Raw genomic sequence first — 133,337 nt, forward strand, 5'->3', positions numbered from 1 at the left:
TTTGTTTCTCTGCTGCTATCCACCTAGCCTTCCCCTCAGGAAGAAACACCACAGAAGGCGAGGGAAATGAGCCGGAATACTGGTCAAATTCATAAATTGTGTGGCGGCATGCATGGCGATATTTCCGGTGATTAATCCTTGTATTCTTCTTAAGAACCTTGCCCCGGACAACAAATGGTTTATCTCCTGGAGCTCCCTTGAATCGGCTCCCCGTTGGATTATAACGGTGACTCCACATCTTAATATCCAGCGCCCTCGGCATCCGTCCCCACGTCTTCGCAGAGCGGGAGTGGATAATCAAAACCTTCTCCCCTTCATCCCGGCCAGCGGGGCATTCCAAGCTAGGTAAACTGGCCCTGGTTAACGTTAGATCACTAGCCAACAAAATCTTCATTTTGAATGATTTTTTCACCACTCGGAATTTGAACTTTCTCCTGGTAACTGAAACTTGGCTGAACTTGGGTGAGTTGAGCCCGTTCTCTGAACTTGTTCTTGTTCAGTCAGTCTAAGGCCCAACTCACGAACACGGTCATACCCTGGATCTTGTACTCTCTTACTCATTGACACTGAAATCTGTAAAACATAAATTTTTCAGACCACATGCCTGTCCTATTTGAGTTTCCCTTTTTGGGTCAGCCTGGTAGATCTGTTGTGCACAAACTCCGATCTCGTACAATCAATTCAGATGCAGATCGCTTCGCCCGTTCCTACAAAAATCTAAATCAGGCATTACCTACTAATAGTACCACTCATTCGACCACTGATTGTCTGCTTTCCCTGTTCAACTCAGCTTGTCTGGAAATACTGGATTCCATTGCTCCTTGTACCTTGTAAAACCTAAAACCCAACTGTGGTTAAATAATGACACCAGGGAACGCAGACGGGCATGTAGAAAAGCAGAAAGAAAGTGGAAAAAGGACCGTCTCCAAGTGTCGTTTGAAGCACTTAGAGAATCCCTGTCAAGTTACCAGAAAGCTGTAAGAGCAGCTAAAACAAAATACTTTTCCAAGATCGTGTCCAACAACTGTCATAAACCTCGGATTTTATTTGGTATTACAAACTCAGTTCTTAATCCTCCCACCGCTGATCCTCATATAGCAGTGAACATAACAAGTGAGAATCTAATGAAATTCTTCATTAATAAAATTGTAGATATTAGATCCCACATTATTCCTCCCATTTCTGACCCAGGTGTTTATACTCCAACCTTGGCTGTTTTTGATCACTTCGAGCCAGTATCACTTTCATTACTTAACGAAGTAGACAGAAACTTGAGACCTTCAAAATGTACCCTGGATATCATTCCACCTAGGTACTGAAATATGTTTTTGACACTGTTGGTACATGTCTGCTTTCTGTTGTCAATAGCAGTCTTAAGTCTGGGTCTGTTCCCTTTGATTTTAAACATGCTGTGGTGGAACCCATCCTTAAAAAGCAGAATCTGGACTCAACAGTTCTATCAAATTACCAACCAATCTCTAAATTGTCCTTTTCGTCAAAAGTTCTGGAGAAAATTGTCCTTCTGCAGCTCCAGACCTTTTTAGACCAACACAACATTGGTGAACTATTCCAATCTGGTTTTAAAACGCACCACAGCACTGAAACCGCTCCTTTAAACGTTTCTAATGACCTTTTAACTTTTACCGACGTGGGAGATTCTGCTATTTTAATATTATTAGACCTCAGTGCTGCTTTTGACACAGTAGATCACAGGATTCTTATCTCTCGACTGCAATTATGTGCCAGAATTAAAGGGTTTGCTTTGGAATGGTTTAAATCCTACTTATCTAATACTTTTACAGACTTTCTCTAAAGACAACCCTTTTTTGCAGGGTCCCCCAGGACTCTTTCTTTGGTCCAGTCCTTTTGCCAATTTATATGCTCCCGTTGGGATCTATTTTTAAAAAATATGGAATTTCTTTTCACTGTTACGCAGATGATTCTCAGATTTACCTTTCACTAAAATGAAAAACTGTGACTCCTCTGCAGGGACTGTTTGATTGTCTAGAAGATGTAAAGGCATGGATGGCTCTAAATTTTCTAAATCTAAATGAACAGAAAACTGGTCCTTCTGACCATTATGACCTTGGCCCCTTAGAAAATTATAAAAAAACCATTTGCAAGAAATTTAGGGGTGATTTTTGACAACAATTTAACATTTGATAAACAGATAAATAATATAGTCAAAACCAGTTTCTTTCACCTTCGCCTAATTACAAAAGTTAAGCCCTTTCTCTATTTCAGAGATTTTGAGAAAGCGATCCATGCCTTTATCTCATCTCGCCTTGACTTCTGTAATAGTCTCTACTCTGGTGTCACCTCTTCATCAATTCGCCGACTGCAGCTAGTTCAAAACACTGCAGCACGGCTCCTAACTGGCACACGCAAGCAAGATCATATATCTCCTATACTTGCTTCACTATACTGGCTGCCAGTCAGCTTTCGAATTGACTTTAAGATCCTAACACATGTTTTTAAGTCGTTGCATGGACTAGCCCCTACATATCTTGCTGATCTCCTAACCTGGTATTCTCCTCCAAGATCCTTAAGGTCTGCAGACCAAATGCTTTTGGTTATCCCTAGGTCCAGATTAAAACACAGAGGAGACGGGGCATTTGCTGTGACTGCCCCCAAACTTTGGAATACATTGCCTTTGCATATCTGATCCTCCCCAACACTGGATACTTTTAAAAGTCGTCTAAAGACCCATTTTTATTCTCTGGCTTTTGATTCATCGTGAGTTTGTTACTATTATTCTTTTTTATGATTTTATACTCTTCTAAAACACTATTCTGTTTTTTATGTTTATTGCCTTGTCCGTTTTATTGTACAGTACTTTGGTCAACAGCTGTTGTTTTAAAAGTGCTATATAAATAAATTTGAACTTGAACAATGTGCCAAGAAAATATCACGCTTCACATTCATTTTCTTAGCTAACAGGAGTCACTCCAACTTTGGTCTTTTACTGGTGTAACTTATCTGTTTCAACATGATATACAGCAAAGACATCAGAATGTCATTCGGACTGAATAAGCAGCTGGTAAGAAAAGAAGGGGATCGCGCTGCCAGAAGGCAGGAGTGTCTCAGGGACATGTTTACGGAGCCTGCACCTGGTGAGACAGACCCCAGCCTCTATGGATCTTGTACTTAGAGCATGTTCCTATGCTGTCATGATTAGTGTCTCTGTGCTGTCTTTCAGTCCAGCTTTGTCCAGCTAACCAAGCCTACCTCGGGTATGAGTGAGAGACAGAAAAATTAAGCCATACCAATTCGGACGTTGCCTGGATTAACATCTGGCATTGAGGAACCAGGACAAACTGATGAGAAGTGGGCTACTGGAAGAAGAAGGCATAAGTGGGCAACATATATACATATACACACATATATATATATAGTACTTATTTGGGAGTGATGTCAGTCCAAAATCCAAAAAGCATTGGGCAAAGCCTTGCATTAAAACCTTGAGAGTCCCAGCCAACGCAGTAAAGGCTCGAATCCAAAAACAGCCCTGATATTTCAAAGGTAACCTGCCTAGCACCACTGCTCCTTTCATATTATGCATGGTGACTGTTTCCTTGTTAAAATAAAACACCATGAGACTCTAAGTAATTGGGCCAATAATGACAATCATAGCTGAACATTAGCTGAACTGCACTGTGCACCAGAAATTAATGTTCTTGCGTACAAAGAGGTAGAGAGAGAGCGCATATCATGGACCGTGTACACCAATGTAGACGTGTTTTATTAAATTAGACATGTAACAAGTGCCTAATCAATAATCAAGAAGTTGTCACCCTTTCGAACTACGTCCTGAACCTGGCACAATCAGAAATTTGATTATTTCTTAATTTATGTCAGCAGAAATGTGCCAACAAGCAACAAGAAGTGTAAGTGTGAAAGCCTTTCGGGAACTATCGGTCCAAGATTGAAAACAGACACAGACAGCCTTTTCTGTTGTTGCTGCTTTGCCACATTCATTATGCACAGCAAGTTTAAATGAATAATGCAGGTGACTAAATGGTTCTACAGAAGTAGTTCAATTATCATCATGAATAATAAATTTATTATTAAAAGGTGCTTGGAGATTTTAGTCACACTGTGAAGCAGTGTATAATCACTTTCCTAGACTTGTGTGTCAAATTAGCTCCTCTCCAGCATGACCTACACCAATTACAAACCCTCAGAATATCTCTTTTAACGCAGAGGGCAACATTTTCAAAAGTAAGATATTTACACACAAGAAAGAAAAATGACACTTTTAAAAAGGTGGCAGATGCATCACGACTGCTTTTACAGTCAGAAGCAGATTAGTTTACCTCTGAAAGAAAAAAAATGTTACAAAATTGTGAAGCAACTACGACATCAGGATGTCTGAAGCAAAAATCAGGTTTATAGTTGTGAGAAATGGTCTTATTTCTTTTTCCTAGTTGTTCCTTTCCCAATTAAATGATAACATAAATCTTTTATCTTCTTCTACCATTTAAATTCCCTTCAATCCTTTTTCCTGGCCATGTTTTGTCCACTCCTTTGCCCATCCATAATCCGAAAATTAGAGGGATTAAATTATTAAAGAAGTTCCAGCTGTAGTTTTAATAGATACACGTTAGCGTTCCACATCACCCATCCATCATTTTTGCATACTGTACTCACTTAATGAACTCACTGTCAGAAATGCAATTCAGGTTTTCCCAGCATGCTTTTAGTAAGAGAATGGGAAATGTGAGTTAGACCTTGTCATGTCAAGTGTCTTGGTTAGAACTTCAGCGCATTATCTTGGCCGTGTCTACTTGCCTAAATCCACTGAGTTGCAGGTATACCTAATAAAGTGTATCTTCAGTGTATATTGCTGAACCAGTATAAAGTTATTGTTTTGCTTTGCCAAAGGCAGCCTAGTCCAATTATTCAAATCCAACACATTTAGTCTGATACACAAAATGTGTTGGATTTGCATTTTGCCCAATTAACACCTAATTAATGAGCATAATATAAAAATCTCAGTCTTCAACATAAAGTGAGGATGTATTGCAGTGCAGTGAAACATTTTTTTTTCTCTGCTTTGTCGGATGCATATGTTTCATGAACATTACAAAAAAGTCCAGCTGGAGAAAATAACTGGATATCACTGCAAATGTTATATTCTGAATCTTTACTCAGGCATGGTACAATGTATGACACTTGTTAAAGACAAATTGCAGACAAGTAAGGTTAATCATGTTAACTAAAAGGTAATGAGGTGGAAGATAAAGCGGAAAAGAAATAGCTGGCAGGAAGCAAAAAGAGACAGCGGGTCAAAAGAGCTGCCAACCTTTATTGCAACCAGTGAGCCAAAAGATGAATGTAAGGAAGGTGAGAGGAGGGCAAACTCTCATATGTTAGACTATACAAGAAAAACTGAACAAGTATGATGAAAATGAAGGCATTTTTTAAACAATACTGAGAGCTGCTAGCTGATCTTTATGCACAAAGTACTCAGAACCACAATCGCAAAGCTCATGTTAATGCTGCATTACACGTTAGAAGATCAATAAACCCTGTATGAGTCATCCTTCTGTGAGCCATAATTGCCCATCCATAAAGTAGATGCTGGGATTCTTCTTAGGATAAATACGAATTTGCACCGCTTACTAGAAGAGTCAGAGGTTCATTAAATTCATTAAGGTTTATGCTATAAATTATGAATATCTGTCTAAAATTTCATAGCTATACACTCAATACTTGTTAGAGATTTGAACCAAAGTGGCAACCAAACAGCAGCAAACATCTGACATTTCTGTTAATTCAACTGCATCACTAGTAATATATCACATACAGCTGGTTGTTAACACAAATATCCAACCTGCTAAAGTTCAAATTGAACATCAAAATGGGGAAGAAATTAGATTTACGTGACTCTGAAAGTGACATGTTGTTAGTGACAGACTGGCTGGTCTGAGTATTTTAGTTCTGTTGATCTACTGATATTTTCGCACAAAACCATCTCTAGGGTTTACAGTGAATGGTCCGAAAATGAGAAAGTATCCATAGAACAGCAGTTTTCAAGGTAAAAATCCCCCGTTGATGCCAGAGGATGATGGACTGACTGCTTCAAGTTGACTGGAAGGAACCAGTAACTCAAATTAGCACTCGTTATGACAAAAGTCTGCAGACAGGTATCTCTGGTGTTGAAAAAAACTGAACCCTGAAGGATATGGATGATGGCAACAAAAGAGCACCTTTGGGATAAAATGGGAGATCCTCATGAGGGATGTGCAGCTAACAAATCTGCAGCAACTGTGTGATGCTGTCATGTCAATATGGACCAAAACCTCTGAGGAATGTTTCCAGCTCCTTGTTGAATCTGTGCCATGAGGAAGACAGCTCTAAAGGCAAAAGGGGGTCGAACCCAGGCATCATGTACCTACTAAAAATAACTGAGAACTCAGAAGAAGAGACAAAATCCATCCATCCATTTTCTAAACAGCTTCTCCAGGCGGGTCATGGCGGGCCGAAGCCTTCGTGACAGTTCCCCAATCACAGAGTCGTAACATCACTCTCAAGTCCAAAAAAATTAATGGTACTATGGTACTTTTCTCTCTGGTCAGCAAGAAGGCACAAGCCTGATGACACTTCTTTGCAGTATCCCCCTGGAGGACTGATACATGGGTCCCACTGGCTCAAACAGGGCCTGAGCTTAATCCTAAAAGAGAGAGAAAGAGAGAATGAGCCGGCGAAGGAGCTTTTCATAGATGTCAAGCTATTAACAATTTATCCAATAGTGCTATTTGGGCTTGAATAAACAGACAGTGTTACACAGGAACATGCAAGCTGCAGGCCATCCTGGAAAATTGCTTTCAGTCTGACAATTTTAACACAGATGACTTCTGTTCAGAGTTCAGTTTTTGTGCTGTCTGCTATATTGAAGAATAGTGTGTGCAAACCTGTAGCTATCAAATACTTTTGAAGGGCATGAAGCCTTTCACATCCTTTAATCACTCAGAGGATTCTGCATCCCACTGGGCCTCTTAGACACAGCTTCAATCCAATTCCTAAACCACAAATCTGGGCTTCCCCTCCTGCCACCAACATCGATCGTGTAACAACAGGTGTTCGTAGGTGCTCAAATGTGGTCAAGCATCGACTAAAAGCCTTTTTGAGCTTAAGAACAAAGGAAATTAGCTCAGTAGGCAGCGAGAGGGGGAACATTGCAGTTTATGTGATGTCCTCTAGATGTTTGATATCTCACCTTCTCTTTACTCCTGAGATGCTGAGCTGAATATGTAACACGTATTTGAAAGGAAATTGAAAATTTTGTGAACTCTAAACCAAAGAAAGGTCTTATTTATTTTTTTAGTTGACAAATTTAAAAGTTTTCAGAGTATAAAATATAAAGATTGCATGCTGGATGCACTGCTCGAGATCTCAAAGTGGTCAAGTTAACATAGTTGTTTTCATTAATTTAACTTAGTATTCATTTATCCTGTTTATTCCGTAATTCATCACTACATAAGACCTGTTGCCACTTTCAGTTCAGTGCCTGTGTAATTTAGCATATCTCAGTCTTTTCTCCCTTTTCTCACCCTTCCACTAAGACCATTTCTGATGAGGCTTCAGTAAACAGTAGATGGATCGGATCTGGATTTGAAGGGACAGAATGATCTCTCAGGTCCTCTGTCAGGGCTTTGCTGAATTTTACTGTTCATCTGCTGTACATAGTTTTTAGGCCTGCCATGTCTCCTTTGCCCTGCATTTGTCCACGGATACTGTAATTCTACCACTTCCACCCACACCTTTAATCAAAACTCTGAGCAACCCACACAAGACTAAGATGAAGCATTTCTTTTTGTTTTAACAAATTCTCTTAGATCTTTCAGATGATTTGCTTGTTGAAGTTGATTTTCATTTAAGAGCTTTATGTTCGCTACCTGATACACAGCGCTCCATTTTCAAGGGTTTTTTCCTTGCTTATGCGGAGATATAAGATCCATTTTTGTTAAAAAATTATAAAAAAGAAAACCAACAGAATTATAACCAAACCAGATATCGTTATTACCCCCAATTAATTTGTTTTATCCAGTGTTTAACCTGACATATAAAGGCTTAGAAACTCTGATTAAAAAAACAAACAAAACAAAACAAACAAAAATAGTAATTATATCCCCTCACACAATAAAGATAAAGCCTCTGCTTCTACTGACTCTTAATGCTGTCACAGTGTTATTCAATATCTTAGAGAAGTTAAGGTCAGACTCAGTGTAGCCAACTTTATTAACACTCGTCTGCGCAAACTTTGTGATATTTCTTCTTTGGCGATGGTGACTGATGTGAAGAGTGTCCTGTTTTGCATGTCTTTGAAAGGGCTGAATGTATGTTATCTGTACCGTATCTATTTATTTTCACAGTTATAATTATTTTCCCAGGATCACACAAACATGAACAAGATGTTAATTGTGACCTTTCTGCTTTTGACTAAAATGAAACTTCCCCCCTAAGGGGAAGTGAGATTTATCAAACATTACAAGCCTGCAAAAGGGCAGAATGAGCCGAGAATGGAAATTAAACTTAACGTACACATGACTTTATTTTCATAACCCCCTTTCTTTCAGCGCAGAGCTGTTTATTAGCAGCGGTAACTCGCTAAAATGTTGGTTAATAGTTATAGTTAAACAGTCCACTAAAGTGTAATGTTAAAAGTTGGATATGTCTGATGGTTTTATAACTTGTAAGTTCTTGGACTTGCAGGTGTAGATAATATTTTAAGTTTTGCAATACAGCCACTTCATAATAATTACAATTTTCGAAAGGAATAAATGTTAATGGAAAATGTAACAGAAAGGGCTGTGACTCAAAATGAAGAACATTTTGTTCCGACATAATTAAATTCATGATCTATAAAAAGACTGAGGTGCATTCAAAACAATGTGTAGAGAGGTGACACGGCCTTGGCATGATCTGATGAAATAAAGAATAAATTTAAAAGAATAAATAAATAATAAAACAATCGAATCACTTTTTTGACATTTCGGTTTATGCACAGGTTACAGAAATGCAGAATTGAGTGATTGTTTATTTTCCATCCTGGGATTAGTTTTTTCCTCCTGGTGCATGTTTTTATAATAACCTACTGGCCACCTGCCTTCAAGCACCAACTTTAACTTTTACTAATTGACAATAAGTGGACTGAGGGCCAATAACAATCTATTACTAAATGGTCTGAGACACAGCTGTGCTACATTCAGCAGACCTGATACCATGTTATTAGCACAACATGGTATCAGCTGAAGCTTAATTGTAGCTGTTTGTCTGACTCCCAGACTCTTCCATTCACTTGAATGGAAGAGTCTGGGATTAGCAAAGTTACTATACAATTCATTTTGTGGGGATCACAAATGCATGTGCAACTGTCTGTCACACAGTTGTTGAACTCTGGAATAAAGTTACTGAACATCAACGTGACAATGCATTTCCATCTATTTACTTTTTCGGGGGGAATCAGAGGCTGAAATCTGGCCTGTAGGGAACCCATGGATTACCCATGGATGACCTAACTGTATTCATTTGGATTTAATATGCCATTATTTCTTCAGTCTGCACACTGACTTCAGAGAAGTTTATGCATTGTAATTTCAGATCCAGTTAGGGGGAAATTAAATTTGTCTTTCTAAATCATATTTCCAGTACATAAAAATTGTTCATTTGTATGATGAACAAGTAAGAAACTTAACCTTTAAAGCATTTACGCACACATTCACACCTGCACCACAATCAATTTCCGTGCAACTTTTTTTTTCTAATCATAGCCAATAAAAGAGTGTTGTCTCTCTGTTTCTGTGTCTGCTTCCCGTACATCAGGATAGCTTGTCATTTCTCTTTGCTGAGTGCTCCTCCTCCTTCCCCTAGCTCCACTTCTTCTTCTTCCCCTGTCCTCACTCTTCTGCATGACCAGTTCCATGTCAGCCCTTAATTGTGTTTTGATGTTCTTCCAGACCTGCAATTGAGCTCCATTCTCGCCAGCCAAAACAGAACAGACATTTGTCAATGCGCAGCTAACGTGAGATTCCCCACTCTCTAACACGTTATCTGCTGCTTTTATCCATTTCATCCTCTTTTCTCCTTTCTCCTGTCCCAGTGTTATCCAACTTCTGTCTGTCTGTCCATCTATCTATCTATCTATCTATCTATCTATCTATCTATCTATCTATCTATCTATCTATCTATCTATCTATCTATCTATCTATCTAGCAACACTTCAGAGTTGTGCAATGAAGCAGTAAGATCAGAGAAGGATGAAACCAAAGACCTTCTTCCCCCTCTGGGGCCAATGTCACATGTAATAACTGTTACTTATAAGGCAAACTCTTTCTCTCTCTCTCTCTCTCTCTCTCTCTCTCTCTCTCACACTCACACACACACACACACACACACACACACACACACACACACACACAGTGTTAGACTGTCCTAACACTCAACTAAGCTCGGCTTGAGGAGTAAATATTTGTGCTGTGCAAGCTCTAGACATAGGAAGGCTCCTCACCTCAGCACTGTGCCACCAAATCATAAAATATTCAGAGAGAGGAAGATGGGAGGAGGGGAGAGAATGAGGGAGTGGGAGAATGAGAGGAAAAGAAGGATAGAGAAAGACAGAGAGAGAGAGAGAGAGAGAGAGAGAGAGAGGTCACACATAACAGAATGAGATGGACGGAGGGGAAGAAGTGCGAGCGTAGGTGGCTCGGTAAAACAGCACAAGATCTGAAGGGAAGGAGTGGGTTGTTTGTGGAAGGGAGGAGAAAGGGGAAAAACAGAGGACATGGTGAGGGAGGCAGAGGGAATGAACAACAAGGCTGAACGGAGAGAGAATAAAACACAGAGAGGAAAGGCTGAAGAGTGTGACAAGACAGAACGAAGGCTAAAGGAGGAGAGTTGGAGAGGAGGAATGGGTACTCTAAAAGTAGAAGACAAACAAAAATGTAGCCTGACAGGCAGACAACATTAGGAATAATCACACAGCACAATGTGTGGTGTCCTACAGCAGAGGAGATGTGTAAGAGTAAATGGATTGCGGGAAATGATGCTCTAAAGCTCTTAATGGTCCCAGTCAGTCTGCAGCTGAAGAGTGATAATCCCTATCCAGGACTTAATGAGGGTTTATTCTTTCACAGGTCATTCTGTCCTGGGATCTTGAAAGACTTCTCACTGTTAAAGCTGCTCTATTCACAACCACTCTGCTCACTTTGTGACTTTGAGGAATCACTACACCACACTGCTATCCTTTTTGTGGTATTTGTTCTTGTGACTGAGTAATGTCTACTTTGAGTTAATCACAGTAATTTTACTAAAAAAACAAACCAAGGACTTTTAGCCATTTTCAGCCTTTATTTCATAAAATTTTATTTCCCCAACAAGGTGAGTCCCGAGGCAAAGGTGATGCCAGTGCTGCTTGTTGTTATTGTGGACCCTCTAGTTGGCTGATATTCATGAAAATTAACACACAGGTGGAGCATTGTCAAAACAAGAACTAAAATTTCTGCAAAACTGCAGTGGCCACACACTAGTGATTTACAGTTTTTAGCTATGCTGTCACAGCTATGGGTAATAAAGTCAGCCATTTAGATGGTAATACAGTATCTCAGCAACGATATGATGGATATTCATAACATTTTGCCAGTTAGATCCCCATGAATTAAAATAGCAGGTGCTTTTTCCGCTGCTGTGACCCTCAGTGGTTATGCTACGAGGGTCCGTCGGCAGTAATCAAGAGACATGGGTTTGCTTGATTAAAGTTATCATGACTTTTACTTTTAAAAATCACCTGCTGTACAACAACAGCCAAGTACTATTTCTTTCTATTCATACTTCTTCATTTAGCAGGTGCTTTAGTGTAAAGCCACAGCTGTGCTTTCGATTCAAGGTTGAATTGGTTGTGTGCTATTTTTAAAGTTAACACACTAAAACCATGTGCGGCAGGTAAAAGGTAAAGTTGAGAGGCGTTAATGATGCTGCTGTTACAAAAGGCAACAAGCCAATATAATTAAAACAATCACAACAGTGACATTTGCTGAGATAATTTGCCTTTGCACACATTCATTTGGTATTTATACCATTTATGTATAATATAATAAATCTACGAATTCCCCGTATGTGCATGAATGTTGTTTGCACTTCATTCATATGATCAATGTCAAACTTGACAGGGTTGTTGCTAGATATCATTAAATGTAAAGGTATGAACTGATAAAATAATAGTTTAAATAGTTCTGTAGGTTCATAAAGCCCCATCCTTATATAAAGCGATTCCCTCTCTGCCCATCACTTTTTAGTAGAAAACAAGTCACCAGTGGACACTCCGTCATCTGTCAGTCAACAATATCTAGTCATCAACGTCACTTCAGAAGCAGTTATTTCACCTGTCGTTGCCACATGTCTCCAAATGTCATTGACATCTCAGGGTCTCTGGTGGCTACATCAGCGCTAGTCTATTCCTGTGTGTACTCCCCTTTATGCTTGATGTCTCACTCCTCTGGTGCCTGCATACCGATGTCAGACAACATAGTTTATAGATTAAACCTCCACTCACTGTGACATCTAAATTCGCAGTCGCAAACATGCCTGTAACAGTGACAACTGCTCTAGTTAAGAAATATTGAATATCTGCACTAAATTTCTGGGAAATGGATGATTTTAATGAGGACTCATTCTTTGAGAAAAAATTGTTTGTAGGAAAAATGCACTCACTCCGTTTGCTTATAGAGCAAAAATAGAATCATGAAAATATGGAAAGCAGTTACATTCAATTCCCTCTGCGGGAAGTAAATGGCTTAAAATTGACCGTTAGGATCAATAGCCACTAGTCTTTCAAACAGCAGTTCAAATGGAGGATACAAGAGAAAAACATAACGCTGAAAACAAGTGCAAATACTTTACTTTTTTTCTTTTTCTCTTTTTAAAATATATTGTAAAATATGGTCATTTTCAGGTTTCACTGTCTGTGAGATTCAGGAGTGTTTCCATGATTTTTATGTGGTTGTTGTCAAGAAGGCTGACACGACTCCCAGAGACCTGCAGCAACATTATCAGAAGGCTTAAACTCTGTTGACTGGCAGTGTCCATATTATGTACATTACACTTTATAACGAACCAAGAAAGGCTGCTGTGTACAGCACCACTGTATCGTTAGTGCTGAAAGAAGCAGGCGATGTTACACTAGGTAACCACTTGAGTCATAGCCAAAGAACCAATGAGCTCTATATTTGTTATAAAAAACAAAGTTAAAGAAAGGGAGGTTAAAAAAGTTAAATTTGAAAGTTAATATTTTTTGTCTACTTAAAATTGGCTAAATTATCTAGAACTTTAATTAAAAGTAAATGCATTCTCCTAAACAAGAAGCCACTGACAGCAGATGTTCTCCATTCAGGATTCATTCAATTGCCCTTTTTCCTGATTAACAACCTGATTAAAAAAAAAAACTAACAAAAAAAAGCCTTGAAGTTGCTTTGGGTTATAACAATTAGATTTACCAAAGTTAGTCTCAGTAATCATGGACAGGTTGTCAATCTATCGCAGAGCTAACATCAAGAGACAGACAACCATTCACACTCATAGTCAGTTTAGAACTGCCAGTTAATCTAACGGCATGCATGTCTTTGGACCGTGACGGGAAGGTGGAGTACCTAGAAAAATCATGCAGGGAGAATATGCAAACTCCACTGAAAGGCCCCAGATTGGAGCACATTTACTCTCCCTCACCTGACCTGTTACTCTGGAGTCCATACGGTGATTATATCATCCCTCTGTCTGCAGACTCTAACAGTTATTTCCACTATTGTGTTACAGCTTGAGGCTCACAGGCCATTAATCAGGATGGGTCTTTGGAATCGAGATGAAAGTCTTCTCTACACATGTTTTATCCAGAGCTTACAGTGTAACTGTAAATCATTAATTTGGTTCATTTCTAATAAGACACCCACTGCAAGATCTATGTGTGTGTCTGTTTGAGTGCACATTCAGCCCATCATACTCTGTATTAACTTAAACCATATCTGTCTGCTTTCCTTCCTCCCTGCCACCATAAATAGAAACTGCCCCAGACACATTACTATTCCAACAACATAATCCAATGCAGGTATAACCTACATCACAGCACAGAATTGATACACTAGTCTAATAATGGCTTCATATTTCCCTCTATATCCCCTAACGTCCCATGGAATCAATACCACAGCAGAAGCCGATGGAAATGACGCATTTTACATGATGTAAAGTGAGAAATGAGGTCACATATCAACAAGAACAAGTTTTATTTGCTTGCAAGGACTTGGCAGCTGAATGTCTGGTTGTGGTACAAAAAATCAGCTCCTCAGCCTGCGCCAGAGCATCCCTCCTATCCTGAGAGGAGGGAGAGGGAGCGCGAGATACACGCAGTGATACAGAAACACAACAGGGGATGCACCGGCTGCAAGTGAGTCGTTCGGGATTGTTCCTTTTTTCTTCTCTCGGTTGGGGATGAAAACACTGACTAACAAGCGCTGCCCACTGACTTTGCCACGCACACAATCGTCGGAACTTCGCTTTTGGACACTTTTGTCGTTTTGTGCGCTTGCAAACGTTACCCTGTGCGTGTTTTGAGGTTCACAGATCAATACTCATCGAATTAAGTATTGTTATCATTTAAGTTACTGCAGCTTAAGTTGTCGGGGTTTTGCGCACAAAGACTGTCGGTGTACATCTCTCGTCTGCCCGTGCTCACACGGAGGTGTCCGGTATGCGTGCCTAAAGAGAGAGAGAGAGAGAGAGAAAGAAAGAAAAAAAGAACGAACTCCCGAACTGGATGCGACCGTGACCTCCTGAATCTGGATACTGGGGGGGGGGGGGGATTTCACTATCCTCCTTTATGATACAAACCTTACCTTTTCAGCGAGGAGATCTGTTTAGGAGTCTGTGCAACGTTTCACTTCTGAGCGCACTTGTCTGACTCAACGATGAGCTCCCGTGGGAAATACTGCGTGTTTTTGTTCTTGCTTAAAAGTATCCTGTCGGACCCGGGAACCTCAAATCAAGGTGAGTAAAGGGCGTCACAATGACCACACACTTAGAACAAGGGTGGATGCACCAAATTAGTCTCCTCAAACAAAAACACAACACGCACGCTCACACGCAAAACGCAAAGTACAGCCGTTTTCAACATTTGAGAACATGTGCACGATGAATATTTAACGAAACAAGTTAATAATTTGTTCACCCATTAAAGCCTGACGGATTTGCTTTTTATTTGTGATTTGTGGAATTTTCTCTCTTATGCAGCTTCCCGGCATTTGTCAAACAATAACAACAACATTAGCGTTTGACGGATTTTAAAGTGCACTCTGCATTTGCAGCCTGAAAATGCATCTGAGATTTTCATTTTGTCGGCCGGACCCATAGATGTCAGTCTTGGTTTCAATACGTTTGTGTTTTGTCCTAATTAATGATCCTGTATTGCTTACAGCACACATCATCCAAAGGCAACATTAAGTCAGGAAGTTTTTCAGATCATTTGACTTAAAATGATACTATTGTTAATGTGAAATTTTCTAAACACTCAAAATACAGTCATTTCAGTGGAAAGGCACAGGTTTAAAAAGAATCAGCACTGCACATGCATTTCAGTTTCATAATACACAACACACCAAGAGTTCAACTGCAAAAAAAAACAACAAAAAAAAGATTCACACCATGGAGGCTGTCTGCTGCTTGGTCTACAGGCTGAAGCTCCTTGAGCCAAAATGACATCTTATTCACCTCCAAGTGCACAGAAACATCACCACAGCTATAGGAACCACTCAGTGCTACTGTAAATGGCAGCCCCTTATATTGCGAAGAGGATTCCTCTAAGGCAGGTGAATCTTATTATGCTGGGCCAGTGGTTGACAGTAGCTTCATCAGAATAGCTCTCCATATTTCAGGATTCATTTTCAAGTCATGCTGACATCAGTGTGCAGTTGCATATGTTTGAGAAAGACAGGAAATAATAGTGTTATTTCTCCTTCGTTGTGCTTGCAAGTCACATGGGTAAATGGTTGCCCTAATGCAATCTGTTCTTGACATCTTCCTCTTTGCACGTTTGCAAAGAGGTCAGTTTAATATTCCTTCCTGAATGTTTAATGTGTAGGATACACGTTTTCAAAGATGACAGGAGCTTCGCTAGCCAAATGTCAAAGTCTCCTTCACTACATTTTTCTGTCTTTTGTGGGAGTGTGTGTGTCTGTGTGTCTGTGGGCGCACACTCATTTTTCCCCCACAGGATGTCTGTCTGCCTGTGGTGGTGACAGGCTTAAAGAAGAGGGGATGCACACAGGGGAAACTTGAAAAAATGACATCGTGAGGTGCTTAAAATGTAGTGTGAACAAGCTAATCTATGTTAGATGGTGCAATGTGTCTGAGTGAGTTTTCTGAATGTGAATCACACGTTTATGCCCTCATAGAAAAAAAGAAAATGAGAGTCAGAAGATAGTGTCTGTGGGGGTTTTAATTGAGTCATAAAACATATTTATTTTCTATAAAGTATATTGAAGATTGTTAAAGGGAGTGGTAAATTACCGTTTAAACTTAATTGTTCATAAATAATTTCAATCTGCTTATTTTCAAAAGAGAACCTTTTAGACGAGGCTCTTATACGGCATTTCTGTAAAGTCAGTGTTCTCACAAGAATAGGCGGTAATATGGAAGCAGCATTTTTTGCATTATAATGTATAGGAGTGGGAATTCAGCACAGACATCCACACTGTGGTGCAAAACTACACAGTTGATGTGCTGGTCAAAACAAGGCTCTTTTGTAACATAATAGGTTAGGCTTGTTCTTAGCTAATGAGAGGCTCTCCAACTTGTGAGTAACCTTAAATAAGTGTAGTTTGTAAGCAATTGAGCCTGACATGTTTGTGTTTCCAGTAAAGTATCTAATTCATTCCTTGGAGTCTTTCTTTTGTCAGTTTCGGTTTAGAGTCTAGAGTCTTGCTTTTATTAGATTCCTGTGGACAGCAGTTCAGCCATGGAAGTGTTGAGAAGAAGTGGATCCCAGACTCACATGTCCCCCGCTGACTTAAATTAAAATTGCTCATCTGGTACATGAAGTAGAATCAGTCTGCAGTCTTTCAGACTGCATGACATACTCACTTTACTACATGACAAACTGCTAAACCTAAGCCCATATAGCCTGCTTATAGGCTCATTTCTACGACAAATGAATGCAGATGAACATGCAGAATCTCTAAAGGATAGGATTTTCACCAGAAGCTTTCTGTTTCTCTTTGTAGTCTGACTTCTTTTTTCAACATACAACCTGTGGATGGAACAGGAACTCTTTTCCCAGGTATCCACTGGGAAGACTGGAAGCTCCAAACAGGTGTCTGTTTCCCTGAGGTCGTTTGGTTAGAATTATACTAGGAGAGTTGCACATAACACAGACAAGTTGTCATTCCTGTTATACTTCATTGAGGTCCACATGAAGGGTAGATAAATAGTTGGTGCACTGTTATGTAGTGTTATCACAGATAAGTCTGCATAGTCATGCATGCTTTAATTAAAACATGAGAATAATTATTCTAATGACAATTAACAATAAAAAAAAAAGAAAATGTGTGTGTTCACCATCTGTGCCCTTTCCCACAAAGGGGTCCATAGAACAGATTAAAAAATGGGTAAAGTGAAGAGAACTGTAATGGTGGCTTGTGCAGATGCAGGTGTTCAGCTCTCTTCTGCTATCAGCCTCACGTTTTCAGTTCTCTTAATCTATTGTTCATTAACAAAATAGCAGCCTTCGTTACATATGCGTCGATTACCATCTTTCTACTATCCATCAGGGACTATGACGTGGATCTTTTATTTGACGCAGTTTTTATCCTGCTGAAGATGTTGTGCACACCATTCTCCACAGGAATAACTGCCCCACTAATGAAGTGGCACGACCACGAAGAAAAGTGCAGGAAGTGGGCTAGGGTAACCGAGGGGTGGGAAATTAATTTTCCTCAAGGGGCCACATGAAAAACTGGGACTGTTTTGTAGGGCTGCACAAATAAGCTGAACTCAATTCTGCCTAATATTAATATTAATTTGATCTCTTTATAAACTATTACCGGTGAGAATAAATATTACAATTAGCCAATTAAAATAGGAACTAGGCAGAGGCAAAACACACACATTCTATCACCATTTAATCAACATGCACAACAAAACAATTGTGCAAGTTCTTGCTGAATTTCAAATATTTTTACCTTCATACAAAGTGTTACTCTTTTAATTAATTACGTCATCTTTCTCTGTCTTGTTTTCTATGTGAGACAAATTCAGTCTGTTTTGGGTATGAACAAGTGATTAAAGTCAGGTTCGATATCTGAGGTTGATATGGAAGCGCGATAACATCAAAAACTTTACCTTTCTTTTCACAAACCCGAGAATTTCAACTCTTTTTAGGAATTTGCCAAGGCTGAGGAAACTGACAGCTGTGTGGTAGCCTATGTCACCATGTGCATTCTCATACTCCTCCAAATGTGAAATAAATTATATATAATTCAGTGCTTTTGCATTGGGGAAGTTAACTAATTTAGTTAAACAACATGGTTAATTTTTAGCACTGATTTACACAACGTCTCCTGATGTATATTAAAATGCAATAATATGAATTAGAGCTCTGGGATAATCTCAGACACTTTTCTTTTGCACTTGCTTTAACAGTGCAGCATTGTTCCCAGTCAGACTTGGGACAAACTGGCAGGTGTTAAAACCGATGGCTGTCTATTTCATAACCAGTCTAGCCAAGCGTGATGTTGCATCCATTGAGAAATCAGTCCCTGCCATATACTCTTTAAAGAGGACATGAAATGCTACGTGTACAGAGGCTAATTTACACCAAGGAGCCCTGCTATCAAAAACTTACATAGATTTCAATTGTCTGTGAAGCTGAATTTAAGAAATAAATGTTGAACGTGAAAGTTTTTAGAACATATTTAGTACCATCTTGTGTCAGTACAGAACTTGACATCACTGGGTTGGTTGTTTGGCTGCAATCAATAGACTTACATTAGTTTATGTTACCTAAATAATAACAGAACTAATAATTCAGGGAAAAACAAAGGGACTAAACTAGATCGCATTGTAAGGGGACAGTGTTGGGACTAACGCGTTATTAAGTAACGCGTTACAGTAACTACGTTATTATTGTGGTAACGAGCACGGTAACTAGTTATTATGCCAAAACCGGGAACGCGTTACTCGTTACTGGAATTTAGATAGGCTCGTTATTCGTTACTTCGTGTGGTGGCTATCGCGGAGCTTCCACAGATTCAATAACATTAGCAAGTGGTGGAGGCCAGCAGGTGGATGAAGGAAAAGGGAGGCAAGAGGAGAGACCCGAAGCAGCCGCCGGTCCGAGTATCAGGTGAACTGAACTTCAGGTAAGAAGTTATAACCTGCAGTCCATCTGGGTCAGATATGAACCAAGTTTAGGTGGAGTTTATTTTCGTTATGCTGACTTTTTCGTACTGCGTGCTAGCTAGCATGACGGCGTTTCTATACAGCTGGGTGGGTGCTATGTTACTGATGTTGAACTTTATTTTGTTCATAATGTTAATTATTAGAGTTGCCAACCGTCCCGTAAAAAACAGAAACGTCTCGTATTCAGAGAAAATATTACGCGTTTCGTATTGAGGTGAAAAGGAACAGTTTGTCCCTACAATGAAAAAGACACAAAGCTGGAGTTATTCTGTGTCTTTGCTGCACAGCTGCCTCTTCTCTCTCATTCTCTCCCCTCCCTCTCCTGTTTCTACTTCAATCATGAAACTGATCAATGATCAGCTGATCGGCTCTCTTGTTTGTTTATCGCCCACTTTGCGCCAGAAAGAGGAAACCAGCAGATGTCGCGGTAAACGACAGCAGCATTTTTAAGCTTGATCAGCTGTTGTTAGAATTTATTTAATATTAATTTCTAGTATCAGCTGATGTTGGCTGGAGCCACAGCTGTAAACCTGCTGGTCATGATATCGGTTTGAATATGTGGTGAGAGAGAAACATGAAGATGAAACCAGGAGATGTCCTTACTGAATCATCAGAGTTATGATGGAGAAACAGGTTTACCTTTTAGGTGACATGAATGAGTTGAAGGGAAGTTATGAACTGTTTCTGAGAGACAAATAACCCCAGGATCCTTTTCTAAGTAGCTGACAGATGAAAAATTGAGCATCATTGATAGATTGATACATATATACCATCAGAACAGTGTACATCACTGTCACAACAGTGTTTATTTTCATTCAAAGGCTTTATGGTTTTTCCTATAATGGTGGGCCGGTCTCTAGTCAAAATGCCCGGGACTATTTTTTGTCCCAGTCCAGCTCTGTATGCAGCTCATCTGCAGTCTGGTGTTACCTACATCTTCCTATTCAGAAGGCAGAATTTCTGAGTTCTGAGTACAATCGAAAGCACCACGACTGCAGTTTTTGTGTTGGATGTAAAAAGCAGGCTAGAATAGAATCAGGTGTGGGATTTCTCTCGTGGAAATGTGCACATTATTTTTTCCTTTCTATTGGTAGGTGGCACAGTGCACTTGTGGCAAGTAAGCAAGCTAGAAGACTGGCAATCTTGCTGGGTATCCAGTTACGGATGCAACACATTAACAAGAGAATTCTGAGTAAAACCAAAGTTACTTTCCCTAGTAACTAGTTACTCTGAAAGTAACCAGTAACTTGAAGTAACTGAGTTACTTTTGATAGAAGTAACTAGTAATGTAACTAAGTTACTAATTTAAAGTAACTTACCCAACACTGTAAGGGGATCACTTTTGTATTGGATGTAACAATGAGCTTTATGTTAAGAAACCGAGGATATCAACTTTCACTGTCTCTCTTTTAGCAGTAAGTGACTCTTTGTTGTTTGGCTAGCTGCACTGAAACACTTGTTTCCAACACCTGTTAGCTCTAATGTTTGCCTTTTCAAAGCACTTTATGAATGAAGATTGTGTGGAGGAGGGTCTGTTTGAGTTAGGTGACTCAAGTGGTTCACAGGACAAACTCAAGTCAGTCAAGTCAAACTCTGATTTCTCCTCCTCTGGCCGGGTATACTGAGCGGCGCAATCAGCTGATAGGATCAGCACTATTTTATGAAATAAAATATTCTCTTTTTTTCCCTAAGCACATCCAAGCAGTTTATAACATAACAGGTTACTACACATCACACCACAGACATACTGTGTTTCTTACCAAAGCATGATCATGAATGGAATCAGCATCAGGGCTCGCAAAATCGCTAGCCCGACGTCCCGGGGCTAGCGATTTTTCCAGTCGGGCTACCAAAATCTAACTCAGCCCTGCCCGTCGGGCTATCATAGGAAGGAAAATATATGTCTATGCTTTTGCATTCTTTCGCCAATGTAGCTGAGTAGTTATGTCATTGGCATCGATGAGCCACTGTCAATATGTGACATATTGAAATCGCGTTTGAATTTGCGCTTGTTTTTTGCTTTCACTTTCATTTTGAAATTGCGCGAACGGTGTGTAGAGAGCAGCAGCACTGATTGGTGAGTGACGATTAATTGCACACCAATTCCTCTGACATCATCTTATCACTCATTAGCTTACTATTCAAACGCGACAAGTGAAATCTCTCGCAGCAAGCTTAAACATGTGAGAGGTTGAGTGCGCAAAGAATTGCTGACCGTTATGTAAGTACGTGTGTAAAAGCAGCAGGATTTACGCTGGTATTTTAGTTCTGCTCATCCAAATAAGACAGGTCAGGGTGAAGAAGGGGCAGCCAAAGAAAAGCCTACCACAAAATGGAAAAGTTATGACAAATCAGACTATGAGGCAAAAAGAAAGCTCAGCTTTTTTGGTTTCATGGACAAAAGAATTTCTGTGGCTGGAGTATGACAAGCTAAATAACATGATGTTCTGCCAGGCGTGTTGTGAGTTTCATTTGATTTCTGAGTCGACAAGCGCCTTTGTTACTGGGACCAGTAATTTTAAGAATGACCCCATCAGAACCCATGAGAAATGCAAGAAATGCATTATTGCCCAGTCTGCAGTATCTTTCCCAGAACAAACAACAATTGCAAAAAAACATACTAAAAATAAACCAAGCACAACAAGAACTCCTGAAAAAGCTGTTTAGAACAGCGTGCTATGTTGCAAAGAGTGAACTACCATTGGCAAAATTTAGCAGTCTTTGCAAACTTCAAAAAGCAAATGGCTTAGATCTTGGTTCCACTTGCCTCTTACCCGTGACTTCAGTGGAAATTTCAGATTCAGGATCTGACACAGACTGATTCATGTTCTACACAGTTCTGACAAGGTCATAGAAATTTCTGTTCAATTTGAACCAAGTATTTGAGTTGATGGTTTTTATACAGTTGTTGTGATTTGTATTTTAACAATTTTTTTGGTTAATTTTTGTTTCCATTACAATATTATACATAAAGTATAATATTGTAACGGAAACAAAACATAAAAAAATTGCTTTCTTTTTTATTCGGGCTACTTAAATTTATTTAGGGCTACCAAAAACTGAAGAATGCCTGCCCGAAGGGCTACCAGAGATTTTGAAATTTTGCGAGCCTTGAGCATATTAGCAGGAAAAATAGGTCGATGTGTGCGATGGACAAAAACATCCCCCCCAAAAAACAGAGGCTCTGAGGAAGAGATACCACACTTTTTGGAGACATTTTTTTCCATGTCACATGTCACTGACTGGATTACGTCATATTAGAAGTGAGGAAAAGCAAAGTCCAAATTTAAGAAAAGGAGATTCCAATTTGGAGATTTTCTTTTTTTCCTGCAGACATGCTGATGGATGTTTGGATTGGATCAGCTGTGATTGTGTCTCACTCCAGCTTATCAATCCAGTGACTCAAAAAGACACCGTTATTTATTTATTTATTAACCTTTATTTAACCAGGAAGATCCCATTGAGATTAAAAACCTCTTTTTCAAGGGAGACCTGGCCAAGATAGGCAGCAGCAGATGTCTCACAGTTACAGAAATTACTCAAACACAGGCAGCAACAACACACATGCAACAATAAGTGAAAGAATACAAATAAAATAAAAAAGTCAGTTAAAATGACAATCAATCTAATTGAAACAGTTGCATGTTATGGACTTGGCCTCAAGGATTCGTAGTTTAGATTTAAAATCACTTAATGAAATGAATTCAGTCATTTTCCATTCCTTCTGCAGTTTGTTCCAAGCCGAGGGTGCTAAATGGACAAAAGCTCTTTTACCAAGTTCAGTTCGGGCAAATGGAACAGAAAGCAACAAGTAACCATTCTCAATTATAAAGTGCTTAACAATCCCGAACATTACGGCTAACAGCTGGATTTTCCATTCAAGTGCAGCTAGCCTAACAACAAAGAACTATTTACTGCTAAAGAGACAGAGGTTCCACTTTAACTGTGCTAGCTCCTTCATATTCTCACACTCTTTCACTTTCCCAAGTACAAAGATACGTTCGTTGTGTGTCGTAGATATTCAAGGTTAACTAAAGGCCATTAGACACTATTGCATAACAGTGATGGGCAATTTAACATTTTTCAGATGTGAACTTGTCAGATGACGTATATACACACTGAACTTATTGCATTTTTGCTGAAAATTCATCCTAAGACAAAAATTTATGAAAAAAATAAAGTCAACATCAAGCCATGATGAGCTGGTGCTGATGTTTCTAAACAAGAAAAGGGTGAAACAGAGATTTTGGGTTCACACAGTTCTCAAGAGAAGGCAGCAGCAGGAAGAATTTCATGGTTTGGTCCAGGAGTTTAAGCTGTACCCCGACTGCATTCGTACATATTTCAGTATGTCTGTGGAGCAGATTTAGCTCTTGTTAACACAGCTGGGACCACATTTGAGGAAGCAGAGAAATAATTTTGGAGAGCCAATTGACCTGGAGCAGTGTCTAGCTGTGTGTCTGTGGTAAAATAGTATTATTTTACTATTTCTATATGATTGTGTATTCAGTACTGGTGTGTCTTTGAGGCACACTTTGAGCTACACTTGTCAAATGCAGTGGTCTGATTGGTAAGATCTGTTTATTCACATGCAAAAATATTTAGCTTGGTTCAAAGAAATGAAAAGTGCATATTCATCCTGCGAAACCACACGGTCAGAGGGAACGGCTGAATTAAGAATAGTTGAGCCTGAAAAATATTTTTAATGAAGTATTAATGGAATATTCACACGGATATTACTTATCCTGTAAGTAAAGGCCTTCAAACTCCTGCAATGTCCTCTGTCCTTATAATTATTATTATTATTTTTGGTTCACCAGGAAAGAGCCATATTCTCGAATGCATCCTTTTTCAGCATATTAGTGCATCAGAATCTAACAAACACACTTTGAGAAACTCCCTAAGAGATGTTTTTTGGGGATTTTGTAGGAAATGACAAATCTGGACTTGACTGCTCCATCCCTAGATGTGTAAAGCTTAGTAAAAAGTTCTTGTTGCTTCTGCAGATTTGCTAAAAAAGACTGAGATTCCCACTTTTCTCTTCGTGTTTAGTCTCTTAATGGTGATTCAAGTTGCAATCGTTAAACACAGCAATCTGCTGTTTACAAACTAACTAAGCACACAGCTTTACCTATGTCTTTACAAATAAGTCCATGTCTTGTTTAAAATTCTACATTCTGTATCAATCTTTCTTCTTCTTCTTTTTTCTTCTTTTTTTAAATGTGAACTGACATCTTTCAGGGATTAGCAATCTCACAACTTCTATAAACATCTGTTACAATGCATTTATACTGAAGCTGCATTTGCTTGCATAAACATGTAAATTTTATCACCTTCAGAGCAAAAGCAATGAAGTGAACAATTCTGTGAGGAGGAGTTTATCAAAGAGTATTTGATGGTTCAAAGGGGACAAACTGAATGATTTATACTTATTTACATGGGAATCCTAATTTTCCATTGACCTCACATGGATGGTCAGGGACAACCAAAGGGCCAGATGTGCCGTGGGGGACATATAATGCCCATGATTGGGTAAACCTATTTAAACCGGCCCTTCTGAGCCTGCTCCTTGTAGTTCCTGTTCTATTGTAAACAAGAATGAGATGCGACTGAGAATAATGATGCACAGTGTGACAGTCATTACAAAAGTGATGCAGCCATAGAGCTAGATGCTAGTTTTGTTTACAGAGCAGACCAGATGAGGGACCTGAGGAACAGTGAAAAACACAGCTGCCTGGACTGGGAGTTATTATGTTCAGTTGCAGAACATTTTTTCTCTCGGATGAATTCATGACGGTGACAGCCATGGCAGTATTCCTCTGCATGGTAATGCTAAGCTAACACCGAAAAAGCTATATGATGGTAGTAATGATGAGCTGACAGGGACTTGAACCAGATCTTAAGCTGGTTATCCACTGAAATGTCAACTTTCCAACAAGAGGGAACAAGACCCAAAGTCTATTCTACTCAAATTACATTAAAATGTCTTATTTACACCTAGACCACATTTCCCTAAGTCTGACTCCAGCTTAAGTATAATGAAACACCCCCCCCCCACCCAATTTTTTTTTAAATAAAATAAAAAATAACAGCTATCAGGACAGTACAAGTACAGCCTGGGGAAGCCACCTCAGTGCTGCAGCACAATTTTGATAACACAGAGTGGGATTTGTTTGCAGAAGAATCAGGCCTAGAGGTACATGCTGGTTAAGTCCCTAGTTACATAAACTTTTGCACAGAAAATGTGTTAACATAAAAACACTTCTTAGGTGTTTCCTAGCCTGAGGCCATGGATAAACAGCAGTGTGAGGATACCACTCAGGGAGCGGGATGCAGATGACAGATAAAGTGACAAACAAGCCTGAATCATGGGGAAAACTTCAAAGCGACATGAGCACATTGTGAACTATTTTTACAACAAACCATCCCACAGCATATGGAAAGGTTTTAAGTATAAACTGATGGACAAAAAGACCACCCAGTGATGACTGCAAGCTGTCTGACACTTTTCAGTTCTTTCCCCATTTGACAGACCAGACCAGCAAGTCTCCTCAACTGAATACCCCACCCTATGAGGACCCAACATTGGTCTTAATGCCAGGTGAGGAACATCTCACAAGTATTATCAATCAATCAATCAATCAATCAATCAATCAATCTCTCGAGAAGCGTGCCCTGTCACAAATCAGAAGCATCTTCTACCACTAAGCTAGATACGTATAACTTTGCCTACCTCTCATCTCATCCTCAACTAAAAGATAAAACCGTTATATCAGTGGACTTCAGAGAGCTGCATCAAACACCATCATTCTTCAGAAATTGGTCAGCAAACTGCAAAAACCTGCATCATAAACTTTGTCTCTGACCAACCTAGTTCACTCTATTCTAAGTAAAGGGTACTTCACAGGGTTACATGGTGAGCCCAATGCTCTCCAAACGTTTGACCCATGACTGTAACCCCATTCGTGCCATTATAAAGTTAGTTGGAAACACAGTAGTGGTGCTTATAGGGGAGACAGCCTACTGCCCTGAGCTGAACAATCTCAGCATCACAACCATTCTACCAGCTGTGCCACTATGTAGTGCAGCATTTGTCCAGCTGATGATCATAAGGAATTAGACAGATCGTTAGGTGGTCATTCAACATGTTTAAAAAATGAAAGAACTGAATCTGTTTCCAAGGCCAGCATTAAAATAACAAATAGAATAAAATGGAGTAAATAGAATAACACAACAACAATAATTGCACGGTGAAGGTGAACCAGACCCCCCAGACATAAACACAATTTGTGGCACTAAAAACATTCAACCCACTTCCTGTATGAACCTCTGCTGTGTGGTGGATGAAGGTCAACACAAACCACCTAAAAGACTGATGAGCAGCTCATCTACAGAGCTCCATGCCTCCATCACACATGTCCTTGTGAAAGCACCGACTCCACTGTAGGCGATTACACACATGTACACACTGCACATCGCACAGTACAAGTAGTAAAAACTTTCTAATATTGTCACTGCTGCTTCTTTTTAAGATTATGTATACTTCTACATTCTATTTATTTTACTGTGAGGCATGATTTTCAGTTTAGTTCAATTCAGTTACATTATATTTTTTTAATGCCAAGTCACAGCAGCAGCTGCCTCGGGGCACTTTATAAAAAATGTACAAAAACACTGAATTGTATAGAATTTCGTTGTCCGTAAACAGAGCGGATTAAAAGCTTTCAAACAAGTGTTAAACCTAACATAACAAGAAGAGGCCACAAGGTCAAGCTGCAACAGAGCCATGATTTCAGCTTGTGAAGAGATCCACGGTGTGACAGGCAAACATTGTGTTTACCTGTGTTGGTTAAACTATGATTAGACAGTGAGTCCAGGAGTTTGAGTTCATTTTTTTGCCCTTTTTTTCCTCTGATCAATCAAAATAAAAATGCAAAAATTCTCAAAAAACAAAGCAAATGTTCTTCCTTGATAAATGGCTCGTATACAAATCATTTATTGAAACTAGCATCTGGTACAATTACTGCCAATGAAATATTCACCAAATTAAAAACTCTTTTTTTCTTTATCCACTGATCTGCTTTGTATTTTACGAAGCAGGTATCTGACACGTCGTCCCTTCTATGGGATCATTTCATCTGATCAGCAGTAACATTTAGACAGACGCTGGAATGACTTTTTCAGGAACCTGCATCATCTGTGCTCAGAGTCAGATGAATTAGATGCTGCTGTCCACTTTTATTATCATCTCATAGAAAATAATGATTCATTTTTTTCCCAGTGGCTTTCTCTAACCACATCCAGGAAACTTAAAAAAAAAAAGCCAGGGGTCCTTATAGAACTGTCTGTCACCCTGGTGGAGCTCAGCCTTGTGGACTATCCTTATCCTCATACCTTATATACATATCCTAAAATATTTAGGGATCCTGAATACTCAGTGTCTAGATAGTGTTAATGAACCACCTGCGAGTACACACACACACACACACGCACGCGCACACACATATGCACGCATGCATATATGCACAGACATATTCTGCAAACTACTACTTAAAACACAGTTTGTCTCTGCATTAGGCTTTCAAAAACAAAAAAAACCCCAAACCCTTCTGGTCTGTGCACTTACTAGACAACAAGAATCAGAGGTCAAAGAAGGCTAAGCAACAGAGGTTCTTTAGTTCTTTACAACATAAAAGTGTAGGATGATATTCTTGTAAATGGAAATCTTCAAAGGAAGGTGCAGACAGTTAAGTGAGAAAATGGTAAATGCGTATTTCCTTACTTATCAAGCAATTGCAAAGCCTCTTTCAAAAATTCATGAGCTTGAAGTGTTCTTCTCCCCTGCCTTTGTCATCATTAGTCGTGTCTTGTTGCGTTACTGTCACCTGTAGATTAGTGAAAGACTGGGAAACCACTGAAAGGAATGTGCATCACATCGCCTTTTTAAAACAAGGACCGACTCTCGGAAAAACAGCCCCATGGCACTTCTGAACTCCGCAGGAAACCTCTGAGATGAAACAGCCTGCAACATAACTCCTGTAATGTGCAGACACCCAACGTGTCTCGGGTAAAAGAAGGACACAGGAGATCATTACACAGGATATTGTTTTACAGTTAGAAGCAGAAGTCCCCGATCACACTTTTGATCCCGTTCAGACCATCTGCTATGGCATAAAAAAGCGTTACAGCATACAGAAATATTAGAGCATGTTTCTGATTTCAGAAGGAGAATATTGTTGAATGTCCTGTCTGATGATATACAGCCCTTTACCTTGGTATGAATAGCTGGTAACAGGAATGGCAGTTCCAGTTGCAAAGGTTTCATTGGCCGATGAAAGGAAATGTAACCAATCAACGTAATGCTTAAAATTACAGAACATACTCAAAACAGCCCGCCTTCAAATAGGGACAGCTCTTGTAAGCCATCAAACCCTTTCATTATGTTGCAGTGAGATTTGTCCCAAAAGCTTTCCAGAGCCACACCGTACATCTCCCAAAGTGTGCCTCTGCAATAATCCGATAGTGCAGAACAGCTTCAGGTTATTATGCTTCTAAAGCAATGCACAGACAAAACTAATGTGATTTGGACTCCTGATAAGTGATTACCAGTGTAATTGTGCTTGCGTGAAAAACAAAAACGGTGTATCAAATTGCCTCCACTGTGGTCTTGGACCATTATTTCCTGGCTCAAAAGATAGTTGTGGAAGTTAATAGTTTCATTCCCACATTGCTATGCATGTATGTTTGTGTGTGCGCTTGGCTTTATGTATATGTGTAACAGAAGGAGAGACAGACAGAGAAGGGGCTGCAGTCAGCTGAGCCTGAAGAAGTCACTTGGATGAGTGACGAAACTTTTCTCCCACTGAAAACGCTGCGTCCAGCTGAACATAATCAACTTTTTGGGACAGAGAAGGGAGTTACTGGAAAATTTTGTGCTGCCAAACGTGCCGTGGAACATTGCTCATGATCATCAAAGACTCTTCTAATTTGGTCCAAATCAATATCTTTCTGTCTCCCTTGGTCTGTCTCACAGGCTCCCTCCCTACATCTCTCTATGTCCTCCTTTTGAACAGAGGCAAGGCCACCTTATTATAATTCAGACCTTAATTACCAGCTGGGAATCAAGGCTAAATGAAGTCTCTGTAAATACTAAAGTGGTTCATTAAGTCTCCCTCAAAGTGTATCTATTCTGGTTATCTAACTTGTTCTCAAAACAGTCACAACCCCATTAAATTAGTCCAGATTTGGCAAAATCCGCCGTACACTAGAGTGACAGGTCGTCTGAAGATGTGACTCTTTGGTCTATAATGTCGACCACTGAAGTGGGACATACTTTATTGATAGAGATTGTAATTAACTGGCTGTGTGGAGACAAAGGAAATTGCACATTCATCATATCAAATTGGCTCAGGGGGCTTAGCAAGGGCCAGATAATGGCTCTCTTCATGCCTGAGCCGTGACCAGAGTGCAGACAGCGAGGGATTGCTACATTTGTATACACAATGCAGCTGTGGATTCACACAAATAAACTGTTGTTAACATGCTCATGCAAAAACACCACCACTAACACTAATGCTGAAATCAGACTGCTCCGTGCTTTTGTCTTTTCAAATGGTCGCTGAGTCAGATTAGCTATTAGAGCATAAACTCTTGGCGTGACTCCATAATGGATGTGCAAAGGAGCAAAGGGACTGACCTGACGTCATACTGCTAACATTTTTGCATGTGATCACAGCTAAATGAACAAACACACTGTGTCGGAGGTGGGCTTTATCTCTTTCTTTTTCACTCACAATAGAGAGTGAGTGCGCCTGTGGGTAGGCGCTGTGACTGTGCACTCACAGAGATGATGTCACAGCCATAGATGGGATTTCATTGATTAATGCTCTTGACTGGAGGGGGGGAACTGTTGTAAAGACTTGCAGAAATGAGATAAAATGTTGTTTCTGTTTTACCGTGCTATTTTTATAGCAAGAGCTCTCCGTGCTGCCATGGGTCACCATCACTGAATACATTACACCTGTGAACGTTGTCAAATATTGCCAAAGAAGAAATTAATGGGCACCGCATTGGAAGTATGGAAGCACACTGTGAAGGGAATGTGAGTGCCTTTCAGCGTGAAATCACGGGGATCTCGCCACTTGCCTTATCAAGCACCAAAACTCTTCAGATTTTTAACATGTTCACAACTTATACACAAATTCTGCGTTTTTTTTTTTTTTTTTTAAACAAGGAGGTGCATGAAGAGGACACTAATCCATACACTACAAAGACGGGAATGCCATTTTAGGAAAAAAAAGTATTTTAAATTAATTAAAAAGAGAAAGGACCTGTGTAATCAGCAATCAGTAGTCCAAATGAGTCCATGGGTGGAGAAATGGTGTGTGCCAGGAGTGTCACACATAAGGCTTGAGGGTCAGAAGCAGTGTTGGTCAAGTTACTTGAAAAAAGTAATCAGTAACTAATTACTGATTACTTCCCCAAAAAAGTAATCCCGTTACTTTACTGATTACTTATTTTCAAAAGTAATTAATTACTTAGTTACTTAGTTACTTTTTAAAAACACGATTTACAACCTGAATAGGTGATAAAGCGATAGATCTGTCAGCCCAATTCTACTTTTTCTACATAATCCATCATACAAAATGTAATCAAATGGAAAAGTCTCTTTTTAAAACTTGTTTTATCAGTTTTAATCTTTTAACTTTATGCATCAAGCAAAAATTTAACTATATGCAACATTCTCTGACTGGAAGACATTTGTTTAACATTTAAACTTATTTTCTGCACATTCCAGCACATAAAATATATATATATTTTTTGTGTTTACACTCAGTCTTTCAAATAGATGCAAGTAAAACACAGCAGAAAATAAATTAAGTCAAAGACTAGCGGTCCCGTCGCTTTATTTTCACCTGTAAAGCAGGACTGGGGTAGGCGGAGGTTTACCCTGGTGCAGGTGTGCCGCAGCGGTCAGTGGAAGAATCCGCGAGTTTCTCGGTGAGTTTCCCATTACGTCGTTGCGCACTCGGTGCTTGCTTGGAAGTTTAGGGGGTTTTTTCGCTGTAAAAAGAAGTTTTCTTCCCACGCACAACGGACACTAATGTTTTTGTCACTTTTTATGGAATCAAACTTAAAGTAAGGTCAGTACTTCCACGCTGCACGCTCATACTCTCTCCCGCACTCGACATATTATCCATTGTTGATCTGCACACAGCTGTTGCACTTGCTTACGTCACTGTCATGAGACATTCTAGCAAAAAAAATCACGGTTTTAGTAACGCAGTAACGCAGCGTTCCTACGGGAAAGAAACGGTAATCTAATTACCGTTTTTGCAATAGTAATCCCTTACTTTACTCGTTACTTGAAAAAAGTAATTGGATTACAGCCCATCTCTGGTCAGAAGTATCCTAGCAAAGACTCCAATCCAGCCCACTGGAGGGCTTTGGAACAAGGATGATAAAAAGTTTTGGACTTTTGACTGTATTGTTGTACGTTTTACAGCATTTCACAGATAAAGACCTCCCTCAAACTCAGTTATACTACACAAACCAACAGATGAACAAGTAAATGGCATAAAAGTTCCTGTTTTTTCACTATTTACTTGAAAAAATTTTGAAATTATTTTATTTTTTTTTATTTCTTTTTACAATGAATCCACAGTAAAACCAACAAACCAAAAAAAGAAAAAGAAAAAAAAAACAGGATGTTTACTTATGATTACAGGACAGTCTGTCCAATGAGCTAATAGAACTAATTTTACACAGTAATTTCTTATTATTTCCGCCCAAAGAGTCATGCTGACAGATGTTTTCCATTTATTACAGGAACATTTCTTTGTCATGTAGACAAACTGACATGCTGTTGAAATTGCACTTCTTTCACTTCACTCATAATAAGATATCTCAGGGAATAAATGTGTCGTTAAACATTGTTGCACTGACACAAAGGTGAGTTTCACTCGTCTGGCCCACTTAACATCAAAGTATGTGGCCCACAGTGTAAAATGGTTGACATCCCTGGTGTATGCAATGTTGTTTGGTGTACAAAACCAAACTGGAAAGCATCAAAAACGTGTCACAACGAGGAGAGAGACCCAGCAGCTGAGCTCTGAGGGCTTTTATAAACACGGGTGCACATAAGTGGTCCGCAGGTGCGCATTCGCTGTCAAAATAAAAGACGTGCACCAGATAAGAAGTTGCAATGCGCGTTTGCATACATATAAAAGGCACTGTTTTTGTCCGCTAGAGTGGGATTTTCACGGCATATTCTGCACCACATCTCTGTGCATTCATCATTTGTTTGAAGCCAGCTCACCTCCTGCAACCACTTTTCCGAGAATACGCGCTTCTTTTGCGGTTCGGACTCCTTCTGTCATTTCTTATAGGTGGAGGAACATCAAAGTAATTGCTTAAAGGAGCTTCTTCGACATTTTTAAGAATTCTAAACAAATGTCTGTCCTCCTCCAGAAAATCTTATGTACGCAAACACGGTTGCAACTTCTTATCTGGTGCGCGTCTTTTATTTTGACAGCGAATGCGCACCTGCGGACCACTTATGTGCACCCGTGTTTATAGAGCCCTGGGACATTGGACCCAGCTATTGCCAGTATTGGCTGATTGCAAACAAGCCACACCACCTTCCCAATATCAGCAGATGAGGAAAGCAGGGTGGAGTAGATCATCACACTTAAAACGTAATGCAGTAGGATAATGTTATAACATGTTACTGAACAATTCATAAATGATCCCACACTGACCATATATCTCTTGAAGTAGTTTTTTAACTATTACAATTTTAATCTTAATTATTGTTTTGTTGAGTTAAATAAAGTTTGATAATACTTCCACCTGTCCCCTTTATTCCTCTTTGGCTCTGACCTCTGAGAAGGAGAGTACTAATTTTTCCAGACTTCAGCGAGGTAGAGAGCAGATTTGTGTTGGTGTTGCGCTGGACTTTCCTAAGAGCTGTTATTTCATAGGTGGTTGAATTTGATAAGGGCCTTACACTTCTGTCAGCTCCTCATTGACAGCTTGATAACTATTGTCTGCTCTCTTCCTGTTTTGTCACCTCCATTTCTCTTCTTTTTAAATTCACCGTCCAACCTCTCTCACACACTCGCTCTCTTTCTCTTTTTGCTCTATCCTGTCATTCTTTGCATCTATGCTGTTGTTCTTTCACTTCTAACTTTTCTCCTTCATTTTACGAGACCTTTTCTTTTTTTTCCACCACTCTGCCCTATCTAGTGGTTCTGTTGGACACCACAACGGTACTGGGAGAACTGGACTGGAAGACTTATCCTGTCAATGGGGTGAGTGACCCTGGTATTTCTTGAATTAAGGCTATTAACTGTTTAAGGTTTTTATTGATCAAAAAAAACTTCTGATACCCCCCTCCTTTTTTTTTTTTTACATGGTAGACCAATGATGGCTACAATTTGAACCTCTCTTGTCCAAAATCGAATACTTGAGCCACAGCAGACTAGATTTTCTTGCATTTGAGTCAAATGAAGACAGGAGACAAGATCTTGTGTCTTATTAAAAAAAATCCTGTGGGCATCAGGCGGCGTGTTTTATACGGCAGCCTTCCTGACAGCAGTTAGAGCAATGTGACATCCACTGAAGAATGATATGGTGACTTGTGGGGAGCACAAAACACAGCACAGCAGGGGTTAAGAACATATACTAAGTTTGCCCCTAGAGGAAGGTTGACTCAGAGGCAACAAGTGGATGCTGGGTTTGGAGGTGGACAGCAAGTGACAGCGTAGCTCGCAGGTCAGCCGTGTGGCAGATGTCATGCAGGAGCGCACAGTACACCACCTATATGAGAAGGGTGTACTGGACATACACACACAGCTACAACATTAAAACCACTGACAGGTGAAGTGTACAACACTGATAATCTCATTAAAGTGCGATATTGTGCTGCAAACCATGGCTCTGACATTTATGCGGATGAACCCATCACACTAAAACCACTGGACTAGAGCTTTGTTAGTCCCCCAACGACATTGGATGAGCGCATGGGTAGAAGCAGTAAGAATGTAACTGAATGCATTTACTTAAGTACTTGTTTAATGTACATGCTCTTTAAAAAAAAAAAAACATTCACATGTTATTCCTTTTGCTTTTGTTATTGTTTTTTTAAGATTAATTGCATAGTTATAGATCAAGCTACCTACCAATCGGCAATTAAAATCATCAACAGCTGCAACATTAAAGAGATGTTCACTCTTTAACGTATTTAATCAAAAATGATGCTCCAATGATATCATGTATATGATTCTGAAAAGGAGCATGTTTACTTCATGTACTTTAAATATATTTTAATTATACAATCTGTGCATTTTTAATACAATAATTATTTAAATAAAAAAATCTAAGTACTCTTTCTTTCTGCAATTCTGCTTTTTGAATAAACACCTCATTTTAAAAAAATCCTGGCAAATCCAGACAATATGATTTCCAGACTTCTGAAGGCTGTCTAGCCATTATTAGTAGTAATGATAATACTAATAATAAATATTATGTGTGAATTTTGCTGCTGGGATGGAAAAATCAACACACTTTAAAGAAAATCAGTATACATGAGAGCTGTGTTTGCATCAGCAGTATGGTTGATGCAAACACAGCAGCCGTTTCTGTAGGCAGCTTTTCAAAACTCGCTGTGCTCATTTCACACGTCTGAGCTGGTTTGGAGAAAGCAGAATGTGTGTACCAGTTTTCTCAAAAAGAAACAGGGATACTGTTACGCACAGAAATCTGATCCATCCTCAGGATTTCTGATTACTGTGTGGGTGTGCACATCTGCGACTTAAGTGATACAGGAATATCATTACATCGCATTCATTTGCTTCTATTCAAAGAAGCTTCCACAGGGGAAAAAGCAGTTTCACTCAAAACTGGAAGTGTAACCCTTTAATCAGATAACTCAAAGTACCTTCAGTGCATTTAAAGAAATAAACTTAGTGCAGTTCGGTCTATATATTATTGAACGCAGGCATAATTTAAAAGTTTAAAGTGCAGACTATCAGCTTCAGTTTGAGGGGCAAAGGAATTACAGCCATTATTAAACAGCTCCCCTATTTTCAGCTTTTGTCTTTTTGGAAAGTCTGATCTGTCTTTTCTGCTAGGGAGAGCAGTCATTAGTTTAGTGAACTTTCTGTATTTCCTTTATGACAGACTTGAATAATGGCGTACATACCATTGAAAAGATCCTGCGATCATCACTGTTTTTTTTCTGTGGCTGTCTTTTCATGTTGCTCTGATCACCCATATTTTTTTTCCCCTCAAAATATGCTAAATTGCTAATTTGGCCACTCCACATTGTTCTGCTTTCTCTCTCTAATGGATTTGTGTTGTTCCTGCAGTCTAAATAGGGACAGTTTTACTTGCACTGAGGTCTCCTCTGACCACATGTTGATTAACAGAAACACCTCTCAGAACAAATAAACACACTTTGAATCATCTACAGACCTCTTAACGGCTTAATTTATGCTCAAATAATGAAGGAATAGTCAGCACCTGTCTGAGAAACAGCTTTTGAGTCAGCTATCCAATTACACTGCCTATAAAAAAAGAGAGACTGCATATAAAAATAGCTTTATTTCCCCAACTGTTAATGCAGTTAGCAACACAACAAATACATTTAAGTTAGAGCTAAAATGCGAAACGTGTTTCAGCATCAAAAAAATATAAGGACCCTATGATTTCCCTATAGCTGTTTAGATGTCTTGTACAACATAACTTAAGAGCAGGTGCATCGTGAGCCAGTCCATCAAGAAATAAGTACAGGTCTGCTGAAAAGTAGACGTCCATTCTCAAATACATGGTCAATGAGCAGCTCTCCTCTGACCCACTTCCACTTCGTACCAAACTCTCTTGATTTATCAAATAAATGAAAAGACAAACTTCAAAATAATAAATAAATTGGTGTCGTCCTGCAGTTAAAAATCACAGGACAGCTGCTAAAGACTAAATACTCAAGTATTACACTATTAAAGCTTCATATATAACATTATTATTTATACCTCGTAACTATGAGTAAGTAAACATGTAGAAGTCCACTCTTCCTTTGATTGTATTTATTTATGCAATTAGATATTAATTAGGTACACCTGCTGCTCAAATGGTTTAAGCAAATATCTAATCAGCCAATCACATCGCGTTCATTAAAATTTAGGCATGTAGCGATAGTCAAGATGACGTGCTGAAGTTCAAACTGAGCATCACAATGGGGAAGAAAGGTTTAAGTGACTTTGTACATGGCATGGTTGCTGGTGCTAGACAGGCTGTCTGAGTATTTCAGAAACTGCTAATCTACTGGGATTTCCCCACACAACCATCTCCAGGGTTTACAGCGAATGGCAAGAAAAAGAGGAAATATTCAGTGAGCAGCAGTTTTCTGGCTCAGAGGTCAGAGGAGAAGCAAGACTGCTTCAAGTTGATAGGAAGGTAACAGTAACTAGAATAACCAATTGTTATATGCAGAATACCATCTCTGTTCTCTGCACAATAAAATAAACCTTAAAGAAGATGGGCTACACCAGCAGAAGACCATTTTTGGAGGCACATTCAGGTAGTTGTGTCAGATTTTGGCTTAAACATCACAAATGCATGGAGCCACTCTGCCTTGTATCATACAATTCAGGCTGATGGCGATGTTGTAAAGCTGTGGAGGATATTTACTTGGCACACTTAGGGTCCCTTAGCACCAACTGAGCATTGTTTAAATGCCACAGGCTGCCTGAGTATTGTTTATCATTTTTCTAATAGTGGCTTCCAGCAGGATAAAACACCATGTCACAAAGCTCTAATCATCTCAGACTGGTTTTTATGAACATGACAATGAGTTCACTGTGTTCCACAGTCACCAGCTCTCAATCCAGCAGAGCAGACTGGAAAACGGTAGAATGAAAGATTTGCATCATGGATGTGTTGCTGACAAATCTGCAGCAACTGTGTGATGCTGTCATGTCAACATGGACAAAAATCTCTGAGGAATGATTCCAGCGCCTTGTTGAATCTGTGTCGTGAAGAATTAAAGCAGTTCTAAAGGGCAAAAGGGGATCTTACCCAATAACAGTTTGGCATATCCAATGAAGTGTCCAGGGAGTGTGAGCACTGCATTGTTCACGTTTGTTATGTGTATCTAATTCTCTCACGTATGTTGATTATTAAACCACATTTATCTACTATAAAACAATACATTTGAATTTAGTAAAACAGCACTTTGAAGCTGAGACCATTTGTGAAATACTGAAGATGCGATTAACCAACCTCCTGAAGCCCAGAGATCTTAATTTGACACAGTCTGGTTTTCTCGGCTTTTGTTGTTTATAGAACATATGCGACAACATTTATATGCAATGAATACAGATTCAAACAAGCCATTAAAATATCTAGAGATTAAACTAATTTAATTGCAGTATATGATTCTTTTAGGTCTGAGCCTGAAGGAGAAGCGCTGCTGTAGATTTCATTCTTACAAATATTTCATCGGGGACTGAGCAACCATCAGCAGCAACAATAATTTTTTCATGACTTCGTGTCTAATTCGAGACACAAAGTGGTTGTGGGGTGGGGGCTGTTTGTGCTTTCAGGCTATTATTAAAAGTGTAATAAATCCTTTGGAGCAAAACCAATAAATAGCAGCAAAAGGCTGCGATATTTTCAGGGCCAAATACCAATATTGAAAAAGCTTCTCCTCCCTTGCACACAGCCTAAACAGCGTTTTTGCTATGGGGACCAGCAATGCCATTAATTGGTTGAACAAAAACACAGCAAAACTCCACCACCTAGATTCATATCAAATCAATAATTCATCAAAACTACAGAGATTTAATGACATTTTCATAACACCACTCTCTCCTTTCCCTTTAGTCTGACAATGACAAATTGCCTTGTTTTAATCAAAACCTCAAATCTCTTAGCCAGGTTGAGTGCCGCCTCCGTTGTTTTTAATACAATGCTATCTGTCTGTGCAGTGTTGTTGTGCGCATGTGTGCATGTGTCATTTATCTTAATGTTTCAGCACCTATGAACATGAACTATTTATTCTCTGATTTTCACCTTAAGGGAAACTCCAGATTAACTTTTATTTCTGACTTTGTGCAATAATTACATAAATTCCTGTTGATGTGTTACTAAAACATGGATGGTTTTCCAAAAATAAAAACATTGCATGTGATAACCAAAAACTGCTGCCCCATCTTGACAATCATTAAATTATCTTTCCTTGTTAACAGCTAAGGAATACCAGCTAACCTGCTCCTTTATTTGGAGAGAATATGATGGCAGTCATCACAGCTGCCAATACCAAAATATCCTTGGAAGTGAGCTGAAGTGAAAATGGCCAAAAGTGACTCATTATTTGCACTGGCAAAAAAAAAAGAAAGAAAAATCCTCGGGGGCATTTAGATGCTTGAGTCCAAGATACAAACCCAGCCAGAAGTTTAAATCAGTTCTGCACTTCCTTCCATGGTGCAGCCATTGCCTATGCTGGCTAAAGCTGGGATAACTGCAGGCTATGTATTATTTTTGGTTTTCATATTTGGTTAAAATCGGCTTCTTTGGATTTCTTATGATTTTGTTTTTTTTGTTATACTTTTTAAAAAAAAAATAATTTACACTGTTTCTGCTAACTTTCCTTTGTCACTACATTCTGGGGCTCCCTGTCTGTCTTTAAGTTACTTTTTGTTTTATTTATTTGTGTAGTTTTTTGTTGGTTTTTTTACACTTCCTCTCCTTGTCTTATTCCCACCTCTAATTTCCTAATAGTTCCTGCCTATTAGTTCCCATATGCAGTCTTATGTCTCTCTTATCAGGTAGTTTCACAATTTGCTTCCCACTTGTCTGCCCTTGAGTTTCTCAAATTCTTCCATTACCTTTAATCTTTTTTGTCTTTCTGTTCTTTTATAAACGTTTTTTTGGTTGTACCCAATTGGCTTCTTCTCTGCAGTGACTCAAATAGTTGTCCTTTATTTATTCATTATTTAGTATCCTTCTTCTGTCTTTTTAACTTTGAAACAGATATACAGAAATATTGTGGAAAAAATGAAGGAATAAATACTCACCCTAGTGGAGGCATTTCAAACACCTTTTTTATAAAGAAAAAACAAAAGCCTACACTTTAGATACATTTTCAGTTTGTTCCTGTATTATTCTTAGTGTAGCAGTCATGGAGGTGGACCCAAATGTGGACTATTAAGGCAACAGGATAAACTGAAAAGATGCCTTTATTTAAACTGACAGAAAAGTCCAAAAACCCAACTAAAAACATCACAACATAAAAGACTCTAACAATTTTGGTAGCAAAAACATACAGAAGTAAAATAAGACACTGTGAGAAGGACTGAGAGAAAAACACCTCTATATATACACAAGAGAGCAATTAGAAGAAGTGAACACAGCTGGGGTGAAATGAAACACAGGTGAAGAGAATCTAGATAACGAGACAAGGAGGAAATAAAGTTCAACAAAGCACAAGAGACAAAGGAGTACCAAAATAAAGCAGGAAGTAACAAATGGGGGTGGGGGGCAAAGACTTAACAAGGGTACTGGGGGGATACACTAGACTGAAACACAAAGAATTAAATGTAAATCAATACTGAAGATGTAGACAGAACCAAGAATTCAAAAGTAACAAGAACTAAAGAATAAAACCCCAAAGGAACTATAAACTTTCTAAAACTCAAAACACAGGGACCCATGACTATGACAGAATTCTGTCTAAAAGTCTGGTAAGGTAGCCAAAGATCAATAAACTTGTTCTTATCATAAAGAAAAGATGTTTAGAGCATCTGAAATACTGCTATAAGTTGCATTCACTTTATTACTCCTCTACAGCACAGTGTTGCCCTGGGAAAAGAGATTTTAAAGACTCGTGCTCAGTACATATGAACTTAAACTATGCCAAGAGTGTTTGAAAAAGCATCAAACTCATACATGAGTTAATTATTTTCTCTATTATTATGTTTTGTTTTGTTTTTTACTATTGTTGCACAACATTGCCTCTAGGTAACTAAAAATATCTTGGAGAAGGGGTGTCTGAAATATACATTTTTTGTTTTGGCAATAAAATGGCCCAAAGTGAGTCAATAATTGATGTTGAATCATTTTCAGCATGTACCATCAAATTGTGTGCAGAAGAGGGCTTTAGGTATATATCCTAGGACAGCAGAGGCTATTTGAGTACAGTGAGCTCATTGTCATGTTCGAGAAACCAGTTTGAGGTGATTTGAACTTTGTGATATGGAAGCAGCCATCAGAATATGGACACACTGTATCTGATGATCATAAAGAGACGGTTGTCAGTTGGTACTGAGGGGTTCAAAGTGTGCCAAGAAAATATCCCGCACACCATTACCCCAACAACAGTCTGAACTGTTGATATAAGGCAAGATAGATCTCTTCTTGCATATTGTTTATGCTAAATTCTAACCTTACCTTCCAAATGTTGCAGCAGAAATCAATACCTATCAGACCACTCTTCTGTTGTCTAAGTTTGTGAACTGCCCATATGAATTGCAGTGTCAGGTTTCTGTGTACTGCTGTAGCAAATCTGCTTTAAGATTTGACATGTTGTTCATTCAGACATGCTTTTCTGCATACCTTGGTTGTAACATTTGGTTATCTGAGTTACCGTTACAGGTCGAAGCAAAGACCTGCCACCAGTAGGTCAACCATTACTCAAACCAGTCCATCTGGCACCAACAACCATGTTCAAAGTCACTTAAATCACATTTCTTCCTCACCCTGATGTTTGATTTAAACAGACACTGAGTTTCTGCTATTTGGTTCACTGATTAGATACTTGTATTAATGAGAAGCTGGAACAGTTTTACCCAAGGAAGTGGTAAAACTTCCTTGTTTGTTGTTCGTTTCTTCAGTGATTCAAGAGGTTTTGTCAGCATTAACTTCTTGTTCCACTGCTTTTATGACTTTGTACACTCTGTTTTCTCACAAAGTTTGCCATCACTGACTTAAATAATTACATAAGCCATATGTTGGCAAGGAAAGGTCCAGATCTACTTCTAATTGAGGACATTAAATAGAAATAAATCTGCAACGAATGTTTAATTTTCCAGCTTAATTAAGTGCTTAACGACTTAGTTGGCTCTAAAAAAAAATATGCTGCCAAAGGTGAGGTTCACTTCACCATTTGTAAAAAAAAAAAACCTTTCTTCTCATGCATGTAAGCCTGGTCTTTGTCCAGCCATCAGCTGATTTGAAAGATGATGTTTGTATCTGCAAGGCAAAAGTTCCATCTGAAGCAAGCTGTCAAATTTCTGTCAAGAGCTCAGTACATAAACTGCTGGAAGCAAAAAGAAAGAAAGAAAGAAAAAAAAACCAACATAGCAAGTTTTCCATTCTGAACATCTCTGCAAAATAAAATTGTTTTTCAGCTACTTCTCAAGCAGTTGCAGCGAGAGCTAAAGTGTGTCGTAATGCATCATTGGTGTGTCAAAGCAGGAAGCGAACACTACTTAACCGAAAAAATAGGAATAGTTCGTCAGGCATCGTCCGGACAGGCTTTGGAAAGGATATATTGGGATATACACCAAGCCCCAGCCTCACCCACTGATTCATGTTGTGCACAGCAGCTCTCATAAAAACACCTCCCAGCAGTTGGAACCCCTGGGGTGGTGCTAGTAGGTGCCTAAGACTGCATCTAACAGCAGCACATCCTGTGGGCATTTTGGATGGTGGGGTGGAGACTCCATTGTTCAGATATGGGGAGTTTGGAGGCTGGATAGCATTCTCACTTACTGATGTTCCTTGAGCCAGTCCTGAATACCATCCTGCTGGGCAGGCCAAAGGAGTAACATGGAAATGGGTAGTATGCTGAGTTTGCAGTAATTTTTAGGTTGTACAAGTTAAGGTAACATCAACATGAATGCTATTACCCAGGGTTTCCTGGCTATTCACTTCACATGCCTTTGGTTTTATTGTGGCTGATCCGTGTACATGCACAAACTGTGCAGCTAAACTGACCTGCGGGGCTGTCCTCACTGAGGTGTCCTCATTCAGATAAAGTATCATCAATAAAATGTTGCGTTCAAACACCTGCACCGACAACATCCAAGTTGAACTGCTTGTTTTCTCTTTAAAAAAACATATCATCATTTAAAAACTGGATCTTTATGTGATGATATTATGAATCACTCAGGTAATCTTTGTCTAAATCTTTTTCACAGCACTGCATATTTTTATATTTGTTAATTTTAAGAGAATTGATAGCAAGAACATTTTAAAACATTATGAGCTGTTCAGCTGCACAGTCCCGATAAACATTATTAATTCCTATGGATGTAATTGAGCAGAACTATTTCTAAAGGTACATCAACCACAACCCCAAAACTCTTGAATACATTGATATGGCCACCATACTAAATTCATGTAAACTGAGCAGGTGCTATGTGCCTGTCTGTCTCAAGCCTGAACAGGTACTGCGATTCTTGCTATAAATAGTGATGAAGTATTACATGGTGTTTTCCATCCTCCTCTGTCCTTCTGATAACTATCTGTATGCAGATTGGAGGCGCTGGAGTTGGAGAAGGTGTATCTGGAGGACTAAAAGTCAGCCACATGTGTAATAGTTGCAGGTCTTTTAGCATCAAGCTGGATGTGATGACAATAAATGTGATTTCAGTTGTATTTCATATTAAGCGAGAGCATTTTTAATGAAATCAAATGCCGTAGCCCCAAACTAAGTATCAGTATTTCATTGTATGGTCCGCCTCACTACTAAGCCAGCAGCAAGCGTTTTTATGAGGCAATTGTTGTATTGCTCCCTCACACTGCAACATTACTATGAGTTCGGTACATTAATTAGATCTACACTTTGTACACAAAACCTACTTTCTGCATTCCACAGTCTGCTAAGCTTTGGACTAATAGGCAGAGCGATTAGTAGGTGCATATCTGATTGCCTCGGAGAGCGTGGGTTGCAGCTCATCTTTCAAACTCAGGGTTTGCATTTTTGTTTTCCCTGCACTGAACCATGCCACATCCCAAGGGTGCATTTTAGAACACTGAGGCACACGGAGTGACAAATCACCATTTTCTCTCGTTTGTATGCATAATGGAACTCCAATTACTTAATGCTGATCTTATGCAAACCAGAAAGTCTGCTTCTTGTAATAAGATACTCAGTTTCTGTTTTAAGCTTTGTAAGGAGGGCAATGTAATGAGGATATACAGAGCACCGTGTATGGTGAAGAAACTTCCCTGACTTTGTCTTTACGTCTGCTCAAAATCTTTTAAGTGACTGATTCAGTGGCATGTGGCACAAGTCCTGCAGAGGCCTTGCAACTGGATGCAGTCGAAGCATTACTGGAAATTTGTGAATTTTGGATTTTTCCTGAGTAAATACATATTGTTTTTATTTTTTAGGTCATATTCATGCAAACGTAACAAACAGGGTATGTCTGTGAATCATTAAACATCTTAATATTACCTCAGAGTCCCCTTATAAAATTACAAGCACAACATATTTGGGAGGCCAGAGGTCCAAATGAAAGAGGGAGTGAATATGATTGATTAATCGTTTGGCCCATGAGTGTCACATAGAGCTTATTTAGATGGCTTAATTAATAGAAGATTAATTGCTTCTGCACACTCCAGTCAAGGTTAAAGTATTGTTTAATTATTTATATTTGAGAACACTTAATCTGTGACTTGCCTGTGTGTGTGGATATGTGTGAGTGTGTTTTAAAATGTATGCATATCAAATTCTCAACACAGGAGCACTGCATATTACTTCTTTTTTCTTTTTGAACACCCCATTTTGTGGATGTCACAGATACAGTTTTACATAATGACGAAGTGTGAAATCAATAACCAGCCACAGAGTGTTTTCAGTGTAGACACTTGGGCTTTCTCACGATCGCCACGCTCTGGTCTGTGACCTGGAAATAATAGTGTGCAATCATGGAGGAAGCTTCAGCCCCGCCACCCTTTGAAGAAGAGGCAGAGGAGGCTTCCAGAGTGAGGCTTATTGGATAGTGACTCCCTTGCAGTCGAAATCTGTGTAGAAGTGCTGTCCAAATTCAGGGATTTCTGCAAAGCCTGTATTTCCAATCCAGAACCATTGTATCTGGCCAACATGAAATGCCCTATTTTGTAGAATTCTTCAACTCTCGCATATATTTGCATTTTCTCTTATCTAGGAGATACAGTAAAGTCCCCACTATTCCATAAGGCATGCATAAAGCCACTTGTTTTTGTCTCCCTTCTGATAGGACCCACAGTAAGGTATTGTTGTCAGGAGACACTGGTCACTGTTGAGAAATTAAAAAAAATCTAAACCTTTCATGATATGACAGTATTTATTAACAGAAAGTCTTTAATACAGTGCTAAGATGAGGCTTGTCAAACGCTTCACCTTTGTATTGGTTTTTGTCTGTGCCATGAATACATTTTATGAAACAGACAAGTGTAAAAGATAGAGACAGAAAGAAGACAGAGATAATGTTCAACAGTGCAGATCTGAAGTGCAGTGCAATGCAAAAGTTTCCAGGGTTCTTAGGGTTCTGATGTTTGTATGGAGGAGTTCGGGAGAGGGCTACAACACTGAATGTGTACAATGTGCCAGTGGTTTTGAGGATGTTGTCAAAAATGATGGAATTATGAATGAGGAAATGTACCATCAGATTTTGATTCACCGTCTAGAAAAAGGTTTGTCTGCCAATGACAGACAATCAAAACAAACTGCCAAAGCAGCAAAAGAAACTGAGGACTATGCTCTCGAGAGCCCAGACCTCAACATCATTGAAGGAAAACAGAACAAAGGGCAAAATCCAAATAAAGAGCGTTGAATGTCCTTCAAGAAGCCTGGAAAACTATTCCAAATAACTGCACCTATTTTCCATGTGCTTGCAAAATATCTAGACCAGGGGTCTGCAACCTTTTACACCCAAAGAGCCACTTGGACCCGGTTTCCACGCAAAAGAAAACACTGGGAGCCGCAAATACTTTTTGAAATCTAAAATGAAGATAACACTGTATATATTGTTTTTTTTACCTTTATGCTTTGTGTGAACAACTAAAGTAAGTAAGTAAAGTTTATTTATTAAGCGCTTTTCACAGACAGGCAGTCACAAAGCGCTGTACACAAATATTAAAATAAACAATACAATCAATAGACATTATACACAATGTAAAAGATCAAATGTAAATAATGTAAAGAATATAAAATACGTAGATTAACAAAAGGCTTGTTTGAAAAGAAAAGTTTTTAACTGCTTTTTAAAAGAATCCACAGAGCAACTAAGGTGTGTTGCTTATGAAATCCATGAAGTGCTACAGAGAAAATTACATTTTATTTATGTAATTAACACATTTTGAACTCTTAAAGAAATATAACAAAAGGAAAGAACCCAGCTGAACTAAAATGATCCAGCAAACAAAAACTGTTGTGAGCCACCACCCTTATATCGCCTTTGGGCTTTTGGAGCCTTGACCTGACTTTTAAAAAATAATTGGAAAAAAAGCACTATGCTGCTAAAAAAAAATAGATATTTGCAAAATTCTGCCTAAATATGTATTTTACCTGGTTAATGTGTGTGGCGGGGCGTGGTCTGCAGCGCCGCTGCAGTGGAGTCGGACGCACCTGAGCGGCACCCAGAATCACGCCTCGCCGCCTTAACGTCTGTGCCATTTATGCTGTTGTGTTAATATGTGTGGGGCTGTGAGCTGAAAAGCTACAGCCGGCTGTATGCGTACAGCAACCGTGTGTGAAAAGTGGTCAATAAAGAGATGCTGAAAAGCATGTTCAGGCAAACATCGTCGGGTCTGCCGTGGTATGTTTACAATGGGACTTCTGCTCCTGAACCTCTGCGCACAGCGTCTGCAAATCGGGGCTGTACGAAGTCACTTTCATCTTTACGCAGAACTGTAAGCTGTCGTCTGTGAGGCGTGAGCGGTGTTTGTTTTTAACATAGTTCATGGTGGAGAATAGCTGCTGACATAATGTGGATCCGAAGATCCATAACTGGCCCACCTGGAGTTGAAAGTCTCGATAAATGCGTTTCGGCGGGTATACCGGCTTCCACGAGTGTGACGCTTATTTTGAGCGATGAAAAAATAATAGAATATAATTTTATTTTTATATTTCGGTGTCACAATAATCTTCCAATTTAGAACTACAAGTTAAAAAAAGAACTAAACACAAATAAAATACACTTCAGCTAAATACTTCAATTTTTTTTCCCAAACCACCCGGAGCCGCAGTATAAGGACAAAAGAGCCGCATGCGGCTCCGGAGCCGCAGGTTGCCGACCCCTGATCTAGACTATAAGAAGTAGATACAGTACGGTACTTCTGTTACACAGTTACACATTATATTATTAGCTATACTTTTGAGTCAATCTCAGATAAATTTAGTTATGAAAATTTACAACTGATTGAATTGATGAAAATGCTATTAAGTTTGGTTTCTGTAACACTGCAGTGACATCAAGGCGCTTGGTATTTTGAGGTAGAGACCCTACTTCTGGTCTCAGGTATGCTTAAAAACCTTTAAATTGATTAAAAATCCCAGTCTGCAATTAATACAATACAAAATACTACATAGAGTGCACTATACAGGTCATCGGATGTTCAAGATGGGCTTTACATCTTCCAACAACTGCTCACACTGTCAAGGCAATACACCAGACAATTACACTCACGCTCTTTGGTTCTGTCCACCAGTGCAGAAGTTTTGGCGCGAGATATGTGAAGACTTATCAAAGTGTCTGAAATGTAACATTCCAACTTCCCCCTTAGTGTGTTTGTTAGGCAGCTTAGATAATGTTACTTCAGAAAAGAATATAGCCCATATGGTTTTCACTGCCCTATGCATAGCCAAGAAAACTGTCCTCATGAACTGGAAAAATAAAAACAATCTTAATTCTAACCAATATAGAAATTATCTATTAGATTACATTAGTCTTGATACAGCCTCTGCCACCACATCAGATCAATTGCTCTGGGCTCCTTTGATCAGCTTCATCACCTAGTGGGGGTGGGGGGTCATAGTTTGGTCCCGCCTTCACTGTTGTGATTGGTGTGGCGGTAGGGACAGGCTTAGGGCGTCGGGGGGTTCCCCGGAGGCATCTTCCTTGGGGGGCTCAACCCGGGGTAGCGGTCATGTCCGGGTGGGGGCTCTTTTGGCTCTCGGGTGACTGTTTCCTCGTGGCTGCGTGCAGCGGGGCTAGGGGAGGGTCTGTGCTGACGGACGTGGGTTACTGACCTGGTAGCCTGGCTGCCCCTGGGTGGGTCCGGGATGGGCGTGAGGTTCTGGGGGTGCTCCGTCTCTGGGCTGGGGCCCGGGCCGGGCCTCGGGGCCTTGGGTCCTGGTTTGTGTGTCGCCGGGGTTGTGGGCGGGTGGGTGCATGGGGGCCCATCCCTGGCGCGGGGTGCCGCCGGTGCGTCGAGCCGCCTGGGGGGCTCTTCAACTGGTGGGGGAGATTGTCACACCTTGCAGGAGCTTTCCTCTCCTCAGGAACTCTCTGCAGGAGGGGGAGACACAGGAGAGGTGGAGGAAGATCTCAGCCTGGGCGTCTATTGTCTCATGTAGTCTGGAAGATGAATGGATGGTGGGGTGGGTGCAGTTTTCTCTGTGGTGGGGTTGGGTGGACTGTCCAGGGCTCTGTGGAGCCGGGGGGCGCTACTGCACTGGGCCCCGGTCTGATGGGCCTGGGCCCCCTTTCCCTGGCGGGTCGCGGAGGGTGGGAGTGCCTACTGGGGTCAGCGGGGGAGCTGGCCCCAGGGAGGGGTTACCTGCCCCTCCCTTCCTTCCCTCCCCATCTCCAGCTGCCTCCCTCTTCCCGCTCCTCCACAACCACCCACACATGCAGGGCCTTGGAGTAGGGGTATGTCAACAGGGTGCAGAGGAGGCTACCCCCCCCTCTGTCCCCTTCTGGCTGCCTCTGCCTCAATTTTATCCCACAACTTAGACATTCACATTATTCACACTCTCATTACACATACATATAGGATCTTGGGGGTGGGCACAATCACGGAGTCCAAATTACCATCAGGGTGTATACCTCACCCCTGACGTCGTTGCCCACCTCTCAATTTTAAATACACTTAGTCATTGAGGGCCAGCAGGAGGGACTATGCGCCTACCTGCTGCTCCTTGGCAGGTAGCTCCATGCCCTCCTGGGTTTTAATTGCACCTTAGAACACATATGCATCAACACTACAATGAGCGGGTGGAGGGAGGTTTGGAGTCTTCTCCCACCCCCATTCTCTGCGGCCTGCTGGAGCGGGGGGGCTAGGAGGAGGAGTTGGCCGTCCGACTGCGGTCTGGGGTGTGGGGCCTCCCTGCTGCTGCGGAGTCGGGGTGGTCTGCCTCTCCCCACCGCAGGGAAAAGGGTAACACCACCTGGGTCTGGGTGCAATTCCCCCCTCCAGGGGCAAGGGTACCTAGACCCGGTTTGTAGAGTACGCTTGGGGAGTGTGATTGTGTGTACAGCGTCTCTTTATGTCTGTCTCCATGTTGGTTGAGTGTGGAGTAAGTGCCTATGAGAGCATGAGGGTGGGAATGGATGTTTGTGTCTGTGTGTGCCTGTATGTCTGTGTCTATATGTCAGGTTGGGTATCAGACGCCACCTCTCTGGGGACATCTCAGGCCCTCCAAGGTTTGGAGGCCTATCTCCACCCACCACCACTTCCCCTGCCAGTGGCGGACTCCCTCAGGTGTCGGTGCGTTGGTGGTTCTTTGTGTCTGGGGGTGGACGTCTGGGTACACACCGGCTCACTCCTTGGCGGCCGCTTATCGGGGCCTGGAGCCTGGGGCTCGCTCGGGCCACTCCGGAGGTGGGGTGGCCCCGGCCTCTCGGCCTGGGGCTCGGTCACTCAGGCACAGCTGGCTGCCGGCGGAGCTCACGGGCGCGTCACTGCAACTCCCCCTGGCTTCTGCTCCGCGGCTGCTGAGTGAGCCCTCATCTGGGACTCTCCTCAGCTCTTACTGGGACAGTGGCGCGGCTGCCCCTCTGTTGGTCTTCCTTGGTCTCTTGTGTTCTGGGGGCCTCTGGATGTCTGGAGTCTTGATCTCCTCCATACCTGCTTCATGCCCTGGAGGACGGGGCTGTGGCTCCCCACACTCCCTAGCAGATCGTTACATGGAGAAACCTTTGGAATGCAAGCATGCTGATCCACACAGGTATGCACACAGGTGTACACACGGGTATTCACAGACGCGGACTACAGCTTTCTTGGCTGCTGCCTCAAAGCACATTGTGCGCTGTCTATCTTGCGTGCTGCACAATATCGTTTATTATTTAGTAACTATTGATATCTATGACTAGCTAGTTTATTGTGATGGTGCTTTGTTTTCTTTATTATTATGTTGCTCTTTGTTGTTTGCTGTCTCCTCTGTTTGTTTGTTTTTTGTTTGTTTTTTCTTTCTCCATACAGGTGACCCAGGAGTTTTTTGTTTTTTTTTTGTTTTTGTTTTTTTGTTTTTTGTTTTTTTCTCTCTCTTCCCCCCCCTTCTCACCGTCTCTTCTCCCCTTTGGTTTTCTCTCTTTCTCTCCCTCTCTTTCTCTCATTCATTCCCCCTGTCCTATTTATTAAAAAAAAAAAAAAAAAAAAAAAAAAAAAAAAAAATGACAAAGGATGAACTGAAGCTCTGCCATCACGTAATGTCGCATACTGCTGTTTCTGATGTCATTTAAAAAAAAAAAAAAAAAAAAAAAAAAAAGAGGTAGAGACCCTACAATAATACAGAGAAAGCCCCAACAATCAAATAACCTCCTATGAGCGACAGAATTGGCGACAGTGGGAAGGGGAAAAAAATTTAACAGGAAGAAACCTTCAGCAGAACTAGGCTCAGGGAAAGGCTGAGCGGTTTGGGGTGAGGGGAGAGAGACGGGGAGGGGAACGGAAGCATGTGCTATATACGCATGTGGAGACTGAAAAACCCGAGTGAAGAAGCATCATAGGAAGTCCCCAGCAGCCTAGTCCTATTGCAACATAACTAAGGGAGGATTTGGGGTACCTGATCAGTCCTAACTATATGCTTAATCAAAAAGGAAAGTTTTAAGTCTAATCTTAACAGTAAAGAAGGTGTTTGTCTCCTGAATCTAGAATCTAGAAGCTAGATCTAGAAACTAGAAACTGGTTCCACAGAAAAGGGGGCGTGAAAGCTGAAGACTCTGCCTCCCATTCTACTTTTAAAACTTCTAGGAACCACAAGTAAACCAGCAGTCTGAGAGCCAACTGCATCTTTGGGGTGATACAGTGCTATGAGGTCTTTAAGATAAGGTGGGGCTTGATTATTTAAGACATTGTATGTGAGGAATTTAGGAAAGAGGAACAGGAACAAACACCACCCATCTCTGTAAGCAATGCAGACTCTGCACCCGGTTGATCTTTTCTAAGTTCAGTAATCCAACATTCAGAAGCAGGTCTGAACTAAAGAGCAGCTTTATTGCTTAGTTTACAGGTCATAAAGCAATTTACTGTAAAGCAGGAACTCAGGAATGCTAAATCGGGTGACAGGGAAAACTCCAAACAGACGGCTCACACAATCAGAGGGGATAAGACGACAACAACGGGGACAAAGAATTAAGGAAACTGAGGACTTAAATACACACAAGGAAGTCAGGGAGATTAAACATACCAGGGAACACAGATGATCTAAGTCTGACTAATGACACAAGGGAAGAAAAACTGAACACGATGCACACCGGATAAGTGACTATCACAATAAAACAGGAAATCACTAACACTGATTCACAGTGATATGACAGAGGCAAGAGAGAGCAAGAGACAGCGAAAGAGACATGGAAACATAGGGACAAGACAGACTAGATATGAAAGGGAACTGACTCAACTAAACAAGGAGCAGAGAACTAAGAAAACTCAGAAGCATTAGGGAAATACCTATCTTAAACCTCAGTCCAGAAATAACTAATAGTCTCAGGAAAACACAAATTACTGTCATGGTCACAGACCCAGGATCATGACAATTTGACCTTTTGACTTTTAGTCACAGAAAATAAATTATTTTCTTTTAGCAAAGTCATTTACAGAATGTCTTATCACCATTCATACACTAGAAATAATGATTTACATGCTGTAAGTTTGAGACTCAAGTCAAAGCACTGGCATGTCTTCAGTGTGTCTCATGTTCTTGAGTTATAACTACATGTCCAGCTGTGCATCTGGCACAATCACAGCTGCCCATGTAATGCCACAGGAGTTGTGAGAAAGAGGATCTGTCAATAAATGTTAGGGCTTTTGAAGCTCTGATCATCACACCGTTAAAGCGGAGCAGACAAATGAGAGCCTGGCTGATGCAACAGCTTGAAAACATTGGTGAGAGAATTTGTGTCTCTCAAATGTCATGTTTCTATACAGATTAAGTTTCACTACAAGCAACGAAGGCTTATATACATTATACAAAGCAGCTCAGAAACTAGATCATTCATGAGTGCGTTTATTATAATATCCTAATATAATCTCCATTTTAGCACATTTGATGCTAATATGTTGCTATACCAATATAGTCCATACCCATATCCATATCAGCTAATCCTCACTAATCCACAAATTACTGATCGTTTACAGTTTTTCTGATTTTGTAAAACACTAAATCCCCTTTTCAAAACCAAATGCTCAGTGTCCTTAACCAATTTATTAAATCACTCAAAGCCTTAAACAATTTATAGTTAACAAGTCATTGACTCATTCCCCCCCCCCCCCCCCAAAAAAAAAAACAAACAAACAAACAAAACAAACAAAAGCAAAACATCTGTAAAACACATTTAACAGTGATGTATTGTACGTATGATGCGTGATGGTAACCACAAGTGGCAATGGTAAGTCCTGATAAAAGTTAAAAGTTATGGATGCCAGCTATGGATGGAAACAAATCTGAGAGGTGGGGGAGGTGAGGCAGTGGATGAGGAAAAAAGCAAGGCCAGTAATTTCAGAGGAAATTTAAGTAGCCGTGACAGACCAGGTCCTAGTTGGTGGAATGACAACGAGGGAATCGGGACAAAGACTACAATCCAATCTCAGCAGATGCTCTGTGGCCACCATTATCAGGAAATACAGAGAAGATAACAGGTCCTTTAAAACAAGGCAGCGAAATACAGAAACACAGAGGTGCTAAAGACAGTTTCAGTTTTGAAGGCACCAACAAGTGTCAGCCTTTTATCTTTCAAACATGTCCTCAGCTCAGCATGGTGCACAAGGAGGAAGTGTTGGGCACTCTCTTTGAGGAGGATGACAGCAAAGTCTGCCCTGTGTCCTGGCTTTGACCTGATGCTGACCTTATCAAATGAATTGCATGTTGCCTTTGATTTTACAGTTAAATTTAGAGTCTGTAATGTCCTGTCATGTCTCAGTGTGACTGATAAAATCCAAAGACGATTGTGGCCTGAATGTGTTTGTGTTTTATTTTGACTGTGTGTGTGGTATAAACAAATTGTTTTGCTTTAGGGTATCTTTTAGCTCACCGGGTTAAGCAAGCGACCCATACGACATGAGGCTAATGCAGCAGCGCGGGTTCAAGTCTGCCCTGGGCCATTTGCTGCATGTCTTCCCTCTGCTCTCACTTTCCTGTCATCTCTCCCCTCTGTTTCTGTCATAATAAAGGTGGAAAAGTACTAAAAATATGAAAGAAAGATTTTATTTGGCTTTGAGTATGAATAAAACAGGTTTAAAGAGATTCTTTTGATTACCCAGAACAGACACAGGTCTTATGAATGTAGCTTGAATACTTTGTTTTATGTATACACCAGAATATTAATTTTCTAACAAAAATACTAGTTTTATTTTGCAAATGATAGAGTTAAAGTGTTGTGACACATTGCACATAATAACTTTATCCTTTTTTTTTGTTTTAATCAGTGGGATGCTATCACAGAGATGGATGAACAGAACAGACCTATACACACCTTCCAGGTTTGCCATGTAATGGAGCCAAACCAGAACAACTGGCTGCGGTCTGGGTGGATCCAGCGACAAGCTGCACAGAGGGTCAGGACTACATCACAAAACTTGTGCAAAGACACACACTTGAATAGAAATCTTTGTTTGTGGTTTTGACATTGCCCCCAGGTTGAGAAAGAGTCACACTCCCTGGAGGAAGTTCAGTCTTCTGTATAACCTACCGGGAAATACAGACAAATAGCTATAAGAACCTGACACTTTGCTTGGGAGAAGGACCGATTTCTATTACAGTCAACACAGAGTCTATTGTAACAAAGATATAGTAAGATTCCTTCTGTGCACATTGGCTGGTGGGAAACACAACTATGTTGCTGCACCAAGTTTCACATTTACCTCTTTTTGTAGACTGAGAATTGCCCGCGTACAGACTGTTAAATCAATGCACTCGCTCGAGGGGACTGAGCCGTCTGGCATCATGACTTGAAATAGTGGCTTCTTGATAGAAGAATGATCTGTCCACTGAGCTTCAGGGGAGGAGTAATGATTAGCCAATCAGTGCCATGGGCAAGACTAACGCCATTGTCAAGCTGTTTAAAGGTATCGTGTGCCACCACAGCAGCCTGCGCTCACTCGGCTTCTCCACCCTTGAGGCACGGCTACTGCACAACAAATGGAGAAACATGCTGAACTGTTCTTACTTTGCTCGGTGTCGCTCATAAAAACAAGTTTGTTAGCATGGCTCTGCATCAGTATTAACTTAAAAATTATGCAAGATTTTAGTGGATATGTTGATCTAAAAAATACTTAGAGAGTAATAAAAATAGTCAAATGAAGCACAATTTGAAAGTATAAAGCAATAATCTTCGTGTTTCTTATGGGGAAGGGGATTTTTTTTCCGTATGTGCTAATAGAGTCCTATTATGTTTGCATTTTTGCTTCTACAATATCCCCTTAAAGTGTGTCCTCTCTTCTTCCCAAAACCATTTAAATTTTGTCTGTAGAAGAAAAAACGGAGTTACGGTGATTTGAAGAGAGCTTGTGAAATGGGCTTCGTTTTATTAAATAAAGGGCTAAACATAAACACACTTGTATGAAATTATTGATGGTTATTATACTGACGTAATTGTTTAATCTATGTTTTACCTCAGGTATATGTGGAGCTGCGTTTTACACTGAGAGACTGCAACTCCATCCCTTGGGTTTCTGGTACTTGTAAGGAAACCTTCAATCTCTTTTACCTGCAGACAGACGGGCCGCTCCCCGACAGCACACGCTTTCGACCTACTGACTATGCTAAGGTTGTCATGTTTTTATTCTTGTCATGTGACAGAACTGTCATTGTGTGACTTTACGTGAGTAAAGCGTGTGTTTGGTTTAAGGTGGACACCATAGCAGCGGATGAAAGCTTTACACAGACCGATCTTGGAGATCGTGTCCTTCGACTTAACACCGAGGTCAGGGAAGTGGGCCCCATCACACAGACGGGATTCTACCTGGCCTTCCAAGATGTGGGAGCTTGTATTGCTCTTGTGTCTGTAAAGGTCAGTGAACAGGGTTGCATGACTCAGTCTCGCATAGACTGGGCATAAACTCAGTATTACTTCTTTAACCTGAACACTGTGTTTTCCTCTTTCACATAAGGTCTTCTACAAACGGTGCCCCTCAACTTTAAGAAACTTGGCCGCGTTTCCTGAAACAGTGCCACAAATGGACTCATCCTCTTTGGTGGAAGTGAGAGGTTCGTGTGTGGAGAATGCAGAAGAGAGGGACACGCCCAAATTGTACTGTGGTGCTGATGGAGACTGGCTGGTACCACTGGGCCGCTGTGTCTGTAGTATTGGCCACGAGGAAATGGACGGCTACTGCCAAGGTGAGAAGCAGCTCGAGATGTATCTCTGAGTGTGTGTGTGTGCGTTTGTGTGTGTGCCTGTCTGCACTCATTTTAGAGAAGTACGGTATGCTAACAGTGTGCTAAAAAAGCAAAGAGAAGAGAAGAGAAGAGGAGAGAAGAGGAGAGGAGAGGAGAGGAGAGGAGAGGAGAGAAGAGAAGAGGAGAGGAGAGGATGCGTCATGCTCACAGATCTCCAGGGCCTCCCAGTCATCTGCAGGAGTTTGACTTTACAGGACTGATATTCCCTCCTCTCGTTCTAAGATCCTGCATCCTTGTCTGATCCTTTCCATCCCCATTTCTCTTCATCCCTTTTCAGCCCCGCCTCCCCCTCATCATCGTCTCGTCTCTCTTGTCCACTTTGTTTACTCTTCGCTTCACTCCCCATTCTTTCTCTCTTCTTTTATTTCACCATTTCAACTCACACTCTCACTTTCCTTCGTTGCCATCCTTTTCTGCTACGTGATCACAAACAATGCAAATAGGAAGGGATTGTGTGTATCACTTCAGAGAATCATTACTTTGGCTCTCATGAGATCCCTCTCTGGACTCTGTCAATTATGTGGCTGAAATGGGAAAGTAATTTCTTGTAAAATGAAACCGTTTGTGGATTTCTGGTATTTAGGTCTGATTTTTTTGCCCTTTGATACATAAAAATGTACAGAAGCTTCTTGTTAGGATGCTTCATTTCCAATTAGTCCAATCAAAATAACCTAAATGTGATCCACTGAACAGATTACAAAGGACTTAAAGAAACTGTTTACTTGTTTCAGATGGTCTTTGGCCTGCTCTCTCAATTAGACACTGATGGAGGGCTAGCTGGCTATTTGCCTTCATTTGTTAGTTTCACAGCTAATTTAGCTCACACCTAGTTTTTGCTAAACCTTTCTTCAACCTTCCCTTTCATTACAAGACTCAGACTTACTTGTAATTATGGCAGGAGCTAAATTGAGCCACAGCGCATGATTACAATTGAAGAGCACTCCGTGTTCCTTACTATATTTTATAGACTTACAGCTGATTGGGGTGAAATTCATGTAGTAACCCTGTGGTGATGTAGTTACTCAGAGCATTACAGAGAGAACTCCAGCAGTCATTAGTACAGCTGATATGTAGGATAGGCTCTAATATCGCCTTTATTTGCTCCTCGGGTGTAATTTTTTTTCTTTTTATCTTCTTCTCTTTTATCTTCCTTTTATTTATCTTTTCTCTCTCACTCGCTCTCAATCATCTCAAGTTAAACAACACAGAAGCCTGTCAGGAGAGATTCCCGATGAGACGCCAGCTTAGGAGCAGCACTCTCATGGTGTCCCTTTTATATGTTCTCCATCTCTGCTCTCCTTTTTCATCCCCTCTGGCTGCCAGTAGTTGCTTCTCTCAAATGTACTCAACCCACTTGGCAGTTGAAAAAGATGTCTGTGTTAGCGTGTTTTATCACAATGTCTGATCCTCACTCTAATAAACCTAAACTGACAAATGCTGTTTACAAATTTAACAAATCAAATTAACTATCCAGAGATATGAAAGAACTGTGAAAGAAGAATAGTGATGAAATGCACTCACCAGCCACTTTAATAGGTATACCTACTCAATTACTTCTTAATGCGAATATCTAATCAGCCAATCACTTGGCAGCAAGTCAGTGCGTTAAGGCATGTAGACATGGCCAAGGTGACCTGCTGAAGTTCAAACCAAACACCAGAATGAAGAAGAAAGGTGATTTAAGGAACTTTGAACCTGGTTGCTGGTTCCAGACGGGCATTTGTGTACATCAGAAATTGCAGATCTGCTGGGATTTTTCCACAAACAGTCTTGAGGGTTTACAGGAAAGGGTTTCAAAAAGAGAAAATATCTAATGAGCAGCAGTTCTTTAGGCTGGGATGTTGAGGGATAATGGCCAGACTGCTTTGAGCTGATAGGAGTGCAACAGTAACTCAAATGACCACTTGTTAAAATCAAGGTAAGCAGAAGAGCAACTTGTTGAACCTTGAAGCAGATGGGCTCCAGCTGCAGAAGGTCTCACCAGGTGCCACTCTGATGAACTAAGAACAGGAAACTGAGGCTACAGTTCATGCAGGTGTACCAAAATTAGACAGTAGAAGACTGGAGAAACCACACCTGGTCTCATGAGTTTTGATTTCTGCTGCAACAGATGGATAGCTAAATACATCAAATATCATAGATCCATGAACACATGGATGTATCCTGTCTTGTATCCTGCCCATCTGAGCATAGTTTAAACACCACAGTCAATCGGACAGTGTCCATCCCTTTATGACCACAGTGTACCCATCTTCTGATAGCTGACTCCAGAAGGATTATGTGCCATGTCACACAGAACAAATGCATGTTATTGAGTTGACTCAGTAACATGCATTGGCCTCCACAGTTACCAGATCTAAATTTAATAGAGCACCTTTGGGATATGGTATAAAGAGAGATTTGCATGTGCCAAATCTGCAGCAACTGTGTGATGCTATCATGTTACTATAGACACTGATCTCTGAGGACTGTTTCCAGTACCTTGTTGAATCTGTGCTGTGAAGAACTAGTTCTGAAGGCAAAAAGTTGCAACCATGGACTAGCAAGCTGTAACTAATGTGTTTTTCCTGTGATTTCTTTAGCAGCAACATCAGCTTTAGCATGCACGGCTGCATGCACATAATACTTAAGCAACAACCATGGTGACATTAAGGTTAATTAATGCGAGTGCAGATGAAGGCTATGATGCAGTCACTGAATTCTCATATGTGGTACATCCTGCAATCAAAAGCATCGTAGGCATAAAAAAAAGCTTCAACATATACCAACAACATCTTAAAAAATAATTAAATGATTAATAAAATAACTAATTAAATTTCACTTGTTAATAACTTTTGCGGGCTGTAACTGTGGCATATTTCAAAATTTAACTTCAATTAGTAAAATCAATTAGTAAAATATTTGATCAGGTTTTTTTGTGATCATGTAGTAAGTACTACATCTATAAATCAAACAAAAAGAAAGAGGCAGGCTGAGCATTTACCAAAAGCAGTACCCTCCTGTGTGTTGTCTTTGCTTCGACTGGGCCTTTTCCCATCTCTGCAGCGGATGCATGAACATGAAACGAATATTGATCTTATTATCAGATTGTCTGAAGGAAAACAAGTGCATTTCCCAAAATGGGTGTTCCTCTTAGACTCACGCATCTACTGTAGGGTCCCTAGTGAAGGAAACCAGTGTTGTTTTTTTCTTTGCTGCGGTTGTTGCTGTGGTCAGAAACGTCAGGTTATTTCTATCAGGGATGGTCTACTGTGGAAATCTGAAACAGCGAGAGCGTCAGCGAACTTACCGTTAGGGTTTAAAGTGGTGATGAGTAGAAACAATGCATAATGGCATGATAATTAATGATTTATGACCAATCACCCCTCCAACCCCCCATCAATAATTTCCATAGGTCCGTCAGAGCATATGCAGTAATGAAGATGTGCACTTTGCTTGGAGTTGCAGGAAGTTTAGGCATGAACTTGCGATGACTTCTGCTTTCTCCTCGTTTTCATTTTGGAACACTGCTTCAAAGGGTACTGTGATCAAAGCTGTCTGAGAGGCAGCATGGGGAAAGAGCAAAAGAGGGAGAGAGGGGGGAGAGCGAGAGAGCGAGGGCGAGAGAGAGAGAGAGAGAGAGAGAGAGAGAATAGGGAAAGCCCCAGCCTCCCAAATATAAGCAGAGCTCTGCACTAACACGTCCATCTTTCCCTCCCAGCTGCCTAAACAAAGGCATCAGCGCTTATCAAAAGCTGCTTTCCACCCCAATAGCATTCTGCCAGACTGTTCTGACATCTCAATCGAGTGTCTTATTATTCTATTCCTTTCATTCGTTGTCAGCCACAAGAGGATTACTCAGAGATAGGCTGGTTATATCATGACCTAGATAAGGCAACATCATAGTGCTAATGCTATTTGTTCCACATCCTTTCGTCACAGCAGCATATTCATAAAGAGGCAGTGAATTGTGGGTGAAGCTAATAGAGATGTCTTTTCAGATTTCATGTGAATCAGAGTCGATATGCAGACGAAACCAGAAACCCACCAGTAGGATAAGTGATTAGTCTCAGAAGCTGAGAAATGAAAATATTATGGTTTCAGCAAAATCTTCTTAATTTTCTTAAAAATGCATTGCATTTTTTAATTAAACTCCACCTAATCCAGCACAGTTTTCCTCTTTTTGAATAAAGTTAATGGTAAAAATGCAAATGAAGCAATTTAGGAGCAACATGCTGAAGTTGCTTAGTCTCTATTTTTGTTGCTTTCTGTCTTTTGCCCCTTACCCTGACCATGCCGCAGAGCTACAGGCTTTGACAGTAGGTTGCTCACTGATGACTTCCAGCCTGAAGTTGTGACCTTTAAATTTGAGTAAAATGGAATAGGAAATGAGGAATCGATACATCTCTTAGGTGTGTCTGAGTGTTTGTGCCCCTCTTCTGTCCATTAAGGACTGTGTTTACTCTGGCCTGTAACGCAGCGCAGACGAGAGCATCACTCATTCTCTGTGAACTTCCTATCTGCATATCAAAGCTGAGAGTCCAGGGTAAACATACTCTTCAGCTCCATCTGTTTCTGACAACGTAAAGCCAAGAGAAAACTTCCAACCCCACACATCCAAACAACTCAAAATCTCTTGGTTGGTACGTCATTACATTCCTGCAAGTGTGCAGATGTTGCACTTCACCAAGCTACAGTAGGTTACCTGCTGAAACTTCAACAGTTGATGTGTTTTGAATAACTGTGGATAGCTTCTCTTATCAATGTTTTATGGAACGAATCAAGATGTATAATTCATTGTAGCAATGAAACCACAGAGAGCTATCACCTAATGTTGAATTTCACCTTATCTTAAATCTGTATGTCAGCAGCTTCCAGCTCAATGTTTGGTTTTACTTACTGTCCTTATTAGCAGTAATTTCAGCAGGCCAGCAGCAAAACGAATGGCACTTTAGGATCCTCAGCTATCATCTGATGATAGCCTGTGGGGACAGCGGCCATTATTTTGGGAATTTTTATGGAGCCAGTTGTCAAGGTTTCACCCAAAGGACTCAAATGCAGGACACAGTCGAAACAGTTTTAATGAAAAGAAGTCAGGAAGAAATAACAACAGTGAATGATCAGAGGTCAGTCTTCAAGCTGGGATTCTGATCAGGGAAGTATTTTCAGGTAAGTTGTTACTCTGGAATTTAACATTCAGACGCAGATTTTCCAAGTGGAATAATACTCAGGTACTGTAAGTTTCTTCAGGTAAGTGCAAACAGGAATTGGCGATCCTCTCATCTTTCTTCAGATTTAGGGTTGCAGTACTTGGAGCTCCACTGCTAGCAAGCTTTCAACAGCAGTTGGCGTAAGAGCAGGTCAAGCAGGTATTCAGGTAAGTATTAGAGACCAGTTGGTGACCTCCTGGCAACCACCTGTTGCTAAAATGTATTTTCCCCCAGCTGGCAAAAAACTGGTACAAAAAACAAGGCTTTGTCATTGCTGTGGTCGCTAGCATATTGGTGCGGTCATAGTTTGAATTGAAGTGACGGACATGTCTACAAACACGGTCCAGCTGCTCTCCAAACTGTGAAAAGTGCAACTCAAACAGGAAACAGGGATAGTTTCCTTTCAGCGTAAAATTTGTGCACTTTGAAACATGTTGGCTACAGCAGTGAGGCACAAGTTTTACTTTGAACCTTGCCTGTTTCCAATTTGTGAGGACTTTCTCAAATTTACAGACAAAAATTAAAACAGGTAACCATGGAAATCTGCTACCAACAAAAGTAACTTTCTTTGCAACCTATTTGATCCAGTAAAGCCAGCATCCTCCAGGAACCATTGTCAACCAGTTGGGGAATACACATCTCCCTAGTAACCAGTAGCTGTATCATATCCAAAATGGCTGACAACTTTTGTTGTGCATGATGTAATGTGAGAAACCTCAGTAGCCTAATATCACCCATGCTTATTCACCCAACAGTGCTGGGGGGGCTATGTTGTGGAAATGACAGTCTTCACTAGTGGGGATAGTTACAAAGCTTTCTTCGTTATGAATTAGTGATGCATGTTTTTATTGAACATTTGAAGATAAAAAAAAACAGAAACTCTTGCAGAGGACATAAAGTCAGAGATAGAAACGACAAGGAGCAGGTGCATCTAGTACAGGTAGAGCTGCTGCAAAACCCCACAGAGCTCAGCAGCCAGCGCAACAAATTCTGGATCCTTGGCTTTTAGTTAGTTAGCGTTAGCAGCACATGCTGCGTCTGATGTGAAAGGACCTTTATGCTGCGCACTGTGACTCACAGTCATGGTCCCGGGTCAGCCCTGACTTTGTGTTAAACTAATCCTAAAGTAATAATGTTATTTCTAACCACTGATATACCACAACTTTATCCTTTCAGCAGCTGCTGAAAGTTAGGGGACCTAGCTTCTATCGGATATTTATATAGAGATCCTCCAGCTTCAAACTGTATTACCCTTCAAGGACCTGCAGTTCAAAAAAAGCGCCCCTCTGACAGCCAAACCCATCTGTTCTCTGATTGGATAGTTAAATTTGTGATTGACATGACATTGGCCAATCAGATGAAAGGAAGAAAAATGGGGTCAAATTCGTACTTGTAACTTGAAACTTGAGTTTAACATGTATTTTTTGGCTGAGTCCACACACAAAACTTTTTACAGACACACAAATTCTTTTTACACATACAAATCCTGATTTACAAGTACAAAATATTTATGACCACAATTTGAGCCCATAGTCTCCCTTCAGTGTAATTTTTGATTGTGCAGGATAGTCCCGTAGAGAGTGTAGCCAAATGTTCTTTTGGGCAAAGCTTTTTTCCCCTGTGGGTTCCCGCTCTTTGTTTTGGCCAGTTTTTTATTTTGGGGTTATTTTTTGTTGTTGTTCTTCTGTCTCTCTAGTTTTTACACTTCTTTGTACCTTCCCTCGTGTCCATTGCGATAGTTTCAACAATCTCCCTCTGAAATGCTAACATTTCTGAGTCTTTCTGTTGATGTGTTATTATTCTTTATACTGACCTGATGATTGTTATTCTCTCTGATCTGAAGAGGCCAATCACAACGCTTGTGTGCTGCGTTGATCCAACATTATTACATTTCTCTGGAGGTGCACGTCAGGCTACCGTGTGGGGCTCAGAGGGGTTTGCTATTACTTTGTAGGTTACGACATAGATTTCCTGCTGAAGCATAAAGTGGCCAATAAATGTGAGAATGTACTGTTAAATGGGGAAAAAAGAAGCATATTATTCCTTTTAATAAAAAATACATGACATGAAGGAAAATTACACGACAAATTCCCCCCAAAAAGTGGTAGCAAACAAATAGCATTACTTTATGTGTGTTAGTGTGTGTGTGTGTGTGTGTGTGTGTGTTTGGAATGTTTTTTTCTGACTTTTGGACAGAAATATCAGTATGAGTATTGTAATTGCTTTTTGGTGGTGATCTTCCTAGCTTATACTAGAAAGCAGGGAGCAGCTGGAATTTCAAATGAATCAGTGTGTTTGTTGCCTTTGGCAGGACCTCTGCATGGAGAGAAGGTAATATCCAGATGAAGGTGCCTCAAAAATTGAAGCTGGGTGACAAATTACTCTTCTCATTAGGACCTAAGCAGCAATGTGATTTTGGCAAGGATTTCCGTCTGGATGTCAATCTTTCATCTCATCCTCTTTACATCCAAATTTATGCTCATTTCTTTCCACCTATTTATCCATAGAGTTTTTTCCCACCTCTTCCTTTGTTACATAGTATTTTTGCTTAACTATGCATCACCTGTCATTCAAAGTTTAATGAAAAGCTTTCAACATTGCTACTTAAAGAAATATGGTAACATTTGATGACCTGGTTTCAAGAAAAAATCTATTAGAATGAAAACGACAATCAGTTTTGTTAATCAGGAGAGGATTTGGTTTAATGGTTATCATTTTTTTAAGTTTGCATCATTCACTGTTGGTCAAATTACAGTACGTGGCAAGATAGCTGCACAGCACTTTTCCTCTCTCAGTTCTTGGATTGATTCCAAAGTAAATCCTCAAAGTAGTAAAATATATTCAAAAGCAACATAATTATTGACTTTTCTGCAGCTTTCTTCATTGGAGAATTCAGTTATTGAGTTGCAAGGTATTTTTCTTGGAATTTGCTTGAAGTCATAGAGGGGAAAAAATAGCAACAAAATAGCAGGACTCAGTAGCCCTGCAGTGTCATATATATATAATATGTATGCAGAATGGGGAGAAAGTAGCAGATCCTCACTCTCGGCAGCTCTATGCCTGTTAGAGGCAGGTTATATAGCAGCTTATGTAACTAAAGTTCAAACTATGTGATCTTACTCAAATGCACCTTGGTAGTTGTGCTTACCATCTCACCTCATGTTTTTTATGTCCACATAGTGACTGATCTTTTTGTTACCTGGCGATTCAAATGGGAAAATTATAAGTTGATTTAAAAACTGTCCTTCAAAGAATCACAATCAGATTTATTTTAACCAAGGGTGTTACACATACAAGGACACTTCAGTTGATGGTGTTTCCACTATATACAGTCCTGTGAAAAACTAAATATGCCCTAATTGAATAGAACCAGCAATAACTTTAATAATGTTCTGTATGTCTCAGTCTTTCACATCATTGTAGAGGAATTCTGGACCACTCTTCTTCACAATGTTGCTTCACTTCTTTGAGATTAGTGGACATTTGTTTATGCACAGCTTTCTTATATTTTGCAATATAGCCAAACATCTCCACTCCCAAAGGACATTGCACCAGAGGTCTTGCAGTTTGCAAACCTAAGCCATGTTCTTTGTAGATAGAAGATGCTTTGTCTTGGCAACTCTAACAAACAGGCCTCACTTGTTTAGTCTTAGTTTTTGTTATACTGTCATGAACTTTAACATGCTAACTGAGGCATTCAGAGTCTTAGATGTAGCTCTTCTTGGTAGTTTCTCTAAGAATTGCATGGTCTGACTTTGTGGCTAAATTCTCATCCACTCCTGGGAAGATTGTGGCATTGTGTTAATACACACCTAAATGCTCCAAGTCAGCAAACTTTCAAAGCGTTCTAGAGTTGCTCACACTCGCTGTTGATCAATTAATCGAGTTCATCTGATTACCAGCAACTGGGTGTTTAGAAAAGTCTAAACAATATATGTTATATATGGATTTATTATACACAGAGTAGGCTTACTGCCAACCACAAACAGATAAAATATAAGACAAACACATGCGTAAAGAAGTAGACTGGTGCAGCACAACGATTATGCATTATGTGTGAAATATAATGTTTTGTATATGTAGAACACAGTCATTGTAGATTCAGAGCAGAATGCAATAACTACCTAGACTACCTAATAATAAATACTTGGCATAGGTACAACTTAGTTGTTTATGAGGATAATGGCAGTGGGAAGGAAGCTGTTTCTGAGTCTGGTTGTTCTGGTGTAGGTGGATCTGTCACACCTGCCGGAGGGGAAGAGTTGAAAAAGTTGTGTCCAGAGTGTGAGGAATCTCTGATCATGTTTGCTGCCTGCTCACTGGTTCTTGAGGCATTCTGGAGGCTGGACAAGGGGACGCCAGTTATTTTCTCTACATTCTTTAGAGTTTATAGTAGTGCTAGTAGTACTAGGTAGTCATACTAACCTGTTTTGTGTCTGAAGCAGACTGCGCACGACAGACCTGATGACCGCAGTGTAGAACTTGATCAGTAGCTCCTATGATAGGCCATCTTTCCTCAGCTGAAAGGACGTCAACTGTTGGGACTTTTTGAATAGAGTTGGTGTTGGGCTCCCACTTCTGGACCTGAGAGATAATAGTGAACAGGAACTTGAAAGACTCCACACTTGGCACAGGGTTGTTTGAGCAGAAAATGTCAAGTTGTAGTGTGTCTGGGGTGTTTTGATAAACATTTATGTGATATACTCATAAAAGTGGCTATTTTCTATGCTAGTTCTACTATTTTACATGCCAGACTTGGCAGAGGTACCAACTCTGGCATGGTATCCCTGCCAGGCTTACACTGGCAGGGATACTATGATACAATTTCAGTTTTCTTTGGAAGAAGAAATGAATTTTATCCCACACTCACAAAAAAATACCACTCTGAAGATCAGTGTTTAGTTAGATCAGTTTCTCCGTTCGGTGAACAGGACGGGGGAGGTGTGTTTAAAAGAGTCCAAGTTATCTTCTCTTTACATTAATTTTCCAAGATTATGTGACAGACTGCAGTTTTTCCTGTCTTATCTAGTGTAATAATATCAGTGAGAAAGTTTCTAGCACTAGGTTGACTAAAGTAGCAGCAATCTAGCTTGAGGGAGGAAGTTTCTTTCTCAGTCACGCAGTACTCTCTTGAGTATTGAAAAGCTGATGTATGTAGATCCTGGAGAAACTGCACGAACAGATTTGGTGTCACTGCAAAAATGACTTTCATGAAACATTATATCTTAGCATCACTATATACACACACAAAAATAATTGAATATAATTGATTTCAAACAGTAATAATCCTCCATCAGTCATCCTTTGTACAGTGCTGGGGACTGTGTCACAGCAGGACATCATTTATCACGCTTATGATAAAAAAAGGCTAGCGTCAATAGAGAATTTAAAGTGGTAGTGTATTTCAATGGAGGCATTAATGCATTAGACAATATATGAAGATGATGTGATTACGGAAAAATAAAGTCAGTTAACTTACTTACTTACAGAAAATATATGAAGATATTAAAATGAAGCTGAAATTATATAAACCTTCTGGCTTGATTGAATTTCTCAGTGTATATATACAGTATTTGCTATTTCTTTAATTATTATTCCACCCACAAGTATATATATTCTCACGAAAGAAAGAAAAAAAATCACTCAACTCAACTGCAATAAAATGGCAATAAAATCATCCACAAATTCCCAGAATATTAAATAACTGCACTATTAATGCTTTATTCTTCTGTGCCAAGATAAGTCTGGGGAAAAGGAGGCAATCTGCAGTGGTTTTTCCATCTTCTGATAAGCCTCAAGGGAAAAGAGCGACGAAGAAGACGAGAGATGGGAAAAGAAAAAAATACATTGGAATAAAGATGAAAAACAAGAATAGGTGAAAATTGTTGCAGAGCATAACAGTTTGGGGGGGGAATTGAAAAGATAAGGAAAGGAGAGTTGTGTGAGTTGATGGAAAGAAAGAAATGGGCAAGTAACACTGGAGGTAAAGTGAAACAGTGTAAGGATGGAAAACTGCAAATACCCGGTCAGCAGAATGGACTGTGTAAGTGGATTGAGATTTCAGCAGGAAGCAGGTTGTATTAACATTTTAATAATGAATTATTCGTATGTTAATCGCTCCTCTTTTACCTACTTGCAAGACTACAAAGTGACCTTAAACTGGGTTAAACCTGCTGATTAAAACAAATTGCTGCCAAAAATCGTTATTTAGCCTTTAGCTACTACTCCTTTTTTGTCAATTTGAAGGACTTAAGCAAAAAATATGGTCACTGGACACTTTGTTAGGTACACCTGTTCAACTGAAAGTTAAGGAAAATATCATCTCAGGAAGTCAGCGCATTTAAGTATATAAACATGGTCATGACAGTGTGGAAGAATTATTATTTAAGTGACTTTGAGTGTGACATGATTGTTTGTGCCAGATGAGTTGGTCTGAACATTTCAAAAGCTACTAATCTACTGGGATTTTCCCAGTCTCTGGAGTTTTCATAGGGAATAGTTTAAAAAAGAGAAAATAGTGAGCAGTAGCTGATGAAAAAGCCTTGCTTAACTCAAATAACCTCTCAGTATAACTGAGGTGTGCAGAAAAGCATCTCTGACCACACGACACGTCAAATTTGAAGCAGATGGTCGGCAGCAGCAGGAAGTCCACACTGGATGCCACTGCTGTTACCTAAGAACAGAAAACTGAGGCTACAATTCACACTGACAAAACAACAGTAGATTGAAAAAATGTTGCCTAGTCTGATGAGTCTCAGTTTGAGTTGTAACATTCAGATGGTGGAGTCAGAATTTAGTGTAAACAGCACAGTGAGTGCATGGTGTTCTTGCATTGTTTAGTTTTGAAATATTTCTCTGATATCGAGTCATCTAACAAACGTCTACCTACAGTAACTCTCATCTTCATTTGCCAGGAGTACTGTTCACCATCAGCCACTGTGTTGCATGAAAAACATTCAGAATAATATCTGGATTAATGTGCTAAGCTTAATCACGGATAGGAAATGTGTCTGGATTTTTCTGTGTCTTCTCACAGTCTGAAGACATAATTACGACTCACCTTTAGCCCATTTTCCGCTGGGATAAGCTCCAGCCTCTTGTAACATTGTGATTAAGATAATAGATGAATGGACTGTATCAGCATGTGTTTTACTTTGTGTGCTAATGTGTTTTTAAACAACATATTGTCATTTACAGTGCTTAACAAATTTATTAGACCACTGCCCAATGTAAGGTTTGTCACAGCTGCCCTAAATTAACAGTACTGGCAATTACCAAATATATCTAGATTTATAAAAACGTATTAAACATTGTTGTTATTATTGTTGTTGTTGTTGTTGTTTACTTGAAGTACTGATTCAATTGAATCGTGACATGAATTCAGTTTATTTGCCTGATAAATAATAACATATTTATTTGGTTAGTTTTGTTTTTGACAGATTTCTAGAACGCTTGCGTTTTCTTGTTTTTATGACAGGTGGCCTAATAAACCTTGTAAGCTCAGCATGTGGGTTGTGTGATTTTGTGATTCTCTATTCTGTAAAAAAGAAATGGCTTTACAGGTGTGTGCCATTTCTTAGAAGGGCCACTTTACGGGGCATGTGGCTTAGTGAGCTAATAAGAAGGTGACAGATAGTACCTCGGGAAATAAGGTCAGACCACAGGTGAGGAGCGAAGCAGCTGGAGTTTCGATTAAGAGTATGTGCGCTGATGGAAACGCAGTTGCATAAGGAGCACTCACCCTTTGCATCTCTTTTTTCTCCAGCTTGCAAGCCTGGCTTCTTCAAGGCGTATGCTGGAAACACTAAATGCTCCAAGTGTCCTCTACACAGCTCTAGCCATGACCAGGCGGCCACCATCTGTCACTGTGATAAAGGCTTCTACAGGGCTCTCAAAGACCCCACTACTATGGCTTGTACAAGTTAGTAGAAAGCTACAAAACCTTTCGTCTCTTTCCTGCTTGCAGAAATCCAATTTTGTGACTGCTGTGCCAACATTCACCCCATCCTTTCTGGGTTTTTTTTTTTTTTTTAGTGTCGTTTTGCTGTTTAAGTTTTAACAGTGTGATTGAGTCACATTTAAATTTATGCTCACCAAGTTTGGACATTTCTGAGCGGTGTATCGATGAAACTGACAAGTATCATGCTGGAATGAAACACTCTTACACTCTGAGAGCTATCCTCTCACACGCCTACATGCAGATATTTGAAGATACACTCAAACAGCTCAGATTTTTTTTTATTGTACAGGTGTGAAAACTAAAAAAAACCCTGAAGTTTTAGCCGGGAAATTGACACAAGTTGCTGGAATGAAGCCGGAAATTTTTAAAGCCAACCACCCACACACTTGCTGTACCTACACACTGAACACACATGCTAAGGAATAAAAATATGCTCAGCGTGCTAACTTGTCAGATTATGGTGATCATGTGCCAACCATTGCTTCATATTCAAGGTCGCATAAGTGTCCTGGAGAATATCCATCTCAAAAAGTGGCAAGTGCAGTCGCCAAAAAAAAAAAAAAATGTCTGTCTCTAAATACTTTTCTTCTCTCTTTCAGGGCCTCCATCAGCTCCCAGGAACCTGGTCTCACTCATCAATGACACAGCTCTCTTCTTGCAATGGATGCCTCCCAGTGATACAGGAGGCAGAAAGGACATCACTTACAACATACTGTGCCAGCGCTGTGGTGGGAGTGACAGCAGCGGTGCTGTGACACAGTGTGAGCCGTGCGAGCCTGACCTGCACTTTATCCCACGGCCACTCGGCATTACTGGCACCTCTGTAGCAATACTGGACTTTGCAATGCACGCTAACTACACCTTCCACGTTGAGGCTGTGAACGGGGTCTCTGGGCTGGGTATGACTGCATGCTCGCTGGCAAATGTGACCGTCACGACACACCAAGCTGGTAAGTCCTGTTCACTAAGGCAGTCTTTCGTTTTGTTTTCCAGTTCTGGTTGTTTTGCTTTTTTCAAATGGTGGTGGTAATAATAGCAGGCAGATGTAACCCCACCTGCAAATAGGATCTGTATTAATACAGTTTATTTATCGAGAAAGCATATTGATGAATTTATTAATAATTTCATAAGAGATTAAACAGAATTGATGATGGATTATAATCATCTTATCTTAAAGACCTCATACTACCGTATCACTCCAATAGAGCCCTTCACTCCCAGACTGCAGGCTTACTCGTGATTCTTCAGTGTATTTAAAAGTAGAATGGGAGGCAGAGCCTTCAGCTTTCATGCCCTTCTCAGGGGTAAAAGGCAGAGTACGCTTTGGACTGGCCACCAGTCTGTCACAGGGCTAACACAGAGAGACGGACACCCATTCACACTCAGATTCACAACTATCGTCAATTTAGAATCACCAGTTAACCTAACAATGTCTCTGTACAGTGAGAGAAAGCTGGGGTACCGGAAAAAAACCCACACAGGCACAGGAAGAAGTTTTAAACCAGGCCTCAGGATGACCAGTGTATTCAAACCCAGGACCTTCTTGCTGTGAAGCAGCAGAGCTAACCCCTGCTGCTCACTGTAATTTTCTCATTTTTTGAGTTATATATAAATAAATGTCAATCCCCATTACATTTACATAATTGTAATTATTCTTGACCAATAATACACTGTGGTTAGACAGGAACTAATTCATACTTCATGAATATTGTTTTTTGCATTGCAGTTTAGGTTATTCATTACAGTAATGAGGAAGGGGATTTACTTTCCTCTTTCCTGGGGACCCTGAGACCTCTTAAGTCTCCATCTCTCCCTCCAGCTTAATGCGTCAATAAATGGAACGCACTCCTGACCTTTGAATTGCTGACAGAGTCAGTGTGACCTGAACCTATTCCTAATTAGTGAAACCCAGCAGACCCGGGGTCAACTAGATCTACAAGTTCACAAAGGAACATCGTCTCAGGCTTGAATTAGTAAAAAAATAAGAGACCTGAAATTCAGCTTTAACCTTAAACTTCAAGGTCGGGAATAGTAGTGAAATAATTGATGGAGAAGGTTGAGATGAAGGAAGGGAAGCAGGTGGATTAATAAATTATGCTGGGATGTATGTGCACGTTTCCTCCCCTTTCAGCACGCGTATGAAGTTTGTATTGAGATTAAATCCTGATGAGAACTAGAGTCGTACTCAGTGATCTCAGTTATCAGCAGCTCAAATGAGACAGTGAGGAGCTGTGAGTGTCTGTGCTAAATCATAGTTGTCATTGTTGTAATACTGCTTTGACATTTATTTAAGTATTTAAACCATGAAGAGTGAATGAGGAAGATATTTGAAGCTTGGGAAATGTAAACAACATACAACTGGATGTAAGAATCTTTTGAAGGCTGATCCCTTTCCCGTGGTCGCTCACATTGAAACTCCGGCACAATATTTGCCCGAATGTTGATTAAATGTATTTAATGTTTACCCAAATGTTGATTAAATATGTATCTAATGAACTCAAGTAAACGCTAAAGCCCTCTAAATATTTCACAACTCATTATTCATGAGCTGCTTGATCAAAATACTGATGACTTTGCACCAAAACTATCAAACTGATGAGCTTAAATAAATGATAAGTTATGAAAATGGAAGAGTGTGACTCCTTAAACTAAAGCGATGCAATCAAGAGTTGATGACACCGTTGCTTCTGAGAAAGAAGAAATGCTCTTGGTTGCACAGCGGTGGTGCAAAGAGAAGCTTTTATTTCATAAACTCTTGTCTGCAAAGAACAGACTGCAAAAACCAACAGTAGGCCCGTCGTGTTTAGTCTCTCATTACTCTTTGAACTGATAATTAGTGACAGCTGGTTTGACCTGTCGCATCCTCTGCTGGGTTAAACATCACCATCACTGCTGGCCGAACCATGTCCTTAACGTTCTGAACTCTGATCTTTTTTTAATGACAAAGAGTCCGAACAGACATAATCACTGGTGTGGGCATGTAACTTTTCAGATTCACACGCTGTAATTTTTACTCTAGTGAAATGCTTGCAGTGTAGTGCAGCTCAGGGTCACCTCTAAGAACACTTATTCATATTTGGCTGTGAAAAATAACCTAGAACTGCAATGGTTGGAAATCTGAAAGACAAACGTGATAAAATTTTAAAATAAAATAAAAAATAGGGTTTTTGTGCACACAATGCTTAATCTTTACATTCAGGTGTTTTCAGTCCCATCGCCACATACTGTATAAAGCGAAGCATCCAGCCATGCAGTCTGTCTTTGCAAACATTTGTCCTAACTCAGTGTCCTATAATAGGTTGCCATTAGTTCAGCCCCTTCTAGATATTCCACCATCAGCTGTAAGTGGTATTATTTCAAAGTGGAAGCCTTTAGGAGCCACAGCAGCTCAACTACTAAGCAGCAGATCACGTAAAGTTACTGAGCAGGGTCACTGAGTGCTGAGTCTCATAGAGCGTAAAAGTCACCAACGCTCTGCTGACTCAATAACTGCAGAGCTCCAAACCTCCTCTGGTGCTGGGCGCTTCATGGCATGGGTTTCCATGGCCAAGCAGGTCCTGTATGTGTGATACGTAGGCAGCCTGATGCATGAATCGAAGTAGAATTCAGCAATTGTGTAAGATAGTACATTTAAACTTTCATTGATAACAACACTAATTAAATTTTAGCATTAAAAAAATGTTTTGATTAAAGAGCTTGCACATAGTGGTGGATTAACCATTACAGAACATAAATAAATTGGTAATTAACAATACTGTTAATTTAGGGCAGCTGAATGAAAATGAGTGAATATGATTCAGACTACTTGAATATGCTGAAAGGTTATTATGAATTTTTTTTGGCCTATGGCCCCCAAATCACTCTTTAACCATTTAAATGATTCATGAATTGTCAAAATCTTGACCAATAATGTTCTTTTAATTGATAAATTGGCTAATCTTTATATTATATAACAGTGATCATGCGCATCATGATTTCAATTTAATAAAACAGAAAGTAAAGTAGTAATTTAATTAATTCTCCTCATTTTTCATTTTTTAAAAGTAGGCTTAGGAAAAAAAATCTAAACCTGTTAAAAAATATGCATCATTATTTTAACATCTCAAGTCCAATTATCACCAAAGTCAGGAGGATTCATTTCCCGGGAAATGCCTGTACCAAATTCCACATTTCACAGTAGTCTGTTCAATACTTGTTGAGCCTGTTCAGTCTGGACCAAAGTGGCGAGCCGGCCAATCAACCAGCTCATTAGGGTGACTCTTCAAACTGTGATCCAGATTAAAATTTTAAAACCTTTGCCCACGTGTAGAATTCGCTGGCTTCCTGTGTCAAAAGCAGTGAGACGCAGTGAGAATGAAGCAGCATTAATGATGAAGTGACAACAAGGAGTCCAGACAGTTATAAGATCATATTTATGCTCCTGATCATTAAGAAAATACTTCGCAGTCATTCCTCATAATTCTCTTTAGTATACAGGGAGAAATAATGTGTCGAGGTTTTTATTTTTACAAACTGAAATGTGTGCTGATGGGCTGTCATCATACCATGCAAACCAGATGTCAGGTGTGTATGTGTCATGCCTGGCACCCATCTCTCTGGCAAAGGCAGCAAGCCCAGTGGGAGGAAGTTGGAATGCAAAAATAATCTCCATAGCAGAAGAGAAGCAGCCTGTGGGGATGTTCCCATTAGGATGTTTAGAGTGGATTAACTTGTCAAACTGCCTTTCCTCAGTAGACATACTGTACACACACACAGAGAGAGAGCCAGGAACACACACACAAACAAGCAGGCAAACAAATTCATACAAATAAGACATTTGCACACATGTATCACCCACACTTTTACATGGTGTGCTGGTCATTTCCTCAGCTCGTTCCTGTTATTTCATCTGCATTTTCTTATATTACTCCTCTGAAAAGAAACCAGAAATACTCACTTTTCTTTGATTGTTGATTGGTACAACACATACACCGTAGCTCTGTTACGGAGATTACAGCAGTTTCTTTGTTGTGGTTTGGATAAATAAAAGTGATCCTGTTCTGCATATTTTACATGACAAATGGGCAAAGTTTTAAAAATAAGAAATATATTCACTAAAAGATTGAATTATTGAATCTGTGCAATGACACGTTTGCTTGAGTCAGCAGCTGATTCTCAGCATCACATGGAGTTTATTATGCAAATTTAAATGAACATGTGACATTTAATATAAGCCACTTTAGTAGGGTCCCCTTAATAATAGTGTGTTGGAAGTGCTTTTGCCTTCAGAAGTGCCTTAATTCTTCATGGTTTATATTCAATAAGGTGCTGGAAGGTGATCCTCTGGGATTTTTGGTCTATTTTTAGCTTGAGATTTGTCAGTTGTGTATTTATGATGAGGACACGGTCAGCAACATTACTCGGTACACCAAGAAAATATCCCCCACACCATTACACCACCAGCAGCCTAAGCTTCTGATGTAGCTACAAGGCAGGATGTATTTATGTTTTGTCAAAGTTTATACCAAATCCTTACTGTACCATCTAATTGTCACAGCAGAAATGGATACACCAGGCCAGGCAACAGTTTTCCTGTCTTCTAATATTTGGTGAGCCGGTGTGAATTGAAGCCTCGGTTTCATGTTTGTAATTGACAGGAGTGGCATGCTGCATGGTCTTCTGCTGCTGTAGCCCATCTGCTTCAAGATTCAGTGTCTTTTCCATTCAGACATGGCCGTATGCTTATAACAACTGGTTATTTGGTTTCTGTTGCATGTTACTGTTACTGTTTCCTATCAGTTCAAAGCAGTCCGATGAGTCTCATCTGACCTCTGGCATCAGCAAGTCATTTTGGTCCAGATAACTGCTGCGCTCTGGATGTTTTCTCTTTAAATGGTTCTTCTCTGTAAACGGTTGTGTGGGAAAATCCCATCACATCAGCAGTTTCTGAAACACTCATGCAGCCCATCTGGCACCAACAACCATGCCAAAGATAAAAGATACTTTACTGCCTTTCTTCATTCTGATGCTCAGTTTGAACTTCAAAAGGTCGTCATGACCATGTCTTCACACCTAAATGTGCTGAGTTGCTGCCATGTTGGTTACTTTGTAACTAACAAAGGGGCTGTCGGTGTATGTATGAGTTAGCTGTGCATTAAGGAAAAATATTCCAGGAAGCTCTTTTTTGGTGATGTTTAAAAAAGAAAAATTGAAAATCATGTTAAACTCTTCAAACCGCTGCATAGGTTTAAAATAAATTCAACTAAGGTGGGATGTTCATGGAATGAAAAATGCTGTCTGCTTAAGCTTTTTTTGGGGGGGGCGAGACTGTGGATGGACAGTCTCATTACCAGTTAAGACAGATGCTGCAAGGTGATTCGAATAATTGATTGTGATATTATGGCAATTATGGAATAATAGACAATTAAAAGCAGAATGAAAAAATTAACTGGATTATGTAGTGAGAGGAAAGTAGCAATATATTTTCTGTTACCCTTCCATCATTGGTAAATTGTTTATTAATGACTCATTATGCTGCTAATATGTTAAAGCTATTAATCAGAATTAGTAATCGTTTCTCTTCTCAGTTCCTAGGGTGCTTATTTAACCTTGAAAAGTTAAATGCCTGGTTAAGGTGCCACTTTATCTTTAAATAGAATAGTTTTCATTGACTCAGATGAGATATTGTGGAGATATTTGGTTAATTAATTGTCACGCTGTTGTTCTGAGGGGTATTTTTTCAATGTCATGGTGTCTCAGTTGCTCATCTCAATGACTATTTTTGCATTCTCTGCTCCATAGTTGGTTTCACTGCACAGGTCAAAGTCATCAGCTGTTGTCCTCTCACCTCTAAAGGCAGCAATGCGTTGCAGAGCGAGCACGATGATCTCTGTATTTATGTAGAGTGAACTGCACTCTGCTCTGAGCTTGCTGTAGTTGATGCTCAGCAGAGGATTTCTCACTGAAGATGCCTCCCACAAAGTTCACTGCAGTATTCTGCGAGGAGGCACACAGAAAGTCACTGCATATTTGTGTAAGGTGTTCGGTGCACAGATTAAAAATGTCCACCTACAATATTTGTGGACAGCCACAAATATAGACCCACTCTGGGTTAATAGTAAACCGTACATAAAAAAAGAAAGCCGAGCAGAGGCGGAACATGTTATCTGTTAAGCCTGTCAAAATTTAGACTGCAGAATCACAGCACAGAAGAATCACTTGTATTGAATTATATATCAAATTGAATCAAACCGTTATCAGAATGCGAGATTGAATGATGCACTGAACCTTTGCTGAAATAATTGAAATCAAATAACTTCTGGTTTAAATTATGAAGTCACCTAAGATTTTTGCACATTGTTGTTTAGTTCATTCCAGACTGAATGACTTGTCTTCATCATAGTAGTTTTTAAATCCCGAAGATTACTTATTAATAAGAAATCACTAACAGCTTTCAGTGGTGGTTAAAACAATTCTATCTGACTATAGCTGACAAATTTTCCAAAGGGCACAATGTCAATAAAAATGTTATAAATTCATTCAAAATTTGATTTCAGTGGAGCTTTTCACCAAGAATGAGACTGTTTCACCAAATTTTACGGCACCTATATCCGAGGTGTTAAAACGCTAATATCAATCAATAGTTTAATTTACCTTTTTTTTAAGGAGCGTGGAAAGAATGTTGAAGACATGAAAAATGAATTTTTCATAGGATTTTATGCAGTCCTGTGAAAAACTAATCACACCCCATCATTCAGTACCTTGTAGATCCACCTTTAGCACCAATAACTAAAAGTAATCATTTTCTGTGTGACTCTATCAGTCTTTCACATCAATGTGGAGGAGGGTAGGTCCACTTTTCACTTCAACATTTATGCACAGCTCTCTTGGGTTTCCACCGCAGCACTTCAGTCAGGTTAACGTTTGACTGGGCCATTGCACCGCCTTGATTCACTATTCAATTCTCTTCTATTTCAGTCATTCTGTTGTAGTTTTGCTGCTGTGCTTGGGATCATTGTCCTGTTACATCACCCAGTTTGGGCTAAACTTTAGCTGTCAGACAGATTCACATTTGACTCTAGAGTACTTGGGCATACAAAGGAGTTCATGGTCAAATGACCTCAAGGTGCCCAGGTTCTGTTGCTGCAAAACAAGCCCAAATCATCACTTCTCCACCCCCGTGCTTGACAATTGGCATTAGTAGTTTGTGCTGATATGTCGTGATTGGCTCAAATGCACCAATGTGCATTACTGCCAAACATCCCCCCCCACTTTGGTCTCATCTGTAAAAAGGATATTTTTCCAGAAGTCTTGTGGTTTAATCAGATGCAACTTTGCAAACTTTGCAGCCCTTCCAAACAGAGCAAGCTTATTCTTTTGTGGGATTCTTTTTTATTGTAGTCTCATGAAATTTAGCCATTAACATGCTAACAAAGGCCTGTAGAGTCTAAGATGTATCTCTTGGGTTTCTTTGCAGTTTCTCTGAGCATTGCACAGTCTGAACTTGGCATGAATTTGCTTGGACATTCCCTCCTGGGATTGTGTTAACACAATGAAATGCTCCAAACCAGAGAAACTGCTAAAACGTCTGCTGCTATAGAGGTGCTCACATTAGCTACTTACCCTGTGAATTCTTATGGAAGCAGTAAGGGTGCTCTTAGTTTTGCACAGGACTGCACAGAGTCCTGTGCAAAGCTTTGCAAAGCTTCGAATTACTGTACATTAGAAGTCCTGTCTGTTCCATGCTCTTTTCTCTGGCAGTCGATTTTTGATTTTACGCCATACCGCAGATGTCTTACTGTTGATCCGCCTGAAACAAGAAACAGACAAAAAAACAAAGATTTACCTCTGTTACTGCCTTCATCATAATGATTTCTTTTTGTAAGGCAAAAACAACAGGTCACACAAAGTTCTCACATGCCGAATCCATGCATGTTGTGTCCTGATTCAGAAGATTCTCTCTCTCTCTTACTTCGCTGTTTCTCCTTTTTCCTCCAGTGGATTCTCTTCAGTTTTCATCCTCCTTTGCTCTGGGAATAAGACTGACTTCTATTTATATGCTCAGATGCTGGGGAGATGCAACCCCATGGGATTTCTTTACAGCTTTTCCTGCTCACTTGCTCTCTCTCTCCCTCTCCCTCTTCTTCCCCCATGTCCTTTCTTTATTTCTTTGAGCATTTGAAGTTGAGGGTTAACCTATTTTTACATGTTGCCAATAAACCAACTAGAGCTTATAGAGTAAGCTCAATCGTCAATTATCGTTTGCCTTGTGACTTGTGATTAAACTGTAATGACCATAATTGTTCTCTTTGAGTCACTCATCCATAGCAGAAGGTGTCTGAGCAGCAGACTGATTTGTGCTGAACCTAAAATAACTTCTTCCATAAGTGCTCAGAAGGTTTCTAGAGATTTAGAGAAAATAAAAAAAAATAAAAAATCGAGCTCAAGTTCTCTCACAGAGTAAAGGCATAAATTTATACAGTACAGTATGCTGCAAACAGAAATCCCTTCTAGTAACACGATGCTCACAAAGTTTTATCCCCTAAGTGGGTTATGCATATAGTAAAGATCTGCTCAATTACACTAAAGCCAACTGAAAAACATCTTTCTCAATTGCAACCTCGACATTTACGCAGACAACTCTCGTTTAAATGCATTTTTACAGTCACACATTTACCTGATTAAAATGTCACAGAAAAGATTCCACCAGCTGGCAGGTGATTTTTTTGTGTGGACCCCCATTTCTTTAGTTTTATGATAGTTTTAGCTTTATGGCATCTTCATAACAAGATTATATTATAACAACATTATATTTTAAAAATTTCTGACATGGATATATTTTGGAGTATCTGTATCACAGAAGAATACAGTCATCTGAAGTTACAGTCTCACACAGAAATACATTTTTAAACCACTTTGAGTCTGAAGATGTGTGCATGTTGCATATTTGTCACCCAGAGTGTGCATTTTTGCAGGAGTCAGCATCAAACACCATGTTTCATGTGTGCACCATTTTTCTTTTTGCAAAAATAAATACAAGTGGTTGAGCCGCTGGACTGTGAAGCGTTGTGTCTGGGCTGAGCTCCTGCTAGAACGTTTTGGCTTCTTAACAAGATGTAAGAGTTGCCTCTGCACCCCAATGCATCCGACTCGCTATAGGGACATGTCACCTTTTTGTGAAGTGCCGCATCCAGTCTGTGGACTTCGGTATAGAATAGGTTATCTGCTTCTCTGAGCATGAGGACAATTTATGACATCAATCTGCTCCTGAATTTGTATTCCAACAATGATCTCTCAAACAGCACGCACAGCAACAGGGGGGACTGGATCTGTTAGTTTGCCAAATCATATTGTGTTGAAGCAGAGGCTTTATGAATAATTGATGGTAAATATTTGACTCTCTGCTAGGTGATTTTATGATGTCCTCAGCAGCCTTGTGTAAAATATTCCCCCAAAACTCAGCAATAATGACAAACATGATAAACAGTTGGTGTAGGTCTAGTGGTTTCTGTGACAAAAATGTCTCTCTGAGACTGAACATTACACAGGAGCTGGACAATAAAAATGTTTCCTTTTTTCCCTGTCTTACTTTTATCTTGGGTATTCCTGTGATGCCGAATGCATTTCTCTGCCCTACTTGTGATATTTCACAACAGCTATTTTACCTGAGATTGTCTACTACAAACTGCAGAGCGAGGATGTACATAAGTTCAGCTTCAGATGTTTATTTAGCTTTTCATTTGCAATTGCAGCCGTACAACTGGTTCTTTGATGCTTATATCTTTTCTCTGATGACTGAAGACACTTTTGAAATCCCTTTTGCAGTACCGACTCTAAATTCAGTGAATATATTTCAGAGTTCACCGCAGAGGCTAGAGCAGGAAATGGCCTGAATCACTTGTTTCCTCAGTCTACTGGGCTTCTTGGCCAGGCGACTCTCGGTCCCCCAGATGTGCTAGAAACATATTGTTTATTGTGTTTTTTTGCTTGCTTATGCTTCCCAAAGTGTTAATGTGTTTACAGGTTCACCCTTTTGATAAAGACACTTTTCAATAAGCCAACCAATTGGAAGAAAGTCAGTCAAATAAGTCAAGTATTTTTTGTTGATTGTAGAAACACGGTGATGGATACAGACACTTCTTATCAACAAATGCCAGTCATGTAAAAATACATCATTTTCAAGCTTTGAAGCGCTGTTGTTCTCACAGCTTTCTTATCACAGCTGACTCAAAACCCTGCACTCTTTCACTTTACCCTCAGGTCCTGCTCTGGTGGGTGTAGTCAGGAAGGACTGGGCCTCTCAAAACAGCATCGCCCTCTCTTGGTCAGAAGTGGAAAAGCCACCCTCAGACATAGTGGATTATGAAGTGAAATATTATGAGAAGGTAAACCCTTTTTGTCATATTGAATGACGTTCTTCTTCTTCTCTCAGACTATGTTTATGTACAATGTGTAATTCTCTTTGAGGCAAAAGCGTTTTTTATTGCCGTTGCTCTAGAATGCACCACAGTGAATAATTGAGAAAGCCAAACATAAGTGTAGAGCATCCATAATGTGTCATTATCCCTGCTTTGTTCACCATCTGCTCTGATAGTTAATAGGACAGAAATGATGTCTTCTGTTAAGACATTGCTGTGATAATGGGTTTATGCAAAAACACGTTTATCTCTTGTGCCATAATGTGGCTTTGTTTATCATGTTTGGCAATCTGTTTCTGCTTTTCTAGGAGCAAGAGCAGCTGAGCTACTCATCAACACGGACCAAAGCCCCCAGTGTTGTGGTGACGGGCCTCAGACCCTCGACTGTTTATGTTTTCCATGTGCGCGCTCGTACTGCTGCTGGCTACACAGCATACAGCCCCAACTTTGAGTTTACAACAGCAGCTGAGGGTATGATTGCAAGGGATGGGGCACTTGGGAGTTGTGGTTTGTATGTGTTAGGGAGGAACGGCACTGATAATCAGGCAGATTTGTTGTTCCAGATGGATTTGGAGTATGTTTTAAAACAATGCACAAGAGAGAAAGGGAGTTGGAAAGCCACAGATGTTGAGCCATCACTGTCGATTACCAACTCTATATAATCCTTGGAGACGTTTTATGATCATTCTTTGCTACGAGTCACTGAAACTCATCAGGGCTTATTGAGGCATGAGCCATTTATTTAAGTGCTTATAAGCTTCCATAAGTTCCCAGTTCTGATGGTCTGTTTAAGCATGTATGGCACCCTTTAGATGATGAATGTGTACATATTCACTTGAATATTCTCACATTTCACTATAAGAGTGAATTTGATATAAGTCTGTTGACATTATATAGTGCAACTCATAAGTCGCACAGTTCACGTTTACTTTAATTTTACAATAACTGTTGCAGAAATGTAAGAAAAGTTATCCACAAGTAAATGTTTAATATATGTGAAATGAAACATTTACATGTCAGTAAAGGAAATGTCCCTGTCTCCTGCTACTTCTTATTATTAACCAAATATATATCACCAAGCTGATACTGACAATGGATGCAAGATGAACACCGGAAAAAAAATAACAGGATGTTTTTTTGCAGTGGAAGAGAAATTTTGTTTAAAGGCAGATGTGATTAAACAGTTTTTTGTTTCTTGTGCAGTCCTGTGAAAAAATAAGTACTCGTCATGATTCAGTAGCTTGTAGAACCACCTTTAGCACCAGTAACTTGAACTAATTGTTTTCTGTGTGATTTTATCAGTCTCTCATATTGTTGTGGAGGAATTTTCTGCACACTCTTCTTTGCAATGTTGTTTTAGTTCATTGAGGTTTGCAAGCATTCATTTTTGCACAGCTATGTTAAGGCCCCAGATTTGCTGATGTGCTTGAGATCATTGCCCTGTTGCAAGAATATGATGTTATACAGAGGAATTTGTATGATGACTGCTAGATGGCCAGGTTATGTGGCTTTGCAACTAGCCCAAATCATCACCCCTCCACCACCATGCCATGGTCTGTTGGATTGTCTTCAAACATGATGCTGTGCATTATGGCCAAACATCTCCACCCTGGTCTGGTCTGTCAAAAGGACTTTGTTCCAGAAGCCTTGTAGTATGTATGTTTGGATGCAGCTTTGCAAACCTATTAGGGAGAAGAAACTTTTTCTTGTCATCCCTTTCAAACACGATACACTTGTTCAGTCTTTTTCTGATTGTAATGTCCTAAACTTTAACATCTAACATGACAACTGAGACCTGTAGCATCTGAGATGTAGCCCTTAGGATTTCACAATTCCTTTGACATTGTGCACTCTGACCTTGGGCTGACTGTCTGGGACGTTCACTCTTTGGAAGATTGTGACATTATGTTAACTCACCTGAATGCTCCAAACCTGCAAAATGCCTAAACTTCTCCTTTTATGGAGGTGACTACTCCTCCTGGTGACCCCTAGTTAAAGTGCATTTTCTTAGCAGCATCTGACAGCTGCTTACCCTCTTAAATCCTACGAAAGAGTGTACTTAGTTTTTTCACAGGACCGCACTGAGTCCTGGAAAGTGCATTTAAGACATTCATGGAGAAATAAATATCAATGACTGCCACTCACATGCAATTGATAAAAAAATAATAATAATATTTTCAATGTACAGCTGAATTTTCCATCCAATATGATGAATTCCTTGCAATCCAGCCGCATCATGCACATCTCACTCTTTTAGATTAAGATTATAATAACCTAGTCAGAACAAATCAAATGTCAAAACAGAAGCCAATCAATTCAAATCACAACAATAACTTTAAATAGGCTTTTTCATTTCAGGAGAGACAACTAATCTTTTACAGAGGAAACTTACAAAATGCCTGGATCGTTTCTTTTCATTGGGTATAAACATGGATACTGTTTTAAATTAGTAACAGAGAAACCACAGTCGGTCTGTTCAGTACATTTTGTGTCGCAAAGCAGTTTGTCCTTCCTCTGGTATCAAGTCTGGGAGGGAGAGTTCTTAATATTCAGATGAATGATCTTTCCGCCGTTTTCACCGTCACTTTGTTCTCACTTTCCTCAGATCCTGATATTGCTGATCAGGGTCAAGTTCTGGTGGTTGTCACAGCATCTGTAGGAGGTTTTTCCCTTTTGGTCATCCTTACCCTCTTCCTTTTAATCACTGGACGGTAAGACATCCCCTGTTTTTTTGTGTGCACACGCACACAGACACACACACACACACACACACCTTTTTCTCTCATAATCTCCAGAGTGAGGCCACAACCAGAAGTCTGTTAATGGACTCCTTTTTTGCCACCAAGCAGACACCCTTATTTTACAAATGGCTGAACCAATTTTCTGCCTAATTACTCAGCATGTAATGCATGTACCAGCAGTTTTCTTCATTCCATTAACCTCCCCAGGTTGGCTCACAAAGTTGTCTTCAGTCTGCCTCTGGTTCACAGCGTTTTTACCATTAGTGGCACTTATTAATAAACAATGAAAAATGGCCAGAAAATGTGGATACTCTGTCTGGATTCTGACTTAATTGTGATACAAACCGAATGATAATCTTTGATTACACAATTTGCAAACATTACATTAAGCTGAACATATCTAAACTCCAGTCTACAAAAAAGCTGAAAAAAGGATGACATCACTATCTATGTTAAAATGACTCTGTATGGGAAATGAGCCACCAACATTGTTACTTTGTTTACTTTTATCTTTGTTTGCACCTGAAATGTAGTTAAGGTATATACAGTAAATACAGTGTTTCTTTTTTTGCCAAGAATCCAGACTGGCTTGTAATTTTTTAAAGTGCTGGTGAGCAATAGTTCTCCAGACATCCTGAAAGTCTCTTATCTCTTTGGGCACTCACTGCTTTTTTACTCATTTTCAATTCATTCCTTGTACCTGAGCATTTCCAGAGTAATGTTTGGAAATTATTGTTGTTTCAAATTGACACTATAGGTGCATCTAATAATAGTAGGTTTAATGGTCAGAGGGTCATAGGTCAAGTTCTCTGCAGATCTTGTGAATGCAATAACTCAAGAACAAGATGATGTAATATTTTCAAATTGATGCTATAGGTCAGGGGTGGGGAACTCCAGGCCTCGAGGGCCGGTGTCCTGCAGGTTTTAGATGTGTTCGTGATCCAACAAAGCTGATTCAAATGCCTACATTACCTCCTCAACATGTCTTGAAGTTCGACAGAGGGCTGGTAATGAACTGATCAGGTGTGTTGACCCAGGATGTTACTTGCATCCGGCCCTTGAGGCCTGGAGTTCCCCAGCCCTGCTATAGGTGTATGTATTAGGAGCTTGAGGGATAGGCCACTTAACACTGACCTATGAGTCATTCAAGGAAAAAGTCACCTGACTCAAGAGATGAACCATGGTTGTCTCTACATATAACAGAAAACTTAGCAAAGAACCAATCTTAGATTTTTTTCTTAACTACTTTTGTTATTCTGTCACAAAAACTCATTTGTTCTCAATTTAGCCTTCAGCTGTAAAACACTGATGCATCATTGTCATCACCTGACTGGGCAGGCTGGTTGGTGAGAAGAAGGAAACAGGTTTTTTAAATTCATACCATGGGTCCATCTACTAAAAGTCTCAGACAAGTTTGAATTTCAGTGACCTCAAGACCAAGGTCAGAGGTCAACTTTTCTGAAAATTTTCTGAATGCAATAACTCAAGAGGAAGGTAAACTAGGATTTTTATACTTAGACAACATGTGCATTGACTAGGAGGCCAAGAGGTTAGCAGTGGCAGCTGCCAGTATCTTTTTATTTTATTGAATCTTTGAAGAATGTCAACGTTAACACAGTTTGAAAGGCATAACAATGTATTTTTGCAAAGACTGTTAGTTGAAAACTTGGCATTTCCTGGCACTTCCTCAAAACCCTTTAATAGAAAACTACAGCAGGTCAATAATATCTGAAAGTCCTTAAGAAATATGAAAAATAAAATCCGGCACAGACCTGACACGTGACCATAGAGATGCATCTCGCCCTTCAGTTGATCCATCTACTGTTAACTGAAGCCTCAGCAGAAATCCAGTAAAAACAGACCCGGATTTAAAAAAAAACACAGAGAATGAAACATAATCAATCATGGAATTACCTTTCCAGAGTCCAGACCTCAACAGTACTGAACATTTTGAACAGAACAAAAGACAGCCAGCATCCAAAGTAGAGCTTTCAATGTCCTTCCAGATGCCCAAAGAGCTACTCCTGAAGACTACTTAAAGAAATTACAAGAAAGTTCAGGCTGTGTTGAAGAATAAAGATGGTCATACCAAATATTCATTTTCAAGCTTTTTAGAATCATAAAATCTAAGATTTCTTATTATAGACTGTATTCCTATATATTTGTCAGTAAACTCATCCACCTATTCCCCATTTTTCTGGACAATTTGCAGAACTGTAACTGGCAATAAAAATTTTGCAGAGGTAACCAGATGTCTGCTTTAAACCTGTTATACTGTTCTGCAGAGATGATTTTCATATATAGTTGCAGCTTTTTTATGTGTGAAGTGTGAACAATACCAATCCAGAAGAGTCGCAGTGTGTGAATTCATTATCTCATTGTCTTTGAACCAGGTTTACCTGCACCCAAATATCAATAAAGTATTATCTTGTGTAAGTGACTTGTAAAGTGTGTAAATAAAGTGCAACATTTCAGAAAAATGCAATCCTATGATGACATTTTTAAAGAGCAGTCTTCTTCTTGGGTAGTTTTTGCAAAGAGGATCTAAATTGTTCTTTTTGCTGAATACAAGTGCTTGATTGTCAATTGAGTCCGAATCTGTGGAGCCTTGAAAGTTTGAACATGTGGGGATCTGAATACTAAAATGGAAGAAAAGAAGAAGAAAAAAAGATCTAAATCAAGGAAAGAGCAAAAATTGCTCTTAAAACGAGTGATAGAAAAGAACATAATGGCATAATGTCGGTTTTCAAATAGAATTTTTTTGTAAACCAAAAGGCAGATTATGTGGGATCACAGAGAGAAGCCAAATGGCAAAAAAGAAAAAATAGTCATGCTTCATGTTGATAATGTAAACTAATTTACCTTCATTTAGCATTTTCATTCAGATCTTTAACTGTTGTGTTAATCTGGCTTACATGTGCAGGTGTCAGGGGTACATCAAAGCTCGGATGAAATCTGAGGAGAAGAGGAGGACACGCTTTCACAGTGGACACGGTGGGTGTCTGTGTGTGTCTGTATTTAATGTGGGATTTCACACAGGTAAGATGAGTGCGGCAACATTTGTTGTAATTCCCAGGACTTTAGTTTTGCAAGAAGTTATACAAAGCGTGGTCACTGTTTGCCTTAGAGCAACAATTCTTATGCATTATGCATTTTTTATATTGTCATGAGCAGAATTTATGGACTCTCTTATTTTCTGTTGAATGAAACTCAGTTATTACAGTTCAATTCTTTGTAATTCCTGTTATGGCTCAAAAACAAAATAAGCCCAAAAGGATGCATTTAAAGACACTGGTTCATTACAGTCCATCCACGTGCTGGTAGATAGGGTGGATTGATTTGGATTTGGAGCTTGTTCAAACCTACATTAGGCAGATGTTAGTGTGCAATGAAAAAAGATCAAAGCCAAATAGCCTTTTAAAAGAACTGATTGAGGCAAAAAAAAATGAAAACTGCAAGTAATCTTAAAAAGCAATGTTACTTTTAAATTTATATTCAGGTAAGAGTCAGATATCCAGCCAATATAGGGCAAATATTAGGTTAACTGTACTTATTAAAAGAAGTTTTTTACAGTTAAAATGTCCTGCACCAATAACTACAAATCCAGGTATACACATATGTGGACTCTAAAATATATTTTTAAAACTCTAATGTCAGTCAGTAATCCAGAAAGCAGAAGATTAACCTGCAGCGCCAATGTTCCTTGTTTTTGTCGTTTTAATACTTTGAGTAAACACACACATTGCATCGTCTTACAAAATACAAAAAGAAATCCCTCTGTCTGGCTCACCATTGAGCATGCTATTGGTGAGATTTTGACTCTTAAAAATCCATTTCAAGTCCCCTCTCACTATGTTTGGGCTTTTGTCACACAGATTGGGCCTATTTTCTGTGCTAAATCACTCACAGTTTGCCAGAAACCCACTATTGGTTTTTTGACAAAACTTGCTGTTCCAGTTAATAATTACAGTGGTGCTACAATTACAGATAAAAACAGGGTTATAGATTGCCCCATAGGGAGGACGTATTATTGTGCCCTGTGTTTTACTTAGGCAATTCAGTGAGAGCTCTTGTAGGATCCGATTTGAGGCCTGCAGGGAAACAAGTTTGGCTCTCGACACAAATCTAACAATTTTACCTGTGTGTGTTTGATTGGGGATTTTTTTTATTGATCGAGAAGAGCATTAAAGACTGTGAGGAAAATATTGTAACATGCTGACATACCATTTCCTTGTCCTTTGGACACAAGGCCCATCTCTAAGTGTGCACTGCTACTGTTTGTGTGCAGGTAACTAATCTGGTTCTTCTCTATAGTGCAGCAGGTAAATGAAATTACAGGGAAATTGTTTACAGGTGATATGAGAACTAAAGTTGGTACATATACTCTTTTATGATCACTTACTTACTGTGATTAATACTGCGTGTTTGTTCTGAATCCTCTGAAGCATCCATCTAGGTTTGCATGTTAATGTTAAAAATGCATTTATGGATGGAGCTCATGCTGTACTTTGAGTGTTAGGTGAGAGTAATAAAGCACTCTAATAATTGCAGTCAGTTTACCATAGACTAAGCTGGGAAAGGATAAAACACTAATGAACTTACGACAGTCAGATTAGTTACAGGACTTACTCAGTACAACACCGCTGTGGTGCCGCCAGTCACCTCACAGCATGAGGGTTCCAGGCCTGAACCAGTCCAAGGACATGCTTGTCAGGTTATCGGGTGATTCTAAAGTGTCTGCTGGTGTGGCGGTACATGATTATCTCTCTGTGTTAGCCGGTGAAAAAATAAGCCGTTAAAAACGTTGATGACAGAGTGCGCCAGTGTGAGAGAGCTGAGCCAAGGGTAAAGAAGCCTTCATGCACTGAATTCATAAAATTCACTCATTGGCACCAGATGAATGTTAAATATCTGAATCTAGTTGTATGTATGAGTAAAAGGGTAATCCGTCAAGCTGGACAGCACTGTTACTGGACCACTGGAGCAGCATGTAACATATTATGTGTATCTGCAGTTATCTTGTTTTACTTCAAACAAACCAGCTCTGAGGAAGTTTTCAAGTAACACATCTGACTTGTTAAAATAATTCAAAATTAAGTGTAAAACTTCCAAAATTGATCAGTTATATGACATTCTGTAGTGAAAAATGTTTTTTCATAAAATGCAAAGGATGGCCAAAGTGGAACATTTTGAAAATTTAAGTGGCTAATGGGATTTTGAAGAGGAACAAACACTCATATTTTGGTGCTTGTGTCCACATTTGATAATTATTTCAGTCATCTGCTGTGCTAATACTGCTCTCTGAGTCTTTTCCTTGATGGTGCTGGAAGTTGGACAGAGATTTTTTTCAGCAGCTTATTTAAGAATGAGTCTAATTTTATTTTATGCCAAACAGTAACAATGGCCTTGCTGATACATATGTACTTTTATGAGTCATTTCTTTCTATCCAGTAGAATGAAATCTATATGAGTCGCACCAGTTTTTTCTGTGCTATTTGTTCTTTGCTCGTGTGTGCTTGGGAGCCATCACCCAGGTGGGGGGATGCCACCAGGCTCAACAAACTGGTGGAAAAGGCTTGTTCTATTATAGAGCTGAGCTTAGACACCCTGGAGACAGAGGTGGGTAGACGAAGCCTTCAAGCTTCCACAACACAAGCTGACGCAGCTATAAAGTACATTTAGTCCCAAGCTCATCTGCTTGAGGTGTACCACGGACAACTTCCAGTTATCATTCGTGCCAGTCATAATGCACACCACTGCAGCAGCATCCCCAGCCTCAGCCAGAGAGGAAGATGCAGAATTCTAACTGTCTGCAATGTCTTTTTATACTGCTCTGGGGAATTTTTTTTCCAGCTCTTTCTTTCTCTTTTCCTGCCCCCTTTTCCATCCCTTGACAAAATAACAGAAAAACCTCACAATATACAAGAAGCAAATAGTCGACCAATTATGGACTAACACAGTTGAATAAAGAATCACCTTCTCTTGCACAGTCTGGCTTCAGTATAACAGAATATCCTGCAGGCTTAGAGAAGCCAGATAATGACTTTATGCTTGCAAATGCTTCAGGTTTTGAATAGATTAAGAAAATATGCACTCTGGTTGATAAAACTAATACCTGTTTGGGAAGAAAGTTTTCTCATGCAAGTCATGCAGGATGAGAATTTCATAATCAAATAACCTATCATTCAACGTCTCAGTCTGAGACAAAGTTAAGAGATCTTTTATACCCTCCTGGACCTGATTAGATAATGTTAGATATGAGAATTTCCATACCTTATGTGTAAAAATCAATCATTCACTCAATCAATAAAAATTATCATTTTTTTCCTGGGCAGAATTCATCTTTAGTTCAGTTTGCGTTTAAAAACCCTTTAACAATCTCTTCTGAGCACATGTGTTTAACACTGTTCTCTCTGTCTGGTTGTGTGTCCTTGTTGTGGAGAAATGTGTAAGAACTTTATCCTACTTGTACTCATGTATCAAAGCAGTTCAACCTCATTTCTAACTTTTATGTGCTACTCCACAATATACATAAAATAATACATTATATTGTCTGTTTCTCTTCTAGTCCCATTTTCTGGAATAAAGACCTATGTGGATCCAGATACATATGAAGACCCCACTCAGGCTGTGGAGGAATTTGCCAAAGAGATAAACCCCTCTTACATATGCATCGAGAGGGTGATAGGCGCAGGTAAAACAACTAATACAAATCAGTAAGTCGTGACAATTCATCGGATGAAACGGATGAAATCGGACTTCAACCTGGGTGTTTTTTCCAAGAAAGTGATACGTAGGCATTTGCAAAACTTGCCAGTAATGTTTGTCTGCTATATAAAAAGAAATGCTGAAGCATATTAGTATTGGACCTTAGAGATGCTAACGCTGCAGGCTTTGAATAATGGTGTTTGATGGTTCATTAATTTGAACAGATTGTGTCGGCTTATAAACCCCTGAGTAATTATGAAGGTGCCCCCTTTCAGGGGTTTCTGTAATATGAGCTCCATCTGGTGGAACCCATGTGCAGTTGCATGGTTTTAAATATGTCAGACAACTAACTGTGCAGTAGGCCTAGTGGTGATGAATTTCATATATCTCCTCCAGTGATTAGGCTGCATGTCTATCTGAGTCATGTTCATTTTTATTTCGTCTGTCGTTTTCACTTTAGAGTAAGGATTCAGGAACAATACCCAGCATTTAATCTGTTTTCTAGTTTTTACTTTGAATATGTTTTATTATGTAAGTGAAAGGAAATCTACTGCGTTTTGTAGGTGAATTTGGAGAAGTCTGCAGTGGCCGTTTGCGTGTACCAGGCAGGATGGACATCTCTGTGGCAATAAAGACCCTTAAGGGTGGTTATATAGACCAACAGAGACGAGACTTTTTGCGTGAGGCCTCGATCATGGGGCAGTTTAACAACCCCAACATCATCAGGCTGGAGGGAGTGGTCACTAAGAGTAAGCTCTTTACACAGCTTGACTTCCGTTTCTTGTTTTGGGTTTTTTTGGTTGCTGTTTTTTGCATTTTTGCAGTTGGGTCTCTTTTCTTTCCGTTGAGCTGTCAAATCAAGTCCTTCTCCTTTTCCTCAGGCAGACCAATAATGATAGTGGTGGAGTACATGGAAAATGGAGCACTGGACTCTTTCCTCCGGGTAAGGGGAATGCATGTTCACACTGGTATGGTGCATTCCTGAAGATTGTCTTCTTCACACGCTGTTTGTACCCTCTCTGTCTTAATACCACCTCAGGCACGTGATGGTCAGTTCACAGTGCTCCAGCTGGTTGGCATGCTGCGGGGCATCGCAGTTGGTATGACCTATCTTTCAGAAATGGGTTATGTTCACCGAGACCTAGCTGCTCGCAACATCTTGGTTGATGAAAACTTGGTGTGTAAGGTCTCCGATTTTGGCATGTCCAGAGTTCTTGAAGATGACACCGAAGCAGCCTACACAGCTACAGTGAGTGCAGCTCCTGGAAGATTTTACAGCATCAATAATGATACTGAAGTCTGAATATCGCCCTAACAAGAGGATCCTGTGTTTCTATTTTGCGTTAGGGAGGAAAGATACCAATACGCTGGACAGCACCAGAGGCAATTGCTTATGGAAAGTTTTCCTCAGCTAGTGATGTATGGAGCTATGGCATTGTCATGTGGGAAGTGATGTCATATGGAGAGAGGCCCTACTGGGAGATGTCCAATCAAGACGTAAGTTGCTTTTCGCTCTAAACTCCTCAGTATAGTCAACACTTCATTCAATTTCTTGCAATTCTGTCTCTTGTATGAGGAGTGTAACTCTTTAAACAAATGAATGAATCATTGTTTTATTTGAGATTCAACAGTATGTTTACTGACATTCATCTCAGGTCATTTTATCTATTGAAGAAGGCTATCGTCTACCAGCACCAATGGGCTGTCCTGTGACGCTGCATCAGCTCATGCTACACTGCTGGCAAAAGGAATACAGCCAGCGCCCACACTTCAGTGATGTGCTGTCGTTCCTCGACAAACTCATAATTAATCCCAGTGGGCTGCTGAATCTAGCCAATGATGTTCAGAGGTAAGTATCGGATAACGCAGAGACTGTTTCCATTGTTTATATACAGTATATACAGACACTAAGATAGTGTAGAATCTGGAAAATATGGAGCTGTTCTGCACTGAAAATAAGGCAAATTCATTTTTCCTGGTCTTGAGTACAGTTACGACTATAGCATGTTGCTTTACATAAAAAACCATCGAAAAAAATACATGCAATCATGATGGCATATATGACTATGCATGCATTTAAAAAAACATACACAAAAATATGAGGACACATATAACCACGGTTAAAAGCATTTCAGCATAAACATTCAGGATGTAGAATGGGTGCATTTAACTACACAGAAAGGAATGTCTAAGAATTATAGCTACATAATTACACTACTAAAATTATGAGGTTTGACATGTATGTATTGCATATTACTGTAGCGTCCCAGTGCATCACATCATAAACCAATAAAAATGTTGAACCTGAAGGAAACTATCAGAAAAGAATAGGTAGGTAAAGGTATAATTTTGATTGACTGGTAATTCTTATGCATCTAAACTGTTTATTCAAAGAATATTTCCTGTGTTTTTCTCTTTGCCATGTCAGTTTCGCTGACTCCCCAGACGACATGCCAGATTACCCTCTTTTCATCTCTATCGGCGACTGGCTCGACTCCATCAAAATGAGCCAGTATAAGAACAACTTTCTTGCAGCAGGATACACGACGCTGGATTCTATTTCAATCATGAGCATAGAGTGAGCAGAGCCAAATTATACAGAGAGCAGTTACACTACCAAAACGTACACTAAAAGGAAACTAAGTTGCATAAAACGAGCAGGAAATATTGACACTGTAAAAAACACGATTCAACTGTTGAGTTTTGTCCAGTGCTGTGCAGTTGTTTTTTAAATATCCTATTTTTTATGCTGTGTGTGCCTGCTGGTTTAACCACAGCACGATCAAGAAACTTGAACTACAATACTGTGCTAAAAGTCTTAAATTTGCTAGGAAAACAGGAAATCAGTATAGGGAATTATTGGAATATGTAGTGTGTAAAGTTTTTAAAAAAAACTTGGAAGTCATATTGGTATGACTACCTTACCTATTCTTCAACACAACCTGAACTCTCTTAGGTAAGCTTACTTGTAAGTTCTTTAAGTAGTCTTCAGGAACAGTTCTCCAGGTTTTTTTAAGGACTTTCAAAGCTCGTCTTTAGATGTTGGCTGCCTTTTGTTCTGTTCTCTATAAAGACGATCCCACACTGCTTCAATAATGTTAAAGTCTGGTCTCTGGGGAGGCCATGACTGGTAGTGCTCCATTATGTGTTTTTCTTTCCAGGAATGCTTTTACTTCATTGGCAGTGTGATTGGAATCATTGCCATGCGGAAAATGAAACTGTTGTCAATCGGATATTTTCTGGATGGCATTTTCTGTTTTCATGATTTCATTTGAAAACATCCCCAACACCACTGACTGAAATGCACCCAGAAACCATGACACAGGCTCCACCGTGTTTTACACAGGGTTGTACACACTTACTGTTGTGCCTCTCTGACCTCCTCAATAGATACTGATGCTGGTTTGACCAAAAACTTCAAATGTGGATTCATCACTCAATCAGACCTACTGACACTGATACCTCAGGCTTTTCTCCTCCTTTCCCTTTCTAAGAATGCTTCTTGACAGGCATCCTCAATGGAGACCACTTCTTTGCTTGTCTTTGCTGAATTTCTTTTTGCTGATTCTTAAGAAATTTACTTTCAGATAGTGTTCATCTACTGTGTAGAGGTTTTTTTTAAGCCCTTTACTTCTTCTTTTGTACTCCACTTATCCAATTTCCTCTAATTTGTTAAGAACACACTGCATATTATGCAAAGATATGCCAGGTTTTCAGCTAATAGCACTTTGGGAATCATCTTTTTGGTACAAAAAAAGCTCATGTTTGACAAACTGTGTTGTCATTGACAATTTTTAGACTGAACTAAAGAAACTGTAACAAATTATTTGTTTTTGCAACATACAGGTAGTAACACAACACTAATTCAGGTGCTTTTTTATGTTTGTACAATTTGTCAGTGTAAACCACCTTAACAAATAAAGGACTTCACTGAAAATGAGTGATAAAGCAGCCAGTCCAAAGACGAGCTTTGGAGAACTATTGCTCAAGACCACTTTAAAAATTACAATGAAGTTTGCCTCCTTGGATGTAAATTATTAAGAAATGTTGGCTCAAGACTTTTACACAGTACTGTATGCCAAGTTTAATTCACATATGCTGACTGTGTAACATAAACTACAACACTGCCACTATTGTGCTTTCACGTTAAACATGGTCATTGTTAACACCGTCAACTTTTTGCTTGTTACAGTTTTGTGTTTTCCTTGTTGTAGAAAGTAGGTTTGCTGTTCTTATCTCTTCTCTCCTCTTTCTTCAGTGACATCAGACGTATTGGAGTCTGTTTGATTGGCCATCAGAGGAGAATCATAAGCAGCATACAGTCCCTTCGCCTGCAGCTTCACCACATTCAGCAGAGTGGCTTTCAAGTGTGAGCCCATTGCACAGAGTCAGACTGTGTGTACAAACTGAGCTGGAAACAAGTTCCTTGGCATCGTCATTCAACTAATTGCACAAAACACCAGACTCTTAGGTGTAGCAGGTACCACATGCTGCTCGTATGAGAGCGGTCTGCTGCTAGACCACATGTGGTCTAGTTAGCACACACATCATCATCTGGATCATTATCAATACAGCCTCCACAACAACCAACCTCTGGCGTTGGCCAAATGCGGTCTCTTTATTATCTCAGCAAATACTAGCATTCACTTGAATTTAGGACTTCTTTTCTCTAGTGTCTATTCAAGTGTTCACCAATACCTCTTCTCTTTCCAAGTGACAATCCAATGGTTTGTATTGACTTTGAATGGTCTAAAGTTTCTTACCTCATGACCAGAGAAGATGAGGACAGGAAAAATCATTTGGTGATGTGTGGTACAGTGCGTGACTTTAATAACTACCTTTCCAGCTGGTTTATGAAACACTTCACTTAAAAGAATAAAGATTGACCGGATGGTAAAATACAATCATGTTTTTTGAACTGAAGACCGCTGAATGTCAAAAGATTTTATAGAAATGTATGTTCTCTCTTCATGATGATGCAGTATGTCTTGTACAAAAAGTCTTGTGAAAATTGTATGTTTTATCCAGTATGTTGGTTCCTGAATAAACAACCCTATTTTAATACTTAGTTTTCTCTCAGACTTTAACCACCCCTGGCCTCAATCTCCACATACGCCACACATTTCATTAGGTACACTTTGCCAGTACAGGATTACACCTTAAGTCAACAAGGTGTTGGAAACATTTTGATATATGGAATAGAAGTTTTCTGAATAGCTGATGCAAAACAGGATGCTACTTACATCAATTTGGACTCTATCATGTTGCAACAGAAATCAAGACTAATCAATCCAGGTAACATCTATAAAAACTTTCTGCTTTTGGTGAACTGTAGTCTCAGTGGTGCTTTTCTGAACTGTAGCCTCCGTTTTCTGCTCTCAGCTGACAGGAGTAACAAAAGGTATGGTCTTGTGCTGCTGTAGCCCATCTGCTTCAAAGTTTTGATGTTTTGTGTGTTCAGAAATTCTCATCTACATACCTTGGTTGCAATGAGTGGTTATCTGAGTTACTATTGCCTTCCCAGCTGGTCAAAACAGTGTGCCCATTCTCTTCTGGCATCAGGAAGGCATTTCAGCCCAAAGAACTGTCTGGATCACTGGGTGTTTTCTGTTTTATTGACGGTTCTTTGTAAACTCTAGAGATGGCTGGGCAGGAAAATCAACAGTTTCTGAAATACACAGGCCAGCATGTCTGGCACCAAAAACCATGCCAAATCATGCTTCACTTAAATCATCTTTTTCCTGATGCTCAGTGTGAACCTCAGCAGGTCTTATTGACCTGTACTGAGTTCCTGCTCTGTGATTAGCTGAGAAGATATTTGCCTTAACAAGCAGGTGAACAGGTATACCTAATGAAGTGGCAAGGGAGCCAATTTCAGACACTCGTGCACACACACACACACACACACACACACACACACGCGCGCACACACACACACACACACACACACACACACACACACACACACAGATGTCCATAGATGCCATCTCTCACTCAAAAACAAGTTATCTTAATTGTCACTCAGAAGACTGACACATTTTCTGTGTCACTGTCAGGTGAGTTTGTCACATGGGTGCTTATCGAAGGTGCTAGGTGAAAGCCATGTCTGGCCAAAGTAGGTGTTCAGTATGTACACATTTTTAGATTCTGTGAGAAATGTTGTTTTTTTATGGCTTACAGTCATTATTTTATATCAGAACTGTCTATAGGGATTTGCACTTAACAGTGAAAATATGTAGTTACACAATATTTTGGACAGTGAAGGTTAACATAAAAGTAGTTTGGTTCTCAGCATGTTAGTAATGTCTTGCCTATAAGACATCAGTAGATTAATTAAGACAAACAACAGACTATTGCTTCACTTTTAAAAATGTTTCTTGTTTATGATAATTTCAGATTATAATTGTTTCATGGTTGTATTTACTTTGATTGTGTTTTTGGTGTGTTTCCTTGCGTTCCCTTATTCTAGATAATAGAATAACTTGTTTTGGAAAGTGGATACTGTCAGTAAAGATCAGTATGAACACGAGCAGGGGTGTCAAACACCTTTTTAATCGGGGTCACATACAGCCCACTTTAAGTGGGCTGGCCCAATGAAACTCCCCTTTCTGTCCATGTAAAGACAGTCAACTAAACATTTAAACCCTGAAATATTTAAACAGAAGAAAAAGAAGTACATTTCCAGCAGTATTAGTTTTCTTTACATGATAAATGTGTAAAAATACAGAAAAAGCTCATTCCCCAGACGGTTCTGTATTTACAATAGCCATAATGTATAATATATTTAAAAATCAAGGTATTTTTAATCATTTGATATTTATTTATTTATTTTGTCTTTTTGGAATTTTATCGATTACTTCACTACTTTAGTGTAGTGTGAATAGCAGTGGGGGAGGTCCATATCAATAGAGAAAGCTGTAAAACATATATACAGTAAAATACAGTTCAAAAATCTTCACATTTTCCAAAGCCTTCCAGTGGGCCTGATTTCAGTCTTTGCCGGGGTGAATCTGCCTTCTAGGCCTTATGTTTGACACACCTTGCGTGCCTAAAACCTGGCTGCTAAAGGTATCAGATTGGAAGTAAGTTTTGTTCTGCCCTGTAGGGGTCAGACTAGAGTCAATTTGGTGGTCTCCCAGCAACACAGTGTAAATAACTCAGTGGGTTTTTCAGCAGGTCATGGAGCTTAAGAGGCAAGCAGAGAAATGAATGCAAAAACGATTTAATATTAAGTGAAGTGAAGTAAAGGGAAGGGCGACTCGAACGTAGGCACTCAAGCGAAAATTACAGGTAAAGTACATCTTCAATATACACTTTAGCACAGGATAATACAAGCTAACCATAGCCAAAGCATCACTAGCTGTCGTGGTAACGCAACGATGAACTATATTGCCTTGATGGCTGAGACTGTTCATTTAAATATCGAGTACCGCACTAGGCTTTAAAAGCCTACCGCGTTACGAGGGCTCGCTGATGTAAAGCTTGTGGAAAGAGGTTGGCTAAGGGTAACTAGCTTCAGTAACAACAAGAGATTAACGAAGTAGCAGTAGCGACTGATAATTATATTCTAGAGCTCACTAAGCACGTTAGCTGAGGCTAACGATAACAAGGTTAAATGTTGTTGGGTTTGGCGAGGCATAAACACAAACGCTATTTCTTGGCGTTATGCCGTCCAGCTGTTATTGCAGCTACTTGAGTGTGAATGCTAATTATGCAGCAGAAATGTGAACTTGTTCAGTTTTCGCTGTCCCTTTGGTGATCTCAGAGCTAACGATGAGTACTGTAACTATGCTAGCAATGAAATATGAAACGTTTCCCACACAGGACACGTTCCCATTCCCATAAAGTCTAGATTACTCATTATTTTTGTAGAAGTGGCTTAATGTTATCGAACAACAACAGATTATGTCGCACAGCCCAGTTACCGTGTGATTACATTCGGGGTCACCAGGCTAAAGTATAACATTTAAAAATGTAGTTCCTAGGACTGACTTGTTTGTTTCTGATAGCCATTGCATGTGATTAGCAACAGGTGGGTGATCAGTGGGTGACCACAGCTTCTTTAGAGTTACAGGTCCTCATGTTGTGAATTTTCCAGGACACGTGAAGTACCCTGTATAATCTCCAGCACTTGCTGTAAAGTATTGCTGTATTCTAAATCTTTCTGTGTTTATGTTATGTTACTTGAAGGTCATAAAGACAGCTGATGGTTGCTGAGTAGCCAATGGGGTTGTTTGACAAGTTGGCGGGATGGCTGGGCTTAAAGAAGGAGGTGAACGTGCTGTGTCTCGGTCTGGACAACAGTGGAAAAACCACCATCATCAACAGACTGAAGCCCTCGAATGTAAGTCTTTCTAATACAAGAGATGTTGCATCACTCATCTTTATGTTGATAACGCTGATGAGAAAGGTGAAGGTGGGGTGTAAGGGGTGGGGATGGGTGTCAGGGGTGATTTATGACAGAAGGATACCAGCAATAGTAAAACGAAAGGTTTAGAAGATGGTAAATGGCCTGTATTTGTATAGTGCTTTACTAGTCCCTAAGGACCCCAAAGCGCTTTACACAATCAGTCATCCACCCATTCACACACACATTCACACACTGGTAGTCAGACTTGCTATGATGTATGGTTTGGAGACGGGGGCACTGAAAAAAAGACAGGAGGCACAGCTAAAGATGGCAGAGTTGAAAATGCTCAGATTTTGTTTGCACTCACCAGAATGGACAAGAATAGAAATGACTACATCAGAGGGACAGTTCAGGTCAAGCGGTTCGGAGACAAAGTTAGGAAGGCGAGTCTGACATGCTTTGGACTGCTTTGGTGCAGAAGAGGGATAGTGGATATACTGGAAAGAGGATGTTGAATGTGGAGTTGCCAGGCAGGAGGAAAAGTGAAAAACCACAGAGAAGATTTGTAGATGTAGTGAAGGGGGGCATGCAGGGGGTTGGTATGACAGAGGAGGATGTCGAGGATAGGGTGAGATGTAGCCAATACAATAATAAAAAGGCAGTACTGTAGAGGGAATGTTGCTACTACTAAATACTGTGTTTTTCCCACCTGAAGCTGCTAATGAGAACATGGTGCCCTTCTTTTTCAGGCCCAGGTACAAGATATTGTCCCAACAATTGGCTTCAGCATAGAGAAGTTCAAGACATCCAGGTAGCTGCTGTGGTTTAATATTGAATTGAAACCCAGTAATAAAGTATTGTCATCCTTTACATTATTGAACATCTGTTACAGATTAATATATTTTGTTGCTTGTCTCGTTATTTACATAAACTTCATACACATGTGATTTTCTTCTCTTCTTCTAGTCTTTCTTTCACAGTGTTTGACATGTCAGGTCAAGGCAGATACAGAAACCTTTGGGAACATTACTACAAGTGAGTGTGATCCCAGAACAGCCTTTGCAAGATTTTTGTTTTGATATACGTTAATTAATATCTCTCATCTCTTCCCAGGGAAGGCCAAGCTATCATATTTGTCATTGATAGCGCAGACAAACTGAGGATGGTAGTGGCCAAAGAAGAACTGGACACATTACTAAATCATCCTGGTAACGATTTTTTTTAGCCACTTGTTCACATATATGGATTTTGTGTAAAATTAAATCAAATTTAAAGGTTTCTTTTTTAATTGCCTTTTTAAATTTAGTTTCAAAATATTGTTCATTTATTTGAAGCTAATAACATTTCTAATTAACAGCGCAACTCTGAAACTTTAATCTCTCTCTCCTTGCAGATATTAAACACCGGAGGATCCCCATTCTGTTCTTTGCTAATAAGATGGATATGAGGGATGCTCTGACTTCAGTTAAGGTCTCACAGCTGCTGTGTTTGGAGAACATCAAAGACAAACCCTGGCACATCTGGTACGAGCTTTTACTTTTATGTCATTGCCATTGAAGCAGTGTAGTTATTATAGACACAACAGCTACACTGCAGTCTGATGTGAGCATACCAGCACCATTCGCGGTTTTCCTGATGCATCACATTATACGAAAGTCAATTTCAAGGGCAGAACAAGTTTTATTACACAGCAAGCAAGTTTGTTTTTTTGTTATTGTCTGGTGTACGATCATATTGGACTAAGATGCCCAAACTGTACTGATCACTTCCTCTCAGCGGAAGTCCAGGATATTAATACTGGCACATTGACATTGTATGACTGGAAATAGTTCTGATGAACATCTATTTTTCAGTTCAGTTTTATTTATACAGCACTAAATCACAACAACACTCGCCTCAAGGCGCTTTGTATTGTAAGGTAAAACCTACAATAATACGTACAGAGAAAAACCCAACAATCAGATGACCCCCTATCAGCAAGCACTTTGGCGACAGTGGGAAGGAAAAACTCCCCTTTAACAGGAAGTAACCAGTTAGGATGATGGGAGGAAGACAGGATAAATCTGCCATCTGCCACAAGATGTCATATTAACCCAGCAAAAATATTTCTATCTCTTCACTGTTACACTAGAACATTTACTTCAGTGACCTGAGACTAAATTACCCTATTGATTGACACAAGCTCGTTAACACTTGACAATGAAAATGAATATTTTTTTATCCTTCACCAGAACAAAAAATATACGGAACCTTCTGCGATTTTATTTCTTTTTTTATGCTGGTTGCAGATAAGATATATTATATATCTTATTATGTGTCTTATCTTCATATATTATGAATTATACAGTGTCACTTGGTGCACATTGTTAAATCTAAACATGGAAGAAAGAAATTAATTCCATGTTCTGTGCATGATTTTTGTGGAAAGGTCATTATATCTTTATTTGGGCAAGTGACACCACACACAGCTAAGCATACTAAGAGTATCCCATGTTAAATCACAAGACTGACAAAAAACCCTAAATAGAGATTTGTTACACAGTGGTTAATGGATTTCTTTCGATTTGCCTTTGCACCCTCAGTATTAAGGATGTGGATTTGGCAAAGCGGTCACTTGAAGGTTTTCTGCTTTGTGCTTTTTTTCAGTGTGTATTTTGATATTTTTCAGTGCCACCAATGCTCTGACAGGAGACGGTTTACAGGAGGGAGTCGACTGGTTACAAGGTATAGTAGGAATGAATATACATGAAAATGGGGAAAGTGGACATCCACTAGAGAGTTCATCTCACAGTGTAGTTCACTGTTAACCATTAGAGTACATATTACATACATTTTAAATGACTTTCAAGATTTATACAGTTAGTTGTTTTTTTTTTTTTTTAACAAGCGTATTTTTCTGTCTATAAGGCGCACTTAAAATCCTTTAATTTTCTCAAAAACCAACAGTACAGTACAGTACCGAAGTCGGGAGCATTGCGGAGTAATCTGGGTCCGAACTCCGCTTCAGGTCCCCAAAGTCAAACGATCACTGCGGTATTAAAAACTGTCTAAATTCTTTCATCTTTAATAAAATGATCAGTGTTATTGCTTTACCAGGTGTAACAATTAAGTTTAACATCTAGGCATCCATGAAAACAGAATTTATTACAATTTAACGGAGTTGGAAGTTAACAGGAAGTTAACAGGAAGTTAGCTTGCTAGTTTCCACCTAAATATGATATAGCATGTTCTGACTGAGAGATTTCTGAAAAAAAATTAAAACGTACAGCTCTGCTATCACTTCCAACATAAATGAAGACAGAAAACTAAACAGCAGTGACTTCTGTAGTTGTTACTAAAGTTGAACTAGCTGGTATATAATGATGTGCTACGTGATCGCTAGCGACACAGCTAGGTTTGCATAACATAAACACAGTGAAGCTGGAGGATGAATGCCAACTTTTTCCACTTGATAAAAGTTAACAAGAACGTTCCTGATGGTTAGAGACAAATGCAGTCGCATGGCAGGATGCTGTAAACGGACCGAACTTCAGTCAGGAGAACAACTGAGATAATCCATCCACAATATAAAGTCGGTTATTAATATACTGCAACAACATGGGAATAGAGCATGTTGTTGCAGTATATTAATAATACAGGCCGTACCGAAGTGGAGGAAGCAAGAAGAATGAGTTGAGTAAAGTTTGACTTATCAGACTGTTTTGTTTCACTTAATGCATCTTATAATCTGGTGCACCTTATGGTCTGAAAAATATGGTAACCCCATAATTCAGCCACGTGTAAAACTACGCTTAGCAGGAGTAACTTGAAGTAAACCTTTTCTTTATGACTTTATCGGCCTTTCACATGAAGGAGGAAATTCCAGTCCACTTTTGGTTCACTCTTCTTTACAGTGTTGTTTTGGTTCATTGAGGTTTGCTTGCATTTTATGCACAGCTCTCTTAAGGTCCCAATAGATTCTTTTCTTTTTCAGCCGTTCTGTTGTAGATTTGCTGCTGTGCTTGGGATTATTGTCTTGCTGCATGATGCAATTTCAGCCAAGCTTTAGTTTTTGTACAGATGGTTTCCTCTGTAAACTTTGATATAGAAAGGAGTTCATGGTCAACTCAGTGACTGCCAGGTGCCAAGGTATCGTAGCTGCAAAACCAGCTTAAATCATCATCACCGTGCTTGAAAGTTGATATGAGGTTTTTGTGCTAATATGCTGTGTTTTGGTTTTCAGCAAACATTGCACTGTGCATTATTGCCAAACACCTCCATTCTGGACTGATATGTCCAAAGGACATTGTTCCAGAAGTTTGCAATTTTCTATTTAGACAGAATAGGCTTTTTCCTGGGAACCCTTCTAAGGAATCCATACTTGTTCAGTCTTTTTCAAATTTTACTGTTGAACTTTAACATTTAGTATACTAAGGCCTGTAGCATCTGAGATGTAACTCTGACCTTTGTGTGAATTTACTGGGAGATCCACTGCTGTTAACGCACAACAACTGCCAAAAACTTCTGTGTTTATAGTGGTGCTCGCACTTGCTGATCATCAATTAATCAAGTGTATTTGATAGCAGCACCAGGCTGCCTCTTATCCTCTTAATTCTAACAGAAGCAGTAAGGGTGCACTTAGGCTACGTTCACACTGCAGCCGAAGGCGCATCAAATCTGACTTTGTTGTGACCCTATGCGACCCATATCCAATCATGGTATGACAGTGTGAACGGCACAAATCCGATATTTTCAAATCCGATCTGGGTCACTTTTGTATGTGGTACTGAATTCGATACATATCTGATGTTTCAGAAAGCGACTGCTGTTTGAACGGTCATGTCGCATTAAATTCGTCTTTTAAAATTTTAAAATTCGTCTTTTAAAATCACTAACAACATAGCACCGAGCTATCTTAAGGAACTCCTAAGCTCATATGTTCCTGCTAGGGCTTTAAGATCATCCTCACAGTTACTGTTGGTGCAGCCTAGATCTCGGCTGAAGTCTAGAGGTGATCGAGCGTTTGCTCTGGCTGCACCAGAGTTGTGGAACAACCTTCCGATTGGCATCCGGGCGTCTGATTCTATTCAATCTTTTAAATCACGGCTTAAAGCGTATTTGTTTAATCTTGCTTTTTCTACCGGTTAAATGCTGGCCTTGTTTGCAGTGATTTATTCTATTAATTTTCCTATCATGCTTTTATTTGCGCTGTGCATGTCATATCGCCATTGTGTTTTGATGGCATAATTATATTGTGCTATAGTTATGTGCTATAGTTATACTTTTTTCTATTGGTGGCTTTTTCCTGTGAACATAATTTTACACTTTTATTTTTTGTTTTTATGACTTTGACTATACTTGTGTTAATTTGTTTTATGTTAAGCACTTTGGCATGCCGTTGGTTTTTAAATGTGCTCTATAAATAAAGATTGTTGTTGTTGTTACATCACTGACACAAGACAGACGCCAATTATCAGCTCCAGAGAAGACATCGCAAACACTTCCTGGCCATCCAGTGTAGATGTCAGTGAAACTGTTGGGAAGACAACGTTGGAGAAACGTGAACATTTTATTTGTACTGTATAATCTGCAGATTCTTACAGAAATCTGCAGCTATCCTTTGAAGCACCGCTCCTCTAAAACAGCAATAAGGATAATTATTAGGCCATATGTAAATAACAAAATAACCTTATAATTTAAAGCAAAATTGGGAAACATAAAGTCCAAAACAGTCAAACAATACTGTTTGGTCTGGGTCTAAACAGAGCGCGTTTTGTGTGACGTCTTCTTTAGCGCATGCGGGCCGCTTTGAGGGTTCACACTAGAGCGCGTTTACTGTCACATTTTATTTGTAGTGTGAAGAAGCAGACAAAAAAATCGGATTTGATCAAAAAATCGGAATTGAGCATTAAGACCTGCAGTGTGAACGTAGCCTTAGTTCTTCACATGACTGCATACAGTGCTACGAAAACTGTCTTGTTCACACGACTAGTTGATAATCTTATTTTTTCATGCCTTTTTTGGAAAATTTTCAAATATCTTTTTGTTCAGCATATCAGAATGGTCATGTGTTTTATGTCATTGAGCAAAGCACAGTGTGTTCTGCATCATCATATTATTTTTCTTTTTTTTTTTAACATTTAATGCTCTCGCTAAAATCCTGCCATAGATCAAATTATGCAGTGAGTACTAAATGCTGTGTTGTCTTATTGTTTTGCTGTCTAGTAGATTTTATTCAAAATTAGTTCTACCTTACTGATTTACTGTCAGTGTGCCTTGGTTAGTGGAGAATAGGATTATTTGGGTGTAACAGTGAACCATGCCTAGATGTGTACCCTTTCCTATATCCTTAATAATGATGTCAGATTCATAAAGGAATGCTCTGCTCTGACGGTTATCGCTTAATTATCGAATCGTCAGTTTAACGTGGAGTCAGAACGTTCATAGAATCAATGTGTTACTGCAGCATATGCCATTTTCTCCACAGACGACTTGGTCAGTATTCTGGTTTCCTGCATCATAAGTGATAGCAGTGCATAAATGAAACCTGTGCTGTATATTCCTTCTTAACCATACTTCTCACTTTTTTCCAGATCAAATCAAAACAATGCGAACATGAGGGCGTGAAGAGGCATCGGCCAGAAGTCGCAGTCTAGTCTTTTATTAGTACCAAAATTCAATGTTCATAATGGGTTTTTGTTTTTGTTTTTTTCATTAATGTATTTTTGTCAGTCGAAAAAACTTGGTATCAGTAAAAAAATGTAAAGAATGAATTGACTGTGAGGAAAAGGTCAGTGAGAAATCTGTGACTGAAGACATGGCAAAGTGCTCATGTTTAAAATTCCTAATGGACGTTTTGAAAGGAAAAATAATATTTAAAACATTCTCTCACTGAAGAAGTCTGTTTCCATTTATATCATCCCTTATTGTGTCCTTTTCCCCACTGACTCACAATTCATTTCCACTGCGCCATTACAGCAGGAGATAAATGCTGTGCTCTGAAATTTTATGGACGCTTTTTGAGAGCCTCCATATATCACACAAATTTCTAAAAGTCAAACAATTTTGGGAAATAAGTGAAAGATTTTTTTTCCCACCTCTGACATATGCCAAATGCTCTCTTATTTTCAACTTTTTGTGTTTCTCAGGGCCACTGCGGATACATTTCAATCTCATATATATCTTCAGCATAGGCAAATCTTCTGCTGTTTGTGTCGTTAATACCAAATATTTTCATGTATTCCAGTGCGTCGCCTTTTTTCAAGTTTGCATAGAGGGCCATTTCACTGCCGCATTAAAAGAAAACAGCAACAGCTGTTACCTTATTGCAGCTCTGCTTTGTGTTTGATAACCATTGTTCCAGTTGTAGTCGAAGTGACAAAATTGTAAAATAAGTCGTGTGTATTTTTGTTCATGGGTAACCGTAACTGTAGGGTCTAGAGATCAGTTACCGAGCTGTAAAATGATTTTCATACACGATTGTAATGCTAGCCTGTAATGTTTGTTTGAAAGTATTTTAATGTTTTCCTTTTTTTTGCCTTATTTCATTGCTGAAAGGAAAATGTATCAAACATTGTGCTTCTTAGAATTGACTGATGGTACTTGTGATCAGAAGGCAGACCAGCTAAACAAAACATCTGCTCAGTCTGCACCAAGTCAAGAACGCAAGCCTTTTGTCCTGTGCTTTAGCTGACTGAAAGCTTGCATTAAAAACAAGTACAGATCTGACTGTGTGGTTGCATTTTTTTTAGTACTGGTTCATATTAGCTGTAAGGACATTATATTGAATTGCTACTTTATAGTGATGGTTAAAAAAAGTGCACTACCTTCAATTTTAAGGTTTTATGTATCGGCACATAAAATTAAAAATAATCACAATATAATTATTTAAATACAACTGCAGATGACTTATAAAACATGACTTTTTACACCATCTAATTTTTTAATTTGGCAAAAATGAAGCAAAAGCAGCGTGTCAACAACTAAATACACACTGACTCAGCATGTAGAACCACGTTTAGCAGAATAACTTGATGTTATCGTTTTCTGTGCAACTTTATTGCAACTTTACAGACTGTCAAACCTCTGCTTGCATAGAGGCGCGCACACTTAATAAATAATAATATGTAATATGTCATGTTCATCTCAGGTTGTATTAATCTTGTTTCAAGACCTGGTTAAGGACAGGATTTTGTCAAGTTCTGATAAACCTTAGAAATGGAAGATAGAATACTTATTTTTTTAACCTTGACCAAACTGTTTATTTTTATAAGTTTGGTCAACTCTTCAAATTCTCCAAAGGCCTGCATATTTTCTAAACAAGCAGATGTTCCCTAAGAGATCAAGTTTCTTATTCACCAGACTGTGATTCAAACTCAGACTTTTTAGATCCTCCCAACAAGCTGTGTGTCTCACAGAAGCTCTGTTTATTTATTTTTTTATTATCTTTTGTATCTATGTGCTAACTTTCAAAGAATGCATTTTGTGGAGAAAAAAAATGTTTCATGTTTTGGAAATTGATGGATGTTTCATATGGAAAATCCTCTCTACACGTCTCTGTGAATCTTTGACTTCCTTAGCGCTTGATTTTCCTCTCAGACATCTTGAGCTCTGCCAGCAACAGCTGCTCATTAAACCTTCACTCCTTGGGCCCTGACCAATTTACTTTCTTTAAACATAAACATTCATTCATGACAATTATTAGGCTTGCTCTTATTATGCTGTATATCACACCTGATCTGTTTTAGGTAACAATATTATTAGGAATGTGTATGTAATGAGACTTCAACCATTAAACAAAATGTAGAGGCTTAGCTTCAGTGTTTAGCTTGAAAATGTATCGGGGTTGTGTCCCAGCCATCTGTGAAACATGTCGTTAGAAAGCTTTCCAGCTGTCTGCCGGATGTTTTAGCTTTTGGCATCAATATTGATTCGAATCAAGTTAGATGTCAACAAAAAAAACATACTTTTAATTCAGCCATCATACAAGTACTCAGCTTTTCACATGCTCCTGTGATATATTGTCGCCGTAATTTGGCCTTTAAACAAACAGTATTTGACTGTGTTTTGCAGAATTAACCGTATATTGAAAAGACATGTTAGACTCCCTTGTTACTCTTAGACTGGGTAAGTTCCAAAGTCATATTACTAATGTCTAACTCTGTTTTGTTGACCGTATGATTTAATCAAATGAAATAAAAGAGCTCAAAGAGAAATCATGGAATAACAGCTGATATAAATATTAACTTTATGATAATTAAAAGGAAGTAGCAATCATACATATCAGATTCTCACGCAGCCTGAGCGGTTAGAACATTGTCCACTGTCCTTGGTGCTGAAACGAGAATGTTGTCTTTCCCAAAGAGGGCGCTGTACATGGGTAGCAGTCAAAACAAGCTTTTGTCTTGGTAAAAACCACAGCCCTCTATCAGATATCAGTTGTACTTATACGCGCGCGTGTGTATGTGTGTGCTCGCCAGTCAGAGCGTATCGTTAAATCTCTCCGCTGCTCTCCAGGATCCATCCTAATTGGATGCCTCAGTTTTGGCAAGAGGTCCAGATTAAACGAGCTCGTGCAGAGGAAGCCATTAAGTGGTCACAGCTCAAGTATATCCTGAAGGGGAAGTGGCAGACACACTTAAACGAGTTCTAATAGGTCCAAGATGAGAGTGTCTTCAAGAAGGTTTTAGGAATTAAAAATTTGAGTGATATATATATATAGTAATTTTTTATTTACAGATATTTGTCTCTTTATATTTTTTCGCCTGCAAGGACATTCGGACAAGCTTTCTACGTCCTCGACGCTCAAAACTTGCGCGGAGCAAAGCTGTTTGCGATTGTGAGACGAGGAGATGACGTCGGACAAAAGGCCGTGAAGTGTGGCTGCGCAGTCAAGTGACTATCAATCACTTGAGTTTGGAAGAGCAGGAGCCACTGGAAGCTTGAAACTCCCCCACAACATATTGATTATTTGGTGCGTAAAAACGCCGCATTCAAATTCATGTCAGGCTATTCAGCTTCTTTAAAAAGTGAACGATGTCCGTCCATCCTCCTTTTGGCGTAAAGGAATCTCTTCCGCCCTCCCACCACTCACATCAGCCAATACACTGTGACGCGTTTCAATACAAGGTGCTCATTAAGAGGGACGTTTGGTTTCTCTGACGTAGGTTTCAGTTCTCTAACGGCACCTGCCCCCTTTATAAGCCTCAGTAAGTCACCCGGGAGACCTCCACCAACAGTTCAATTTGACTGTTCCTCACTGTGCGGCGGAAGGTCGAGGGTCTTCAGAAAAAGCCTGTGACGCGCTCCGTTACCCTTAAGTGCCCCAGCACATGACTAAAAATACTTCAGGTAAGTTCTGCATGTTTTTCAAGTTTTCCTACATTTTTAGAAGCATTTAGCAAATAGCTTTTTGCACAGGACGCTTTCTTGTTTTTTTAACGTGTCAAAAATGGGTAATGATTTTTTTTTCATGCGCTCTGTGCGTAAATTGAATTTTACGTACATGATTCATTACAGGAGACAGACAAAGAAAAGGACAGACCAAAGTCTATTACCATAGGACCGCTGACAATTTTTAAAATGAATTCTGAACAATTTGTTTGGTTTATTTTTTATTTAAAGAATCGTTTCTATGTTTTTTCCCCAACAAGGCAACATGCACCTTGGGCTGTATCATGTTATTTTGATAAACCGTACCAAGAAAACATGGTATTTATTTTCAATACATTTTCATCTTACGCGATAACGTGGAGATGATTTTACCCCAAAATAGCCAAAAACCATATTTTTATAAAGAGCTTTTTGTGGTTAATCTTTACCTCGATTTTTTTTTCTTTTGTTTGTAAAGGTAGAAAAGCACATGAAATTTGCTTCTGTATCGGCAACAGGGAATAAAAAGTAATTTACCATTTTAAAAGTTAAAGTAGTCATTACATCAAATCGAGCAGCAAACAAGAAAGATGTTTATTTTTTATACATTTATTTCAAACCAACCTAACAATTCAACATGTTGCTTCTGTCACTTTCTTGTCCAAAAGTCGGAAATAAAAGCCAAATAATTACTTTTTTTTCTTTTCTTTTTTTTACTTTGACTCCACACAGGTCTTGATGCCTTCCCGTTCCTAGCGGAAGACCGCTGCGACGATGACCATCCATGTAGAGGGGCTTGTGGCTATCGCGGTCTTTTATCTGCTGATCCTGTTCGTCGGCATCTGGGCGGCATGGAAGAACAAGCACTCCGGAGAGGCGGAGGGCACCGACCGCAGCGAAACCATCATGGTCGGAGGGAGAGATATTGGATTATTTGTGGGTGGATTCACCATGACAGGTGAGGTTTTAACTTGTTATAACTGAGTGACTCAAAGGAGATTGGTGTCTTTTTTAAAGACACTTTCTTCTTTTAATAAGTGGAATGAGCTTAAATTAATATTTTCTGATTGTTTTAATTAGTTCTGTAAATGTATTTCACTTTGGCCAAGTTTGTGTTCAGATTTTTGCTCGTTATAATTCATATTGGAAGCTTTAATCTGATGCGTGTATGTGCAAAATTTCCAGCAACCTGGGTTGGAGGAGGGTACATCAATGGCACTGCTGAGTATGTGTATCTTCCAGATTATGGCTTGGCTTGGGCTCAAGCCCCATTTGGATATGCACTCAGTCTAGTTCTGGGTGAGTGTTTCTTTGTGTTTAAAATAATGCAAATTGCTGATTTTATATTGCTTCTGAGATATTATATTGCTTGAGAAAGGATTTGGGGCAATTTGGACACAGATCTGATATCTTTCTACCCATTTACATTTAAACAAAGCAGCACTTTAATGCTCTTACTTACTGGGTGCTAATCAGACCTCTACAAGTATTATTCTGCTAAAGAGTCTGAGGGGGACTCTTTAGGTTTGGTTTTTTGTTTGTTTGTTGTTTTTTTCTGCCAGGGGCTGTGGACATAATATGTAATGTGTGCACCCTTTGTACCAGGTGGTCTCTTTTTTGCTAAGCCCATGCGCTCACGAGGTTACGTCACTATGTTGGACCCATTCCAGCAGCTGTACGGGAAACGAATGGGAGGCCTTCTCTTCATACCTGCTCTCATGGGCGAGATTTTCTGGTCTGCCGCCATCTTATCAGCCCTCGGTAAATTTTACTGTTGTAATCAGTACAAGATAAGCGATCGGTGTGGTCAGTGAAGTCAAGCTTCATCATTTGACTTCATGATGCTGCAGTGATCATAACATCCTTTCAATCTGTTCATCTCTTCACGATCTCAGGTGCCACTCTGAGTGTCATCGTGGACATCAACATTAAGATGTCCGTGGTCATCTCTGCGCTTATTGCAATCTTTTACACCCTGGTTGGAGGACTTTACTCTGTGGCCTACACAGATGTTGTGCAGCTGTTTTGTATCTTTGTTGGTCTGGTAGGTTCACGCCAATCTGAAAAATAAATCACCCTCATTAATATAAGGTAGTGTAACAAAAAACATGCAAATATATACTGCTTCACCTCTATATATTTTTTTAAGAACCCTCTTTTATTTGGATTTTCTTGTATGCAGCGTCTCTCTTCTCATCTTCTTTTCCATCGATACCTGTTTTTCTTGTCTGCAGTGGATCAGTGTCCCTTTTGCTTTGATCAACCCTGCGGTGTCAGACATCACTGTTACTGCCGTGAAGCACTTGTACCAGTCACCCTGGATAGGCAGCATCCAGAAGGGGGACACTTGGGTCTGGATTGACAACTTCTGCCTCCTGGTACTGTAACCACGAGCTGTTAATCTCATGTTTTATCTCACTGCTTTATTACCCTGGAAAAATACTGACACTAATTAGATGGATAAATTAAATTGTGAGACGATTTGTTGATCAAATATTCCAAAATGACTGAAATGAGCTGAAAATAGTGAATGCTGCCAATCAGAGGCTTTTAAAATCTGTGAACTACAGTAACCACTGATTTACATTTGTATTAGTTTCTTCTTTTATTTTGGAGACAAATTCTGCCAGCTGATTACTCTGATAAATCATCTAAAAGTGAATTTGCCATAGTAATAACTGCTTGTTGCAGCGATAAAATGTATTAGACTCTCAAAATGAATCTTCCGCTTACCGGCAGCTGCTGTGAAGCTGTAATAGTTGACTGTAATGTGGTTTTACTTTATAGCACAGTTTGGGTTTTTTAAAAATGTTTTTATGCAAACACAAATTTAATGCAAATGATTAAAAGTATTTTTCTCCTTCAATCATGAGCTCATCTTGTGCTTTTAATAACTTTCTTATCCCCCCAGTTAAAAATCTTTTTGATTAGAGGATTTTGCTTGTTGTACAGATTTGTGATTTGGGGTTATAATAAATGAGATTATATTGACCGTGAGTGCTATTCACTTGATTTGAACTGTGCTGCAGATGTTAGGAGGAATACCCTGGCAAGTGTATTTCCAGAGAGTCCTGTCAGCCTCTTCGGCTACGTACGCCCAGGTCCTTTCCTTTCTGGCTGCTTTCGGGTGCCTCGTCATGGCTGTGCCCTCCGTTCTCATCGGGGCCATCGGGGCCTCCACAGGTTAGAGACAATAATGTATGGTGTATTTATATATGTATGTATGATGAGGGTCAGCAGCTCTGTCTTCTGTCATCATGGTAAAGTGGAAGTGCTGCCCTGAATACTGTGGCAGGTGTTGATACTTCACAATAGTGTCACATCTATACAAGAACCTTCAGATGAAAAACGAAGGTTGGATTCAACAATTAGTGTATTTCAGCCAAAGAGTGCCATGGGTTTGCCTCCCAGTACTTAGCCATAGATGCCAAGTACCTGATGCTGCTATCTTATATTCTTTTCATGTCTTTTGTGAAGTATTTCTATGTTGTGTATAAAGCCAGAAGAAGGTGTCATTCTATGTCTGTTTGTGTGTGTGTGTTTGTTTGGGACTGCTCTGGATGGATCCATGTTGCCCTTAGATCTGAGAGAACCTGGTAAATAGCAGCTGGTTCACCTCATCCATAATGAAACAGCAATCAGTTTAATACCCATGCTGGTTGTGTAAATATTACATTAGAGGGAGGCAAGGGACCGAATTAGTAGTTTGATCTTCAGATTTTTTCTGGCTTCAGATTCCTCAGTGAACAAGTGATGTTGCTCTGTTTTGTCCTGTACTAAAATATATATTATTTATATCTATTATTTGCAGAAGCAAGAAATTTAAAAGAACAAATGTGATTCTCCAGTGCAAATATATTTAATATTTAACACGTTGTGCATGTCCAGCTATGGCTTTAATGTTTCTCTGTTTATTTGGTTGAATTTTGTTGGTGCAGAATTATGAATTTCTCTGCATGAATGTGCTTGTATAGATTTATAGATATTAGTGGGTGTATTTTGCACTTCTGTTCATCACGGATGTCTTTTAAAATGTTTATTTTGCCGTCCTCAGACTGGAACCAGACATCCTACGGTGCCATTCCCCCTAAAAACAAAACTGAAGCAGACATGATATTACCCATTGTCCTCCAACACCTTTGCCCTCCATTTGTCTCCTTTTTTGGCCTGGGAGCAGTTTCTGCAGCCGTCATGTCGTCTGCAGACTCCTCCATCCTTTCAGCAAGCTCCATGTTTGCAAGGAACATCTACCAGCTTGCCTTCAGACAGTCAGTAAGTGCATGTCTGGTCCTTGGACACATGTAATTATGCACTAACAGTTTTCTCTTTAAGTTTAAATAAAATTCATCTTGACGTGTATTTTTCGCTTCTATCTTTCTGCTTAGGCATCTGACCGTGAAATTTTGTGGGTGATGCGTATCACTATCTTTGTATTCGGCGGTCTTGCCACCTTGATGGCCCTGGTAACCGGCACGGTTTACGGCCTCTGGTACCTGAGCTCAGATCTGGTCTACGTCATCATCTTCCCCCAGCTGCTCAGTGTGCTCTTTGTCAAAGGAACCAACACTTACGGCTCAGTAGCTGCATATCTGTTCGGTATGGTGCTGCGTATAGGCGGAGGTGAGCCCTACCTGCAGCTTCCTCCCTTCATTTACTACCCCGGCTGGATGACTGAGCAGCGGAAGCACCATATAACCGGAGAACTGGAAGAAATCGTTGTCCAAAAGTTCCCCTTCAAGACCGTATCGATGCTGGCCTCCTTTCTGGGTAACGTTGCCGTCTCATACCTGGCAAAGTACCTGTTTGAGAGTGGCAAGATTTCACACAAATACGACTTTCTTGATGCCGTGGTGTCCAAGCACAGCGGAGAGATCATGGATAAAACTACGCTTGTGACTCGTGGCAACGCCATCGGGCTGTCGGAGATGGCGCCCATGAAACCGCGGCTGAGTGTGACCTTGGCGGCTGCCTTTACACGCCGTGATACGTTGCCAACAGAAACAGTAGAGGAGGAAGAGGAAGAGTCCAGCCCTGACTCCTCCCACCACGAGGAAGAATGACGCAGTAAAATGAAGAAAATTAAATAAACAAAAAGTGAGCAATGGACTGAACTGACAGAGAATCAAAAGACAGCAAAGAAACATCCTCTTACGGGACTACAAATACAGCACCCCGCCTGACTGGATAACAGCTACGTGCCAGGATATATAGTGTAGCAGCTTGCTGATTGTCAAGACATGAAGCGGTCTTTCTGTGAAGTAAAGCAAACACGCATACATACATACATACACTCAGAGTATTTATCAATAGCTGTTTCTACTATATATTCATTCTTTTTTTTAACTGGTTTGGTGAAAACTGTGTTTAGAGACTTTTTAATTGATTATTAATTTTCCATCGATAACGAGAAAGATGCTGCTGTTCACACAGAGCAAAAGAGGGTGAAATATTCAATCAGAAGTACAACACAGACTGACAGCACAACCACTGTTTAGACTCAATGTACAAATCAGATGAAAGCAATAACACACACACACACACACCTTAACAGCTGTACGGAAATGATTACAGAGCGCCGCCTGTGAGAGTAACCGAAACAGATCAGCAAAAGGAGATGATGGATATGATTTTCTCTTTTATTAAACTGGGTTATCATATATAAATTAGTTCTCACACAATTCCACATAAAGACAGACAGGAAGTCACGTCTCTCATGTTCGTTATAGCTCAATGAACCTATACTCATAATTACTGTGAATCAAGAAAGGCACGAATCATGTGCCACGCTGTGTAGAAAATATACAAGCAGTAGTGATGGTAGCCGACTTGAAGCATTAGCTAATATTCTCTTTAATGTCAGGTGTAGACACTGTTTTAAAGTATGTAAACTAGTGTTTAAAATGATCTTGTAATCAGCTGCCTTAATGAAGCTCGGTAAAACAGATGCTCTCGTTTCCACAGCTCTGATGCCGGTCAGACTGCAGTGAACTAAGACTTGAATATGAATGTAACCTCTACCAAAAAAGAAAAAAACAGAAAAAAAAATCAGATTATATCCGATAGTGTACTTCTAGCTTTTATTCATGATTTGCAAAGTGTTGCAGAACAATGTGGCGGCAGGTTCAGACGGATCTGTTGTTTGTTTGTTGTCAGCAGTGTACAGATTATTTTCTCTGTGATGTGTATCTTTATGTACATACAAGAGTGGAGAAAAAATCAAGGATGACAAATAATGCTGGTTAAAATTATTCATATACGATAGGAAGGATGTTTATTTATTTTTGATGTCATAAAAAATTGAAACAATAAAAAAAGCAAATTATAAAAATATATAAAAATAATTTTTATAAGAATAGAAAATTGTCACTTCACTTCTTTCTTGTCTGTTTTTTTAATGATCTTTAATACTGAAAATTTGAAGTTGTCATATTTCCATTAAGCATGTCCATTTCTATATTTCTTTATATATTTCTTTTAGCTGCTTTCTCTGTTTTATTCAGTCGGGAACGAAACGCACAGAGAACCGTGAGCTTTCAGGGATGAGGTCTTGTTGTGGGGGTTTTATGGTAGTGGTTTCCGACCTTAATGGCATGTGATTGCTGTGACTCATATTGCAGGGGTTCAACCAAAAGGGTTATTATTCACTCACACTAAATTAGAAAAAAATAACCTATAATTTACAAAAAGAAGGAACAAAGACCAGAAAAAGCCTCAGATATCTATTTCTTCTGTTATTTTAGAGTATTACAGCCAATTGTAATCATTTCCTTATATTCTGGCGAGCTAACCACTTGCGACCCCCCCGCTGTCAGTTATTTTGACATGTAGACTTTCTTTCATGCAGGGACAGGCTGAACATGAATTTGCTTCTCCAGACGTGTTGTTGTTTGTTAGGCCCTTCAGCTAGCTGGATGGCAGACTGAGGAACAAGAAAACGTCCAAAAACGTGACTGAAATTACAATCGCTTGGCTTGCATCTTTGTTCCCCTCCTTGTCCACAGTGAAAGATGGCATCTTAAAATAGCTCTCCTCTCTGGTTATTTACATTACTTTAAGTGCTGGACTCTCTGTCATCTGGACTCAGGGAGGAGCCATCCGAGGGTGGGCAGACTTGCTCGTGATCAGGCGGGGCAGATAAGACTTGGGTGGTGTACCTTAATGGCGTCCGATGCCATAAAATTCACCAGCTCCGGAATAGCGCAGGAATGACGCAGGTGCCCCACCCATCCACCGCACCGCCTCCCTACATTATCAGTGTCCTTTCTTGACGTCCTTGAGGACTTGGAGCAATCCCATAAAGAGAACAGAGGGTGGAGAAAGAGAGCGAGTTCCATCTCCATTCATAGAAAGTACCTCAGAGAGCACTCATGATAATTAACAATTATGGGGGGGGGACTGTCACTTGTCCAAAAGTCAATCCATTTATCCAGGCCTTTACGGGAGGAGGAGATTGTTGGGGGAGGGTTTTCTGCAGAGGACTGTCATCTGGAGAGAATTTGGACACAAACCAAAACAGATTTGTTCATTCATAAGCACTAGATATATTTAGAGTGTCCTGGGATGTCTTTGCAGGCGTCATTGATAGTTTGGTCTTTGTTTCCATCGTGAAATTCTAATTTTTTTTTTTTAATTGTTTCTTTTCATCTGTTTTTCTACGAAGGGATGTTGTTAAAATATGCACTTAGATCTCAAAAGGAGACCAGCAAACAAAGAATTCCCTAAACGGGATCAATAATTTTTGGGGGAGTAAAAAGGTATTTTCTTTTTTTTTTTTTTTTAATTAGAGGTTTTCAAATCTCACTGTAGTCTAGTGATGTGACTTTTTATTAAATTTCTCCCAAGTAACACTTACTGTACTGAGACCCCAACATTCTTTATATCGGTCTTACCAACAGCAGCCGGTGGAAATTTCTTTCATTTATAAAAGTCTTAAGACACTTTTCCTTCACTGCACTTTATCTGCTTCAGCTGTCTTCTCTGATTTCTTTGTGAGCTCATTTTCCCAGACCAACCTGAAGAGATAAGCAGGAATTCTTGGAATCAAGGTCCCGCTTTCCCTGAATGTGGACACAAGGAGATGAGATTACAGACGGCACATTCAGATACACATCTCACGTGCTGCAGTCGGGCATAACTTTAAAGAGCAGACTCGAGGTAAGGTAGCTGTTCAGGTATCAAACTGCTTGCTGGAAAATGCCATTTGCTGTGAGGATTGGTTATTATTTTTTTTTTTTTAAAGCTCTGAAAGAGACTGAGCTTCCAGCAACCAACAACAATACTGTGACACCAAAACAGCTCACAACAAAGCGCATCAACACATGTAAAGCCACGGCGTCACAAGGATAACGTACAGTAAAAATATAAACATTACAACATTAACATTAAACAAACACTATCTGGCAGAGTATTTCTAACAGTAATGTAGCAAATAATCAAGCCAAAGGAATTTTCACTTTAAGACTTTTATATTATTAAAACTATGTTATGGCAAAGAAGGAAGTGAATTGCATTTTAGGATACCCACTTTTGAAGACAAATTCAAATAACCCTGAAGTGATTAAATCACATTTTAAACTATTTTTACAAGTTAATAAAAACTGAATACAAGCTAGCCTCATCATCTGGAGCCGTGGCACTGTGAAGGCAATCTCAAAAGCCCTTTGCTCATTTATTAAGACTCTATCTAATAAGGAGAAATCTTATTTTAGTAAAGCTCCAAGCCCCAATCACTTAACCCTGTCTTGGTGCTGAAACACAGACTAGAAAGCAGCTAAAATGCTTGATACCTCAAAGAAATGTGTTTTTTATTATCTGGTATTATAAAAAACATTTTTATTTTTTTTATTTATTTATTTTTTTTTTTGGGGGGGGGGGGGGGGGGGTCCCCTGTGCATCATCCTGCTCAGTGATGGTCAAATACACCGATATACAAAGTGAAGTAATAATATAAAATGCACGCTGTGGAGGAAACCTTTGATGAAATCTGGACATGCATTCTCTATCTCCTCTGCACACAATGTGACACAAGCTCATATCTCATCTAAGGCTCATGCACCATTATCATGTCTGCTATTTATGTCCTTCTTAAGTAATGTCCCCTAATTTAATCACAAGGGAGCTAATTGAAACATGGGAGGAGGGGATAAGACAAACAAGCAATGTCCATTTGAGGACAAATGTGGTGCTGTGTGTGTGATGTAGTAATGCAAATTGAAATAAAGAAATAAAAATAATGCTTTTTCTGCTTGTAGGTACAAACATGATGCTTTTTTTCCAATGCATGAACAGATGTGTACACAAACACACCGTACAATAATGCCACGTCTAATTGTTTCCCATATATCTGTCCATCTCCTCCATTAGTCTCTCCAAGCAGCTGAGGAACATCTGCAGCAAAATGAATGCAATGGCTGCTCTAATCGAATCAGCCAGGAGAACTTAATTATACAAGCAGCTTTGTTCCATTCGCGCTGGCTGCAGGTAGACTGTCTAGAGCTCACCGCAGGAATGAGACAACTGCTCTGCAATCAGCAAACCTACTAATTCTTAATGAGTCAGAGCCACGAATCAGCTTCAGCAATATGGAATTGTAGCTGTGGCTGACAGACTTGCTTAAATCCAGATTTTACAAGTAGGGGAGAGCCATCAGCTCTACTCGATCAATGAGAATCAAATTGTTCCGATGCACCATGGTCAGTGTGTAGAGACAAAAAAACAAAGAAAGAAAAAAAAACAAGTGCAACATGATGATTAGTTTTACATTTTTGCTTGTTTTGGTTGAATATACTGCTAAGTTTACACGTGGTTTGACTACATTTGACAACACTTTGCTGGTGGGTAACCCAAAACTGGCTGAAATATTCCACTTTTCTTCTCTTAATCAAAGACGTCTTTGTCGATCCTGGTGAACAGGTGCCTTCAAAATGAACATTTGTCTCAAATTCTTGGCAGTACTTTCAAATTTGCAGTCATATATTTTCTTGTTCAGATGTATTGATAACCATGGTACTCATTAACCCAATCACACACATTCAGCTTATTATTATTATTTTTAATGTCTATACCTAATCGCCTTGTCATGGTTCAGTATCTTCCCCAGGGATACATCAATATGCAGACTGGAGAAGTTGGGGATCGACAGCCACCCTCATATGAAGCATACAATGTATGTACAATGTATATTTTAATATTGTGTCCTGAGAAAAATGTGAGTTGGACCTTTTTCTTTGACAAAGTCAGTTTGGAAAATTGAGCAAGCCGTACAATGCTGATGCGTCTGTAGTATCTTTATTTCTCTACATGTCTTGTTGATCTCCTGAGGGCTGCTCTGCTTCACAGCAGGTTCGCCTTCAGCCCATCTCTTTTCTAAAGACAGGAAGGAACGGGTGTGCTGGCTGGACCGTCATTTTTTCCTCCCATAGAAAGTCAGTGATGAGAATAATGTCGTGGCCATACACTCCACACATACACACACAAACATTAAAAAAACACATTAGCCCCAAGGGACGTGTGCACTCTTTGAATGAAGACGCAGAGGGTGGAAAGGACTGATGTGAACCTTTCATATACACACTTAAACACACAAGAGCCTGAGTGGGGATGGGGGTGGGTGACCCAGGACTAAAGACGCCACATTTTAGATAAAAATTCAGTTCAGCTCTCCTGTAATTTTAACTACAGCTATGATTTAGCGGTATTTTAAGTAGCTGAACAAGATGAACTATTGTTTTATTAGATAATTATTGGGATTGTATTTGATTAAATTCAATACAAAACAGTAAAGTAACACTGTGGTTCAGAAATGGTGCAGCATAGGAGACGAAACAAAGGACAAAGAAAGAAGGAAAATGAAAGAAGGGTCATCCTACCTCTGAGTTCATCGTGACGTAGATCTGCCCGCAGCTCCGCCCTGGCCTACGTGTGCTTTATGCGTGCGTATTGGAGTGTCTTTAGTATCACAATCAGTGCTCGAGCTGAATCTGAGCCAGAAGATCCATTAGAGCTGATTGAAGAGCATCAGGGTGCAGAAGTAAGCCTGAGAGAAGGTGAGACGGAGAAAAGACACAACCAACATGAGCACGAGGACAACTGGAGCCACAAGTAACTCTACACAAGTAAAGACACACATACATGTACAGTAGTGTAAAGAATATTATGTAAAGCCGCTCGACAATAGTGGAAAGAGTCAAAGTGTGCGTCTGAGGTTCAGCATCAACAAATGAAGTTAACAGGAGTTCATGTGACTAGTTCACATGACATAGAAATCAGCTTTTAAACAGAGTGCAGTTATGGGTTTCTTCAAATATTAACTAGGTGACAATAAATGTCCTAAAACCAAAATTATTTTGCAGGTGACAGACTAACAATTTAAAGACTGAGCAGGCACGTTGAAGCTCCAAAGACACACCCACAGATCCACCAATTAAACTGTAAACAAGACACGATCAGCGTTAATTGTTCACTGTTTCAAAAGAAAATAAAGTCCTTGTTATAACATGTCAGTGACACAGATGTTTTTGAAGCAGTTATTAAAATTGTTTAATGCATTAGAAACATTGTATGCTAATGAATTAGAAAATGCATTACTTCAAAGATCAATGAGAAGAGAAGCAGAGGCCCAGACTTCTGAATCAAAACAACAATGCGTGCAGAACGAGACACAGGGATGATTCCTTTGTTGTTTTGTCATAGATGATGTGAAGGTAATCATTTTCATCATGCAAACTTGTATCCTGGTGATAATTGGAGAGATGTCTGCCAATAAGTCTTTTGTGCAATATGAGGACATCTGAATAAGCAGCTCCCCCTAGAGCCTAGTGTAAGGTATACAACTTTAAAGAATATACTCTCATATTTCAGAGTTTAGGAACAATTTCAACCAAACAACAATCAAACACATAGAGAGGAAGAAACAGAGAAACACAGGAAACCCTAACCACCATGTTTGGAGGATCAGACTTTTTGCTTTTTGCTTTTTTCTTCAGTAATCAGACATATCATACTGCAATGTGTGCATACATGTACACAGAATAGCGTGAATGAAATGAAACCATAACAGTAGTATTTAACTAAAACTTCTAAAGTACTCTATATTAAATAATATTAATGCTGTGTTTTTCATGTACTTTAAAATGAAAATAATGTTTAATGTCAGTTTTAGCACAGATTCGTACATGAACATGGCCGTTGTCGACTTCTTCTTCTCTCATTCTCTCTCTGTCTTCTCTCCTGACGATTTCCTCCTCTTTTTCCTTATTTCAGCGCCTCCCGACAGTACCACAGTCCCACTCTTGGATGAGAGCTTAAACAACAATGAAGTAGAACAAAGGAAGCTTTTATCACAAAAAAGTACATTTGGGATGTGTCCACTAATAAAAGGCACTTTTTTCTTGTTTAAAAACAAAAGTGAGAAATAAACTAATAATGCAGGTAAAACAGAAATATTTCCTGGATTTTTGCTTCTATGGTAGTGAGGTGCAGCAGGGTGTGTACTGATGAGGGCAGCCTGGCTCCTTCATTTAAATTTGGTCAGACTTTGACGTCATATTGTGAGTTGCTAACCTCTGGATTAGCTCACATGTCATCACACAGAAGATCTCAGAAACTGTAATGTCAATGTCAATGTTTTCATCCTGAATTGACTGAATAAAAATGGCAGTTTTATAAAAGTTACACATCCCCATTTTTGCCGTTTCCTGTCTTGGCTGCTTCATTCATGTTGGAAAATTATATCTCTATGTTTTGATATGCTGCCCCCGCGACCCGGCCCCGGATAAAGCGGATGAAGATGGATGGATGGATGGATGTTTTGATAATAGTTTTTCAACATCTAATATTTGAGATAATTCTGATATTTTTGTCATTAATCTCTTGGATGAGCCCCCAACTGTGCATGGCCCCCTGGGCAAGTGTCCAGCATGCCCTTTGGGTGATCCAGCCCAGCCTGGATAGCAAAATGACTCTGGACCGGTGTTGTACCAAAAAGTGATTGTCTGTTCATATTTATTCTACTGTAAATGACTTGTTGGTATAGAATATATGAAACATATGTCAAATGTTTCCTCATGAATGATATCATCCCTTCTATCCCTTTGAAGAAGTGAGGCTCCATAAATGCTAAAGAGGTAAGTATTATTTCTCAGTTGCAATGAATAGAAAATAAACTGTAGAAAAATAAACAGAAGAAAGAAGAAGAGAAATAACAATTTAACATAAACCAGTGACACACTCCAGGGTAGGGCTGGGCTATATCATACCGTTCTCGATAATACCAGTGTAATGTTGGGCAATGATAAGAAAATGAAATATCGCGATAGAATATGGGTAAAACACGCATGCACAGTGCCTTTGTTTACATACGCACATGGCGGCAACGCGGAATGAGAAGAGCGAAAGTAGATCGTTGAATGAAATGGATGAACCAGAATTGGTTCGTAAAAATGCTGCAACTTCAGTGGTGTGGAACTGGTTTAGCTTTCGTCCGTCAGATACACAACTAGGCACTATTTTTGGTAGCGCATGCTAGCGGGCCGTCATTATTACCGTGTTTTTTGGAAAATACGGCACACTTAAAATCAATCCTTTGATTTTTCTGAAAATCGACAGTGCCCCTTATAATCCCGTGTGCCTTATGTATGAATTCTGGTTGTGTTTACTGACCTCGACACGATTGTATGTGGTACACGGCGCTCGAAAATCTGTCAAATGTTTCAGTACGACTTTGCTAAGCTACGAAGCTGCACCGCTTGATGGATTGTCGGAGCATTACGGCTATCGTAGGCAGGAGCCTCGCAGAGGCTGAAAATGGCCGAAACACCCGATGAATCCAAGGTCCACTACTGACGATATGATAATCTAGATCAGATCTCTAATCCCTAAACCTAACCAAGGAAGAAAAAATGACAGATTAGCTTGGGTAAAAGACCGAAAGTTGAGGCACACAACGATGTGTGCTGCTGGGAAAGTTTCTGGGCTACCTTTCCTCATAACAGCCATCCCTCAAGAGTCTCTCCATTTAAATTGATGCATTATCAGGGACTGTAACATCTAGTCCTTTTTACTGAATCAGCAAACATCATTCCTGTCACAAGGCAGAAGCTGCAATCACCTTTTGCCAAAGTTACATATCTTATATTCATCCAGTTAAAAAGTGTCATTGACATTAAAAAGTGTTTTTTAAGAGTGATCTGGCCAAGAGCAGGGCTCTAGACTAACTTTTCTCCATGGGGCGCACCGGCACAAAAGTTAGGCACACTCAAATTTTTCAACCGCATTGCTTAATACCGCAGTTTTACATGTGCACTTTTTTGGGGGGGAAGTTGCAGTCCATACAGACAATATTCATTTCTAAATTATTAACTAACAATCTTGTGCTTAAAGTGCTTTGTCAGTATTGTAGAAAATGTTAAACTTAATCATCATCTCGGCCTCCTCTGACGACCTGTTTGCTGTTGCATGCTGCTGAAAGGCAGTGGGGAGAGGGGACACTTGGACAGTGCATTTATTGCAGCATATAATGTGTTTTCTGGATACACTGTGCTTTTTCAGCATTCAAAGACTGACAGCACCGTGTCAGAGCACTGGCTATGAATTTCAGACGGATCAGGCCTTAACTTAACAAAAAAGTTATCAATAGTTCTTTTCATCTTTTCTTGTTACTCACAGCTACATCCACTTCTGTCGGGCCTAGGCTGCTCACTAGGGCTGGGTATCATCACTGATTTCTATAATCCATTCGATTCCGGTTCTCAAAGTCCCGATTCGATTCAATTTAGCCTCAGACAGTCAGAAATATTATAATTCTGATCATTTATCAGTACTGATACATGTGTGACTTCATCAGAATTGTGAACATCACAGCAAATGCCTTTGTGTCAAAGTAACTGAGAATAAAACACAGAAAAACATGAAGGAGATTTTTCTGGCCTGGCTTTTTATAGCAGATAACCTTAAAAATATTCTGCAATATTCTGTAATTTTGCATAATTTTAAAAAGTTTAAATCTCTTCAGTATTGAACAGCAGAAATTAGGCTTTCCTGTCCAAGGTCATTTAAGTGAAAAAAGAAAAAGAAAAGAAAACGACAGTGGCCGACAGTGCTGTAAACAACGGTAGACTGGTGGGTAATAAGCGAATGAATAATGCAGAAAACAGAGATTTGAGACGGGAAACTGTTCTTGAAGTACAGAGAGAGAGAGAGCTGTGCATTAGGTGTGATTTTTATCGTGGTGGAAGCAAAACAGCAAAAGTCAGAGGGAATTCATGACGATGTTTATCAAATGTGAAGCGTAGTTTGCTGCTTGTTTTGCTGCTGGCTCGGCAAATTTTGGTTGGAGAGAGACAAAACCTGCAGCTCAGAATCAGCGCAAAACTATTTCAACAACCACCAAACAGCAAATGAGAGCAGGTACACGGATTCCACACAAAGACGTAAACACAGAGCGGACCCGACGCATCAGAATCGGTGAGCTCCGACAGCGTGTCCGTCTACAAGCCGTCGGGTGAGAAAGCCCAGAAAGACAAAGCTGATTCTGATGCGTCGGGTCCGCTCTGTGTTTACGTCTTTGTGTGGAATCCGTGTACCTGCTCTCATTTGCTGTTTGGTGGTTGTTGAAATAGTTTTGTAAGCTTTAATCTGAGAATCTGGCGTTTCTGACAAAACACAGTTATATTTAAAGCTACTCACCTCCCTCTATCCACCTGCACTTTCAACTGGACCACGGCCAAATAGAGAGGTCCCGCCCTTGACTATCTCTGATTGGTTTGGTACATGATAGGGGCATAATGTGTGTCTGTTGTTGACCACACGGAGAGCTGCATAAATTTTTTTTGTTTTTTTGTTACCCAAACAGTTGGTGCAACCAAATATTTTTTTTAGTCGCACCAGTGAAAAATTTGGTCGCAAATGCACTCTAGAGCCCTGCAAGAGGATAGCAGAAATGGCAACAAATATAACAATAAAGATATTTTAGTTGGCGTAGAAGGACTAATGTGTTTTACCAAAATAAAGAAGACATTACAGGCTCTTTAACAGATCCGCGAACCGGGTCCGGATCGGAGTCCACTTGCACAGCGAGTCTGGAACTTGATTTGGATCCGGTCGTTTCCCAGCTCATCCGACCCGGATCCGCTGTTGATTATAAGCTAGAATGATGCCCGCTAATGTTTGGCTCGAATGTCCTAACTGCTATTATGGCAGCCAAGGATAGCCCTTAATCCCCTACAAGGAGACTTTACACAGGTTAGTGCTGGTCTACATGTTCTTTGTTGTCATCCACTGACATAGATGCATGTTTTGTAATCATAATCCATTTGTTCTTCCATGTACATTTTTTCTTACATGATTTTGTTTTTTCTGTGCACAATTTCCAAAAGGCGACAGCCCCATCCCCGTCCAGTCCCTGACAATATTGACCAAGACACAGTTGAATACAACACTGATGACCGTGACACTGTGGACTACAACACTGATGATTTTGTTGACTACAGTAGTGACAGCAACAGAGGTCTCTTTAGAGCCATCAAGGCATTGGGACTTTTGGTCCTCCTGCTGGCCTTGTGGTAGTACTACGTGCTTTTCTTCTGGATTAAGCTTCTCCTCTTATTCTGTGTTTCTCTTCATCCACCAGGATTGATTTTCAGTATTGGAGGGCTGAAAATGGACTTTTCCACCCTGTTCATGAGTGAGGTATGAAAATCATATGAAGCTCATAATATATTCCCTGAAAATTACTCAGATAATGCCAGTTTATTATATATTATTATTAAATAGACTTTTCAATCCAGAGTACTTCAAGATTAGCACCCGCTGCTATCTGTATATCCTCCCTCATAGTAATCACAGTATTCCTAAATTTACCATCCTTTCAAGAGTTAAAAAACTTTTGTCCGACTAACCCATCTTGTTTTTTTTGTCTCTCAGGACCACAAAGTAGATGTCATCCGCTACGTCACACTGCATGTGTTGAACAACTTGGGCAATCGTGAGTATTCTTGTCTGTACAGCTTCCGAGTTCATTCTTTATGTATAAAAGAAAAGAGAGGAAAAATGTGAAAGTGAATCAGACTCCAAAACATATTTAAATAATTGTATTAGAACCGAAACATCCGGAAGCATAAACACAAATAAGCACACACACAGAGAGGGGGAAAGCAGAGAAAACAACAAAACACTACACACAGAAAATAAACATATTTATAAGGACCTCCCGAGGAGGACGACCCATGAGGATCGCCAGCCCGAGGTAAGTACAAAAAGACATAAGTCCTGGGTCCCCAGATCCAGGCCATGATATAAAGTGGTCAGTGTAACTGTTCTCCCAAGGCAAGGCAAGGCAAGGCAAATTTATTTGTATAGCACAATTCAACAACAAGGTGATTCAAAGTGCTTTACAGAGACATTAGAAACAAAAACAAATAAAAAGCATGATTTAAAATTGATTAAAGCATGCAAACAAACAAACAAACTAATTAACAAACAAACAAACAAAACAGTATATAAAATCAAAACACATAAAATCACAACAGTAGATAAAATCAGTAGTTAAATGTAAGTTTTGAAATTTAAGCTTAAAAGTGTGGATTTGGTGCTTTATTCAAATGCAGCTGAGAATAGGTGAGTCTTCAACCTGGATTTAAATAAACTGAGTGTTTCAGCTGATCTGAGGCTTTCTGGGAGTTTGTTCCAGATATAAGGAGCATAAAAGCTGAATGCAGCTTCTCCGTGTCTGGTTCTGACTCTGGGAACTGATAAAAGACCGTATCCAGATGACCTGAGGGATCTGGAAGGTTCATACTGGGTCAGGAGGTCACTGATGTATTTTGGTCCTAAACCATTCAGAGCTTTATAGACCAGCATCAGAACTTTAAAGTCTATCCTCTAACGGACAGGCAGCCAGTATAAAGACCTCAGAGCTGGACTGATGTGGTCTACTTTTTTGGTCTTAGTGAGGACTCGAACAGGAGAGTTCTGAATGAGCTGTAGTTGTCTGACTGATTTTTTAGGTAGACCTGTAAAGATGCTGTTACAGTAATCAAGCCTGCTAAAGATGAATGCATGGACTAGTTTTTCCAGGTCCTGTTGAGACATCAGATCTTTTATCCTTGAAATATTCTTGAGGTGATAGTAAGCTGACTTTGTTATTGTCTTAATGTGTTTTTCTAAGTTTAGGTCTGCATCCATCACTACACCCAAATTTCTCGCCTGGTTTGTGGTTTTTAGATGTATAGATTGAAGTTCTCTGGTGACCTGTAATCGTTTTTCTTTGGCGCCAAAGACTATTACTTCAGTTTTGTTTTTGTTTAGCTGGAGAAAATTGTGGCACAACCAGTCATTAATTTCCTCAATGCATTTACCAAGAGCCTGTACAGGGCCTTGGTCTCCTGGTGACATTGTGATATATATTTGTGTGTCATCTGCATAGCTATGATAGTTTATTTTGTTGTTGTTTATAATCTGTGCCAGTGGGAGCATGTAAATGTTAAACAGAAGGGGTCCCAAGATGGAACCCTGGGGAACTCCACATGTGATACTTGTCTGCTCAGATGTGAAGTTACCTATTGATACAAAGTATTTCCTGTTTTCTAAGTATGTTTTGAACCAGTTTAGTACAGTTCCTGAAAGACCTGCCCAGTTCTCCAGTCGTTTGAGTAATATGTTGTGGTCAACTGTATCAAATGCTGCACTGAGATCCAGTAAAACTAAGACTGACATTTTTCCACTGTCTGTATTCAGACATATGTCATTAAACACTTTGGTCAGAGCGGTTTCAGTGCTGTGGTTCTGTCTAAAACCTGACTGGAAGGCATCGTAGCAGTTATTCTGTTTTAAGAAGTAACTGAGCTGTTGAGAAACTGCTTTTTCAATGATCTTACTTAAAAATGGGAGATTTGAGATCGGCCTGTAGTTGTTCATTTGTGTCTTGTCAAGATTGTCCTTTTTCAGTATAGGTTTTATTACAGCAGTTTTTAGTGATTCTGGAAACACACCTGATAATAAAGAAAAGTTGATGATCTGTAACAGGTCTGACTCTAAAGTCTTTGAGACCTTTTTGAAAAAACTTGTTGGCAGGACATCTAAACAGCAGGAGGAGGAGTTCAGTTGACCTAAGATGTCCTCCAGGTCTTTGCTGTTAATCGGGTGAAACTGTTTGATGGTGTTTAAACAGTTTTTCGGTGGACACAGTACATATCCTGGATCTGCTGTTGATGTACCAATTGCTTGTCTAATTTTTTGGATTTTTTCTGTGAAGAATTTGGCAAAGTCATTGCAGGCCATGGTTGAATGAAGTTCAGCTGCCACTGACACAGGAGGGTTTGTTAGCCTGTCAACTGTAGAAAATAAGACCCGAGCATTATGACTGTTTTTAGTGATGATGTCAGAGAAGTAGGACCTCCTTGCACTCCTCAGTTGTAAACTATAATTGTGAAGTTTCTCTTTATAGATGTCATAGTGAACCTGGAGGTTTGTTTTTCTCCATCTGCGCTCAGCTTTCCTACACTCTCTTTTTTCATTTTTCACTAGTGTGGAGTTTCTCCATGGAGACTTTTTCCTTCCAGAGATAACCTTCACCTTAATGGGAGCAATAGTGTCCATTACATTTAACATGTTAGCATTGAAGCTATTGACGAGCTCATTGACTGACCCTCTGGACAGGTCAGGTGTTAATGGGAAGACCTGGTTAAAAATTGCACTACTGTGTTCAGTTATACACCGTTTTGTGATCACTGTTGTTGATATATTTGTGTGGGCTGAGATTTTACTTTCAAAGAAAACACAGTAATGATCAGACAGGCCCACATCAGACACAGTAACCTTTGAAATGCGCAGGCCCTTGGAGATCAGTAGGTCAAGAGTGTGTCCTCTATTATGTGTGGCCTCTGTTACATGCTGAGTCAGCCCAAAGTTGCCCAGAGTGTTACTCAGGTCTTTAGTCCCTTTGTCCTGAGGGTTGTCCACATGGATGTTAAAATCCCCAACAATAATTACACAGTCAAAATCAACACAGATCACAGACAGCAGTTCACTGAGGTCATTAAAAAAGTCTGTGCAGTATTTGGGAGGCCTGTAAACATTAAGAAACACAACTTTGGATGGGGCCTTCAGCTGTAAAGCCACATATTCCAAAGACTGAAAACTTCCAGGAGATAGCTGCTTACATTGAAATGATTCATTAAATAAGACAGCGACCCCCCCTCCTCTCCTGCTCACCCTGGCCTCACTGATAAAACTGTAGTTAGGAGGGGTCGTCTCGATGAGAACAGCTCCACTGTTACTTTGGTCCAACCAAGTTTCAGGCAGTATTATAAAGGGTAGTATCCAGGCATCCATGAAAAGGAAGATTTATAAGGTTGAGGTGAGTGAGAAGTAAGCTAGCCAGCTGACATGATATATTTTGTACCGGCTAATGTATTTAATAAAACGCACACACGCACATACAACACTGCTAAAACAGTGGAAGTAAACAAAATTGAAAATCTCCATAACAGAGTTTTTTGGAGAGTTAGTTATGTTAGCCTAGTTGAGATTATCTATCTGCCGGGTGACTAGCTACAGTGGTGCCAGTACACACAGCAGCACTGCAAGTGTTTGTTAGAATGTTTAGGGTAAGCATTAACTTTCTTTCAATGTACGTGCATGTTGAGGGTCAGTCAGTGAGGTTCAGCTCCTGGGAGTGCCCGATTGGCAAAGATAAGTGCCATCACATGGCTGCATTGTTGATTTGGGTGGAGAAGAATGTGTATGGCACTGATGTGGAATGTGTATAGAAGAGCGTGAAATTATCCTAAGCAGAAGAAATTACTGCCAAGAGAGTGTCTGACATGACACCATCAACAACACAAGGTCAGTTATTCATTTAAAATTCACTCTTTGTTCTAATTATTCTCTTAATTTTACTTAAAGCATTGTGTTTAATATTGAGACACACATGTAGTGAACATCAAAAAATTTAAAATGTTCTTTAAGTGAAGAGTCCTATATAAATGCTCGATAGTATCTGATCTTAAAATTACTACTTATTAAAAGTATTTTTTGTTTTATTTTATTTCAGCTGGAATCAAAAGACCTGTCACCCAGGAGGACAAAGAATGGGCAATGGCATCTTTCTCAAAACTTCAGCGTTTTACAGGGATGGGGTGGATTTTGAGTCCAGAAGGCCCTCAGGGAATTTGATATTTACTTTAACACATGGTATAAATTATACATTTATGTAAACTCCTGTAAACTACAGATCATAGTGTTTGCCTCCACTGTCCCCACTTTAATTTTATATGTATTTTGTGTACTCTACACTCAACTTTGTCTACTCTGTGGTCAAGTTTGCTTGGTCCCATTAAAACCTTTAAAATCCTTTTGCTTTAAATCTTGACTCTACCAACAAAGACATTTGATGGAGTGCTAAGGAACCTGCGATTTGCCCAAGCAGAAGACAAGGCTAATTATTTACTGGCATCACTGGCTGTGTTTAAGGAAGAGGAGAAACAGGTCAAGGAAGCAACAGTTGGGCAAACGAAGAATGCATTGAAGTAAGAAAGTGCCTTGAAATTAAGTCTGTTAGGTGTTAAGCAAGAAATTTTAGTTAACTGTGTCTCTTAATTTGTCTTTGTTTATAAAAGTTCAGTATATCACAAGAGGAGAATTGCAGCCAGCAACTTCGGTTTGGTCCTGGGTGCAGTCCAGCGGTGCTCATACCCTCCTTTCTTATTTAAGACTCTGCTTGGCCAGTGCAACCTGACAGAAGGATTTAATGTAAAATGTTAGTAAATAGGGTCTGTGCTTCTGTAGCTGAGATATAATGTACTGAGTGAGTCACAGTGAACATTCTCAAAAATGCATTGTACATAGTTTTTTTTTATTATTATGTGAATTTATTTATTTTTTTTGTAATAATAAGGTTCCACATGTCACTGTTGTAGTGGGGCTTTATTCAGTGAGACACCGCATGTAGACTGGGGCCCTGGCCCTGTCTCAATATGCGTACTTGTGTGTACTTGCGTTCTCGTGCACTCGTGATACGTCATCAGTCGGAGACCAAGTACTGTTCCAATTCGAAGTACGCATCAAGCCGAGAACGCAAAAAAGTCCCGGATGTGTTCTTGCTCCGCCCGTTTTATCGAGCATGCATCGGTGGTGACTTGTGTGGACTTGGTACAGCTAAATATCCCAGAATGCATTTCGTCCAAAACTCAAACGCGGCAATGGCGGACGAGTGGGGCTAAAAACGTTTAAATATTACTCTTTCTGGGTCACAAAATAAACTTTTAAGTTATTTTCAAGCGAGAAAGTAGCTGTGTAAACTTCAAATATCTGCTCGATTTATCAAGATATCATATATTTCCAAACGCGCTCCGAAGTTTTCGGAGACGTCTGTGACCCGCCAGCTCCATAGCAGAAAGCGAGGTCGAGGAGTTAGAGCCGGCGAGAACAGCGGACTCCTGGCACATCGTTTTCAACACCCCCGTGGTCTTTTCACTACTCAGGTTAAACAAACCCCAGCAGCTGTCTATTGTATTGAATGTCCACTAAAGCAGCAGTAAAAACTCCGGACCTGTGACATCATCCAGTACGCTGGTGTTCCAATTGTACAAATCGCGAGTCCGTGCTCGCGTTCTCGGCAAGTCCGTACTCCCGTGCGGTCTCCGCAAGTCCGGTGTCGCCGAGAACGTGAGTACGTACTTGTCGACAGGATACAAGTTTGGGGAGCAGGGTTCAGCAACCGGGGTACAGATATAGATGATAGAATGCAAAGCCAAGTGTTTAAATCAGCTACCCTCACTGAGGGTTGTGAGCAAGGGGTGTACAGAAAAGACTTTTTATTGCCACGTGAGTATTCATGAGTAGTGTTTGTCCACAAGGGATATCAGAGGAGTTGAGCTTCAAGAGTTGCTGGCTGTGGGATCGTGGGTTGCTGCTATGCAGTAGTGCTTAGGAGAAGCACGAAGACTAGGTTATGCCTGGAAGGATCCCAGCAGTGCCCAGCTGAGAGGAGCCAATGGTCTGATAATCCCATACGCTAGCTATGCTATGTGGTCACGAAATTGAAGAAAAGCAGGTTACCTGGATGTGGCAATTGGACTGTGTAACTCACCTATGCTCTAACTTTTCTAGGATGCATTTGAAAGAACTGACTGATTGGTAGCAGATTATTGCTGATGTTTTATGTGTTATGTGTACAGAAGGTAATAACAAAGCCACAGTATCCAGCAGGTTCAAATGTTGGCCAGCCAGCCTCCTGGACAGAACACCTGAATGTTGTGACAGGGACTGTCACAGTTAAAATATGGGGGGATGTCACACAGTGGAAATTTGTATTTATCTTGTATATTGTTTTTATTCTGATTTTTAGTGTTTATTTATGAGTGTCGTTTTATTTGCATGGTTTTATTCTGTTTCTATTGCATGGTTTTTAGTGTTTTATGTGACATGGTTTTTATCCACTGTGGATTGGCTGCACATGGGACAAATTAGCTGATGGGGACCACCTGCTGAGGCAGGGGTGTGTCCAGAGGTGGCCTATCAGCTGTGTAAAGACCTTTTAAAAACAGGCTAGCTGAGCACCGAAGGAGAGAGGCCCCAGACTGGAAGGTCAATGCGAGATGGCAAGCGTGACGCAGCGACCCAGTCCTGACCTCATTGAACGGCAACAGTAAGAGACAACGCGTGTGATTGGCAGCAGGGCAGAGGTTTACCTCTGCCTGCATTTGTGAGTAGGGTCTCTACTGTTGTTTACTGGGTGCAGCTGGATTGGGAGAGGGTCGCCATGGCCATGAGCTGGGGCTGCTTCTGGGACCATTGTTCTGGCCCCTATTTGCTATTTTACAGGACACCGACGCAAGGGGAGCTGTGGCGGTGGTCGCATGATGGATTCGGGTGCAGAACGCAAACCGGGCTGGCAAGTGATGGGCCAGCGGAAGGACAAGAAGATGGGAGGCTCTTTCTTGTCTGCCGAAGACGAGGCTGGCGTGGACTCTGCTCTAAAGAAGGAATTCCTGGCCTGCGGATGGACCCATAATGAACATGTGGCATAATTATAGCAGGGGGGGTTTTAGTGAATGTAGAAAATGGTAGTTTTACGGGTTTTAGAATTGTTTTATTTAGTTTTAGTAGATTGACAACATTTTATTACGTACATTTTAAGGGTGTTTTTATTTGTGCTCCCTGGCCTAGTAATAAACTGTTTCTGATCAGACCTGCTTCCTTGCTGTGCCCATGGTATCTGACTCGCTTGCTCCCCCTTGTATTTTAAAGAATCTTTCTTTTTAGCGTGACATTCTGGCGCGACCGCTTTAGTGTCGCCGTGCGTTACATACTCGCGTACTTAGAATTGAGAAAGGGCCCCTTTTCTCAATATGCGTACTTGCGTTCTCGTTAAGACTGGGTATCGTCACTGATTTCTAGAATCGATTCGATTCAGATTCACAAGGTCCTGAATCGATTCGATCCACGATTTGATTTAATTCGATTCAATTCAATTCGATTTGAAAGAAGAGTTGGGATGCTGTGTAAGACATAAATAAAGCTAAAATACAAAGGTTTGGACACTGTTTTGCATGTTTCCCTACTGTAGGGGTCTCTGCAAGCATACAGAGGGGGTACTCTGAGAGGGTCCAAGATGACAACTTTGGAATTCTACTAGAAACAGTCGATCATATTTGTTTGTCAAAGCTGAATTCAGGGCAAACTACGCTAAATTAGCGTTTTTAGCTAACAGCTACAATAAGCATAAAAGTTACCTTACGGCTATCATTTGTTAACATGACGCTTGTTCTTATACATGTAATACATTTATTACCAACCTGAGAGTTTATCCGCTGCTCATTCGACATGACGAATGACTTCTGAAGTCTTAATTCAGCTCAAGAGGCTGTAGATTCCCGTCAGTAACACTTTCGGTCCGTTAGTAAAACGTAGTTCTATTAATCTGCGCTTGAACCGGAACCGGATGTAAGTTCCAAAAAACTGAATTTTGGAACTGAAATTGAATGGTGAGAAGTGAAACTGAAAGTACTCAAGAGCTGAATTTTTAAAGGATAAAATGCAGTTTCAAAGCAAATCAATTCATTTTCAAAATATAAAATGCAATTTCAATTTAGTGATGATCATTTTCAAACCATAAATTCAATTTCAAATTAGACTAATTCAAATTCAGTTATCAAAAGCATTTATTCAAGTTACAATTCAGATTCAATCTGAGCAATTCAAATTCCAATTTAACTTATTCAAATTCAGTTTCTGATGGCACAGATTTCTGCCCATATATTTCCCCAGTTGCACAATGCTGTGAACAGTTTCAATTAAATATTATCAAGAGTGCATATGAAGTGTCTTGATTTTTCTTTACAATTTATGGTTTTCAACATGCCATGGATGCTGTCCAG

The 133,337-nt window shown here is 39.7% G+C and overlaps 3 protein-coding genes across 8 annotated transcripts; all 3 read left to right on the plus strand.

Annotated features, from left to right (window-relative positions):
* The first annotated feature begins 14,306 nt into the window (after nt 1-14,306).
* Nucleotides 14,307-95,180, plus strand: LOC120721315 (ephrin type-A receptor 6-like). Of its 5 annotated transcripts, XM_040011558.1 has the most exons (21): nt 14,310-15,033; nt 25,973-26,041; nt 33,688-33,752; nt 53,296-53,424; nt 54,486-54,635; nt 54,717-54,878; nt 54,979-55,207; nt 68,222-68,377; nt 69,016-69,366; nt 79,655-79,779; nt 80,121-80,283; nt 82,418-82,523; nt 85,477-85,547; nt 89,122-89,247; nt 89,825-90,010; nt 90,143-90,204; nt 90,301-90,510; nt 90,609-90,758; nt 90,917-91,110; nt 91,690-91,839; nt 93,520-95,180. In XM_040011558.1, exons 1-21 carry the CDS (start codon nt 14,955-14,957, stop codon nt 93,632-93,634), a joined length of 3,048 nt encoding a protein of 1,015 aa, XP_039867492.1. In that variant the 5' UTR covers nt 14,310-14,954; the 3' UTR covers nt 93,635-95,180. The 5 variants fall into 5 exon arrangements, with proteins under 5 accessions (XP_039867495.1, XP_039867490.1, XP_039867491.1 ...); XM_040011556.1 differs by having other exon boundaries at nt 14,308-15,033; nt 89,825-90,204; XM_040011557.1 differs by lacking the exon at nt 25,973-26,041 and having other exon boundaries at nt 14,309-15,033; nt 89,825-90,204.
* A 1,178-nt stretch (nt 95,181-96,358) lies between these two features.
* arl6 (ADP-ribosylation factor-like 6) lies at nt 96,359-105,318 on the plus strand. 2 transcript variants are annotated; one of them, XM_040011841.1, is made up of 8 exons: nt 96,359-96,551; nt 97,452-97,605; nt 98,361-98,422; nt 98,578-98,646; nt 98,725-98,819; nt 99,005-99,134; nt 100,280-100,335; nt 104,184-105,318. In XM_040011841.1, the coding sequence occupies exons 2-8, from the start codon at nt 97,486-97,488 to the stop codon at nt 104,207-104,209; spliced, it is 558 nt and encodes a 185-aa protein (XP_039867775.1). In that variant the 5' UTR covers nt 96,359-96,551; nt 97,452-97,485; the 3' UTR covers nt 104,210-105,318. The 2 variants fall into 2 exon arrangements, with proteins under 2 accessions (XP_039867775.1, XP_039867776.1); XM_040011842.1 differs by lacking the exon at nt 96,359-96,551 and adding an exon at nt 96,628-96,766.
* A 2,090-nt stretch (nt 105,319-107,408) lies between these two features.
* Nucleotides 107,409-113,986, plus strand: slc5a7a (solute carrier family 5 member 7a). Its single transcript, XM_040011840.1, has 9 exons — nt 107,409-107,940; nt 108,694-108,919; nt 109,147-109,260; nt 109,567-109,722; nt 109,857-110,005; nt 110,196-110,339; nt 110,991-111,144; nt 112,016-112,233; nt 112,347-113,986. The coding sequence occupies exons 2-9, from the start codon at nt 108,736-108,738 to the stop codon at nt 113,019-113,021; spliced, it is 1,794 nt and encodes a 597-aa protein (XP_039867774.1). The 5' UTR covers nt 107,409-107,940; nt 108,694-108,735; the 3' UTR covers nt 113,022-113,986.
* Nucleotides 113,987-133,337: the final 19,351 nt, after the last annotated feature.

This window comes from Simochromis diagramma, unplaced genomic scaffold (genome assembly GCF_900408965.1).
Source record: "Simochromis diagramma unplaced genomic scaffold, fSimDia1.1 OVJJ01000603.1, whole genome shotgun sequence".
Classification (NCBI taxonomy): Eukaryota; Metazoa; Chordata; class Actinopteri; order Cichliformes; family Cichlidae; genus Simochromis; species Simochromis diagramma.

Bases quoted from the DNA above. Each gene is read 5' to 3' on its own strand.
- arl6 (XM_040011841.1), top strand. From the start codon at position 97,486: ATGGGGTTGTTTGACAAGTTGGCGGGATGGCTGGGCTTAAAGAAGGAG. The intron at 98,647-98,724 runs GTGAGTGTGATC...ATCTCTTCCCAG, and splicing joins CTTTGGGAACATTACTACAA to GGAAGGCCAAGCTATCATAT. The intron at 98,820-99,004 runs GTAACGATTTTT...CTCTCCTTGCAG, and splicing joins CACATTACTAAATCATCCTG to ATATTAAACACCGGAGGATC.
- slc5a7a (XM_040011840.1), top strand. From the start codon at position 108,736: ATGACCATCCATGTAGAGGGGCTTGTGGCTATCGCGGTCTTTTATCTG. The intron at 109,723-109,856 runs GTAAATTTTACT...TCACGATCTCAG, and splicing joins CGCCATCTTATCAGCCCTCG to GTGCCACTCTGAGTGTCATC. The intron at 111,145-112,015 runs GTTAGAGACAAT...TGCCGTCCTCAG, and splicing joins GGCCATCGGGGCCTCCACAG to ACTGGAACCAGACATCCTAC.
- LOC120721315 (XM_040011556.1), top strand. From the start codon at position 14,955: ATGAGCTCCCGTGGGAAATACTGCGTGTTTTTGTTCTTGCTTAAAAGT. The intron at 90,205-90,300 runs GTAAGGGGAATG...ATACCACCTCAG, and splicing joins CACTGGACTCTTTCCTCCGG to GCACGTGATGGTCAGTTCAC. The intron at 91,111-91,689 runs GTAAGTATCGGA...TTGCCATGTCAG, and splicing joins CTAGCCAATGATGTTCAGAG to TTTCGCTGACTCCCCAGACG.